General features: G+C 37.1%; 5 protein-coding genes across 7 annotated transcripts; 1 reads left to right on the plus strand and 4 right to left on the minus strand.

The window, feature by feature from the left end:
- Window positions 1-10106: 10106 nt before the first annotated feature.
- LOC105221681 (uncharacterized) lies at window positions 10107-12038 on the minus strand. Its single transcript, XM_011198830.3, has 4 exons — window positions 11580-12038; window positions 11348-11513; window positions 10754-11279; window positions 10107-10631 (listed from the first exon to the last, which is right to left on the minus strand). The coding sequence occupies exons 1-4, from the start codon at window positions 11966-11968 to the stop codon at window positions 10447-10449; spliced, it is 1266 nt and encodes a 421-aa protein (XP_011197132.1). The 5' UTR covers window positions 11969-12038; the 3' UTR covers window positions 10107-10446.
- Window positions 12039-32451: 20413 nt separating this feature from the next.
- On the minus strand, window positions 32452-36188 carry LOC128919815 (uncharacterized). Its single transcript, XM_054225183.1, has 3 exons — window positions 35005-36188; window positions 33052-34779; window positions 32452-32515 (listed from the first exon to the last, which is right to left on the minus strand). Exons 1-3 carry the CDS (start codon window positions 36186-36188, stop codon window positions 32452-32454), a joined length of 2976 nt encoding a protein of 991 aa, XP_054081158.1.
- A 6105-nt stretch (window positions 36189-42293) lies between these two features.
- Window positions 42294-44008, minus strand: LOC105221680 (uncharacterized). Its single transcript, XM_011198829.3, has 4 exons — window positions 43552-44008; window positions 43321-43486; window positions 42728-43259; window positions 42294-42627 (listed from the first exon to the last, which is right to left on the minus strand). Exons 1-4 carry the CDS (start codon window positions 43935-43937, stop codon window positions 42449-42451), a joined length of 1263 nt encoding a protein of 420 aa, XP_011197131.2. The 5' UTR covers window positions 43938-44008; the 3' UTR covers window positions 42294-42448.
- Window positions 44009-44133: 125 nt separating this feature from the next.
- On the plus strand, window positions 44134-101228 carry LOC105221678 (uncharacterized). 3 transcript variants are annotated; one of them, XM_054228428.1, is made up of 6 exons: window positions 44134-46233; window positions 68903-69306; window positions 88693-88847; window positions 92662-92872; window positions 93600-93857; window positions 99309-101228. In XM_054228428.1, exons 2-6 carry the CDS (start codon window positions 69237-69239, stop codon window positions 99779-99781), a joined length of 1167 nt encoding a protein of 388 aa, XP_054084403.1. In that variant the 5' UTR covers window positions 44134-46233; window positions 68903-69236; the 3' UTR covers window positions 99782-101228. The 3 variants fall into 3 exon arrangements, with proteins under 3 accessions (XP_054084403.1, XP_054084399.1, XP_011197128.2); XM_054228424.1 differs by lacking the exon at window positions 44134-46233 and adding an exon at window positions 49628-49815; XM_011198826.3 differs by lacking the exon at window positions 44134-46233 and adding an exon at window positions 60594-63251.
- Window positions 47787-49555, minus strand: LOC105221679 (uncharacterized). The gene is made up of 4 exons (XM_054228422.1): window positions 49061-49555; window positions 48826-48991; window positions 48217-48742; window positions 47787-48089 (listed from the first exon to the last, which is right to left on the minus strand). The coding sequence occupies exons 1-4, from the start codon at window positions 49444-49446 to the stop codon at window positions 47911-47913; spliced, it is 1257 nt and encodes a 418-aa protein (XP_054084397.1). The 5' UTR covers window positions 49447-49555; the 3' UTR covers window positions 47787-47910.
- Window positions 101229-144179: the final 42951 nt, after the last annotated feature.

Below are 144179 nucleotides of genomic sequence, written 5' to 3' on the forward strand. Positions count from 1 at the left end.
TAAATTCTTTTCAAAACTCGCAATTTTAGTGATTTACGTACGGATATTATATATCTGTACTTCTAAAGTATCGAACCAATAACCAGAATTAACATAATTGAAAATTTTTCAGTACATTAAAAAGGCTTCGCTATTCAGACCGGTAAGTCAAAAGGAAGATTTGGTAGAAGCTAGAAAATACTTCGGCTACTTGGCTATTACTTAGAGTATCGTTATCAGCGAGATAACATCTAACGTCGAGATAGCGGTACTTTCCATTTACTCATAAGTGCGTGCTACCGTTAACATACTCTTCACTCCAAGCTCCGTCCTTTACTTTGCTACGGGTTAATTTATGAAAAGCGCCAAGACTGAAAATCCGCTTATGTGCACATCGCAAGCTATTTCACTCACAATAGGAGATTTGCAGTGTTAAACATGTTTTATGTAAATTGCCTGACGCACTCTAGGTCAAACAATTCATATGAACACGCTTGAACAGTGGCAGACAAATCCCTTTTTTAGCATTTCACAAAAGCATGGCTCACATGCACACAAATGTCGCACTGCGTGCCGTCCCAAGTTCGCATTAATTTGATTTGTGACCCTCCGCATGACATATGTAAAACTTACAGTCATATTATATACCAAAAATATATAATATGTGCACAAGTACATATGTATGATATAAACTTGACATATTGTTATTGTCCCAGTCACGTTACTCTCTTGTGTTCCTTTGAAAATATTTATTTTACGCATTCACTTGTCATCCTTTCCTTACGCCGTGGACAAAGGAAAGACGGAAGGGTCGCATGTGACGGTGATTTGTGTGTGAGCGAGTAAACATTTTGTTTTCAGAAATAAAAATTTAAACAAATATGAGTCACAACAGCGAAAATGCCCAATTACTCAATGATCCTTTTGCTTGAAATATGATTTTACTTGTGCTCTGGCCAATTTGCCTCAATAATAGGGAATTTAAAAGGGCGTTCAAACATGTTGGAATAGTCCGAACCTGGAGTCTGCAGCAAATGACAGTGTTACAGGTAAGCGCAAATTTTGCACAGCGAAACTTAATCCGTAGGCAAACGGACCATCTTGGATTTTAGCGGAATAGCGTGTGGTGAACGCCGACAAAATCTATTATGACGTATGTATTATATATATAATGTATATTTCACCAATCAAATTAAAAAACAGCCACAACTTTTCTGAACTCGTCACTTCGAATTGATTAAATAGAATGGAAATGAACTGCTGCAGTATTGCCTCTCGTGCAATATCCGCTTTGTGGAGTATAATTTTGCATAATTAAAGCCGATGACTGCCGGCGGATGGCTGACGAAACTTTCGCGTCAAATTATTCACCTTCCATGAGGCTGCAACAATATTTGAATAGCAACAACAGTTGAAGAGTTGAGAGAGAAGAGGGTTTCCATAATGATACTCATAATTAAAATGCGATACAGCACGGCGTATTGCCGATATAATATAATTACAGTTATCCAAATCAAGCGAATATTCATCTTGTAATCAGTTCAGTAAATTCAGTTTTACCTATAATATTTAATTCAATTAGTTTAATTGAATATTAACCCACAAAAGTTATGTGTTTTTGAAAAACCCCGTCCCCTTGACTCATACGAGCACGTAACGTGTGACCACCAACTTGTTTTCGCTTGGCAAAAGTCAACTATCGAATTAGCTTCATGATTTGCAACAACACCTGCCAGTTGGACTGTTACTAACCGTGGTCATTTCAACCAAAAAGAAATGCCTCACAAGCGATAAATCCCTGAAAGGACTGCACTTAAGCCACATTTAGGGTCATAGTGGAAGTTTTATGTCTCCCCAGGTAAACTTTGCGAATGGCGAAGCGAAGCAGCGCAGGATAACGCACCAAGAAAAATACTTGTGTGAAGAGTATTTTCTTTTCTTGTTGGCCACAATTATTGTTGTTGTTGTGCTGGAAAATATGCACGATTCGATAAGCCACATCCCTTTGCTGGTAAAAATGCTAGAATGCAGCAACTGCTGACTGGTAAACATGTGGAAACAGACAAACGTACGTAGATACGATAAATATCAATGTGTTTATGGAATGCGCTCTCTGCATTTCGCAGCTGGCGAATTGCACTTTCGCTACATGCCAACATTTGAGAATAACTTTTAAATCTTGTTTGAATTTTATTTTTTGATAAAAGTCACACTTTTCATTTAGCTTTTAACTTTGAGTTGATCGGAATTAGTGTTTCTCACTGCAGTCTGCTATAATCGCAATCGGCGACCCAGAAATAGAGAACCTCTACTAAATATCCAAATGGTCCACATAAAACAAATTTTATAATTTTTTAAATAAAAACAAGTAAGGTAGGGCTAAGTTCGGGTATAACTGAACATTTTATACTCTCGCAATTTATTTATTTAACTTTATTTATATTATATAATACACAATTTGACCCACATATTCGTCATATATATTGTATAAATTCCATTGAAAGCTGGAAACCATAATATTCTGTTAGAAGCACCGAGGTCCTCGTGTTCGATATATTCTTCTTCTTCTTGACTGGCGTAGACACCGCTTACGCGGTTATAGCCGAGTCCAAAACAGCGCGCCACGTATCCTTCCTTCTGGCAGTTTGGCGCCAATTGGTTATACCAAGCGAAGCCAGGTCCCTCTCCACCTGGTCCTTCCATCGGAGTGGAGGTCCCCCTGATGCTGGAGAAAATAATACGAGCTGCAGAGTTAAATAGAGAAGGTGTTCGATATATGGGGCCTTAAAAACCTATGGTCCGATTTCGGCGATTTTTAAAATGGCGCTGCCACACTATAAACATAGTATTTGTGCAAAGTTCTACACCGATATCTTCACTAGTGCTTACTTTATATATTGTAAAGTAAACGATTCAGATCGACTTCAAAGTTCTGGTATATGGGAAGTAGGCGTGGTTGTGATCCGATTTGGCCTATTTTCATAACATATCATTGGGATGTAAGTAAACTATTACAAACCAAGTTTCATTGAAATCGGTCGAGTAGTTCCTGAGATATGGTTTTTGACCCATAAGTGGGCGACGCCACTCCCATTTTCCATTTTGTAAAAAATCTGAGTGCAGCTTCCATCTGCTATTTCGTATGTTAAATTAGTGGTGCTGACGTTTTTCGTTAGTGAGTTAACCCACTTTTGGTAATTTTCAACCTAACCTTTGTATAGGAGGTGGGCGTGGTTATTATCCGATTTCTTTCATTTTTGGACTGTATTAAGAAATGGCTAAAAAAACTGAATTTGGTTTACATAGCTCTATTAGATATGTACAAAAAACCTATTTGGGGACGGGGCCACGCCCACCTCACCAAAACAATTACATCCAAATATGCCCCTTCATAGTACGATCCTTCATAACATACTTTTATTTCCATAGCTTTATTTATGGCTTAGTTAGGACACTTTATGTGTTTTCGATTTTCGCCATTTTGTGGTCCGATTTTGCTCATTTTCGAAAGCAACCTTCCTATGCTGCCAAGAAATAAGTGTGCCAAGTTTCATCAAGATATCTTAATTTTTACTCAAGTTACAGCTTGCGCAGACAGACGGACGGACAGACGGACAGACAGACATTCGGATTTAAACTCCACTCATATAACCCTATATCTAACTCGTTTAGTTTTGGGTGTTACAAACAACCGTTATGTGAACAAAACTATAATACTCTCTAGCAACTTTTTTGCGAGAGTATAATTACGTACCACTTGGACAACTTGTTGGAAGCCATAGCAATTGAACAAATACGATTTATAAATAATATTGTCTCTCTTCAGGAAGTCATATGTAAACTTTGAATATTAAATGGTATTAATTAGTTAATACAACAACATTTTTCCATTAATTTTCGGATGTCTTTTGAGCCCTTAATCGGTTCACCAGAGTGACAACATAGAAAATATTTTAAATCTTTTTATCGTACATACATTTAGCAAAAGATTTTAAAACAACACAAATCGATATGAGAATTAATACGAATATGCATCATATGCTCTAACACAGACTTTGACGCTAACCTTGTCACCAGAGATTTAACGCACATATGTTATGTACTAGTCACGTATGTATGGAAAAGTATATAATGCCAATGTGCCAAGATATAACTCCACTTCATCAGGACGTGGAATGCTTGAATTAGCGAAAGCGTTAAACACAGGGAGACTCCCATTGCGGAAAGGTTTGTGTTTAAATAAAATTAAAGCTTAAAGCTAATCGTACCACGGAGTTCTATATATATACTATAAAAGCTCAATTTGTTAAGCTATAACTGCGTTTAAATGCAAGCTCTATTGTAAATGATTTTAATTACATAAAAGCTCAAGCTTCCGAAGCTTGCCATCAGGTTGTGGAATATAAGCTCAGGCTTTCCAAGCTTTCTAAATAGAAAGCTTTTTGTTGGATGCATGAATATGCAGATTGTATGTCAGGTTAACTTTTATAAGTAAGCAATTCTTTTGTTCCATGCATATTCTTCATATGGTAGAAGACATTCTTTATTACTGTTAAACTTTTGAAAAAGCATAAAGGCTACCAACCACCAGAGGCCGCTTACCGAAAATTTCTGAATATATTGAAAAAATATGTAGAATAGAGACAAAATTCGTGTGTTCTGTTGATGCTCATAAATTTTCGCTGGGGTATCACTTCGAGATATCGTCATATGTTATCATATTATATTATACAAATACGAGTATTTAGTGAGTAATAGGCCCTAATGCGTCGAGAGTGATCACATATACATAAAAGTTAAATTCTAAATAGTGCTTGAAGCATTTGAAAAACAAGCAGCTATGTTTATCTGGAGAAATAAAAGTAGTATTTTAATAGTGTCAAATCTCGTCGTTACCCTCAGCAAAGCAATTTAGGAAATCTCTCGCGCTGGAATTTCAAGCAGCAGTGTCCGCCAATTTATTGTTTTTTTTTTTTAGCAACAACAAAAAAGGAAACTCCTCATACATTAGAGACAAATGTTCGCAGCGTTTGTGGCTTCACTTTGTGGTGGTGGCAAGCACACATCTGCTGCTAATGTGTCAACAGTTGTAATGCGTTTTATTATCCTATTTCCGCAGCCATTTTATATGTGCCCCTTCCTCGTGTAGTTATTTGCACAAATTGTTTGCCACAACAAAGCTGGTTAAAAAATTAGCAAGTGGAAAGGCACCAGCAAGCGGAGGAATGCCAATTAAAAAACCCCTCAACACAAAAAAGTGTTGGATGAAAAAATTATGGTGTAAATGTTGCTAATTAAATGCGCCCGCGTTTCCTGCTTCCTGCAGCTCGCACATCCGGTGTTTGTGCTTCGCATTGTCGCTGCTGTGCTTGGACGGATGTAACCGTTGGACTGCAGCTGGAAGAGAGGGAGGCAAGGAAGGGACGCCAAAGTCATGTATTTCTTTGTTTTTTTTTTTTTTTTTTTATTTGTGTACAATTGCATATAATTATGTATACAAAAAGTCTTTATTTCGGCTGTGGTGAGCGCATTGTACGGTATTTCTATGATTTATATGATAAATATTTTCACATTTGCAAAGAGTAAACAATCTAATTGCTTATGCTTTTGAATAGGGTCTGTTCTTCTTTAAATAATATGGAAACAAATAGGTGATTGAAGAGTTCTGAATTTGAGCCTCTCATAAATACCAAAATAAATCTCATTGAAGTGAAACTTATTTATATTTCACAAAACAAAAGCTTCAGAATCACAATGTCGAAGGTGGAAAAACTGATTATACTCAAAAACACAGAGGTTTTGATATGATTTCCAATCATCTTTCACTCAAAATTCTGCCAATGCGGATTGTACTGCAAAAGAGCAACACGCCAGTGTGCCATCGCAAACATTCATTATGCAAAACTAAGCCTAATGAAAAGCAAAATAGCCGAATTATTAATGCAATAAGGCCTCCGCATTCTAAGGAGTTGCATTTTTATCCTCACTTTTATGAGAAATGTTTCTTTGTTCGCTGAAAATTTATATCCTGTAAGTACCTCGCCAATCTAAACAAACTCATCACATCGAAATGACCAGCATATATTCTCATAGTTGATTGCAAATTTATGCTAAAGTCAGATATTGTGGGTTATTTATGTTATGCGCCTTTGTTGGAATTCATTATGCCGAGGCGAACTGAAATATTGCGAATAGTTAGAGGGAAATGCCATCAAATAAACTGCAATTGCCAGGGTATAAAAATGTAAACGGTATTCAGATGCCATTTCGAAGACCACATATAAGCACTTCGCTTCACTTTAGTATGAGCTGCAGAGGCATCAAAGGAGCTAACAAAAAACCAAGCTAAAACCAATCCAGCTAAAACAACAAAAAAAAACTATTAACGGCGAAGACAGCACACGCTGATCGCTGCAGCAAAGGTAGGGCAAGCAGCTCTTGGCATTCTCCAGCTGCTTGTTTCGCTTAGCACATGCGAACGCGTAAGCTCCTTAATACATCCGTCTATATACTATATAATGGACATGTGTGTGTGTGTATGTATTGTGTCGGTTTGGCAGGTTAATTAAAAATACGTCTCGCAGCCACAGCCAATTGTCTATTTGTTTATGTGTGTTTGAGTGTGTGAGTGCGTGAGTGCTTAACTCGCAAGAAGAAGTAGAGTCCTCTAATAAGCATACACTTCCACTAAGCGGGTCATAAAAAATGCAACATAAAATTAAAAGTCGTACATACCTAACGCACACACACACACAAATACATTCATATGCATGTTTGTATATGATAATATCGCTTGTAACGGAAGCATATAAAGGTCTTGCAAACGGTGTGTGGCTCAAAATACGGCACTTATAAGGGCAAGTCTGTCGGAATGTGGGTGTGCGTGTTGGCCTGTAATTAAATGTAACCAATGCCAGCCGTAAAGCGCGTAAAAGCAGAAGAAATAAAAATGCACACAAATGCAAATGTATAAACATACATACATATAAAAAACATATGTATGTTCATACGAATGTGATATCTTTGGCCATGTGAATGTGATGTTATGATGTGGGTGTAAGTTGCTTGCGCGTCTTCTAGTTAAGAGCCCCATATGTACGACATATATGTGTATACACATGTACATATGTATAAGCACATTTCCGTTACTCTGGTATATTTCCTTTTTGCCGTTTCCCGCCTTCAACTTGGATACATTCATTATAATTTTTTCTGCGCTTATTTTACTGTCCTTCAAGCCGTTTTCTTCTCGTTTATTTGTGTATTTGTTTAACCGAATGTTGTTAGAGTTTGCGGCTGCGAATGGGTTCCTGTGAGCAACCATGCAAGTCCTGCCTTAATGTGCAATTATTTTCTTTAACACCAGGAAGCAATGTATAATGCTAGAAACAAAGGCCTCGGAATGAAGGAAAGGTAAATAGAGGTAGCAAACATATTTATTATTTAAATATTTAATTTAAAAAAATTAATTGAAAGACGTTGAGAAACTGGCCTTGAAAAAATGTGTTTCTAACATATATGTACACAAGAAATACGCTTATTATTTTTCCCAAACAAAAGTCGGACTTGATAATTTATTATATATAAAACTGGGAGAAACTGCTTATTGCCGGATGCTACTTTCAAAAATAAGTTTTATTTTTTTCAAAAGAGCGGTGCATACGCATAAATTGCGTTCTTTTCCTCTAAACCAGCAGGGAAATAAGCCCATAATGCAGAGTAAGTGCAAATTATAGGAATTGAAAATAAAAACCCCGCACGCCAATCTTTGCCTCTAAAAATAAAAAAAAACCGCAAAAGTGCGGTGAGATAACACTTCCTTTAAAGGCTAAATTAAATTTTCGCTAGATTTACTCAAGCTTAAATTGTGCACGCTTTCACTCCTCAAAGCAACAATAAATATGCTTATATTGCGGTAGCTGGTGCCGCTACTGCCTTTGTCATAAATCTTCGACAAGTGTCATTTGCCATTTGGCGGCGAACGTTTATGGCTTTTAAAATTTGCGATATGCATCTGAGCAGAAAATCCCTTTCGCACGCACACATTTCTATTGCGCGCACTTGATGCATGCTGTTGTTGTTGTAGCTGTTGCACTTGCTACGGCTCTTTGTTCGTCTATCATTGCAATAACGGTTGAGCTGCTGCTTTTGTTGTTGCCATTGTTGCTTCTGCATTGTGCATTTATCGGTTGTGCGCTCATACGAACAATGCCCAGCCTTCCGTGCGGAGACGATTGGCTTTGACAGGCACATCGCGTCGCAACACACTCCAGCAGGTTTGCCAGAACATCGGGATTATGCCCACATTCATATCTACAGAAGCTTTGCAGCGCTTCTCAAGTGTGTGCATTTGTTTAGTATTCGATTTGCGCCAACTTATGGCATGTAACCCGGCGAGGAGCTTCGAAGTAAATTGCCGAATTGGAGGAAAAGGCAATCCGTCAAACTTTCTGGTCGTGCACAGCTCTTCAGTAGGTGATCCGAATGCATTCCAAAGTTATGAGACACGGAGAATGGTGGAGCAGTATTTACTCAACCAAAAGCAAGACCTTTTCTAAATATATGATTAAAATCATATTAGTCCTTTAATTTAACTACTTCTGCCGTAGAGGGTATAAAGTTCGCTTGCTCCGCTAGCGTCATAATTAAGAGTGTGTATATGTGTGTGTCCAGATCTACGAAAAGTGTAAATGTCAAATGCACTTGCTCCTCGAGACAATGTACGAAGCGATAACGGGCGAATGCAAACACACATTCACATCAACAACAACAACAACAACAAAATAGAGCTTCAATGACTGTTGACGAGCCGACAAGTGGCGTTAATAGCCATCAATACAAACATCAAGAACATCAGCAGCACTGTGGGGCATCGCTTTCTATGCAATTTCGAGAATCGACGGAGTGTTGAGGCAGTGCGCTGGAGCTTCCTCGAGCACAGACATACATCTAATCAATTTCAATTATGTAAGATGTAAAAGCACGTTGTCAGTCGACAATGAGCACATAACTGCGATAACAACAATCATTAGCATCATAATACTCTACCTTCAATGGCAGCTGCAAATGATAAGCACACACATATATACATACTTGTCAAATGTGTTGGTTGGTGTTTATGCTTATCAATCACCATATTTCACATGCAGCAGCAGTTTCATAACAATCACAACGATTACAGAATCAGTATGTTACATGGGTAATTTAATTTCACTTGGGATCTAAATAGGCAAATTTGCATGTCAGTATCTTTTACAATAAAGACCTGTTTTAATCCCATTACTGAAAGTATTATATCACTCCGTTTACTTTAAATACCACATTAGTTGAAATAAGTAGATACCGCAAAGACTCTTAGCTATAAACTCAACAAGCGATTAGCTGCTGCCTGCTAGATGTCATTCTGTGGATATAATGCAGTATAATGAATGGTGGCGACTATTTGTCTCTATACCTACATTCAATGTATGACTTCAATAATATTAAAAAATCTCCGAATCACAAGATAAAATACGTTAAACACAGTTTTACAACAAAAGCAAATAGAAATGAAATATTATGTCCGCAGGGACATAGGCGCTGATTTTCCAAGAAATATTAGCGACCACCAAGTAATCGCAAAATTCAATTTATACTACGAGCGCTCCCGGCAGCCATTTGACAATAATAAAAAACGAAATGTCTTTCAAAAATGAAAGCAAACCAATGACAGTTATGAAGGAAACACAAAAGGAAATCAATGTTTGATGGTCACTTGAAAGCTACATTGAATTCACAGAGGAATAATATTAAATTTTATTCCTTTCAAAACTCACTCAAGACTTCTAACATCTACCGCACAAAAACAATAAGTGAATGCACGACCGATTACGCGTATGTGTCTTGTGAAGCTCTCAATTTACAGCAACATCATTTAATTTGCCCCAATTGCCGCCGATGGACATTTATCAGTCGGCGTCTCATAAATTTTGCTGGAATTTCTATGAATAAAATGGCCACAAGGAAATTTGAAATGTCTTTCATTACGAAATTTAAGTTAACTAATATGATCGCATTAATAAATTAACCGTCGAAACTAAACGATGAATTACTTAATTCAGAGAGCGGCTGAAAGGTGCAGCCAAAAATACAAAAAGGAAGATATGTGTTTATTTAAACTTTCAAGAAATGTCACATTCAGCTTACACATGAAACAATATACACTTATATTAAGCTTTCTACTAACGAAAAGAAATAGTTTATTCCTCTGTCAATAGATCAGAGTGGTTCCATGTGCCATTGAGCTTCATGTTTTATCACATGTTATTCATACTAAATTTAGAATTGGAATTATAACAAGCATTGTAGTTTTTACTTCTTACTCACTGGCCCTCTTTTCTGGCGGTTTCCTGATTTCATACATATATACATATAACTAGTTTCTCTATAGTTAAGTTATTATGAGTGCATCGAAACGGTTTCGAGATTTTAGTCGTCTTCAAAGTAACCCAAATGCAGATATTTCGGCAGCAGCTTTTCCAGCTCTTCGAGGAAGTCTGTGCGAGCGTATATTTGCTTTCGGGTATCATCGGATGACATTATTTCGTCTGGTCCCGTATCACCATCGCGGAAGGCCATCCAAGCAGGTAGAAATGTGATAAGAAGGAAGAGCTCTGTGAATATATGCAGAAATGTGATAAGTACAAATGAAATGGTAAAAGGAAAGTGGAATTGTTTGTTGAGTCAGTGACTGAATAATCTTCTAGCACACATACGTGTGTACTAATTATATTACCAAAATATTTTTGCTGCGTTCGCTGTTCATGCAAATCCACTAATTTCGGAAGCGGTCCTTCAAATCCAATTTTCTGCAGTGTTTCCTTAAAATGTGTGAAATAGAAATACATCCACTGCGGAAAGTCTTCACGGTGTTCTGAGTCCAACAGCATGTAATACGAGTAAATTAGGTCATTAATCATTGGACCGACATAGGACAGCTGATAGTCCAATAGCATCACGTCCAATAACTTCCCCGAACTGGGATCGTGCTTGAACATCATATTTTTGTTGTGAAAATCGCCGTGGCACAACACATAGTAGGCGTTAGCCTTTCGGGCTTCCTGGTATTCCTTGAACGAGTTTATGGCGCCTTTGAATAACTTGTTCCGAATAGATTTGAGATGCGGCAGATAATTTTGGAGTCGAGGCATTGTTTCTACCTGTTGAATTAAAAGATCAATTGCTTGTGACATGAACACATTTTCCTCGATTTTAGGCATCGTGAGCAGACCTTGGCGATAGCTTTCAAAATATTCCGGTTCCTTAATTTAAATTAAAATAATATGAATTTTCCCTCTGTTAACCTTAAATTTTATTTATACCAACTCACTTCAAAATTAATTTTGTAGCTAATGGCATGCCATTTCGCCAGCTTGAGGTAGGCCAGTTTGATCTCCTCGTTATTTACACAACGTCCGCGCAGCACTTCGTACCCCAGCGGTACAATATCTTCGAATATTATAATCTTTCTGGGGCTTAGCTCATAAAACAGAATACTGTGGGGATTTTTATTGGAAATTCACAAGAGTTAACAAATAGTTTGTATTCAATATGCGACTTACGGCGCCTTCAGGACAGTATCATCACCGATGTCTCGTAATATCTGCTCGAAACGTGGTATCACCTTCGTGTACATCCCGATTTCAGTCTCAAATATTGTTGACTCCTCGAACATTTCTTTCTTGTGCCCCTCCTGGGAAGGCATTATTTTCATAATCATCCTTTTTGTCTTCACTTCCCCATCGCATTTGTACTCCACGGTGGCACGAAACATAACACTCGCGTAATGATCTCCTTTGAGCGTGGCGGGGGACAACTCGGTTTTCCTTAACTGCAAGTCCTTGGCGTCGGTTTCAAAATTAAGCAAAACTTTGGTAAAGAACTCATCGTTCAGCCACGCAGGTGCCTCCAACTCATCTGCATTGTAGTTTTTGTTATTATTTGGTGCCATTTTCTCGCTTTTGCCGCCTTGTTGTAGCTTTAAGAAATACGCGACTACTGAGAAGAGTCTCGACAACAGACTTACATTTATTGAAAACAGACAGTTGAGATATTATTTCTAGTAGACACAGCTTTTTGAGCATTTTTTGCTAACTCTAATTAACTGCTGGCTTGTGTTTGTATGTAATATAATCAGAAATAAATGTGAGTCTATCACTGAGAAAACAGAGTGAACACAAAAAGTCTTAGAAAACCGTTTTCAACCGTTTCCCTTAAGGAAGTAATTAAGGAATGCCAAAAAATGTGGGTGCATTTAACATCGCTCTCTCAAAACGAAGGATTAAGTTTATTCATATTCATATTGAAGTCATTCTCAAAATGGAAATGCAGTTGGCATCTTCATCGGAATCGATCACAAAAAGGAATAATTCGAATTAGGAATTTGGTAGTTGTCATATTCCGGCTGGGTAATTAATTTTTGGTCAGTACCAAACTTGATCACTGTGCTCTGGGAGATGTGAGATGGTAATCTGTCCTAAGAAAAGCCACTGGAAATCTAAAAGTTCAGAAATACTTTCAAATACTTTCAGTGTACAACTGTTCTTAATTCTAATGCAAACACATGCAAACTGACACATAAAGTGTATAGGTATATGTATATATAGATATGTATATAGAATTATATGAGATGCGCAACAATTTATTTAAAATGAAACTGCAAAACGCTTTTTAATTTACAGCAGAGATAATAAACGTAATTTCATAGCACATACCATAAACTTACTACTTTATACACTTAGTATTTTGCTCACACGCTATCTCATCCCAAATCTATATGCATATATGCTGTATAGGCTATCTGGTCTATAGATAGGTGCAGAAAAGTCAACTCATCACAGCTAATAAAAGTGCGGCGCGGCACAGTGGGATGTTGCAGGCAAATTGGCGTCTAGCAAATCAAAATTTCATGCAGTTGACAGATAAAAATACTCTCGCGTTTAAGTAACTCCAATAAATAGCTAGATTATTTCAGTGAATTTAATTGAAATGAAGGCAACTAATATTTCAGCTCAGTTACCAATTATTTTGCGTTTAACTACGGGTTTTCGAAAATTTACCCACTGTGCAGTGTAAGTAGCAATCATGGCATGCGCACATAGGTACACATATGCAGTTGAAAAGTAAACAACAACAAAGTAAGCACGACATTTGTAGCTGCTATTTGTTGTGGCGAATAATTCAAGTTCGCGGTTCGCGCGAACGCACATGTAAGTATGTATGTTGAGTCTAAATGCATGCAATTAAAGAATGTGTAAAAAAACAAATACATTGTTTTCATTGACAAATTAACTTTGACAGATAATTAATTACAGTTAGTTTGTTTAAGGAAAATAATAAATAATAACAGTAATATGTAGAGTGATGTGTTTTATTAAATTGTATTAGTGTTAGTACCATACAATTGAGCTATAATGTACTTATAACATATTAATTGTAATGGTTATAGGTATATAGAAAACTCGAGCCAATACTCAATTAACTGCTCTCTAATTACTCTTCTACGTGTCTCTAATAGCGTTTTAAACAGATAATGCATCGTTGAATTTGACACATGTCCATATGATATGCAATTCCAGTCTGTCTTGATGTACATGCTATTGTGCAAAGAAATCGATTATGCTCCCTATGCTCTATGAGCAACATATCAAGAGAGTATGAGAATAATGGCATAATGGTTAGCAATAATAGGTATACATACATACATACATACATAAATATAGATACGATTATAAGAAGCGCTGACATAAGTGCATGACTATTTTGAAGGCGACATTAATGTAGAGTATATTTATTTAATCAGATAACATATAACAGACCAATGAACAATTATTTATTTCAAAAAACGAAAATTCCCGTTACTTTTTGAACACATGTGGCAGAACAAGTATTAATTGTTTTTGTTGGTTTAATACTCCGAATTACTCTAATTCACACGCGTTATACATTCGTGATAACTAATAGCGAGTATACGTAATGGAGGGCGATTAAAAAACGAGTGGCAAATAGTAAGTAATTCAAACAAGACAAACATATGTATGTACATACATATATGTACATGATTATATGTGACTTGCAGTTATCTTGAAACACTCGAAAAACAACACCTTTTTCCAAAGCAGACATCTCTTCACTGATAAACGTGCATATCTCTAACGTTATCAGTGAAATTGAAATGAAGGCAGATGCGGCTTTGAAATATGTAGCTACAAAGCGTTCCGTAAGTGCTTAGACAATGGGAATCCAAATCAAATAATATTATATTTGTGGTAAATATGTATTCATTTATTCCTTTTACTTATTTGCTTTGTGAACATATACTTATTTCTGTTTACTTCGCTTCTTATTATACATTTTGTATTGTATATTCTAATCTCCTGCCGTAAGTTGAGCAGACACTTAGGGTATTCACAAGGTGTCATAGTGTGTCATATCGTCACATTGTCATATTTTTTTATGACTATCATACCAACACTGTTGTTGTTTCACATGCAAAATTAAAATATGACTGATACAACACTGCGTGGTATGTTTCTTGAGTTCGCTATTCTATACCCCTACCTGCCGAATTTTTTCGGTTTTTTGCGGTATACGCCTAGTACTGCAGTAACCGGTTACTTTTTGGGGCAAAACTTCGACGAGTGGGTGGTCGGTTTTCTGTGAGGAACTTGTTTTTTTGGGTCGGTCAGTGGTCGGTTTTGCTCGTGCCCTTCTGCCCGAACACTTCTCAACCGATTTATACCGCACATTGCATATATCTGGAAAATACGGACATATATCTCAAAAATCGCTATGATTAAGTGTAGAAATATGACAAAATATGACATACAACAGTTAAGGGTGCTCACAAGTGTCGTATTTTTTAAGAATATTAAAATATGACTTAAGATATACAACAAAGCTTGTGAATTGCCTAACTGTTAATAGCAACCCATGTCTTAAGCCCAATTAAACTTATAAACAAGCACCATGATGGGAGTTACAATGATAGCAAAAGCGCGCAGAACCGGAAGTGGCAACCGGCGGCCCAGGGCCAGCAACAAACGATATAATAGCTAATAACTAGAATAAGAAAAGCACATTGCTACCACACAATATAAGAAAAGAATAACAACTTAACATGGAAATATGTATCTTCATATCTCTTTGCATTACATATTTTCGTTAATTTTATTTATTTTCTTTATGGTTTGCTTACAATGTTTCAATTTACATTTTAACAACAGCGAACTTTCTTCAACTCTATCATCTGTTTTGATTGTATATTTATTCGAACCCAAGCAATCTCCACTCGTTACCCACACTTTGCAAGAGTGGACCGGCGGAGTGGAGTTCATTTAACAGCAAGCAACGGAAGCTCAGCGACAACAATGCAGCGCTGCGTACGCCACTCAACGAGCCGGGAGGGGAGCGATATTTTAGCCAGTGCCTGATATGCACCGGCAAACGGCGACCTCTCGAGCGCACTGAGGCGTGCTCGAATGCTTATTTTCTTAGTTTTCTGCTTCCGCACTTCCTATATTTCCTTCCTGCTTATTATGGCCGTCAACTAAGTCACCACGCTTTCACTTCATTATTTCCCAGTTTTCAGGATTTATTTTGCTCCATCTTCTCCAACATACACCTACACTTACAGATGTAATACGGAGACATTGGGTGCCGTTGCCATGAAATATGTACTCTTTATTGTGTTTATTAGCTTCGTTTATAGTGGCGCTAAACTTATTACCGTTATAATAATGTCGTCAATATAATTGAAAGGCGATAGCCTCGAGCAAAAAGCAGACATTTTTATTTTTTGCAAATCACAAAGGAGTGTAAACTGTCAATGATCGCATTAGCTAAACAGCTATAAATTGAATTTTATTTGATGAACATATATATTGTTGCAGCTTGTAGAAGAAGCGAGAGCAATATAGGAATTTATGTGTGTTCTGAAGGTAATACATACATATAACGAGTATGAGATTACATAAGATTTCACGCAAATTCTACCTTAGTCATTTACATATCTACACTTTGTGCGGAAATAAGCAAACACCAGAGTATATTCATCTCTAATTATGCAAATTATGTGGATGCAGGCGATATATGTACGTAGCATTCAACTAATTATATGCCTCCTTTGCAATCAATGCTTTGTTTACAAAGTTATCTCAGGAAAACAATTTATATGCAAATTTAGCTCCACACACAGATCTATGACGCCTTCTTTCACATGCATACGAGTATAACACTAGTTAAATAAAGATAGAAGTTTGGGGTTAAGTATGTATTATTTGTATTATATAGGCACCACGTTTCACGATTTTTACAAATAAGTCCTTTTTAATCATCCGTTTTGAACATTTTTCTCCTTGTGAATATCCTGTGCAGAAAGCACATGCGCAACAAAATTAATACAGTTCAGTGGAAATCCCATCAAATCGCAAATATATGTTATGTGATATGTGCAATTATTGCAACGCGTAATTAATACAGCATGCATTTGAAAACGCTGTGATGTGAGTCGGCGGCTTCTTTGAGCAAGTGAGAAACATCAAGTTTGGACTTGTGTTCTGTGTCAACTCCTTAGTATATGTACAGTTTTATGCGCTACTTAATATTATATTAATATTACACGAGTGCTTACATATGTATGTGCGAATTTAACCTTCGTCGTGGTAACCAACTATAAGTAACCAATGCGCTTTGAGTTGACTCTTGACAAATGAAAAAATATCGAAATTTTGCAAGTTTAAAAAGGTTCTCAAGCACCTAAGTAGGTGCAGTTAACCAACAATCCGTGCAAATATGGTTCTTAATGAAGAAGTCATTAATTTGTATTTTCCTTATGGCTTTTGCTGATGGCTTTGCAAATATAAGTATAAAACAAGTAAGGAAAGGCTAAGTTCGGGTGCAACCGAACATTTTATACTCTCGCAATTTATTGAAGAAATTTTATTAAGATAGCACACAAATTTAGCCATTAATTCGGAAATAAAGTTTAATACAATTACGAAAATCGTCATATATAGATATGAGGGCTGAGGTAACTGCTGAGCCGATTTCATTAATTTTCACCAGCAAGGTACTCTATATACAAGACTATACGCTCACTTAATTTTGCTAAGATAGCTCACATATTAACCAATACATATTTGCGGAATAAAGCTCACCGTATTTTTGAAAAACCTATAATTAGGTATATGGGAGCTAGGAGAAGATACTATTGAAAAACCTACAATGAGGTATATGGAGATGTTATGACCCGATTTTAATAATTTTTGGAACAGAGACACACTATTAGAAGAAAACAATTTCCTCTGAATTACATTAAATTATCTGAGAGATTTACTCATATTTTCGGTTAAACTTTATCCTTAGGCGCTGAGTTCAACATGTTCGATAAGTGGGGTCTTGAAAAGTTATGGTCCGTTGTCGACAATTTTTTCACAAGTGAAGCCAGAGATGATATGCACTATTTGTGTAAAGTTTTATTCCATTATCTTCATTGGTTCCTTATGTTTACATCATAAAGTGAAGGAATGAGATGGAATTCGAAATTGAGTTATATGGGAAGTTGTCGTGGTTATGAACCGATTTTGTCCGTGTTATCAGGGTGTCAAGAAAATATTATATACCGAATTTCATTCGAATCGGTCTAGTAGTTCCTGAGATATGGTAATGGTAATCGCCCATAAGTGGGCGATGCCACGCCCATTTTCCATTTTGTAAAAAATCTGAGTACAGCTCCCTTCTTCTGCAAAATTAAGTGTTTCTGACGTTTTTCGTTAGTTAGTTAACCCACTTTTAGTAATTTTCAACCTAACCTTTGTATGGGAGGTGGGCGTGGTTATTATCCGATTTCAACTATTTTCATGGTGTGTGCAGAAAGTTTGCTTTATATAGCTTTATTTGTTTGCAAGTTAAATACAAATACCCGTTTTGTGGGCGGGGCCACGCTCACTTCCCCAAAAAAATTACATCCAAATACGCCTCCTAGTGCGATCACTATGGCTTAGTTATGATACTTTATGTGTTTTCGGTTTTCGCCATTTTGTGGGCGTGGCAATCGTCCGATTCCCCCCATTTTCGAACTTAACCTTCTTATGGTGCCAAGGAATATTTGTGCCAAGTTTCATTAAGATATCTTAATTTTTACTCAAGTTACAGCTTGCACAGACGGACAGACGGACGGACGGACAGACATCCGGATTTCAAATCTACTCGTCATCCTGATCACTTTAGTATATATGACTCTATATTTAACTCTTTTAGTTTTCGGTGTTACAAACTACCGTTATGTGAACAAAATTATAATACTCTCGTAGCAACTTTTGTTGCGAGAATATAAAAAGTATGGAATAAGTCCTTTGCCAACATACATTATTCGCCTCATCATACCCTTATGGAATGCGCTCAAGTTTCAAAAAACATTGGTTTTCGTAGGTTTCTACTTTTCATAAGCCAAATAACGGTGGCAAAGTTACTATGAATTATCACAAGATTCCTTCACTCTCGAAACATCGTTTGCCTGTTTCAACTGAGAGTTGATACTTTTCAGCGTTTTCGAATTTAAAACTCGACTATCTCGTTTCCTTGTACTATGAAACAACTTTTCTATTTTTTTTTATATATTACTTACTAAAATTTTAATTGCTTGTTTTACCAATCAACATTTGAAAATAAATAATCGATTTTCCACTGGTGACCCTGCTCCACAAGTTTTCCCTGCAAGGGGGTTTGTGAGCATAAATTAGTGCTAACCTTGCTGGCTCCCTTCTCTAGGAGCTATTGCAATACTTTCTGTGTAGCCTCCAGCAACCACCTCATCTCTTCTTGGTGACGGTTCGTTTGATACACTTCAGCGATCGCTGGGAAATCATTAATCAAAAGTTGTGCGTTCTGTTTGGTTGATTCCGCTTATTTTCGTTCCACAAGTTCGTTCGGTTACTCACTCGACAGCGCGTTGGTGCATAGCAATTTGTCCCGAGCACCTTAACCGATGTGATTTGTGCGAAATGCAAAGGCTTCACTAGCGTGTTAACGAATGTTCACGCTTCAACTACGCATCCACAAAATCCACTTTACATAAACCCATATGCCATATTCGTATGTGAGGACAAGGTTAAGAGCTCCGGCGATGACGCTGTGTGCGATACGGAAAGTTATGATTGGCATTCCAGCACTAATAGCGGTGATGATTAACTATTTTATCGAAGCAGCGGTTGTTTTTGTAAATAACTCTCAAAATGCTAACTTAATGAGATAAACATTCTCACCAATTAAACCAATATTTGTGTTGTACCCTGATTTTATTGCACTGCAATGAAATGCGCTTTCGGTATTCATAAGCCCACAACACTAAGAGCAATACTCGGAATACCCGGAAGCATGGTGCAGTCGAGCCATCCAAGCATGTGTGGCAGGACTTTGCTGAGGCATGATTTTCACAAATTTTCTATGAAGTATTGCTTCACCCAAATGACCAATGCAAGGCAAGCATTTCTTTGTTAACAATGTCAACTGTAAGTGAACACTTTCCCAAAGCCTGACAACGGCACACCATTCGGTTTGGCTGGCGTACTACATGGGATCTGTCTAACTGCGCAAATGCGCACACCCGCACACATCCACACACGCACAGTTCGAAGTTTGGATCTGCATCCATAATCCTTCTCGCATATCTACAAGCATTTGTACGTGTGTGTTGGCCCTCCCGATGCCGAGCCGCTACCTCTCCTGTCTGCCAACGAGATAGCCTGCATGTCCACCAGACACTTCTAGGATATTTATTAGGATTTTCTGGTTTTTGTGGCAATTCATCAACTGATCTGGTATTGTGTCCATTTCGCTGCTGAAGCCTTCGTTGTTGTTGTTAATGTAAACGTGGTAACTGTTTGTTGTTGTTGATTCGTTTTCGGTACCACCCATATTTTGATGCTCGCTCTGGCGTTGTCTATGTTGGGTGGTTTCCTGCTGATTTATGTGTGTGTGCGTTTGTCCGTTGTACGTTTAAAGTCCGTAAATGAAGCCGTCCCGATGAATGTTTTGGCAGTGGCAGACACACTTCGCACACATTTTCGACATTCGATCTGCGTTTAAAGGAAATCGAAAAGAAATTAATGGATGAATTAGTCGGAGGAGCTTAAATAAAACCTACAGTCTGTAAGAGTGTTAAATATTATTATTTTTATAATCTCATCTCCGCCCGGCAAAAAATTCCTTCTCAATAATTTTGTAAAAACCGTTAATTCGTTTTTGTCATTTTGCTCTCGTAGACCTGCCGCTACGTGCAAGTAAATTTCAATTTCTGCCTAAACTCATAAATTACTCAGCGGCACTCCGTTGGATCTTTCACTTGTACTGAAAGTTTTTCCGTTTTCATGCCACTTTGACACAAAGAATTTGTTGGCACAAAAGTGATAACAAAACGCCAAGAAGAAGCATCTACAAAAGGGACAGGTTAAAGGAGACAACAATGTTATCATGAATTGGCAACAATGCGTGACAAAGCGAAAGGGATTAGTGATGTAGACTCGAGCCAAGGCACCAATGAGTATAACAACAACACTCGATGAACAGATTTCCGGAGAACGGAAAGAGTGGTCGTTAATGGAAATGAAAAAGCGTTTCTAAGAACATTTTTGTTTTCTTTTGCCTACTTAATTCCATCTCTTAGACTTTGTATTTGTCACTCACTTTCTACAATTGAAGCGCTACAAACAAGTTCGTGTTCGCGGCACCAAGTTTCGATAAATGATTTCGTAATTTAACTAACAAATTTGCGTGGCCATTTATCACACATTAACAATTTGACAAATAATTTCGGAGACATTTTATGTAAATATTTTCGCTTGGATTTTGGGTATTGCTGCCATGCTGCGAAATTTTGCCATTTTGATGGCGCAGCACTAAATAATCCAACCCGTTCCGGGCGCTGCGGGCATGCTGCTCTTAGACTTTTAATTTATGAAACTGCCGTTAATCTTTGCCGATTGTTTGTGTTTACCCAACAGCCCACGGGCGCCCAGTCTTGCCGGCTTCCCGCCAACCGCGGCTTGCGGCTGCCATTAACGCTTAGTCAAGTTGCTGCGACTAATTACAAAATTCTTTGCTGATCATGTCATAAATTGAAATTTTAATAAGTTTGCGCACAATTTATTACTCTCGCAGTTTTCAAGAGAATTTTCGTATTAAAAACAAAAACAATTCGAGCAAAGTTTATTAATTTTATGGGATTTTTTTAAGAAAATGCGTGGCAGACAATATTAAGCGCATAAGATATAAGCTGGCTTAAGATATTCTTCGCCGAGGAAATGTGTATGCGGAAATTTGCTAATAACGTTTAAACGCCAAGAATTACTCTAAATGTAGTTGATTAATCGTTTATCTTCGAATTTTAATTAGGTTTAATAATTGTTAATAATTACCTCAGGCAGTGCGGTAAATAGGTTGCTGTTGTTTTTATTTGTTTAATGGGAAAGGATTCTGAGGTCTCAGAAGGCCTTATAGGAAGAATTTCATCAAAACATAGTTGATCTACCTGAAGTAATTGATTATATAGAGCCCAATTTTTAAAACACACGCGTCGCTTCCAACTGTGTCTGTCCTGTGTTTTGTAGCTTTTTCTATTTCGTATGCAAATTGATAGATGTACAACTGCACCAGATTTATTAATTAAAGTGCAAAAGGAATTTCTAAACATTTATTTCAACTTTTGTTCTTAAGAAGTAATAAAAAGAGTAAAAAAGAGCTCATGGTTTAAAATAAATATTTAATTTGTACAAGCATAGATATTATGTGTATGAAGCAGTCGAATATCGTTGTCGAGATTTTTTAATTTTCTCTCCCTCTTTTTCCATCAAAGCCACACAAACAAGTACATATATTCGATTTTCTCCCTTCTCGCATTCTATTTACTTATGCTGGAAGTGTAGAAGTGGCGGAAATATCCGCTCAGCATAAGTTTCGCTAACAATCCACCATCGTGAGCGATAAAACGTATTCCTTTTGTTATTACGAATTCTTTTGTGTGCCCTTACTAAGCTTAGGCGCAGAGACGTAAAGAATAGTTGCCGTTATTCACGCGCAGTTGCAAAACTAAGCAAAATAAAAAGCCGGAAGAGAACAGAAATGAAAGTAAGTTTCGCAACTAAAAGGCAATAACTAAATCTCCTTGCATTAAGTTGCATGCATGTGGCGCTACTTTTGTGCAGCGGCAGTCGACAACTCATATGTCGCGAGTTGAAAAGCCATTTTCGTGTTGTCAGCAGATGTGCTGGTAGAACAACAACAATTCCACCACAGGACATGTGGGTCAGTGTCGAAGCGGCAAATAACGATGTATACACAGGAAAAATCTAGAGATAGAATTGCATCGTCACTCAAGGTCAAATTAGTGGCGTCGCTCAGACAGAGAGGTTCCATTGAAATTGGTGTCTTTGGGCACAAGTTCGAGACTAGATGCAAAGGAAGTCACTTGACTGGAGAAGAGCTTCAGTTACAGAACCGAACCAATTGTAAATAAGTTCATTTCTCTGGAATTATTCGTTTTATTTAAGTTAATATGTCTTGCACTGCTTATAGGCCAAGGCTTTGTGTTCATATGTGAACTGGTTTTACCTCGACCCTGATGTCTTCACTCACATGCCTGCCTTTTCCAAGAAACTGCAGACGCCAGAGCAATTTTCCGCCAAGTAACTATTCACCTTTTAAGAAATTGACTGCCGCATACTGACACTCACTTATCATTGCTTTGCAGAACACGATAATGGAGTGTCACCGGGTTGACACTTTGATGTTGAAACAGGGGTGAGGTCGTGACTTCTGCGACGCGCAATTGAGAAGTGTCAGGGCATGTTAACTGCGACATACATATGCACATATATAAGTAGCAGTGTGCATGCTCGTAAAATACTCTCATTTATGGGCAAGGGCAAGGGCTTGGCAGTTTTCATTGCCTCGCCATATACTTTTAAAGTAAACGTTTCGACATTTCTCTAAGTTTTCATTACTCACTGAAGGTGTGCCACATTGAGAGGGCTTTAAAAAGGTGCTTAGAGTATACAAAGGGCCTAGTGGATTTTGGTTTAGTTCTAACACTCCTAAGGTGAGTGAATTATAAAAAAATCTCTAGTTTCAAGTTCAATTTCAAGTTTAAACTATTTGATGATAATGAATATCAGCATTTATTTTGTCGGTTGTAAAGACTTACTTCAAATATGGATTCAACTTAATTCGTCCAGGGACAATTGTACGCAGTTCTGCGAGCTGCTTTAGTTCTCGGAGAATTCACCGGATGGTTCATTTTCATTTCCGTGAAATATTTTATTGCAAATAATTTTTTTAGCTTAAAGCTTAACCCACAATAAATGCCACTAAATAATAAACGCGTTAATCCGTTAAGTTGGTCGGCTTAGCGTTGTCCATTTGCAGGCACAAAACGAGAATGTGCATGCTGGGCATCGAAATGTTGCGTATACGACATGTGGACGTAGCAAAATAACAAATTATGTCAGCTTATAATTGCCGAAATTGCTTTTTTGACATCATCTCTCTAATACTACTGTAAGCTAATTGACTGTAGGCAAGCTGTTAGAGAGAAGCGCATTTTTCTTTCACTTCCTACACTTAATATACATATGTAATATCATATTATGAATACACTAACATATGGATCGATATGTACTAATGTATATATGTGGTGTTGTGCTGCGGATTTTCCCAATTTCATTGGTTTGTTCGCCAATTGCCAACTCAGCGATAGCATATGCATAGCATATGTGCAGGAGTAAGTGTGTGTGGCAGTTTTATGACAGCCGCAGAATACAGTTTGGTGTTATATCCAGACTATGTGCAATTGACGAGAAAATAGGAATAGCTAAACATTTTGAAACAGACAGCAATTGGGTAAATGGAGTTCTCGTACATCAAGCTGTTGTTTTTTGAGTTGATCCAATTGTATTCCGATTGAGTTTATTTTAGCAAATATAAATTCTAAATAAATTCTAAATAAAGTTCCAGCGAATTTACAAATCATCAGTTGAATAAATGCAAAGCGAGTAATTAAAGCAAATTGCAAGGGTGGTTAACTTTTCTTCAATATCATGAATATTTCGTATATTTAGGAAAATTTCCGAATTTTTGTAACTTTATTTCTCACACACATAACATCGAATTTACCAGATTTTAATTAAAACTCACAATAAATGAGTTTACCGCGATAATTACATAAGTATATGGTTAATTACTTATGGGCGAACAATCAGCAGTTCAAGTTTGAAGATTGAAGCGCGGATGCGGTTAGAAAGGCATACGTTGCTGTAAATAGTCGGAGGAGCAGTGATACGCAATGCTCCCTGATGATATGCTTGATAAAAACTTCCAGCTTGAAGCAACGCAAACACATTTTGTTTGCGGAGATTACTTTTGATATAAACAACAGTCTTCCGCTTCTTGACTTTTATACAGTAACTTTCAATGATTACACCCTATATGAAGGATGAGCATATACATTAAGCACAAACCTGATTGACACATAGCGCGGTGGGTTGAGTTTGATTTCGATGAAATTCTTATTTTCATTATCCCAAACACTTTTATAGCCGCGGCAGATGTTTTCGCAAGTCAATAAGCGATGTGTAGGAAGACACATGTATGTCTGCTGTTCTTCATGAGTGCATTTAAATCCGCTGATAATTAGCTTACTAATGCGACAAATGAATTTATTTTTAACTCTTCACAGATCTTTTAAATGTTTTGAACTACAACTGTCCTATCTCATGTCACATTGACTCATGTATACTCTGACGATTTAAAAATAATAATTTCCGCATAGACGCCCGCATACTCGGGTTCCACTTTACCCCTCCAGCTGTATCCTTTCATTTCGCACAATAAAGTTGCAGAGCCGCCCTGAACTGGAAGCAAACCGTAACGTTGTGAATGGAAATGTTGACAGCCACACAGTGGCGATGTTGGTCCGAGCGTGGGCGCGCCTTTGTTTTAGTTCATTTTAATGCTTGCGGTATTTGCTCACCGGATCGAGTGGCAGCAACTTGCTAACCTTCGGCAATGTCAACTGCGCTCCTGTCAACAACACCTACAGCGTCGCCAGTTCTTTGTGTCCACAACATACGGTACAAAAATGGAAAACCTTCGGCTATTTATGTATTATAGGCACTTTCATACATATGGGTATGTGTATAAATATTTACACAAATAGTAGCTTTAACTATAATTGTTAATATTATAAATGCTAACATATATTTATATACCTGGGCTGCATATGGGTGATGACGCCTACTTGGCTTCTAATTCAGAACGGAAGTTTGAATATTGTGCGCGAGTCAGGGTACTCGCTCATTAGTACATATTTCCACATACTTCCACTATGTGAGCGGGATAAACACTTTGGTGGATAATTAATTAGAGCGAATTTTTCACATTTTCCCTTTATAAGCACAATTATAGCTGCAAAGAAGTGTATTGCTCGTGTTGGATTTTAAACTTTTAGAAGTAGCATAGTTAAGAGTTACTAAAACTATTTTGTAATGTGAAAGGCTGCTTCTCTCTGAGCGAACTGTCATACAATTTTCTACTTTTACAAGTAACGAAAGGCTAAGTTCGGGTGCAACCGAACATTTTATACTCTCGCAATTTATTGAAGAAATTTCATTAAGATAGCACACAAATTTACCCATTTATTCGGCATAAAGTTTAATAGGATTACGAAAATCGTCATATATAGATATGAGGGCTGAGGTAATTCCTGAACCGATTTCATTCAATTTCACCAGCAAGGTACTCTATATCCAAGACTATACGCTCACTTAATTTTGCTAAGATAGCTCACATATTAACCAATACATATTTGCGGAATAAAGCTCACCGTATTTTTGAAAAACCTATAATTAGGTATACGGGAGCTAGGAGACGAACAGAGTCACACTATTAGAAGAAAGCAATTTCCTCTGAATTAAATTAAATTATCTGAGAGATGTACCCAAATTTTCGGTTAAAATTTACCCTTCGGCTCTGAGTTAAACATGTTCGCTATCTGGGGCCTTGAGAAGTTATAGTCCGTTTTCGACAATTTTTTCACAAGTAATATGCACTATTTGTGTAAAGTTTTATTCCGCTATCTTCATTGGTTCCTTATATATTAATATGTCCTTATGAAGGAATGTGGTGGAATTCAAAATTGAGTTATAAGGAAAGTAGTCGTGGTTGTGAACTGATTTTACGCATTTTGTATCCGTGCTATCGGGGTGTCAAGAAAATAGTATATACCGAATTTCATTGAAATCTGTCGCGAAGTTCCTGAGATATTGTTTTTGACCCAAAAGTGGGCGATGCCACGCCCATTTTTCATTTTGTAAAAAATATGAGTGCAGTTTCCTTCTGCTATTTCTTCTGTAAAATTTAGTGTTTCTGACGTTTTTCGTTAGTGAATTAACCCACTTTTTAAACCTAACCTTTGTATGGGAGGTGGGCGTGGTTGTTATCCGATTTCAACTATTTTCATGGTATGTGGTGGGGTACTTAAGAGAACTTACTGCAGAAAGTTTGGTTTACAGGTTGGTTTGCGAAATATATACAAATAACCGATTTGAGGCCGGGCCACGCCCACTTCCCCAAAAAAACTACATCCAAATATACCCCTTCCTAGTGTGATCCTTTATTCCATATTTTAACTTTATTTATAGCTTAGTTATGAACCTTTATAGGTTTTTTGTTTTCGAAAGTAACTTCCTCATCCTGATCATTTTGATATATATAACCCTATATCTAACTCGTTTAGTTTTATGACTTACAAACAACCGTTATGTGAACACTTACTCTCTTAGCAACTTTTGTTGCGAGAGTGTAAAAAGGATATTTATGACTGAATGTTGTATCGCTTAAGTTCTGGAGAGAGAGGATTGCACGACTAAATAAATGCTTCAAAAATAAAAAAATATTTCCGCATCTTCTGACATGCTTTTGCCCTGTCTTCGTCTCCTGTGTGAGCACACATATCTACTCTTGTCTGCGGTTTTCAACTGCATTGCAGCAAGAGATATACGTCACCACAGATTTTTGTTTTAGATGCGCTGGCCGAGTAGTCTCACAGTAGCAAATGTGATGTAATGAAACGAAAAAAGTTGTTGCGCTTCTACAACTGTGAAAATATTTAAAAAGGAATTCCATTCCAAAGGCCAAATTTGTTTATGTAAAATTCTATAAGATTTATTTAATTTAGAAGATATGCATACAATTTGTATATGTCATGTCACATAAATGATCAGAATAACAAGAGTTATTGATATTTGGTTGTCTATTTTGCCCATGAAAGCGACAGCTTGACTAAACATGGAACTTTAAGTTGAATTAAGTGGGCAGCTGTGCACAATTTTTTCTCATGACGGAAACATTTCATACTCGTTTAAATCGTAGAAATTGTGAGAATATCTATCCTTACTTGTTTTTAAATATTGTATATAGTTTATTTAAGTAATCAAAAAACCGCTAGGAAATCATAAACAAATAATATTTGTACTTATAAATCTCTTACATATACTATTACATATACTATTTAAAGAAATTCATAGTCCATTTTCTATTTATATTGAAATAAATATTCCAATGCGAAAGCCTTTGGTATGCAACGAATAACAAGGAATGTGGATGTGTATACAAGAGTAGAGTTTTTAGTATTTACAAATATCTGGAATTCTATTTTCATTACCCAAAATGTTTTACCATTGGTGGCATGCTTGAGTGGTGTTTGTTTGGTTGGATTACCCATGTGTCTTACAACAATAGCAAATATTTTATCTGCATTTCCCGCCCTTCAGCGATTTAAACGTTCTTCCTCTGGAATGGTGTATTATTAGTCATCCTGCAGGAACGTTTTCCACTTTGGAATTTATTATACAATTTTAAACGTGAGATGCGTAAAATCACATACATAACTTTAGAGGAAATTAATTCTGAAAACTAAATATTAAATTATAAATGCACATCTGTTCCAATTGGGGAAAATTTTAATTCAGCTCCAATAGGGAAATCTTGGAAAAATTATGTGTAAATTATTTAAACAAAAATAAAGGGAATTAAAAAGCCATATGAGAAAACAACAACGACAGTAATAAACATATTTCTTGTCAAATAACATTAGAGGACCGCAGTTGTGAGGTAGAGCAAAAATGGATATTGTGTAGAACCTCGTGATTTGCTGAATAATAAGAAAGACTTTCCATTTTTTAGTTGATTAAAATCGACAAATACATTTCTGTTAGTACCATTCTGACTTTATTGTAGTCAAGCACAATCACTTTCACTTTCATTTTCGAATATTCAATTCGCTTTCAATTGGGTAAATCCTTTCGCTTTCGCTTTCGAATTCTATCTATTTTTAGTGTCGCTGGCAAGCTGTAGGGAAATAAAACTGTCAACGCACTGAGTGACATTGTGAAAATGGGCCAAATATTTAGTTTTCCACGTTCACAGCTACCTAGATACATTTGAATCCTTGCTATCATGCCATTGTTGGCATTAGAATGCTCGATGTGTGCAGCAAAAATAGCGAAATATCGACATATCTACATACATGTGGAACTAAATTCTGCTTGCGAACTGGAGACCGAAAGGGAAATGAAATGCAAAGCGAAAATGTGATTGTGCCAGTGCGCTCGCCCATAATTGTGCAGTTTCCCAATGAATTCTTTGATTGCGCGCACAATTTGCGCTGGCGTATGCACTTACATACATATGTGCGCCTGTATTGTGTGCAGTTTTATTGGGACTGCAGCCTTGGGCTACTAAAAATACAAAACGCTCACAATCGGAATAAAAGTAAAATAAAATTCCGAAAGAGCAAACAGCGCAGACAATTGAGCCTTTTGCTTTATCATGCACATATACCTACATACCTATGTGTATGGGAATGTCAATTGTTATCGATCACGTACGTAGTTCGTAGTGCGGCAGAGCAGGTTGCAGCTGAGAGTCACGCCAGCACAGGCTGTGTGTCCCATCGCTAAGTGGGTGATTTCGATGAAGTCAACTGGATTGCAACAAACGTCGAGGCACGAATAGCTGTGCGTGCTAGAATTTGACACTGTGGACGCGTGTGTGCGCGGAATGTCTACTTTGAGGATTCATGCAGCCAATGCGCTTCTTTTTAGCAACGAATTCCCAAGCTGAAGTGAAAGTCTTCATGAATGCGTGTTCTCACATTTTCTATTTTATCGATTTATGATTTTTATATTTAACTCAAAAGCCGGTGATTTGGCAGTCTTATTTCATTTTGACTGCCTTTGCGAGAGTAGTTGTTGTGGGATTTTGTTTTGGAGCTTCGCATGCAGCACTGCATTCGGCGGTGGAACGTGACGATTTTGCACTCGTAGCTGTTGCAACTTTTATGGCCCAGTTATCAAGAGTGTGGACGTGGCAAAATAAAGTAAAATTGTTTTCGAAGCAAAACGGCTCACAGTATGACGATGGCAGTCAGTATTAATAATCAAATCAATTTGTGAGAACTATTTTTTATTTTTATATATTTTATCTAGACAAATGCGGGGCTGAGGGAACTCGAGTGTAAATTGGTTATCTACATATATATTGAATTCATAATCACTTTGAAAAAGTCAAATTTACAAGTTCAGTCAGATAACACCGATTACGAACAAATTCAGTATCTGCCGGCCTTTATCGGAGTGATGACTTGATTCTTATCAGGTCGCTGCTCAAGTTCATCATTATTTGCACTGAAATTTATAAACTCAACTCAATAAACCACAGCACAGCCAATCGGGGAACCCTTGAAATTGTGTATGCATGTATCCATCCTCGCTCTTGAAGTTGCGACTAAATAAACTTAAATGCAGTAGTGAAACGCCAAATTAAAGTGTCTATACTATATGTTTGTCTATACAACACCCACACGCACCCACCCCTCACCGCCTGCCTCGTCAATAGCCAACACTGCAATCATTTTTCAAAGCACAACACAACACATTCACGAGTGTACAAACTGAAGTATGATAAACATAAATCTTAATATTGTATATTTGCCAAAACTGTCATAAATAACGACTCAATGCGGCGGTGACTGTACGGTAGTTGCGGCTGTTAAGATGTCGGGCTTGAATGAGGGAGGAGTGCGTGTGCGCCTGGAATTCGCTGAAGCATGTGCATTCGAGCGCCCCCTCTCTGGCGGTGAATGTAAAATGCTTGAGAGTGTGTGCATAGGCACATACGAATTCCATCGAATGTTTGCCTGTGTGTTTGGCTGCACGCGTGAATGGGCATGGCGCATTTATGACACGAAATCATGATAAACTACATTTGCCAAGTAATAATGTTCACGTACATACACATATCTACAAATGTGTTGTGTACTTGACGAATGTGCAAGTATGAATTTGTACATACTCTGCTGAGGAATCAGAAAATGAACCCCGTAGGCCAACTAGTGAGCCGACTTTAAGTTTTCCATACAAGAAACTGGTATTTTTTACATGCTGAGGTTCTACGAGCTGTTAGTAACCAGTTTTTTTATCAGAAAAATAACGGTATAAAACCGGTCAAAATGGTTCCAAACTGTCATGGAACTGGCTGGTACAATTTATAATCTCACATACAGATCTTTCGTATTTTGTGAAGGTCCTCCGAGTTTCTGTGAAATTCGGAAAATGGAAATCCAATGCTTTTTTTCTGACAAAGCTTGCAAAACAAAAACAAACCACAAAACGTCTGATCATTTTCTAACTAGTTCAATTGTAGTCATTACATTCCACGTGCATCGAGACTAGTTTCTTGATTTACCAAAGGGTGCGTATGTTCAGATGGTTTTATGGTTTCTTCGTCGAAAATTACTGTAATAATGTTGGTTGTGGTGTGGTGTTCGGTATGTTGAGAGTGATATTATAATTTATGATCTTTCAAGTGCATAAGAAGAAGAAGCAGCAAATACACATATGTACTCCCTAATGATGATGCATAAAGTATAAACATACAGCAATATTCAGACATTAAACACACCATAAGACATGGAAACACTCACTTACATAAGCTCGCTCTAAGACCTGAATTTCCACACATAAATACTAATTTCGATGTCTGAGAAGTGTCTCACACACTGTGCTAATATCTAGATATCTAATGTGTATTACCCTGAACCTAGATCCACAAATAATTGGAAGTGCGTTTTGTTTACCGATTAGGATATCTAGCCTCGGTGTACGAAATCGTTCCTAAGGCAGTAGTAATTGTAAAATACCGCTTTTGTTAATGTTTCATTTTACAGAACATGCTGCCATTTGCGGTAAGCCTCTTTATATGAGTCTGCCTGAGTTTTCGAATATTTGGCAACCGTCTGAACGCTTTCACATTTATCGAGATTGCAAATTGGACCACATTCACATAAGTGTGTCTGCGCGATTAAATCTTTTGAATTTGTTTTTATCCAATACTCGAGTTCGTTCATTCTTTTACATCAAACGGATCTACCGAGTAAGGCGACGTAAGTGTCTTTTCACCTACGCACTCTTTACAAAAGCGGCACTAAGTCATTCATGTAGATTATGCGTTTGATTTATATTTATTTAAATTCATTACACACATTATTGTAGATTACACGTTTATTTTTAGTTACATGTAGATTAAAGTTCATTTATATCCAATAATAATTACCACACTATTTGTTGATTATTATATCGTACAAGCAGTTGATGCCGCTGTCTTCACTATCGTCATAGCGGTTGATGCCGCTGTCTTCACTATCGTGCTAGCGGTTGATGCCGCTGTCTTCACTCGACTCACTCTACTCGTCAACTATACTTATTTTATTAAAAATGGTCGTATGTGTCGTTGTGTCTTCGTTAAACTTTGCAGGGTTGTAATTAAAAGTAACAGCCACTACGTGTGGACCTTTTACCCACAGGTTCCACTCCCACAATCGGCCGTCCTGCACCGTCATTCGCCCCGAATGACTTCATGTATTCTGCTACCGTAACAGTGTTTCGTGGCCCTTCGTTTTCGCCCACCTTTTGAACTTCATACCTGCCGTGAGGCTTTACCACTTTTACCTCGTACGGTCCGAAATATTTTTGTTTTAATTTTAAATTTGGTCCATATTGTGTCCGTTTTATAGCTACTAAGTCGCCTACCTTATATATGACTTCTGCTTTACGCTTTGAATTAAATGTTTGTTTGTTTTCTTCTTGTATCTTACAAATATTTTCTTGAGCTAGTTTTCGAATGTTATCGCGTTCGTCGCCTAATTCTTTCATTATGCAATCTTCAAGTAAACTTTTAATTTCTATGTCTTCACATTGCCTCATTTCCAAACCAGTAAGTATTTTGAATGGCGATAACTTAGTACTTCTTGGAGGTGTATTATTAATGATTCTTTGAACTTTTTCAACATATTTATACCAACAAGCAGGATTATCATGACATAGTTTAGCTAACATTGGAACCAATATACGGTGCATCCGTTCCACTTGACCATTTCCCCGAGGAACGCCTGTGGAAATAGTCAAATGTTGTATGTTTTGTTCTGTACAATAATTATGGAAAATGTTCGACGTGAAAGCAGATCCTCTGTCCGTTACTATTCTCTTAGGATTACCGAAAACTGCCGATTGTTTTGTTAATCTATCAACTACGGAATTCGCGTCCGTGCTTTTAGTGGGATAAAGCCACACAAATTTTGAAAAAGCATCTACTACTACTAATAAATGTTGATATTTTTTATTAGTAACCTCTAGTGGTCCTACATGATCTATATGATAAGTTTGTAATGGTCTATCTTCTTTGTCTATCGGTGAGAGGAAACCTTCTTTTTTGCCTGCCTTTGTGTTAATGATGATGCATTCAACGCAATTTTTTACAACTTTACCTACTTTTGTCGAAATTTTTGGAATATAAAACGATTTCTCTAAATACTCTTGCGTTTTTTTAGCGGATAAATGCCCTTGCCGGTGTGCAATGCTGATTATTTCATCTTCCATTGCTTCTGGTACTACCACCAACTCGTTAACGTGGTCTTTATATACTAACCCGTTTCGCATAAAGAAATCTTCGTATTCACATTTTCCTAAGACTTGAATAATCGCCCTGATCCACTCATCAGATTTTTGAGCTTCCCTTAAGCGATGCGCGACCGAATCTTCAATTATCATGCATGCCACACGACTTAAAGCATCAACATGTCGCATTCTTGAATTTTTCCTATGTTCGATGACATAGTCGAAGTCTTGTAAGTACATAGCCCAACGAGCTACTCGTAATGGTACGTCACGTTTTTTAATAGTCATCGTAAATGCATTGCAGTCGGTTACAATTCGGAATTTCTGACCTAGCACATACACACGCCATTTCTTTAATGCCTGAATAATTGCTAACACTTCGAGTTCATAGGAGTTGTATTTCTCCTCTGCTGGAGTAGTTTTCTTACTCATGAACTGTACAGGATGAAACTGCTGATCATCCGAGTTTTTCTGCAGTAACACGGCACCATATCCATACATTGAAGCATCTGTGTGTATCTCCGTTTGAGCCTTTGGATCGTAAATCTGTAATACCGGAGCTTTCATTAAAGCTAATTTTAATTGTTGAAACGCTAACAGTTGCTGCTCTCCTATATGATATTTCGCATCCTTTCTTAACATGTCGCTTAGTGGCTTCGCTATCGATGCATATCCCTCAATGAATCTTCTAAAATAAGATGTTAATCCTAAATACCGTTGCAGTCCCTTTTTATCTCGCGGCAAAGGAAACTGTTGCACGGCCTTTACCTTCCCTTCAGAGGGCCTGATACTACCGTTCTCGATTACATATCCTAAAAATTCGATTTTCTTTTTTAAGAAAAAACACTTGGTCCATTTAATACGCAGTCCGTATGTTGCTGCCCTTGTTAAAACAGTTCTTAATTTTTCAATGCTTTCCTCAATGGTCTGTCCGGGTATGATAATGTCATCCATATAAATAACTACAATACCTTGCTGTATCAAATCACGGAATATTGATGAAATGTATCGACAAAATATGGCTGGTGAATTAGAAAGTCCAAATGGGACGAAGTTAAACTCATATTGCCCTCCGTATGTTACAAAAGATGTGTATCGTTTTGATCCTTCATCCACGGGAACATGAAAAAAACCGTTTGCAAGATCCAGCGTAGTGAACACACTAGCCCCTTGCAACTTTTCCAAAACGTCGTCTATAAGTACCATTGGAAAATTGTCACGTATAATCTTCTCGTTTATTTTTCTAAAGTCACAGCAGAGTCGTTTCGTACCGTCTTTTTTTGAAACCAAAACAACTGGTGAAGCATACTCAGAATTGCTTTGTCGAATTATACCTTCGTTCAACCAATTATCTATTTGATTATCGATTATCTTCTGATCAACGCATGAAACTCGTCTTGGCGTTTGGTAAACAGGAATGTCATCTGTTATCAAAATCTTCATTTGTACTGGTGACTGTGTCTGCTTTACTGGTTTAAAACTGTGCACCATCTTTAAAACTGTATCTGCTTGCTCAATTTTCAAATGTCCTAAATCAAGGTCTATTATCGAGTTGCTATCTTTCTCTTCCATTGCTACGCAAAGTGCAGCAAATTCAGTTAAAGCCAAATTACTACCACCTGCGTTGTTTTCTTCTTCCTTTTCCTTTAACAATTCAAAATCTTTTCCGTCTTTACTTTGACAAATTTGTCTTATCCCTAAATTCTCTTTATCATTTAAACTTTCGAGACTTTTCCTGCCGAACTTAGCGCCCTTTTCGCTAAAAAAAATATTTACGTTTTTTAAAATATCATTTCCCAGAATTACTTCATATGGCAAGTCATTCAGCCCAGTAACGTGAAAAGTCACTGTGAAATTAATCCCATCCACTTCGATATTTATTTCAAAAGTACCTAGTGTACTTACTTCACTGCCTTTAATGCCTCCCAGGATCGAACGATTATCGCTAAGCTTCGAAATTCCTGTACGCTTAAACATATCATACCTCATTAAACTCACGTCAGCACCCGTATCAATTAAAGCACTGATCACTAAATTACCCATCTTCATTGGTTTGAAGATGCCACTTGTCTTCCAGACAGTCAAAGCGCTATTGCGTTTTGATTCTGTATTAACATGCACGTCGTTTCTACGATCGCATTCAATTTTACGATGGCCCATCTGTCCACACTTGAAACATTTGATCTGCCTAATCTTATCACAACCATTGGCCAAATGAGATTCACTTCCACACTTGAAACACTTCCTTTGAACCCTTGGTTCCACCGGTGTTGCCACCCCATGCCATGACTTCTCCTTGCTTGAAGGCTGTCGAGAATCATGTACCCTCTCATTCTTATCACAACCATTGGCCAAATGAGATTCACTTCCACACTTGAAACACTTCCTTTGAACCCTTGGTTCTACCGGTGTTGCCACCCCATGCCATGACTTCTCCTTGCTTGAAGGCTGTCGAGAATCATGTACCCTCTCATATACTCTTAACTGCTCTTTGAGCTCTTGTATTGTTCGTGCTTGATATAAAACTGTTTTATTTAATTTTGAATCAGGAATTCCTCCAATAAAGTACAAAATGAGACTTTCGTCATCTAAACCAACTGGCTTGGCAATTTCCATCAAATTGTACAAGTATTCACGAAGACTTTCGTTATTTTTCTTACGACGATTTTGTAACATGCGATGAATATCTAGTGATGTTGGTTTTACACCGAACTCACTTCTCAACGCCGATTTTAGCGAATTGAAACTATTGATTCCCGTCTGGCTACGTACATACAATTTAGCAGCCCCTCTAAGAAGTTGTTTTGCAAACACAAATCGTTGTAAACTGTTCCAATTTAAAGTTACCGCGTTATCCTCAAATTCTTCTAACCATTTATCAACACCTAGCTCATCCGTACCACTAAACAATGAAATACTCCCTTCCACATCCCTCAGTGTGAACTGCGGATTAAACACTACATTGTCTTGGTGAGAGGTTGGTGCCTCTACCATTGTCACTGAACGTGTTTCACTTTCACTTTCATCTTCATCCTCCAACACATGTCCGAAATATAAGAGCAACCTATCTCTTAATTCACATTTCCTGCCTTGAACACTCAGTCCAACTTCCCTCAATTTGTTCTTCAGAGCTACCACTGTCAAACTCAAAATATCTTGTACGTCCATCGTCTTTTCCTGGTGTGTTGATTATGATTACAAAAAACAAAATCTTAAAATACAACTTATCTCATAAACAATATTATATCAATAAAAATTCTTAAGTGATTTCAAATTCAGGCTTAAGTTACAATATTTCAATTTAAGTAAACATTTTAAGAGTATTTATACTGGTTCTCTGGACATACTATGTATCAGCAAATAACATTATGTATTAGAAAATAATATTAACATTCATAAGTTTTTACAGCACATATGCAAATGTAGCTAATTCTTATTTGGAATTCATTACTGGAATCTTATAACAATGTTGTAGCAAATAACATTATGTATTAGAAAATAATATTAACATTCATAAGTTTTTACAGCACATATGCATATGTAGCTAATTCTTATTTGGAATTCATTACTGGAATCTTATAACAATGTTGTAGCAAATAACATTATGTATTAGAAAATAATATTAACATTCATAAGTTTTTACAGCACATATGCATATGTAGCTAATTCTTATTGGACTTCATTACCATTATTGGAATCTTATAACAACTTATACAAACATATGTTTCGTTTCCAATTTTTGCTTCTGTCCATTTGTTCTTAATTCAGTGCTACCAAATTACATACATACATTCTCTCTCATCTTCCTATGTCTTTCCTTCATCTCATTTTCTAATTGGCGCAGTCACTTGAATCTTTGCAGCTTCACACCTTCTCACTTTTCCGTCTTTCTGCTTCTCTCGTTCTCTCGAACTTTCTGGACCTTTGAATTGACAAATTTGAATTATGACGCCAACTGTAACTGCCGTTTGTTGCAAGATTCAACTTGTATGAATAATACACATTTTCTCCAAATTTCTTTGTATATAACGATATTTTACACGTTTTAGTTTTAGTTTTTACACATTTTAGTTTTAATTTAACAAAACTGTTTTAATTTAACAAATTTTCGAATTTCCGACACCGCTCACATACGTTCACATCTCGGCTGAGCCCACATTTGTAGATTATGCGTTTGATTTATATTTATTTAAATTCATTACACACATTATTGTAGATTACACGTTTATTTTTAGTTACATGTAGATTAAAGTTCATTTATATCCAATAATAATTACCACACTATTTGTTGATTATTATATCGTACAAGCAGTTGATGCCGCTGTCTTCACTATCGTCATAGCGGTTGATGCCGCTGTCTTCACTATCGTGCTAGCGGTTGATGCCGCTGTCTTCACTCGACTCACTCTACTCGTCAACTATACTTATTTTATTAAAAATGGTCGTATGTGTCGTTGTGTCTTCGTTAAACTTTGCAGGGTTGTAATTAAAAGTAACAGCCACTACGTGTGGACCTTTTACCCACAGGTTCCACTCCCACATTCATATACGTACACACCTCCAGAGTACATGCGACTCGTCCTATAGAAATCTCATGCGTTAAAGAGCTCTAACACTTGCACCTCTTCAACTGCACTTCGTCGTTTCGTCGACTACGCATTGCACACCCTCACAGCGAAATTTTAATTATAAAAGTTTTTCAAAACGAAAACAAAGTGAAAAAGTTTAACACAAACGAGACTTTCTTTTTAGATATGTTTTCCTTTTTGAAAAATGTAAAATACTTTCGCTGGCTGACGTTCATCCTTCAGCGTTCTTTCTTTGTTTGTCTGTGGTCGCGTTTCAACACGTGAGTGGGTGTAAGCAGATCTTCGCAAGGCGGTTTTAGGGTTTTTTATTTTATTATTTCAAAACCAAAATTTGTTTTTGAACAGCTGTTAGACAACAGGCGGGAGGCACTCGTATGTGGGAGCACAAAGAGTTTCTTGACAATGATGTGCTGTTATACTCATACAAGTCAACGGATATGAGCGCTTGCGAACACTAAATGCGGCATTAATGTAGCTGGTGCAACCCGACGGAAGAAGGCAGCGGGTACATGTGTTGTTATGAACCCTCCAGCTTTCTTTTGAGCACGCTTTTATTTTGCGACTTTTGTCAGACGATATTAGGTTTTCTTCTTCAATTTCGATTTCCGAAATAATATGAGAAAAGTTGAAATGAAATAGATTTTAAGCAAATGAAAATAAAGCGTGTTACACTGCACATACCGAAGAAGGCATAACCAGACAGCGAATACCTCTTGAAAAACCGGAAATATCCGCTTGCTTATGCGTATTGCTTTTTCTTAGGAAATATTTATACTTTAATAAAAAGTGAACATGTTTGCCTTATCAAATACGCGTTGCTTTTGTTATAAAAATATTAATACCGCTTGAGTACAACATATTAAGCTGGTTTTGAGGCACTTTATTATTTTCTTTGAATAATAATTGTTCTACGAATGTTTACTTGCTTACCTTATTAACAGCGCTCTCTATAAACTGTTTACTGTTACGCGAATAGTGTTCAAGCATATCTATAGATGTATTTGTCCATCGCCTTTGTGGCGATTAAAGGTACTATTCTCTCTGAGATGTATAGAGCGTAGAGAGAAATGAGAGGCTAATGTTCAAACCCGTTTTAATTTTTGCTCGTGCGGAGCGAAAGCTTTTTTGTGAAGAAATCTATCTCCATGCTCTGTAACATTTTTAACATTCTTCGTGTAACATGCCGAGCTCTCCCGACAGAGATTATTAACGAAATAGCAACACCGGGAAATAACATTCTCTGCTAGCGCAATTGTAAACAAACTGTTATACCGAAGTACTGTTAATAAAAATGTTCTGTTAGTTACGAGCGGGGTTTTGAGGAAATCAGATAATGCTACATGTGAAAATGTAATCAGTATCTAGAGATGGAAACTTGGGCTTCAACGGTTGATGCAAGTGTATTTGTACTCACAACAGTTTTAGCTTCAATTAGATATATACATATAAACCGTAAAAATCTTATATGTTTATCCTATTCAGCACAATGTTTTCATTATAATAGCACTGTGTATTGAGATTATAAAAATGGAAATAATCTATATTATATAATTATGAATCTTGATTAACGAATTCAACCTATAGGAGATATTCAGTAGTTTTCCGAAATAACGAATATTAGTTCGAATATGGTCCATTTTGGAATAATTCAGTTGATTTGAGTGGTTTAGTTATGGTTTTTCATTTTTTTTAACAAGTAATTAATAAATTAATTTTGATTGCAAAACATACCTCTAAGTGAGTACTCGAATTAACGAAAAATTCGATGTAACGAACAGGCCTGACAATTAATGTGTTCGTTATTTCGGAAAACTACTGTATTGTAACCAACAGCGTTACAATGAACAGTTAAACCTACATTAATATGCTGCTGCCAATTTATCACTCATAAACTCTTGATTACAACAAATGTTTGTAGTTGTCATCACGTTGTAAGAATAACGTATTTGAAATGTTTTTTCGCTATTAAATCTGCTGGCAATTTTAGCTTGTTACATGATTATGTCAGCTGATTTTTTGCATAAAAGCCTTTGGCCATAAAAGATTCTACTTACAAATTGCTGTCCTGAAAGTTCTTGACACATTTCCAATCTCAGTAATAACGTTGTCAATGATTCAAAATTGAGTTGTATCTGCTGGAAGGGAAGTTCGATCATAAAACCTGCACCGAAAGGAAGAATTGAAATAGCGAATAAAAAAATTATATCCACGCGGATGGATAACGCAACGGGACGGGACGGAAGTGCGAAATTGGAGGCATGCTAACGATGACACCGACGAATGAACGCATTTCTTTAGATTCTCAAGTAAATGGCAAATTACTGAAAAAGCTTAGTGGATTTTTACGAACACTAACCCTTCGTGGGTGTGTGTGTTTGTAGTTTTCATGGGATCTCAATTTCAATTTTAACATTTTTCGCCATCTTTTGGAAATCCATAGAAAGTGCAACTCATTTTTTGCTGTCATCGTGAGAAGTGGCATTTGCGCGTGTAAAATGCGCGATTGAGCCTTTAAATGCACACAACTTGCGTCAGCTCGTTGCCACTCCACTTAACGCCCTGCAGAGTCACATTCCTGACTCGACACAATCATCAATATAAGTTTATTGCTTCTGATAGTTTTCTTCTTGCACTTACGTTTGAGCGAAATTGCAAGTGTTGCACGCCCACACCCCTCATATGTTCGCTGATGGCTTGCCACCTGTACGCGCTGAACTCATCTTGAGTCAGCTTCTGTGAGCTCTGAGAACCTTTAATGGCAGGAATTCAATTACCAAAGTTTTGACAGTGAAAAATTTTACTTGGAACTCAGGTGTGTCATTGGTCTTGGAGAAATTGAGTGTGCTTGCCGTTAAGGGCACATGCGAGTAAATGTGTAAAGGAAGATCAAAATATGCGTGAGTTTCTTTCATGTTTCAAAATACATCATCACCCTTTAAATTATAATATTAAATCGAAAAATTATAAATAAAATCAAATTGAAGAATGCAGCTAGTAGAGCGGGTTTAATATAGATATAATCGATCAATTAATATGTCAATATTCCGCCAGTAAGTGGAGTAGGTTCATAATGTAAGAAAAATACAACAATAATACCATTAGAATGTGCCTGTTTACTGGTTTCTTTTAAGTATTTATTTTCAGTTATTAATTAGTTTTTCCGCCGGAGGAAGCCGAGGAAGGGGAAGGCCTCCACTCCGTTGGAGGGACCAGGTGGAGAGCGACCTGGTTACACTTGGAATCTCCTACTGGCGCCGAACTGCGAAAGAAAGAGAAGAGTGGCGCGCTCTCATCGATTCGGTTATAACCGGCTAAACGGTTGAACGCCAATAACATACATACAATTAGTTTTTCCAATTCCTAATTTAACTGCACAAATTAAAATTTCCTCAACAATTCTTCGCACGTGTCTCTCGATCATTCTCTCTCTCTCCATATAATCTGTGATTTACTTGTCAATTCCGTTACGTACACTTTCTATTTGCTTATAAGATAATGGCATAGAAATTAATTTGATAAATCGCAATTACAACAAAGCCTCGCAACCACAAGCTTGAACAGCAAGCAGTCAACCGATTCGTACTATTTGCATTTAAACACCAAGGCGATTTAATTTAATTTTGATTTTCGGTTTATCTTTGTTAACGATTCCAATTAAATCGATTCTAATTGCATTACGCTAGCTGCAACTTACTAATCAATGGCCGCAGGAATCTACCATCTAACCGAGCAACCAAACAAAGCTCTCGTTTCGAAGAAAATGCGGTTGCATTTGATATTGCTTTCAAGAGATAGCTTCTTCTTCTGCAGTAGTGGAGTAATGAAAGGAGAATAATTTTGGCAAAGGAATATGTAAACAATCCGTAAACTGCAACGTTCAATCCACTTAGATGACTTTGCTGCATCGAGGAAAAATAGTTTGGATTCTCTGTTTAATTTGTTTAGCTGTCGTGGACATAGAAAGTATTCAGAACAAAAGTGATCTCAAAGCACGTGGAAATAAGAGAAATCAAAGTTAGGCTCTGCCCAAGTGCATAGATATATCCAGAAATCTTCAAGCTATAAATTGGTCCGAAAAACACCTTTTTCTTTGCCAAATGGTGCCGTACATTCAACAATTGTCCTCTAAGCGACACAATAATACCTCGTAGGCGTGATTTACTTATTTTATCCAGCAACAACAAGTTATAGGCATAAGTGCAGGAGAGAAATATCATGCATATACCGTTTTTCTTAATTTCCCGTTTCTATATACAAATTTCAATTATTCTTTTCTTCGTAGTGTAAGTATATGGATGCGGTTTAGAAATAAATGTGTTCTGCATTCTCCTCCACTTTTATTTATTGCATGCGTTCTCTTTAGCTACAGCTTCGTTTTTGGTGTTGGCAAGCGGATATGTTGAAAGTAACTTTGGGGCATAATCAATCTTGTTGCCAGCAACAATCGCTACATCTAACGCCATAAGCGGATACTGTAACGATACTCAGCGGCTCAGATACCCGTGCACACACATATGTATTTTCTAGACACAATTCCTTGTTCAAGTTAGCTACTTGAAATGACGCGTATACAGAACCAGGTAGTTGCAATTCTCTCGATGCTGAAGGGTATTGCTTATAGAGTGAATAGAGAATGAAACACTAATGAAATAACTAGCAAAACGTGCCGATGTTTGAGATAATATATTATTTGTGTTGGCTTTGCATTTTGTTACTTTATTTTTTAATCGACATACTATATATACATTCTTTATACATAATGGCAGATCACTAATCAGCACAGAAAATACAAAAATATTTGCAATCTGATAGAAACTTACTGTAAATACAAATTTGACACTAAACATCGAGGTAACCCAAATGCAAATAGTTCGGCAAAATGCGCAGCAACTCATCGAGGTATTCTTTGTCAAAAATCTTTAGAGCGTATTCCTTGTCGGTAATTAGCGAATCTGGTGAAAGCTCTCCTCGACAGAATTTAGGCCACATTGGAAGGAAGGTAATCATTATTAACAGTTCTTTCAAAAGAAACCAAAAAATAACAATCGTAAATACAAGGCTGGTATGTGTGACTTCGATATGTTTTAAAGAGAAAGCTTAGAATATTCGACAACTTACCTGTATATCTGTGGCGGAACAAGTTTTCTCGGAATTTTATCAAACTGGGTGCGGGACCATTGTATCCAATCTTTTCAAGAGTTTCCTTGAATATCGTAAAGTAGTGATATAAGAATTCTGCTCTTCGAGGCCGCAGCTTATCATCCAACAGCATGAATATGGAGTATATCAAATCACTCGTCATTGGGCCGACGTGGGAGAATTGAAAGTCCAAGAGCATAACGTCCTCAAACGCGCCGGTGTCTGGATTATGCTTGAACATCATATTTTTGATATGGTAATCACCATGGCAGAGCACATAGTAGGCGTCATCTTGCGGTGCATCCCGATATTCTCTATAGGAAGACGTAGTCGCATCGAGAAGATTAACCTTTTCGTTCAGTTTTTCGAAAGTCGGTAAATACTCCTTTAGTTCCGGTGTTCTTCGCATGAACTCAACAAAGTTTTTCGTGCTTTGTGCGAAAAATGGATTCTCCTTAATACCATCCTGTGAGAAGAAGCTGTGGCGGTATTCATCGAAATAGTGTGGCTCCTAAACGGTAGTTGGAAAACAATATTATTAAATGAAATGCAGGTTTAGTCTCATACCTTACCTCCTTTATTATTTTGTGGCTAATCGCGTGCCATTTGGCTAGTTTGGCGTAGGCGGCTTTTACTTCCTCCTCATTCGCAAAACGGCCACGCAATACATTGTAGCCCAGAGGAACGATATCCTCAAAAACGATGAGCTTGTGTGGCGACAGCGCATGGTAGAGTACCCTTGAGATCGAAAATAATTTTAATATTAGTAGTTATCTACTTATGGTGAGTTCACTTGCACTTACGGTGCCCTTAGCGTTGTGTTATCGCCAATATCACGCAGTTGCTTTTCGAAGCGCGGCAGTACTTTAGTGTACATGCCGATCTCAATCTCGAATATGTCAAATTTCTCCAACATATCTTTTTTGTGGCCTTCAACCTCTGGCATTGTTTTGATGATCATCGATTTGCTCTTCTCCTCTCCGCCTATGCGGTACTCCACAAATGCTCGAAACATTACGCTGGCATAGTGGTCGCCCTTGACAGTGGCGGGACTGATTTTGAAGCTTTTCACCTGCAGATCATCCGCGTCTCGCTCGCTGTTCTGCAATACTATCGCAATAAACTCACTATCCAACCACTGTGGCGGCTGCAGCTCGTCTTCGTTGTATTCTTCCGCTTTAGGTGCCATTTTTCCTTACGTTACTAGTCAATGTCTACTTGTCGATTGCGATGTGTAGTGTGAGATCTGCGGATAAACGCGCGGAGCTTTAAATACTGAAACGCTGAGCGTAAATTACCAAGCAACATTTGAGATATGATATTTGCTCAAAATATTGTGTATAATGGAACTAAATTGAGCAAAGTGGGAGATATGATAATTGCTACAAAAAACTGAACAGATAGAGATATTAAAAGTGGTCAGACTGGTGCTCTTTCGTTCTGTTTGTTTTTGTTTTCGCTCAGACTTACTACAACCTTAAGCGATGTGTGTAGATAAGGTAGAATGAGTTATCAATTTCCCAAACTTATCACTAAATTGCTTGAGATAAACATATTTTCAGTTTGAATTTATTTTTATTTTGTTGGAGTACCGGAGAGGCTATTCATTCTGATTGCTCCTAATTGATCATTCTAATTAGTTGTAAACTCAAAAGTTTGTAGGATTTTACAATAGTTACTAAATTAAATTGTTACTAAGAAAATTACAAATGGCATGTGGGAAGTGACCAAAAAAGATAATAGCGCCAAGGAACATATTCGGAAATTATTTTATATAGTAAATTTTTGGAGATTTATAGCAGCAAGCTGATCCAACTGTTCCTATATTTTAGTAGCGCATCCTCTATATGCTTTCTATCCACATGGCACATCGTGGTGTTTCGAGTTAAGTGTTAAAGAAATATATGTATATGGTTTGTAGTACATATGTGACTAACTAATTCTCTCTTCGTTCTGCAAACAAATGAGTGTGAGCAGAAGATAATAAATCAGACAAGTGTTTATATATAGACGATTGTGCATATATGCATAGTATTATTGTTATCTAATTTCCACTCATAAAATATTTTCATGTGCAATTAATCTTTATATCGTGCATGTAAGTGTATACGAAAAAAATAATAATATTGTCAGCAATCAGCACCAAAATGGCATCAATTATTGTTAATAAGGAGACGACAAGCGTGCTTCTAATTATATGCCTCGTACCTAGATCAAATATGTGGTTAGAATATAGAAATAGTATTCCCAACGAAAACAGAATGCGATAATTAATTCAACATCTGTTATGGTTGTGTAAAACAACAGAATGACGGCGGAGGAAAATAGTGCTGCGTAATTGTGAGTTAAATAATTTTAATTGTCATCAAACATGCTCTGCCGCGTGTGTACCCACAGCGTAAATATCAAAGTGCAATTTCATAGTTAATCATCAAAGTTACATATGTACATATGTATGTATGTATATAGCCGGATAGCGTCGGAGTTCGACTTTAAATGCATATAGCGTCATATGTGGAAGACAATGTAGACAACTATTATTCATTATTTAAGGACTTAAATTAAAATAATTACCCTCTATTGGATCTAGAATGTATTGGACACAGATCTTCATGAATAAAACACTGATTTTCAACTTACATATATCGAATACAATTTCGTTTTATTATTCGAAGAAAGCGTATATATGATCTCATATTCAATTCCCGTAACATTTATAAAGTAGATTTGATTCCAAATGTAATGTTTCTTGGTCTAAATGGAGTCGATTTGGAAGCAACTTCTAAAGCTTAACCAAATATCATTGTATTCAATAATCACTAGAAGTCTACAGATTTTTCATATTTATTAAAGGAATAAATTGAACGAATATCAATGAAAGATTTCAATAACATCTTCGCATCGAAAATTGTAATTTTTGAGTTTTAAGGCAAGTTTTATATATGAATCCATGTAGATACATAAATGGCTTATAGTAAGCCATTAAGCTTAAGTAATTAAAGCGAAATTCAAAATGTTTGTTTTAGGTTCGTTTCTGACGTTTCACTACGATTCCATTATCACATTATCTAAGATCTATTCGCGTTGCCTTAACACTTTAAAATGCATTCGATATCGAGACACTCAAACGCATTTATCACTAATACAAGCATGACTTGTGTTAAATATCAAATACAATAATTGGAAAGGGTTTTGTAATTCGTTTAGAGCTCAATAGATAGATAGTCGAGGCCTATTTAGCTTTATTGCAGTATTATAACAGAATTCATAGTTAATACCGAAAGGCCTGTTACATGAAGTAGTGAAAGATAAGTTCACCGAGTTCTCACTGGGTTGCTTGAAACTCGTGTTCACTTAGGCATAGGTGCCTGTTTTGGAGCCGGTGATGTGAAGTGAATGAAATAGTGTGTTTGGATTCGATGAGAAAGGGAATGGGAAAGTCGGCCAAAGAGTGGTCGGTTTTGGTGTTTATTCTGAGTATATATGTATGTGTGTAATTAAGGAAATTAATGTTTTGTCAGTTGGTAGATAACGCACCATCTATTGTGTATAATATTATTTTTTATTATCTTCTAAAACAACCTAAACACAGTTAAATAAGACTTAGTGATAGTTGATAAGTATTAGCGCAAACTTTTTATTTTTCATTAATATTTTTTTCTTTATTATTGTTTTAATTATAAAGTACTTTAGATTCACCATGACTTTGTATTTTATCTTATCATCACAATTAAGTGCTGCAGCGAATACTTTGGGTTGAGTCATCAGTTTTGGATAGATTATGATTTCAGATTTTCTGATTATTTACTTTACTCATTTTTATACTCTCGCAACAAAAGTTGCTAAGAGAGTATTATATTTTGGTTCACATAACTGTTGTTTGTAAGTCATAAAACTAAACGAGTTAGATATAGGGTTATTTACATCAAAATTAGGGTGACGAGACGAGTCAAAATCCGAATGTCTGTCTGTCCGTCCGTCCGTCCGTGCAACGGATAACTTGAGTAAAAATTGAGAAATTTTGACGAAACATTGCCACGCCCGAAAACACATAAAGTGTCATAACTAAGCTATAAATAAAGTTTGGTGGATCTTCGAAGGATCTTCCTAGTAAGGATCATATTTGGATGTAACTTTTTTGGGGAAGTGGGCGTGGCCCCGCACCCAAATCGGGTTTTTGTATATATCTCCCAAAACAATAAAGCTATATAAACCAAACTTTCTGCAGTTCCCTTACGTATCCCACCATACACCATGCAAATAGTTGAAATCGGATAATAACCACGCCCACCTCCCATACAAAGGTTAGGTTGAAAATTACTAAAAGTGGGTTAACTCAATAACGAAAAACGTCAGAAACACTAAATTTTACAGAAGAAATAGCAGAAAGAATCTGCACTCAGATTTTTTACAAAATGGAAAATGGGCATTGCATCGCCCACTTATGGGTCAAAAGCCATATCTGAGGAACTACTCGACAGATTTCAATGAAATTCGGTATATAATATTTTCTTGACACCCTGATGACAACCTCGACAACTTCCCATATAACTCAATTTTGAATTCCATCTTATTCCTTCACTTTATAAGATATACATAAGGAACCAATGAAGATAGCGAAAAAAAACTTTGCACAAATACTGTATATGATCTGTGGCATCACTTGTGAAAAAATTGTCGAAATCGGACTATAACTTTTCAATGTCCCGGATATGGAATATGAAGAATACAGTGCCCCATGATAATTTTTCACCGAAAATTTCGGTAAATCTCTCAGGTATCTTAATTTAATTTAGAGGAAATATTTTGTTTCTAATAGTGTAACTTACCCTAGGTCTCATATACCTAATTATAGGATTTTCAAATTGGGTCAAATTGAGTGTAATCTTAATAAAAATATATCTGTAACTTGCGAGAGTATAAAATGTTCGGTTGCACCCGAACTTAGCCTTTACTTGTTAGCTTTAATTCATTAGCTTCTTAGATCCAAAATGTCCTCAATCATATTCAAACTCATTCATTCATAAAACCTCATACGTACATATTTTACTAAAACTGTTATTTATTAACTCTTAAAACAGTTACAAGTAGTTTTTACATTTTTTGAGGGAACGAAACGCAATACTCAAAATTGAACATTAATTTGCACCAATAGGGTTTCATTATTCCTCCAAATAGCCCAAATGCAAGTATTCTGGTAAAACTTGTTCCACATATTTTATGTATTCCTTTGAATCGTACATGGCACGACGATACTCGTCGGATGTCATCATGTTCTCCACATCAGGCTCATCATTAATCGCGTACCACATGGGCAGAAACGTTACCAAAAGGAAAAGTTCTAATGAAAATCGAGAACGTTATTTCAATATAGTATATCAGCTAGAAAAGTGTGTCTGTTTATGTAATTATACTACGCCGTTGATTTGTGAATAGTCTGAAAAAGTACTTAAGTGTTCAATATTTACCCAGATCTTTATGGCGTCTATAGTGTTGTCTTATCTGCATAAGCGACGGTGAAGTGCCTTTAAAGCCGATACTGGCTAAAGTGCTTTTGAATACGGTGTAGTAGTGGTACAGTAGCGCTGGAAAATCTAAGCGCATATTCTCATCCAACAAACAATAAATGGAATATATCAAATCATTCACATTCGGGCCTACGTAACCAATTTGGAAGTCCAGAAGCATAACATCCTCAACATCATCAGTTCCCTTGTGATGTTTAAACATCATATTTTTGGCATGAAAATCACCGTGGCAGAGCACATAGCACGCGCCTTCTTTAGGCGCATCACGATACTCGGCATAAGATGCGCGGCACCTTTCCAGGAGTTTGGGTTGCAACTTCTCAAAGTATGGCAAATACGACTGCAAAGAAGGCGTTTTCTTCAGTAACTCCACAAAATTGATTATACCGCTTGCCATAAATGGCTCATTTGCTATGTTGGACATATTGAATATGCCTCGCTGGAATTCGTCAAAAAACTGTGGTTCCTGAAAATAATTGTAAGAATTTATTTAATTGCAGTCGAATGGCAAGTCAGACTGGATATTTTCCAGTTTTCAAGTGTCTTAACCTCTAGGTTGATTTTGTAACTGATGGCATGCCACTTAGCCAATTTAAAATATGCGGCCTTTACTTCTTCCACGCTAAGCACGCGACCACGCACCACTTCATAGCCGGCGGGCACGAGGTCTTCAAAGACAATTACTTTTTTGGGTTCCAGAGCGCTGTATAAACATCTGAAATGATTCATGACTTTAGTTGAATGTGAAATCGAGCAACTTTATTTCTTTTTGTGCTATACTAACGGTGCTTTGAGCACTGTGTTGTCGCCAGCATTCCGTAAGATCTTTTCGAAGCGTGGTAGGACCCTCGTATACATGCTTATTTCCTTTTCAAAAATATCCGTATTGCCTAGCATTTCCTTTTTGTGTCCATCACTTTCGGGCATTGTCTTCAAGATCACAGATTTGGTTTTGTGCACGCCGTCCAACTTATATTCTAGCAGAGCGCGAAACATTACGCTCGCATAGTGATCTCCTTTCATGGAAGCTGGTGAAATTTTGGTACTCACAATTTCCACTCTGCTTCCTTTCTTTTCACAGTTCTGCAAAACTTTCAAGAAGAAGTCATTGTCCATCCATTCGGGCGCCTGCAACTCATCGGCATTGAAATCGTTCGCGTGTTCCGGCATTCTCTATTTCTCGCCTCCGTCCAGTTATCAGTAGAAATTAATGTTAATTGAAAGAATTCACAACTTTAACTGAGCATACATTTCAAATTGCTTATATCTGACAAATAATACTAGCTCCAGCTATGCATTACTACTACTGAACTACTTGTCCGCTCGTGGCTCTTTATCGCTTACATATTTTTTTAGTTAGTGGAAAGCTCTTCATCTGTCACTGATATGTGTTCGCTATAAACTATTAGGCGCATAGCTGCAAATAATAAAGACTAATTTGGATGCGTGTCTAAATGCAGTTCGTTATACTCACTTAGAGAGTGAAAAGTTATTCTCACATAGAATCAAAAACACGTCAAAATTCGCTGAAAGTGCGCGGTAAGTGAAGAATGAAGAAATTTGAGATTTCGCACATAAATTGTGCACCAAATGCAATGCAACTAATTTGATATTAAGCATGCAAAAGTGATCGTATTCAACCTATATTTTTTATATAACCTAATTTTTTAAGGATTTTCTCTCAAAACTAAATAGTAAATTTCAAAAATTAATTTTATTAAATTTTTAATTAATAATTTCTTATGATTATTAGTAGCTCATTGGATAAAAAAACAACATAGCGTTCTGTCAAATTAGAGTAAAACATTCACACTCAGGTACCGTCCATCTCCACCTCCTACCTCTGCATATATGTCGATGTTATCAATTATAGTAGACAAAATTGATAAAGTAAATAATAAGTGGAAGTGAGTGCCGAGCAAACAACTCAAATTGATAATGAATCATGAAATTGAGTTAGTTGTGAGAGCGCACTTGTAGAGGAAGCTTTCAAAGTTCTCCTATGCGATTTACAATTTAATGTGAAATAATAAATATTTCAACGTTTCACCACTTGACGTTATTGCCGCCTGTGATTATATATGTGAATGCATCTCTGTTAAGCTTAAATTGCTTGCAATTAATTCATCAACGCTGCATGTGTTCATAAGCTTCCTTAAAAGCATATTTTTCCAACATTTTAGCTTTTAAAACACAATTTAATTTCGCACTGACAAGTGTTTTGTTACAATGGCGGAAATAAACGCACTCTCTTATATACTATATAAAATTAATTAATATATTCATCATTGACGCATATACCATAGACACGTATATACATATGCGATTAATTTTGATATTTCAATATTTTTTCGCTCAATGTTACTCTAGGAATGGCAGTAAATTTGCGCATAAATCATTATTGCAATATTATGCACTTGCCATGCATACAAAGCATATACACATAGAGAGCAAAGCTGCGAATACCATATGTATTGATTAAATTATATTTATGATATATTCTTTTTTGAACCAAAATTCCATAACTGTATATGCAATTATAAAAAGACAAGTCAGGAAGGGCTAAGTTCGGTTGTGACCAAACATTTTATACTCTCGCAATTTATTTATTTAATATTATATAATACACAATTTCACCCGTTTATTCGTAATATATATGGTATTAAGGTCATAGAAAGTTGAAAAACTCTAATATTAGATTGGAAGCACCGAGGTCCTCGTGTTCGATATATGGGGCCTTAAAAACCTATGGTCCGATTTCGGCGATTTTTAGAATGGGGCTGCCACACTATTAACATAGTATTTGTGCAAAGTGCTGCGCCGATATCTTCACTAGTGCTTACTTTATATATTGTAAAGTAAACGATTCAGATCGTCTGCAAAGTTCTCGTATATAGGAAGTAGGCGTGGTTGTGAAGCGATTTGGCCCACAATATATCATTGGGATGTAAGGAAACTATTACAAACCAAGTTTCATTGAAATGGGTCGAGTAGTTCCTGAGATATGGTTTTTGACCCATAAGTGGGCGACGCCACGCCCATTTTCCATTTTGTAAAAAAATCTGAGTGCAGCTTTCATCTGCCATTTCTTATGTGAAATTTAGTGTTTCTGACGTTTTTCGTTAATGAGTTAACCCACTTTTAGTAATTTTCAACCTAACTTTTGTATGGGAGGTGGGCGTGGTTATGATCCGATTTCTTTCATTTTTGGACTGCATTAGGAAGTGGCTAAAAAAATGACTGCAGAAAGTTTGGTTTATATAGCTCTATTGGTTTGCGAGATATGTATAAAAAACTTAGTAGGGGGCGGGGCTACGCCCACTTCCCCAAAAAACTTACATCCAAATATGCCCCTTTATAGTGGGGTCCTTCATACCAAATTTTATTTCTATAACTTTATTTATGGCTCTTTATGTGTTTTTGGTTATCGCCATTTTGTGGGCGTGGCAGTGGTCCGATTCCGCCCATCTTCGAACTTAACCTTCTTATGGTGCCAAAGAACACGTGTTCCAAGTTTCATTAAGATATCTCAATTTTTACTCAAGTTACAGCTTGCACGGACGGACAGACGGACAGACGGACGGACAGACAGACATCCGGATTTGAACTCCACTCTTCACCCTGATCACTTTGGTATACATATATATCGTTTAGTTTTGGGTTTTACAAACAACCGTTATGTGAACAAAACTATAGTACTCTCTTATTCTACCCTTGTTGCTTGTAACTTTGTTGCGAGAGTATAAAATTAAAAATTAAAGAATGGATATGAAACACAAGAATATCAAAAACCTTTGCCTGATTTCTACGATATTCGGGAAACCCAGAGCTATGTGTACTTCATTTAGCTGTTGCACAATTTCGTATATTCGCTACGGTCTGACTAATATCATCTCTTGTGTACATTTACAATTACTGACTTTATTATAATATGTATAGCTTTCGAAAAGCTTTCAGCGTTTATTATTTTCAGGGAATAACTCCCATGAATCTCAACTTTACGTTTTTCACCTTGAAACAAGATGCAGTAAATTTGTTAATGGCAACTCACTTTGTAAGCCGATTAAGTAATTACACCATTTATAATTGCAAATTGCGGGAGAATCCCTGACTTTTTATTGCATGATTAAGTCGATACTTGTGTATGTACTTTATAATTTATGAGTAACACACTTAAATGGAATGCTTTCGTAATCGAATAGGCTCGTCAAAATATCTGAAATGTTTCATTGGAAAAATGAGACAAATATGCTCAATAAAAACGCATAAAATACTTGCAGCATAAAAGAAATTGCTAATTTATAATAAAACAGTTATTGCATATTGTGGATGGACATCATAATTCATAGCCATTAGAGCTTCTACTGACACGCCTACCTAAGTGACCACAAAAACATGGATGTGGTCAGTGAAAATATGATAAAAAGGGCAGAGGAAACAAAAACAATATAGAATATTCCAGAATATTTGCCCACCTTGCAGGAAATTCTAATACCAATGCAAGCACATCTCTTTGGTTTTTTGGCCCAATTTTTACCGTAATTTCATTTTATGAAAAATTTAATGTTTGCCGCATTGACGAGATATACATATGTATACTGTTAACCTGAGAATATCTAATCTAATCTCAAGCCAATACCTTCGGTTGACTGCATTGAGAACCGAATTTCTTACAGCGTTAAGTGAAAGCCCCTACTTCACGCAGATGACATAATTCATTGGCGTTCTTTACATAATTCCATAATAACCTACATTCATTCCACACTACATACTCACACTTTTCTTTTACCCGCTCTACCTTGCCCCTCTCGAGCAACCACTTTGAATTATATTCACGACTTGACGGCAATAAATATTAATATTTGTAATTTGTACGCTTTATGGCTGCAGCTCTCTGCTTCACGCTGATTTCTCATACACACTCGCTCGGCGCTTGTTGTTCTCTTGTTGTGTAGTTGTTGTTGCAGTTATTATTGTTAAGCCTTTTGACTTACAACAATGCGGCGACGATAATTTATGAGTTACATGTGTGAACGAACACTGTACATAGGCAGGTAAAAATGCCGCATAACATACAAACATACATACATACGCGTACATACAGCTAGCCAATAGCCGCGCAGCTGCACAACAATACAAACAGCCGAGGAAATAAAAGTGGCATAGTTAATGTCATCGACAGCAAAAACGCTAACAAATAATCAAAATTGCTGTGCTTGAATAATGCTTTTTACTTATTGATTCACAGTTAAACTATCGCATTTACGGTAAATAGTATATAAAAGGCAATGTATGTGTGTGATCTGCTGTACTACATGACGACATGCATGTGAAAAATGCCATGCATGCAAAACAATAAAATACCGCAACATAAGTTATGACAATCAGAACTGGATATGACATGATGCCATATTAAAGGGAAACATCAGGCCATTATGTATGTACACAAGTAGCTAACTGTTTTAATTAATTAAACTATTTATTACTTTTTTCCCAAAGTGGACACTATCAAGTAACCACATAGAGCAAATCTTTGTGAGAATGTAGGAAGCTTCTGGCTAACTTGCTCGACAAATCAGATAACAGTTCCAGAGTTTATTCTGCAGCTGCCTGTACTATTATCCAAACCTTAGATATAATTTTGGATTCATACATATATAAATTTCTCTGATGCCACACACGGGAACATATTTTGTCATTCTCTTGCCAAGTTTGGCTCCCGGCAATTCCAGGACGCTTCTCAATTGATAATTGATTGTGGATGCGCAAGTATATGTGCAAGTATGCTGCTTTCTTAGTCTTGTTAGTATTGCTGCTGTTGGCACTTTGGCAATTGCCATAACACAATAGTCCTTCTTGACTCGCAGTTCAATCATATGCTAATTTCAACAAGAACGCTTCCACCTAACACTTGGTCAAAATTCCAATAGGCAATAGGAGTACAATGGTCTGTTGCTGATAGCCAATTTCTGTATGATAATTTTACATTGACCGCCAGGAAATTTTGCTAGAATAGATCCGAAATTGAACAACAACATTCATCGTTGCTTTCAAGAGAATAAATAATTCTCTACGCCGTATGTTCAAACTTAAGGAACTTACATATCTATAAATAAATGGAAATCGTTTCTTTTGAAGAGAGTCTATCGGTACTAGGCCAATAAAGTGTTATTTAGATTCTAGTAGTACGGACTCATTTTTTTTCAACAAAATCCATGTTTTTGGTTAGGCAACTTTATCAAGGCATTCTGTATGTGAAGTGTGGGCGGCATATACCATTTTGAAGTTTACATTTTTGAAATCGTTGAATAGAGTATAAGGTGCAAAAGTGGAAATAGAGCAAATTCACACATGCCACGATCACATCGCTGTTTATGGGATTTCCAAACCAATAATTGAACAATATGCCTCTTTTGCTTTTCTGGAACAAACTCGTCTCATCCAAATGCGAATGAAACTTGTTTGAAACTCATGTGGCCTGTCGAATAACAACCGTGTAGATACTCTAACAAGCGAGCAGATATGTAGCTTCGAGTAAGAGGAAATGATGGCTTACATGGGGTGCCGTTGGTAAGCACTGCGCATTTGAATTACTTCCCCGAAAAGGTGTGTGTGATGTGTGATGGTAATGCATTGTGTTTTCTGTGGCAACCAGTGCGTATGAGTGCTGCGACAGCTGTCGGTTATGCCACTTTTTGTTGCGCTAATGCACCATTCCATTGTCTGCACGTTTCCTTTTCATTTCCCGGTTTCGCTGCCAGCACGCTACAATGCTCTCTAGTTTCGCTTTGACAGTGTGATGTGTCACACATTTTCCAAGCTCTCAATTTCGCCAGATTACACCGATGTAATGCCATTGAAAATTTAAGCAGACGCCAAAAATATTTTTAGCTGCTTTCTGTGTTAATGAGATAAACTTTTTGTTGAGCTTCTGAGCAATATGTGGCAAAAAGCAACGTTGGTTTTAACTTCTCGGTTTCATGGTATAAAACAGTGTTATTAGTTAAATAGTACTTGAATGTAGGATGAAGCAATGTGTTTGTGAAAGGAATGTGATTATTGAAATATTAGCAAAAGTATTTGCCTCTCCTAAAAAATATGTGGCATTAGCTAATCCTTATCATTTGCCACGAATGCAGGTAATCCTTATTTGCAATGAAACGTGTGGAACACTTGGTAAAAGTTGGCGATTTTCTTAATCCGTTTCATATTAGTTCGGTTAAAGAATATTAAGCGAAGAATACAAGAAAAGTCAATGGAGAAACCAAACAACATACTTACATACTACAAAAGTAAAGTAAAAGTAAACACAAATATGTTTACAAAATATGAAAGAGAAATAATAAATATTTTATCCTATTGGGGGGTTTAGCAAACTTTCGATTTCAATATTAACATTATGTTATCAAAGTTTATTTTTGTAAATTTTTTGTTTGTGTTAGCATTAATGCAAATGCCAAGCTAACTGCCATTCAAAATGACACCTTTGAGCTTTTCTACCAAGCGATGCAAATATAAAATACATACAATTCAAAGCTTGCTTCTTTCAATACTGAAATAAATTTAGAGTACAAGTCAGGTAAAACGCAAATGTGCAGTGTATTTTATCAAGAGTGTTCTATAATCGTTTTTTTGGATATCTTGCCTCTGGGTTGCAATGTGCCTAATGGACGTTTCGTGGCTGAAAGGTTTCAATTCTAATGGATTTGTTATACTCAATATTAATGTTTTTGGATGAAGAACCACTTCATGATGCTCAAGGAAACTCTCGAGAAAGTTGAAAACGACGGCCGAACCCCGATTTTGATAGATTTGATCACGCCTATTTTTGATTCGTAATTTCGTAAGATTTTTAGAGTATGGCTCAATTTCAGTCAAAGCGGAATCTCACCACATGAAATGAAGGCTTATTAGGTTGAATTGAAGTCTACGATAAGCATATAAGCAAAAGCAATATATTTTATTTTATTAGAAATTCTGATGCCCTAGTCATTGAACAGGGTCAGATATATAGCTAAAGTTACGGGCATTGCATGTTGCAATCTGCAGTTAACAGAAATAAATACGATAACGGAACTAAATTGAATTAGCCAAGTTGCGGAGCAGTAAATTCTCAAGCACATTTGCTGACGTGCTTGCAAAAGGGAGTTTTAACGCGTGGAATAGTGGAAAAGATGCAAACATGCGAGGAAAGATAAGCATATATGAGGGCTACAGCAAAGAACCCTCATGTGGTGCATACACTTTTCAGCAGTCAGCAGTCAGAAGACTGTCTGTGCATGTAGGAGTAAAGTTGAGGCCATTTGAGGAATAACTTACTCAGTATACGCCCCAAGTCATCAGTTAGTCAGCCAGGTAGTCTGTCAGTAGTAGCATTCAACGCGCTCATCGCTCGGTAATGCGATAAAGATCTGGGGTGGAGCACCGGAAATGCGCTTGCTCCACTTTCAGCGCGTTGAGGAAAGAAATAAACTAAAGAAAAGGCATACGAACAAGATAAATGTCGAAGGGTGGGAAGGTGCAAAAATCTATTTGCATTCAATTTAAATTTATTAAGCACAAACACAACAGCACACACACAAATGCACCTAAACATGTGACCATGTGGCCCGGTCAGCGGTCAGTTCTAAATTCTCATGCAGAGCTTGCGACTAGAACCGCCAAAAGTAATGTAGTCTCATGAATATATTTCGCCAGAGTCGGACAATTCGGGAAACGCGATTCCAACGAAATAATTGCTTACCATAAATCGTTGCCTACCGCAAGGCGCTGGACGGCTGGACGAGTGAATATGTGCGATTTCGCTAGTTTTCAATGTGTAACCATTGATTCAGTTAGATGCCATTGGCAGAGTAAACGGTGCTCATGTCTTTCTGATTGTAATTGTAGATAATGCTTGTTTCAGCGCCGCAAACTAAAAGCAATAAAGAGGAATTTATTTCACACACGCCCATTAATACTGGGACTCATTATCTTCAGAGGCACGTGTAAGTGTAATCACAAGGCAAATCCAGGTGAGCGCAAGCAATTAAATCTTTCGATACTTAAAAACACGTTGTGTACTGATGCCTCTTACCTACCGTTACCTACTGGCAATTGTGAAGGATTTTTCGACAGTGTTATTGTCATAGTGCACACATGCCAACATGCAGAGTATACTTCTTTGTTAGACGAGACTTTCTTGGACCAATGAAATTGGTATTTGCTGTTTTTACTCAGAGCGTATTGTGAAACAAAATTTCAAAACAATTTATATAATGATACAAGTTTTGTTCCACATATAAAGGATTACTTGCAACAATGTGTCGCAACCCTGATGATATATGTATATAATATATAGAACTTCTGTTGAAAAAAATCCTAAAAAATTTCTCCAAAGTGACAGGTGACGTTTTCTATGAATTCTTACAATGAGAACAGATGGACGAAAAATTGAGGGTAATAACTGTGGGCAAGGCGTCTGTATGCTTATTTTAAGATCCCACTAGGAGAATACATTTGGCATGACTCTTGTTTGGCGTATTGGATTTCGTTAATATTTTGACGAAACTTGCTAAGATATAAACCGAAAGAGAAGGAGTAAGTTACTCATTCTACATGTGTTACAAGATTTATCTAATAGATTCAGTTAAGGTCTGGAGTTGTCTTCGCGAAGCTTCGGGAACGCATGGAACTCAATAAATATATAACAAACTTAGAAGATGACTTATGCGTTGACGTTTTACGGAATAAATCGTAACTTAACTTTTATTAGCAACCTCGTAGCGCTCGGTACGTGTGTGTAAAGTCAGAAGCAACTCTCTGCATGGCACACAACACATGTATACGGACCCTTCGTGGTTGTAAAATTTATGTGAAATCGCGTGTGCACCGATTCCCTGCTCATTTAGCAAATGTTGCGAACAAAAGTTTCTCCTTCGTGTGTATGTCGCTCGCAAAGTCGTGTGGCCACGTCCTCTTCGGCAAGTTTTAATGCCTAAGCATTTCATGTATAAATCCTCTAAGCCTATTCTCCCATATTCTCCCACCTGCAGCCATCTGCGAGTATGTTTATGCGTGTGTTTGCGCATTCGGAATTGTTATTTTTATTGTACGCGCTAATGCGAATGAATGTTTTCTGTGTGTTGTCGATGTTGGCTTACGAGTTTCTACGTACAAGTGAAGGCACAGCAGATTTATCAGGTGTGATTTAATGTTGCAAATGCCAAAGCGACTTTATTTACTAATGAAGAGGATACAACGCATAATTCACAGAAGTTCCCAAATTGGGTTGAGCTCAATTTAATGATCACATTTTGTATTTGATTCTTTTATTGGAAGGATCAATGGATTCAAAAGATAATTAGGCGTGAAAGTGCTGGATAACAGAAATTAAATATTCAGTTGAAGAAAGGGCTCCATGGAGTGTAAACGATATTTGTCGGACCAGATCTTGAAGAAGACTTATTTAATATTGAATAATTTAATACTGCAGGAAAGAGCGAGAGAGAGAAAGAGAAATGGTTTAATTTGAGAATTGTGGGATTCTCCGATACTTATTACTACTGCTCACCCCTGCTCGCGTGTGTCTCCGCGTAAGATGAGAAGTAGACGGGGTATTTATGCAAGCCTAATTCGAAATTCGAAAGGGTTGCCGTTAAGTCCTCGCTTCTGAGTCAAAACACTTTTGATACTTGTCCCTGGCTTGAGTTCAAAATCTTTCGGAGCATTTAATCATTTTGAAATTGAATTGAAATTATTATAATACGCTCATTTAAATCGCGCACAAAACTGGCGAAAATTTACGTCGATGTCAATTGGATTCACGTGTGATTTGTGTTCAATTGAAAGGCTGCAAATTGCGTTCGCTGCAACTCTGAATTGCAAGTGCATCAAATTATTTGAACGAGTGTTTGTGCGCGCGTGGAGCGCCCTTTCAAGTCTCCAAGTCTTTGCAAAGAACGCAAAGGTAAACGTGGTTGTAAGAAATGGTGAAGGCAAAATCGCAAAAACAAAGCGGCAGACGCGCTGCAGCTCAATTGTGTGCTATAAAAAAGTGTGGGAGGGCGCTAACCGTGCGAAGTCAAAAAACTTTTTGCCATAAATCATGAGCGAGTTTTTGCTTACGACGCTAGCGAACAGTTCCTTGCACACACCCGCTTCAAAGGAATGCAGAAAGTTTTTCTTTTCGCCACTCATTTATACCTGCTGAGGTGCGTCATTACTAAAGGGGGAGAGTCGTAGGAGCCGTGTGAAGTGGCGTCGGTTCATTTCTGGTGGCCAAAGGGAGGTCCCTGGTTTGGTGGCTGCCTGGGCTGCTGGTCTTATGCGATTTTGAGAAACGACAGCAGCACTTTGTTGAACTGATAAGTGTAATTGCGCAAAACTTTTCGGTATTTATTGTCAAATTTCTCCACAGAAAAGTGTTGAGAGTAAGAGGAACTTTATCCGCACAAAAATTCCAGAAATTTAAATTGTTAAACTCTGCAGTTTTACATTATTATTTTTGGTGCTGGAGAGATGCTTGAGAAGAATAATAATAACTTAAATTTATGAATTATAGATAGTGTCATTTCAAGCTCGATGACGCACTTAGAAATGTCTTAGTTTCTGAACTTCTGACGCCCTCACAGGCTAGCACTAAAGTTTTCCCACCTTTTCTCGCATTATTATTAAGGCTCTTATATGAGCTATAGCGGATTGGAGTTTAAACAGTGAATATAAAAAAGATGAAAGTAAGTCTCAAAGTGGACACTTTTGAGGGAAGTGGAAAGAAGCACATTCTTGTAATATTGCCTAGAAAATTGGTGCTGAATTTGACGAGATAAGGTGACCTCATGTATGCTCAGGCATATAAGCTACACCAACCCAACTTCCATCAGTTAATGTTTGCGACAAAAAAATCAGCTTGCTAGAGCTAATTAAAGATCAGCATTGTGGGCTGGCAAAATGTTATTAACAGCTTGTGTGAACTGCAACGTAGGAAGGCATCATGCGGGTTAAGGCAGTAAATATATTAATACGTGTGCTTATAATAATTATGCCCTTAGTTTATCTAACTATAAATATTCGCTGTTGGTTAATCCGAGATAATAGTCTAAAGTCCTAAAGTAAACTTGAGAGGGTGGAAAAGTGAAGAACATTGATGTACAGGTTTTATATATATTACGCATAACTTAAAATGGGGGGCTTCAAATGCAGAAACTACTTTCTTTCGAGAATTTACATAAATTATTTTCATAAGAAACACTTCTTTTTAACTCCGTCTTATCACGTTTGTAGATTAAGAGTAAACGTTTACATCCCTTCACGTCTACTTTAAGGATTTCGTAAAACTCAGTTGCGAGAAGGTGTCAATGAGCAGACCAAAACAAAAAAAAAAAACAAAAGCTGAAATGTTTACGAAGAAGCCAAGACAGGTTCGGTTAACTGAAAACTCTGACTGACTTGGAATGTAATTCAAAGAATACAACAACAAATTTCAATTTGTTCCAGCACACGCTGTTTACTCGTCAAAGCTGACAAGGCATGAACAACATGTGGAATTGTCAGTGACAAAGACAATACCAGCATTACCATTGACAACGATAGAGCACAATTTACAACAACAAACGAGTGACTAAAAACATTTATCTAAGCAACAAAGTAATGCGAAAGCGAGCGGTGAGAAATCTTCAAGCCGAATGCGAAACAATTGTGCCGACATGTACGCGATTAAATTATTATAATTATTATAATTAAAAGAGCAAATCATTCCAAAATTCTCAGTGGGCATAGTGGATTTGAAGTACAACGCAGCTGTTAGAAACAAGTTACATTGGGCTTGGAGTAGGGGGAGGAATAATGTAGGCTATTTGCCTCTTAATATGAAAGATACTCGTGTTTAAACAATAACAAATACAACTGTGCCTTCGATATAAGTATTTACACATATTTTGGAAAACAGAAGTGCAGATCTCGTCTTAATAAATATTTTTTTTGCAATCGAGTAAAGAAAAATAATTGAGGCCGAACTAAATTATATAAAGTATCCGGCCATGTGGGTCTTACATAAACATATTCAGCTTAAGTTGAAACCTCTTTTGCACATGAGCAAGAGTCGTGAACGCTGAAGCAGGAGTCAATATATTGGGTAGTCTAATACTTGGACTTGTACAACACTTTAGACTGTTATTTTGATTACATCTCTGATATGTTTGCTTTGCTGTATGCCTTATCGCCGTGCAGCTGGTTCAGTTCGTAAGAGAAAAGAGAGTTCCGAAAACAATGACCAATATGAAATGATTTTTTGATGCTATTAGAAATGGGACTACTATTACAGTGAAACTGTTCATGTGTATATCGAGTGATTACTTATTTGTAAAATGTCTTGATTGCCCATAGCACATTTATTTGGCACAACAGCAATGTTAAGCTACCGAAAAATGTCAATTAATTAGCAACATTTTTTGGCAATAACATACAAAAACCATGGACCGAACTGAGATTGAAAGAAGAAATCCTGTTACCAAAAATATCAGCTGCAGCCTTACAGTGGTCAAAGAGGTAAAACTTCACGGATAAGCGCACGAAACTGTGCTTCAAATTGGCTAAAGTATAACATAAAGAGAATCAATAATCGCTTAAGAGAATAAGAGAGCACAATAAGAAGAGTATAACAGATGCGGGGAGTGTATTATTATGCGTAATAGTTAAGTAAATTGAATAGAATTGTTTGATAAAAGTGCTTTATTTATATGTAAATATAAGTTTGTTGTGTTTTTACACCTGAGAGCCGTACTCAATCTAACGCATCACTTCGGGTCACCTGATGCTCGATTTAGGGACACGCTCAAAGCTTCAGCGTTCACTTGCAAAACACGTGGTTATGTGTATGTATGTGTGCACGTCGTTAGTCTACTATGCTCTTCGTCTGGCGGTCGTAGGCAGCGAACTCTACGACGCCGAAGGGATGAAAGTACGCCGCGCTTTTCGACCACGCGGTGACGAAGGCAAGCCAACAGCCTGGCAAGCGACACTCATCGAAACAGTTTAAGCTCGAAAATCCTTCCGAGAGGATGTTGAAATATTACCGACGCGCTTGAAACTCAAACGGTTCATATAACAAACATTGTGTAAATAATTCATTATGGAAACAAATGAAGAAGATAAATATCTGAATGAATTTATTAAGTTATTCTAACAGAATTTACATTTAAACAAATATTCAATACGATTGATATAAATGTTAACATACGCATGTTCAAATATCAAGTGTTGAACGTTTTGTCTGTGTATTAGTGATGTTTCAAAAAGTTAGAAAGCCGAACACGCATTCAAAGTGGTGCAAATGGATTAAGATGTGATTACTTTGTTTGAATAATAAAAAGTCTTGGCACATGAATGTGAAAACCAGTTAAAGGGAGGGAAAATAAAAATTCGACAAATAAATTTGAGAAAGCCAAGTAATAGTGTCAGATCGATAAAGTGGTGACAATCGAGCACGTGTCCATATTGTCAACTGTATGTCACCCATTTGTGGATTATATATATTGACGGCCAATATAATACATCTGGAGTTATAATTGGTATGAAGTGGTGAAACATATTCAATGTGATCGTGTAAATATACGATAAGGTGAAAAGTGAATTGCAAAAACAAGAGTGATAAACAAAAAGGAAAAGGTTTTGAGAAAGTGGTCCGAAATCATTTGCGAGAAGTGAAAGTTATAAACGATATTTACAATTATAGTAATCTTGAAATTAACCAATTTAAAAAATGTTTACAGATAAATGGGTGAAGTGGTAGTAAACATTGTTGTAAAACGTATGAAGAGTGCAAATATATATAATATAAAAGCAACAATCGAATATACTATAAGCCAATAGCCGCTGCCACTTTCCGGACCCCTTTGTGTCAATCGATAACTCTGGCTGTGTGTTGAAGATTTCACCTACTGAATCAACAATTTAAGCAAATACGCATAATTTGTTATCAAAAGGCGTAGCTAGCATAGGTAAATACAAGAATCCGAATTGTACTTTTACCTTTCCATATTTGTGTGTGCTTTATTTGTATATACATATAATAAAGGTGAGTTATTTGTTATCAAACACATAATTGTGTATTGGATAAAATTCTGAAGTCATAGATTTTCTTTAAGTATTTTTTATTACCGTTATGTTAGGTTACAGCCCCAAAAACTGCGCTTGTTTTATTCATTCATTCATTTATTAATAGCCGTATTACATGAAACCACATTTAGTTTACCTCCATACGAGTATGCTGTCGCCCTAACCTCAATTACAGCACAGGCTATTCAACGTTTACTCAACAACCATAGTACAAGGCTGTCTAAGTTTATATGAGCTTGTTAGTGGTCAGATTCACAGAGCCGAACCGTCAAATGTTCGTGATGTTGGCCATATTTATATTGTTTTCAAAACAATTATTTGGTGTTACTTTTCTAACTGCTATTTATTTACTTTAATGCGTTTAAACTCATTAATCAAGAGTATGGCCCTGTCTTTTTCGAAGTGATGTCTTTACTTAAATGAGAAAAGAAATTCCAACATTGTCAGTTTTGGTCGTGCTATGTACTGAAACTATATTCAGCTGGAAGAGCAAAGAAATGAGAGAAAAACATATTTGTCCTCATAAGCTAAAGCAGTTAAGTATCTGACATTAGAGTTCATCCGATTATTTCGCATCGGTAAATATCGGCCGAAAATGTCAACATCGGCTCGGAATCGACATCGGCTCGGAATCGACATCGGCCATATTCGGCACTTCTTTCTCATGTCATTCTATGATTTATTTTCTTGATTCTTTTAGAGCTTAAAATATGAATGCTTCTGTTCATCAGGTTGATACAACTTTCACTGAACAAATCATTCCTAGCAATAACAATAAAATATTAGGTCTAGTAAAAAAATATTTATTACTTTTGCATTAATTTGAGAGTTCTATTTAACATGCGATCCGATGTTTCGATTTCAGTCAAATATGCGGTTCAAAAACATTAATATTTTTGAGATAATTTCATATTGGCTCTCTCAGTGGGAGAGTAGATATTTGAAGTCTTTTTCTTAGGCGAATCATTCACCACATACTGGAGTTGGTAGTAATTACTTGTCGCCAGGTCGGTTCATGTAATTAATATGTTATTGTAAAATTACTACAAAAACATTACCGTTCCCCCTTTTTTTCAAATTGAATGTAAAACCAACGTTACTGGTATTTGTACGGGAGAGTCTCAGTAGAGTTTTGGCGCGTTCTGTTTACCGAGATCTATTAATACGGTTGGGATGTAAAACATAGTTGGAGGTATTTGTTTTACATATTATATTCAATTAGTGCTCTACCACCTTCCTTTCCACGCAAAATTTAAATACGCGAGGACTCGAATCTCTCTTCTCATTTGATTATGTTATTTGATTATAATCTTCGAAACGGTTGAAGAAACATTGGTCTACAAAAAGCTGTAAAATCGTCGCGAACTGACCTATCATTATCCCATCTCAAAAAATAATCTCTGGCAGCGGAAGAAAGTAAAAAGTGTCAGTAGAATTCAGCAACAATGGATAAAACTTAAACTCTGAGAGTTGTGCTTCACGTTGAATAGAGTGTAGTATTTGTGTAGTTTCTTTGGAGCTCTGTGCTTGTTAAGTAATAATTATTGAAAGGATCTGTGGCTGTGAGCTGCTTTTCGCTCAATTCACTATTTCTATTATTTTTTTACTGCAATTATATAATATTTCCGTCTGTACAAGTCAAAGCCGCAAGAGCACATTCAAAATTCAACTATAGAAAATTAAGTGCAATTAAAAACTGAAGTGCAGATAATTCCAAGTCGATCTAGAGGACTGGTCGTTTAAAAGGGGCGACGACTGCAGTACTTGTACAATAACTGCCTCTCTGCTGGTCATCAGTTGAAGAGGTCAAGAGCCACGATGAGGTTTGGTTTGTGATGGTTAAAAGGGATGAAAAAAAAAATAAGCGAAGGATTTAAGGCAATGGTTGTGTGTATTGCCTTGACTATCGCATTATTGACTGTTGCTTCGCTCGACTCTATTTCGTATTTCTTTTCTTATTGTATTTACGTATTGCATTGAAATCCTGGTGCAGTCGTACCCTACTTTTAAGTAGATGCTACAGCTAACTTTCACTTGTTATCGACAACTTTGGCATATATACTTATTGATAACTTGGTAAACAACACCTCGCATTATCGATTCGTCTCACTGTGTTGCAGATTCACTGCGTATTTACCGCATAATCAAGCAAAATTTGTATTTCATTGGTGAGTGGGAGAGCACTTCCCAAGTGGTTGAAGGCAGCTGACACATTTTTAATGACTCTGACACTTTGGATATTCGCCGCAGCCTGTCGTGATTATCTTGCAACAAACTCACACAGTCATGAAAAATACATTAGCACTGTGTTGCAACAACGAACTAGCGGATAGTAACATTACATTGTGTTAAATAAAGTTAGGCTGCCTTGTAATATTATATTTAGTATAGTAGTAGTAGTAACTCTTGCCTTACATAACGGTTGCTTTGAAAACTACCAAAAGTCCAATTCTCTTCAAGGAATAACGTGAGAAAGATCCAATTTATAGAGCGCCACATTGGACCTTGGCAGCTTATCTTTCAACGACTGCGCCAGAATTTAGACCCACCTTACTAGTTTTCTTTAGTTTTAGTATTACCTTTCTCACTATTTTCTCTCTTCATGATTATCATGCTCAGGTTGCACAGCAGATGTTACCTGTGGCGCCTAATGGATTAGTGTTACAATAAACCATAAAAAGCGAATGAAACTGCACTACAAAAACAACAATGTTTCAAAATGTGAAAGTAAAATAGACTGCAGTCTGTGCGGTGTCAGGAGCTACCGACCTCACTCCCACAGACACTGGCGATAGTAACAAAACAACTTGCAACATTTGTGGCTGCTTGGCAGGTTGTAATCGATGCCATTGCCGCCGCTTCTTGTGAGTGCTCTGTGTGTGTCAAGTTTGGCGCGATGGGCGCCAAATTATTCTTTTATTACCGTAGCATCTGGGTTTGACTTTTAAAATTCAAGCTGTCTAGGTGTTGCAGTCGGTTAGCGAAGCTTTGTCGGAATAAATAGTATGATTTTCTTGTTTCGGAAAATAAAAGTAAAGTCTTTGTATTTTACTATTCGTTAACGTGACAAAACTCTAATAATTTCCAACAATTTTCCGATCAAGCTCTGCGAATGAATCTTTCGAAATATATTGGTCCAAATTTTCCAAAATATTTCGATTTCGACGTAAGACCCAATCTCTCAAAAAAATCTTTTGGTCCAATTCCCAGATTTTTCGTATATTATAATGAATGTCCCCAAACATATTACTTATACGCCACGAAGGTGCTAAGTAGTTCACAAAACTCGCTTTATTTCTTTTTTAACTTGTGTTCAGATCGTAAGATTCTATGGAATTCTACAAATGGCATTGAATAGTAATTAACGATTGGCCCGTTATAAGCTGCTTAAACGTCTTTATTGCAGTCTAAACAACTTAGAGCTATGTAAATGTGTTTTGAGTGCGTGTTAGTTTGTGTTTAACTGTAGGCAGTTTCAGTGGAAAATAAAAAGTCAAGATCTGCTCTCAGCGCTAAAAACGCTTGCTTTGTAAATATTGCCTCATTATGGAGACACCGTTTCGTGTGTGCTTTGCAAGTTTTATGCTCAAGCTTGTGCAAATAAAACAGTATGCACAAGTAGCGGTGCTGGATTATTCTAGAATGATTTTCGAATTAGCCCTGCCGTATGTTTGTCACGGCAGTTGAATGCTCATGAATAAGCTCACAGCCTACTTCTGTATGGTTATGTAAGAGCGAATGCTCTCGAGTGCCTGAGCGCTCTGAAATGCACATAATAGTTGCTGCACACACATATGTCATGGGCGCATGTTTATGTAAGCGAAGTTGCCGCCGGTGGCATTGACACGGTCCTCAAGAGATTTGTGTAGCGAGCAAATGTATGTATTTATATCTGGTTTTTATTTTTATAAGAGCAAGTGGCCGTCACACGATTTTCTGTGCGTTGCACTTTTTTCCGCTCATACGACGGCTTGTGCATATATTTTTACTGCTTTTTAAGCAGAAATCTAAATAGTCGCAACATAATGCAAGATAAATCTTTATGGCAAATAAGCAACGAAGCAAAGCCAGCAGACAGCAGCTCGACTTTCTCCTCTAATCCCACCCACACTCAGATTCATTCAAGTGGATGTAGGCGGTTTGCACAAGCGATCCACCAGTGAGTAGCTCGAAAAGGCCTTGCCAGCTCAACTTTCGTTTTATATTTATGCATTTATTGTGTATAGTATGTTTGTATGCACACAGAGCTCTGTTGCTCTGAGCTGAATTAAAAATACTCAAGAATCCTTGAAAATGTTGCAATTACCGCAATGTGCAACACAGCACTTGCATCAGAAGGGGAAAATAAAACTTGGAAAACAAAACTACAGTAATCCTGCTGCAGTGGAAATCACTGTGTTGTGTAGATATATATATTTTCACATTTGTCTGTGCGTACATAAGTATATAAGCGAGCAATTCATATTGTGCGCAAGCAGCCATGTGCATATTACCCGCTATCAAGCGAGCTGCCGTCGGCTGCTAGATATGGATATTGCAGGATGCTGCCTCGGTTAAATGCTGCCAGCGTAAATATATACATATTTCTGTGACAGTCTCACCCTACTGCTGCTGTTTAGCAGGTTCTGTTGCTTTCTTTCCATGCCATCGACATCAGAGCCGTTGTAGCAGTTGCCCCCTCGTCACATGTAACCTAACCCATCCAAATCTCCTCCTATTGACTTCTGCGTCCCCCTAACTGTGCGTCGAGGCCAAGTTGTGTGATTATAGCTGCCGCAGTGCCACATTTACACTTTAACCTGCAACGCATCGGAGGTTAAATACACGCCAGCAGACTGGCTCATCACTGCACAGGTTAACCCCTTGGCGCCACGTCCCTTCAGTTCACTGCAGACCCGCGCAGGAAAGCTGAGCTTGGCGTTGAGGCATTCGTTTCCGGTTTTGTGCCAATGCTTTTGTCTGCCGTACTCGACGCGCCTCTGCTGCAGTCCTTTTATTGTTCTGGCTTGTTTTGTGTGCCATTTGCGGCGGCAGGAAACCTATTGTTTGCATGCGAACGATTTTCACATTAAACATTACTCTCGCCACTGCTTCCCTTATGTTGGGACTCACGTGGCCTCCTCACCAGACGAGCACAATCATCGTCGCTTCCTTCGTTTTGCACTCATCTCTTTTACACTTGTTTTTGTTCTTGTAATTATTTCTTAATTAAAGTGTGCTTTTCATTAAAGGACCAAATGGAATATGCAATGAGGAAAAAACTCACAGCTTCCTAAAATTAATGCGCCAAATTGCACTCTCTGTAGAATCGTCTTGGCTGAGCGATCCTGAAAAGAGAATCTTGAAGTACTTGCAAGTACAATTTCGTTTTGTAGGATGTAAAAGTTTCCTTCTATAGTCAGATATTTCTTTGAAAATGTGAAAAAGAAAAACCTTGAAATACAAATACAAATTGATGGTACATTATTATGATTCAGTCTAAATACCAGTTGTTGTTGCTGTTTTACAAATAATTTCCTTTCTATTGTTGCAGATATTCTTGGAATTAATGAGATTGCCGTGTACTCCATGAACGAACCTCTGCTCGGTTAAAATAAAACGCCAAAAATAAATTTCCATCCTCTCGTGATTTCAATGCCACATTCTGTTGTCACGAGAAGAAGAACGTAAATATGTATAAAATAATCGACTCCTGCGTCGTAAACATCAGCGCAATTACAAGCGTGTTTGGCAAAGAGAGTAGAAAAGCTAAAACTGCTCGCGACTAAGGCTTGGTATTTCGAGCATAAACATAAACATTGACACAGCGGTCGCGACGTGCGGGGTGTGAAGGTACACAAATTGCTGTCGCAAATTAAAAGGCAATCATGTTGATGGATTTCTTGCGTCGCTTCGGTTTGCTCTTCAGCACCCATTTGCTGCTGCTCATGCTGCTAGGTGAGTGTGCGACATTACATACATATCTACATATATTTAATATACATGCCGAAGCCCCAATTACGTAAAAACATTCATGGGTTATAATATAACGATATGGAAAGGGCATATTGTTTTATTTGATTTTAACATTAATGGATTTTCCATGCATTTAATAAAAACTGCGAATTTAAAATAGTCGGGCTACTAGATTTGGTTCAATATTGATGAATATTATTGAATTGCTAAATTTGATTAATTTCCTTAAATTTGTGCATATTTGTACCTTTGATTTTTAATTACAATTATTTGTTGCATGAGTTTGGTTCGGAAGAGTTTTTGGAGCTGAATATCTAGCATTTTATGTGGAAATAAGTGCACAATTTCCCTTAATAGTCTTTATTGAATTTATATTACACAAACTCAGGCAAAATATTTATATTGCATTCCTTTGGTTTGCAAGCAATGAGAATTTTCAATTAATTTGTGAGTGAAAAGTAAACCACACAAGTTGAAGCAAGGTTTGAATAAATCTAATTGGAATATGCCATAGAAGTTCTAATAGGTTTTTCAAATAATATATGCCAGCTATGTTTGATTTCTTTTCCTTCAGTATTATATTCGCCCTCCTCTCCGAGCGATTACTAGACTCATCACGATCCCCAAGCCACGGCGGATTGCCATTCACACTCTCCGTACTTTATGAGCGAATAATTATGGTAATTTCGCCGCGGTTGCACTTCGGATGCGGAGGCAGCGGCACTACCAGCGGGCACCAGCCAGTCTACCGGGTGTCGAAGGCCGTCATGGCGTGCAATGGCCTTTGAGGTGAGGCGACACGCCACTGCAGCGCCTCCTGCCGCTTCGCGTTCTCGTGTTTTTCCTTTGATAATTCGTGTTGCTGCCAATTCGGTGCTTGGGCTTATCGTATATTCGGAGCACTGTAATTTGCTAAATTGCTTCCAACGCTCTCATTGCGCGCGTTATTTTTATTGTGCGTGTTGTTGATTTGGCAAAATTATCACCGCTTCCAGTCTGCAATTAAATTTTCGACATTGCACGGCAAATTTCATTTAAGCGCTCAAATGGGAAATGAGTATTCCGAAAAAAAAACCGAAAAAACAGTAAAGCCTCTTAGCTGCGTGAGTTGAGGTGCTGAGGCAAAAGCGTAAGCAAACAATTTATTATGACAATTATTTCGTCATCTGCTCGAGAGCCGCTGCACGCGCTAGACTTCAGCTGCTTTTAAATGCTGCCTTCCAAGTCAGCAGCTGCTTTGGAGTCACTTGCGGGAATTTAATTTTGTCATTATTACTCTCTTTGTTGTTGCAGTTAAATCTATGGACATATTAAAATCGCCTCTTTACGACTTAATGTTTCAAGTCATAATTTCGAAAATTATGGCGCAGCCATTTGGCTGCAATTTTGATTTAATACAGTAATTTGATTACATTGGAGTAACTGAGGGATACTAAAAACCAAGAAGAATCGGACAATATTAGGCTGGCATGAATAATTAATAAAAAACACAGCTAGAAAAAATATTTTACTCAAAAGAGTTCCGCAATTCTACAGCTACAACATAATGTTCCAATAAATATATTGCTGCAACACATTTGGAAATATATTCGGAGAACAATACTCAAATCAAACACCAGCAAATTCATAAAAAAGTAAATTATCCGCTTGTAAATTATTTATCACAAAATTAGTGACTATTGTTGGGGATATTTCCAAAATAAATGCCACAGTTTCATTGCGCTGTAGCTGATCAGAGCGCTTCCCTTTCTAATGCACCAACTAAGTGCCGCTATTTTCCACACAAATCGCTTTTAATTAACAGAAATTAAGTTAATTTATTGTAGCGTACTTCGGCTATTTCTCACACAAGAGAGCACCTAGAGGACAATTAAGGAAAAGTTGAAAGAGCAAGCAGATACGCGTTAGCAAATGTGGTGTTTCATTCATTCGAATAAATCTATATTAATGTGAGGCTAATTAGATAGTCATTTATGCAGGAAATCGTATTTCCAGCGCACCAGTCCTAGGGCAGTGGGAAACTCAACTCCCACTCATGTGAACATGTCGAACTTTAGTCAGAGATAACACGGAAAATGTGTGTACACATTAACCTGGCACAATCGTCGCGTTCATGAGGCCAATTAAACATAAACTCCGCTGAATAAACGCCTAAACGCCATATTTGAAATGTCGAATGTATGTCCTTGTATTTATATGTACTAGTCCAAGCGCACAAGTTCACACTTTTATTTCGGATTAATGGCCAGCGAATCATGGACGTCGGGGAAAAGAGCGAACAGGGGATAGAAATTCGAGAATTCCAGGAACGTGAAAATAGCCAAATAATTGCGAATCAATAGAGAATTTGCATGTTAGCGTGGTTCACCGACATAACAAATATTCCTCGTAAAATAAACTAAATTTTACAACATAAACTAGTTCCCATTAGCGGCAACCAGTATGATGCTAGAATGCTGTGTGTGCCTAATAGCATAAAACCAGCGCACGAATTGGCAGTAAGGTATTTGTTGCATTTGGGATGGTCAGAAATCAAAATTATGTATCGGATAATACTTAGAAATCGGATATTTTGACTAACATAAATATAAATATAGCAATGCAAATAAGTAAAAATAGCAGAAGTCAACAAATATTCTCTACATCTCTTTTAAAAGACAAGGTCAGATTATCTCTGAAATTTCAAAGCTACCCTCTTACCGACCTTGTTGGACTTGGATACTCCTTCATCGCGATCATTGGCAAATATTGTGTATAACTGCGTTCCTTACCAAAAGTTCGATTTTCCAGAATACCGTTGTATTTATTTGGGAACAGTTGAGTCGAAAAATCAATCGCTTTAGACCCTTGTTAGTGGTATGACGGGTATAAAAGTATTCACCAATAAAAACTTCCACCAGGAAACAGTAGAGCAGCAGAGCAAATAAATATTAATATAAAAGTTTGCTGCGGAAATGCCAGACCACGTTAATGGCTGTATACACGTTGATATATGTGTGTATGTGTGTATTTATGTATTTATGTATATTTTTCCATTTTATGTGGCATAATAGCGCACCGAAATAATAAAAACACCAGTCGAGTTAAATAATCAAATGCGAAAGTTAACTCACATCACACTCCCGCTTTTGCCACTCCTGCCTCTATAGTCACGCACATATAAACATATCATTAAAAGCGGGGAATTGGGTGGGTCGCACGGGGCGTATACGTAATGTGAAAAGTTGTTCGTTCACTTCTCATTAAACACGAATACTTAACCGTATGCATTAGTTGTGTTGTTGATGCGATAACACTATAAATTTGGAAATGTTCTCGCTGTATTATTTCTGTGTTTTCTGTGTTGCTGTGTGTCGAGTATAGCTTTTGATTAGTTTGCAAATTGGCTTATTTTTCATATTTTAATATAAATGCGACAAGTACAGCAGGGATCTCTATACTAATGCATGATATGGTAAGTTCGAATGAATATCTAATGAACCGTGCAATTGTGAACAGGTAGCAGGCAGTTTTCGATACCAATTATATACTAATTGCTGTGGTTACTAGACAACAAATTATTATTATTTTCATTTTACATGAGAACTAATTATAAATAATTAATCTACTAAATAAGAGGCGATGGCTATTACTACCTTATGGTAGCGAATGAATATTTTTACTTAAATATCTTAGGTTCTAACTTAGTCAATGTAATGGACGTTTTTTTTGGAAAAGAACAGTAGGAAGTAGTAAGAAGGACACATTATGCATTAATATTTCTCCACATATGCGTCTTCAATTGCCTTTTATCCTCAAATCGATTTACCTGCACCCAGAGTAACTCATGGGACATCATGCAAATGGTTAGTACGCTTGCCAACTCAAACCGGTGAAAAATTAACAAAGCTGGTAAACTTGGCGGCACTGCACCTTTCAGGGTTTGACATGTGTCACAAAAATTTACCCTTTTGTTGTGTTTCTCTTTTCAAAGCGTGTGTGCTACGCGTACATAACCACATATGTAGGTATTTAACAAGCATGACATAGCGTTTGCCAGCAAAGAAGTAGCAGCTGTGGTAAGTTCGCATGAAAAAAAATTGCGATGACAGAGCAACGTAAACAGTGAACTTTGAACACAGATGTGGAGATCCTTTCCAAGTGGTGGAGCAACTACTAGCTAAGCGGTAATAAACATTGATGGAAGCTAAAACCTAAATATTCAAATTTTTATATAACTCGATGCTCACTACTATATACCACGTAGGTAATCCAATTTACTCGAACAAAATTATTTATTTTTAACTCAATATCACTGGGGCATCATACTCAATGCATCATCAAGTTATTGACAAGCACTTACATAGGTCCATCTGTGCAAAAAGTTTATACTTCGCCCGTGAATATAAAGTAAAACCGCCAACAACAAAGCCGCCTTCATGCCGCACATTACAACTACAAATGTTGCTTCACATGGTGCCCGTTATATGTATAACTGTCTACTGTTAATATGTGCATGTATGTTTTCATATATGTAAGGGCACACAGACTGAGCGGCCTCATTCATAAATCAAATTCGCCCCGAAAGTGTGGCATTTGTCACCGAGCGAGCTATGCATTCACACATGCATAGTTAGGTTGCGGATACCGCAGTAATCATCCACTTGTTCAACCCGACAAGATCTGTGTTGCAAATGGAAAGCCATTACACGTTCAGTTTAGTCCCAACGAGGCCGCAGTTAGAAACAGGGGCCATGGACAGCATCAACATCCGTCAAAGCAACATTACTCATTATCAGAGTAGCAGAGGAGAGGATTGCCACCAGGGCAGAGAAGTCTTGTTGATGTTGTTGCTTTGTGTTTTCCCCAAAAGACATAAATATGTCACGCATCCATCCATCCGCAAATTGAATTGAAATGCGTACATGTCTAACATGAGACAAATGCTCCCATAAATGCATGACCTAAGTAACGGTAAATGCTATATCTAAATGTATCTACAGTTGCTCGTGGTCCAGTAAGGCGAACGTGACAGGGTTGCATGTTCAGAGCATAAATTTAGCATATTTACCAAATGTGCTGCACGACGCGCAATTACCGTATTTATAAACTCTTGCAACATGTAGCAAAGCGTTTAATGGTTTTCTTTACGTAACGGCTGTTTGTATTAAAACTTATCGAGGCTTAAATGAGTTTACATTTGAAAACGATTAGTATCACGAAGTTAACTAATGAGACGCCTACCAAGTATTCTTTCTTACTCGGAGACTTTAAATTAATTTGGTTGCTGGATTGCTGCATTAACGTAATTTCGGTTAAAATATACAAATAAAATACTTAAAATTGTATCGTTCAAAATAAATAATAAGTGAGAGCATCATTATGGAAGTTTCCTTTCCGCTCATGTATCTAAATCCATGCAGTTAAATTTTGTCGTCTCTTCTACTGATCTCATTCTCACAACATTTTGTGGTATTTTACTACTATGAAAATTGTCCGCGTTATCACCCCGAGTTCTCAGCAGTGTTATTCAAGGCCACTGCATCATCGCGATTGCCAAAGTTTTCGGTTTTTCTTTGATGTTAATCGAAACCTTCGATTTCACTTCCTTGTTCTCTTTAATTAGGCGCCTGATTTTTAGTTAAGTTTTCATAAAACTTTATTGTTCGATTACACATCAATTTACGAAAGGGTACTTCTCGAACCCGCGCACATTTCTTCCTCTGCGGCATCCGTTCTGCGAGTGTCGATGGCAAATGCATTTTATTGAACTGCGAAGCAATTCACTCCCAACATTCTCCAAACTATTTTTTTTGGTTGTTTTGCCTTTGATTTGCTCATTTTTTGATTCTCCAACCTATGTGATAGCATTTTGCGTTTGAATGTAATTCAGCGCCCTGAAACTTATAATCAACTTTTCAAACTTTTACTGACGATTTCTGCTGCATTTCGCGCCATCTCTCCTTCGAATGCATGTCTCCATGCAAGCAAATGTTACGTGTCTAGCGGAGAAAACTTTCACTGGCTGGTAGCGGGGACCAGTGGAGTCGGAGGCAGTGTATTTATTACGGAATAGTAAAATGAAGGTTTGTGTCAAGGTTATTGCAATATTAACTTAAAATACAAACTTTGCCTTGATTTTCCATTTATTTTATATTTCCTTGATTGTATGAAAGTATGTGGTTTTCTTCTAGTTGGTTTTTCTAACGTTTATTTATAGCAAGATTACTATTTGATATTCGATGCTTATGTGTCCGTTATACTTAACGTGATATGTTTTTAATATCCGAAATCATTCCTTTCAAATTTAGTCGACTGGTCGGCCATCTTCATTGGTACAAAATACAATATCAATATTTTCGCAAAATGTTGAAACTTTCCATGTATCAGAAGGCAAAATTTAAAGATTATTTTCTCGGAGAAAATATTGAGAGAATTTGAATTTGCAAATATCGCCTTTGCTGCCAAAGCAAGAACGCTTCCAAGAAAACTAATTTCGGAAAAACTGAAATGGATGAAATTCGTGAATTAATATTGCAGTCAGCACATATGTGTATGTAGTAAAGGAGAGCTGGTTATGTGTAGTGCAAATGCGAAACATTCAAAAAGAGACTTCGGTATTTCGATTCAACTTTTGTTGAAATTTTACTTAGCAGCAGCATTATATAAAAAATTTATTATAAATAATCACAATAAATTCTCTGGAATTTTACCTCGATAAGCATGCACAGTTTCGGCGCAGTACTACTGCAAATATAAACTTACGGAACAAATCAGCTAAATCACATTTGCTAAACATGCAATTGAGTGAATCTGCATATATAAGTGAAACCAATATTTACAATCCTTCACAATAAAGCAAAATTTGTTTGTGGACAGCTGCAAAACAGATGCCAATAAAAGACTGAATTTCTACGAGAGTCTGTCGTACGTTTGTAAGAAATACACACTATACACATATTCGCTTTTAAGCTGCTTGCAAATGTCCCATGCTTTTTTGTATATATTTCACTTCTGTGTCTTTTCCATTCTCCTTTGTCCATTCAATTTCAATTTATTATTTTCACCACTTCATCCATCCTTCATTTGGCCTTGCTTATATGGAAATATGTATCCATATTCATCCTCTTCAGGGCACATCCAAGCCAAGTAAGCAAATAGAGCAATATAATAATACACAGAGGTGGACACTTACTCGGTACTTGTCATTGCACACATGGGTGAGCGTTATTTCGATTTTGTTGCCTTTTACTCACAAATATGTATTTTTACACCTTCCAAACTAATTTCACTCCACTCATCGTAGTATTACATTTCACTTCTATATACACTCTTATACGTTTATTAGGATGGAGATATATTTTTCGAAGATACAAAGATATTTGTTACAGTATATCATTCTCACAAAACAGAAGCTCATTCATTGTCTAGTCTCCCTCTTTGGCTTTTCAACTGCAATTTATAGCATGTCCGCCGCGCAGACAGACTAATTAATATTGTACATGGCGAAATGAGAAGCGACGAAACAAAAATATATAAATCGATAAGGCAGTCTTGCAAACCAAATCAAAAAGCAAAAAGAGAACAGCAAAACAAAAATCTCGAATGGAAGGTATTATACTTTCTAAATTGAATGTATTTTCTTTTCTTTCGCAATCGCATTAGCTACACACATATGTGGGAGGCAGGCGTTAAGAGCTGTTGCCTTGTTTACGAGTTGTCATAGCTTCGCTATGAAAATTAACTGATATCTGTTTCAAATGAGATGCACCAAGAATGCTTGTATAATAATCAATGAAATTTTTCACACTCACCATTTGAAGTATACTGGCATCAACTGCAAGTATTTTGCCTGTATTTGCATATCACTTGCTATTTTGAGAAATGTGCTTACTGGAATTCAATGAGCTTTGCGTAAACAGTAAAGCATTTTCTTTTTATATATATGGCTTTATATATCTATAAAGTTATGTATATATACAGTAATTCATTCAAGCAGATGAGCAGGCGGTGTGCGGGTGTAAACGCGCTATTTATAGGCTCTGTGCACTTCAAAGCACCACATACTTATACACTCCCACTATCACGGGTTTAAATTAGTTCAAGTGTGCCAAAGGAGGCACACATAACAGCGAGTTCATTATAACCTGAAGCATACTCGACGAGTGTGATGGGGATTAAAGGGAAAAGTCTGCAAATTGATTTATTAAAGTATAGTAAATATCCTAAATACTCCTGGTTATTTTAATTTCGACTAATCCGATTATCTCACTAAGCAATATTAAACATTTATATTTTATAGAAAGAAATAATAAAGCACAATTATTTGATACTATAACAATCTCAGAAATATTTATGCTACAAATTACGAGATACAGCGAACGGGGAGATATTTATAAGATCGAATAGGTCTCCATTCAATGTCGTGATATATGTGTGACATAGGCGTGGCTATTGTCCGATCTTGGCCATTTTCCTGCACTATCACCAATCAGTGATTTTCACTTAAATAAGAGTATTATTTACTTTTCATCCGAACAAAGTGATGTTAGTGCAAATTGACAATTTGCGCACAAAATAAATATTAAACGTTTGTTTATGTTTAATCATAATTTTGAGCAAAATTTTCACAATTCAGTAAAAATAACATTAAAGCCGTAAATAATTCGTATGAAAATATGTTGATGCGTTGGCGCCTATTTGTTCGTACCTTAATATATATGCATTTTGGAAAATTTCCAATTAAATAAGGTTTACTTCATTTAATGACATTCCCACTTTGTGCTTTAATGCTGAAAGCATCAATAACTATTTTTATACTCTCGCAACAAAAGTTGCTAAAGAGAGTATTATAGTTTTGTTCACATAACGGTTGTTTGTAACACCCAAAACTAAACGAGTTAGATATAGGGTTATATATACCAAAGTGATCAGGGTGAAGAGTGGAGTTTAAATCCGAATATCTGTCTGTCCGTCTGTCCGTCCGTCTGTCTGTGCAAGCTGTAACTTGAGTAAAAATTAAGATATCTTGATGAAACTTGGCACACTTATTTCTTGGCAGCATAGGAAGGTTGCTTTCGAAAATGAGCAAAATCGGACCACTGCCACGCCCACAAAATGGCGAAAACCGAAAACACATAAAAAGCCATAACTAAGCCATAAATAAAGCTATGGAAATAAAATTTGGTATGAAGGATCGGACTATGAAGGGGCATATTTAGATGTAATTTTTTTGGGGTAGTGGGCGTGGCCCCGCCCCCCAAATAGGTCTTTTGTACATATCTCGCAAACCAATAGAGCTATATAAACCAAAAAAAGTGGATTAACTCACTAACCAAAAACGTCAGAAACACTTAATTTCACATAAGAAATGGCAGATGGAAGCTACACTCAGATTTTTTTACAAAATGGAAATTTTTTTACAAAAAACAAATACTATGTTAATAGTGTGGCAGCCCCATTCTAAAAATCGCCGAAATCGTACCATGGGTTTATAAGGCCCCATATATCGAACACGAAGACCTCGGTGCTTCTAACCTAATATTATAGTTTCCAACTTTCAATGGACTTTATGCACTATATATGACGAATATGTGGGTTAAATTGTGTATTATTAATATAAATAAAGTTAAATAAATAAATTACGAGAGTTTAAAATATTCGGTTACACCCGAACTTAGCCCTTCCTTACTTGTTATATATTAATTTATAAAGCTGAATGTTGCTTATACTTCCTGGCATCCGTCATACACACATGTATGCGGAATAGATTACTGCTAAGAGTGTTTTTGTGCTATTGCCTGCCACATAAATACCACTATATCGGTTAAAAATTAAATTTTATGAAACTTCATGTGATATTTTGATTGCAGCAATAAAAATGTGCTTTGGGCGTTGCTCGGCAATTTAATTAATGCAAAAACGATATGTTATTGAATGCAAGTATATAAGTACACATAGATAGGTGTATAACTAGATTATATGTGGTGGCCAGTTTACATTATTAATGCATATACATATATTCATCCGGATACTTTTGCATTCGCCTACATATTTGGTAATACCAGGCTCGCATTGAAACCATTTCGGCATTAAAAGGCCACAATAAATGCATCGAATAGAGATTTAATTTGATGGTTTTTCGACTTTTCGGTTATTAATTCGTTTGATAAATTGAGTTCAATGCAACAACAACAACAACAACACGGTTCTCGTATAGTAATAAATGCTGATTCATATACACCTTTAATCAAATTTATTACTTTAATCTTTTATAGCAGTTCTGCCAAAAGACAGTTCCAAAATATCAGTTTATACTCGAATGGAGTACCGTCATTGAATGGCGTGCCAAGAAGTGCACTCAGCGTGCGTGGCAGCGGAAGTGAGAATAGAAGATATAACAAAGATAAACTACGGCAACGTAAGTGCATCTCCTTGTATTTATAACGGCTTATTTGCCTTTTGCCAAAATGACTTAGTTTTCCCGAAATAAGCTGTACATTTTATACCCCGCGTGTGCGCGAGTGTTTCTTTCTTAGCATAGAATAATGCATTGTTGCATGCCGCACCAAGCAGATGGTAAACTTATGTAAAGCACTTTCGTTGCAGCCACTCACTGGCAGCCTCAAAGCTAACATTACGCGTCCCATCAGTACCGGCTTCTTCATTTCTGAGTTTCTGAACTCACGCCTACACATAGCTATATTAGATAAATGTATGTGAGTGTATGCTTGAATATGCATTTTCCATATTTATGGATGTAGTCATCGTTATGCCAGTGTGAGTTTGTTTGCTAGTGGCCTGGTAAACAATCGGGTGGGCAAACACACTTGAAGAGGAACAACAATAGTCGGTAAGTGCTGCCTAAGTCCCTTAAAATTCGTAGATATCAGTTGGTAGTGCCATGCATTAATTTAAGCTCGTGGAATACCGATTTTGTGGCGTGGCAAGGGCGTATTTAAAAGCTGGATCACCGCTTTGGCAAGCTCGCCCTTTACGCTATTTTTTGAGATGAGCCCAGTTGTAGAAAAAAATTTGCATATAAAAGTGGCAATTCGCCAACAATGGGTTGCATAATTGCATATAATTAATAAAAACAACAATGAATCTGTAATTCATGGAGGCGTGCTCAGCAAGACGTTTTTCCTCCTAATGACCGAATCATATGAACAAGAAATAGAAATGAATATAATATTTGATGTAGCAAAAATTATTAAACGCAGCCTCACATTCAAAGAAAACGTTGAATAAACTGGTTTGTGAATTAATTATTTCGGAGAAGAAACTCATCAAATAGTACTATTTTACTATTAAGTAGCCAAGCAACATAAAAACGAAAAGTCAATTTTAAGTCATGAATTCGAAATCTATTTGCCATAAAATATTTACTTGCCACGCACATCTGAGTAAACAATCTTTGATGTATTTCCAAGCATTTCCAAAATGATGCCCGGAATGTTACATTTATTTTTACATAACTAGCACAATGTAATATATCATCTCAAAATGCTTTGGTTTTTATTGTTGCTTCATTTTGTTATAAAAATGTGCACAATTGCATTTTTATTGCAACAATTTTGAACGCATCGTTTTGTCATAAATCAATCTCAAAGCTTTGCTTTCCGGCGCTCAGCAGCAAGATTGATTTCAGCAATGAGAGCAGTACCAAAGGTCTGATATATTCACTCATGTATATGTATTTGTATTTCAGATGTTGGTGTCTTCAAAGCTGATGGAGGGCCACGATGGCAGGGGCAAGCACAAATGCATGCTTCAATATTATCTAGTATATTCAATGCATATTAATCGCATTCATATTTCTAAAATCTTTGATATTTTCAAATATTTTTTTTTTGAAGAATTTGCCTAACGGTGCTGATACAAATTGTATGAGTATATGTAGATCAAGCAGATACAGTCATCAACCTGATTGCATCCATACTGAAAGTACTCATCAATCTTCGAATACATGTTTTTTTATCTATTCTGAATGCCTGATCATACTCGTATATTCGAATAATTTATTTCTTTTCGTTTCTCTTAAAATACAATTAATTAACTTAAAAAATGGTTTCTGTTTCTATATGAATAGTATTTACTATTCCAACTGCCAACGAATATCTCAGCGATTAAAACGAGTCCTCTATGCAACTAAACTTTTTTCATTCATGAGTATTTCTCTTTCATTATCACTTCATAAGTATACTTTATTAAGACGAAACCGTTGCAAATTAGAGAATGCTTAGGATATCCTCTTGCAACTCCTCTACAAATCTACTGCGGCAAGTAGAACAAAACAAAAATTGTTTTTAAATCTTTAAAGGAAGAGTTGCAGAAATACATATTCATGTGAAGTGCTTCGCAATTAAATTATCTTTCTACTAAATGAAAGGCATTTGAAAGCCCCCCTTGTCTCTCAGGCTCTTATTTCCGAAAAGTAAATACATTTTCAACTCGTCTCGCTCGGATTTTCTGTTTGCTCTGCATATTTATACACGTGTGTGTGCACACAAACAAATACTTGAACACTTATTTATTCGTGTGATGAGATTCTCTGCTTTATTTCGACATATCTAACGGGTGATTTTTTTGAGGTTAGGATTTTCATGCATTAGTATTTGACAGATCACGTGGGATTTCAGACATGGTGTCAAAGAGAAAGATGCTCAGTATGCTTTGACATTTCATCATGAATAGACTTACTAACGAGCAACGCTTGCAAATCATTGAATTTTATTACCAAAATCAGTGTTCGGTTCGAAATGTGTTTATCGACAAATTTTGTTCAGCGATGAGGCTCATTTCTGGTTGAATGGCTACGTAAATAAGCAAAATTGCCGCATTTGGGGTGAAGAGCAACCAGAAGCCGTTCAAGAACTGCCCATGCATCCCGAAAAATGCACTGTTTGGTGTGGTTTGTACGCTGGTGGAATCATTGGACCGTATTTTTTCAAAGATGCTGTTGGACACAACGTTACGGTGAATGGCGATCGCTATCGTTCGATGCTAACAAACTTTTTGTTGCCAAAAATGGAAGAACTGAACTTGGTTGACATGTGGTTTCAACAAGATGGCGCTACATGCCACACAGCTCGCGATTCTATGGCCATTTTGAGGGAAAACTTCGGAGAACAATTCATCTCAAGAAATGGACCCGTAAGTTGGCCACCAAGATCATGCGATTTAACGCCTTTAGACTATTTTTTGTGGGGCTACGTCAAGTCTAAAGTCTACAGAAATAAGCCAGCAACTATTCCAGCTTTGGAAGACAACATTTCCGAAGAAATTCGGGCTATTCCGGCCGAAATGCTCGAAAAAGTTGCCCAAAATTGGACTTTCCGAATGGACCACCTAAGACGCAGCCGCGGTCAACATTTAAATGAAATTATCTTCAAAAAGTAAATGTCATGAACCAATCTAACGTTTCAAATAAAGAACCGATGAGATTTTGCGTTTTTTTTTTTAAAAAAAGTTATCAAGCTCTTAAAAAATCACCCTTTACATAGTACACCATAGTTTTATGCCATTCACATTCGTTAAAACCAGCATTTAAATGCGTTCATTCCCCGTGCTGCCATGACTTCGGCTCATACCGAGTTGGAATTGACGAAATCACACATTCGGCAGATCTATTTGTTGTATGTGTGTAAGCAAAGCCGGCTGTTCTAAATAAATAAATGTGAATAATTCGCTCGCAACCGTTGACTGGAATGTGCTAAACGATAGTGGATACATATGTACTCGTATGTATATATATAATGGCACAAGAATTGTTATTCAAACGCACTAAATTCATGTGTATTCGTACGATTTGTGAAGAGTGCGAGGTCTGAAGTGTTAAAATTTTAGAGTAAATAATAAAACAACAACAAAAGCAACAAAACGAACTATAGAAGGAATTATTCCGGATCAGCGTTTTCATGTTGTCTATTTCATTTTAAAGCTTATAGAGACACAGCGACATTTTATATGGATAATTCGCCAAATTCTCAAAGACAAGTGTGTATGTTTCTCTGTTATATTCTAGAAACAAAAAAACAAAAGTTATTTAAGACCCCTTCATTCGAAGCACTAATAATACTCAGTTTGCTATGTGAGTACCATTACATCATCAAACGCAGCCCAAAAACTAAGAGGCCTCGCAAACAAAGAAGGCGACATTAAAAGGAAGACATTGCAACATCAACAGAGTTGACGCGGGACTTCAGAAATGCTCAGCAGCCAAATGACATAAAAAAGTATGAGCGTATGCGTCTGTATGAACTGCGTCAAAACTGAAAAAACGAACTCGAGATGAAAGGCACATTGCAGAAAGTTAGCAGGAAAGCCGTTTGCCTCGCACTAATGCCTTTGGAATGCCTTGCAGCGCCATCGTGCGCAGCAGTATGCTACAGAGTAACGTGAGACATATTTAAGGAATAATGTTGAATGCAAGCAGTGCACTGTTGACGACGCCATTAGTGAAAAGTTATCCCATTATAGGTGCACCTAATGGCTAAATTGAAAATTTATGAAGATAACGCAGCATCGAGAAGCACTGAGTGCATTAATATCAAGCAAGATTTAAAGCGGATACATACGAGCCCATTCAAGGAGCTGTGGCTTTAAGTTACATATTTTTAGATAATAATCAGCCTGGAATATTTTATCGTACTTTGGTAAAGATATAAGTACATATATGGGTTTTCTGAATTTTATAGTGTTGAATTTATGTGGCTCAAATGATACTGTCCAATTGAATTTCTTTATACAATTCATTTCCAGCTAAAGCTTTTTTATGAAACCAATTTGCTTTTAGTGATAATAAATAAGTGAGTAAATTTGTATGCGCTTTCCGAGGAAAAATATATCCATAATTTAAACTCATAATTTTTTATTTGCTGAAATTATTTATGCAAATGAATTCTCTATAAAGTTGTCGCAAACATTTTCCCTACTCATTTAAATATGCACAAAATATGCGATGCTTTAAGCGCCGGAACGCACGAGCTTCATGAAGAATTTACATATTTGTAAAAAAACAACAAAACAGACATGTTCGTATTGAAATTCCATTTAAAAATGAGTGTGAGTATTTACTCAATCCTCGGTGGCGATGAATTCCTATGTATGTGGGAAAATGAATTTGAATTTTTTGGACGAATTGTGCTCCGCTTGTTTATCATTGGAAAATGAACGTATGTAAACCTGAAACTGTGAAGTGCTGCCATTCTTTTTGCTAGTGATTTCAATTTTTCGATCTGTGAAAACGGTTTCATAGTCCACAGGTGAGATTTGATTTTGTGTGACCACTCACACTTGGGTTTAGTAATTTTTATTGTTTTGCAACCACATGAGATAGCATTGATGACAATTAACCAAACAATTACACCAGTTTTATATGGTTTGTGGTAAGCTCACTTGAAAACTTAACCGGAATAGAACAGCGTTTGGCATTTGCTGTTGATGACATTCATTGTCACTTTGTTCTCAAGTGAGAGACCTGACACGGGCAACTAGGCCCGGTGATGCAATGCCCTCAAACCGACACTCAACCAAAGTGAATTCGCACGGAAAAGGCATAAAGGATACAATGAAGCGAGGCGACACATTCAAGTGGAAGCGTTTAGATACAAGCGTTTACTGTGTTAGACTGTGTCACATGGCAGCTGGTTCGTTGCAAAAACAACTAACTAACGGTAATAGTATCGTGCAACAACTGAGGGCTGAGGGTGCTGTTTAGTGCACTGCTCCGAGCATTGTTGGGCCAGTCGAGGAAAGAAAGTTTTACCACTCAACACAAACACACACTAACGTGCTCAATGTAGAGAATGAAAGTATCTGAAATGAACAGACAGACCGGCCGCCAGCTCCTCTCGTCCACAGTTGGCAACAAATGTAAATGTCTGCCGGTGGAAATGTAGGTCGAAAATGCTCAAGTAGCGAGTATGTGTGTCATCACTTCACTTTAACTGTTATTTTTATAGTTTTCCGTGTTGATGTTTTTAATTTGAACTTTTTTCTGCTTTATTTGCTTGCCTTCGCTGCCACGCCAGATACAATGGAAGCGACGGCGCAAACTGCAGACATGATACCCACTCGAGCTGGGCCACGGCTTTCAGTGGATATGTTTGGGCAAATGTGTTGATAAATGAAAATGTTTACTTGCATTTAGTTGTGCACATTAAACCCAGAGCAGCACTGCTGATCTGAGTGTGTGTATGAGCGTTTGCAGGCGAACATATTCTTCCACTCACGTGAACTCTGCCCGGAATTCGCTCAAAGTGTGTCACCAAATGCTTGTTGGGTATCGCCGAATGAAAGTTCTGATGTAAATATGTACGTTTGTATTGCTTTACATGGGCTTGCTGGGGTTCTGGTCGGGTATTGGAGAGAGTTTGCGGGTTCGCTTATGAATATAAATTCGACTGAATTAAATGTGACATTGTTGTTGTGCCAGTTTAGCTGTGTTTTGTGTACATTCGCTCTCCTGTTGAACATAAATGTGGTTAAGTGTTTTTATGGTACAGCCTCGGAGTTCCACCCTTGCGCTAGAACATAAGCGTTTTTAGAAATGCAAATTGCTAAAGCAAACATGAGAAACACAAGTGGAAAAGCATGCCGAGTAGGTCAAGAGTTCCGGGGATGCGCTCATAAAAATAATAGCGAATAGTAATACAAACATGAAGTTTTACTTGTGTTTGGGTATGATTTTATTAAACTGGTTTATTTGCGCAACATGCAGGTATAATAAAAGAATGTAATAAAAACACCATAAAATGCATCTCGAAGTCATTTAAATATGAAAAAATAAGATTATATTAGATAGTTTTCATTTTTCGATTAGCAAATATTTTCTAGTTACGTACTAATCAAATTCACAACAAAAGCTTATTTTTGATCGCAGAACAGTAGATAGTTGCCAACGAAGTGTTTCTTTTCAATTTTCTTGAATTTGGAGTGTAAAATAAAATAAAGTTATTGCAGAAGGCATTTCAGTAATCTGCATTCAGTTAGTAGGAGAGCGAGAGAAATTGTATACGTAAGTCCTCGAGATAGCATTAGAAAACGTGGGACCCGGTAACAATTGCTTTAGTATGTTTTTCAGAACAAAATAAATTTATTGCGGTATGTATGCGTTTCGTTTTCGTTTTCTCCTTACGAACAAGTGAGTTGAAAATGATAAATAGAAAATATACAAAAACGCCAAATAAACAGAAAATGTGAAGGAAGTAAAAATATGCCAAAAAAAGCTTTTAGGATTGAGGTAGGCTTAAGTAAACAACGATGGAGAGAGAATAGAGAAAAAGTACAGTAAAAAGTGAAAGCAGTTGCTATTCATGACCTTGGCTGTGTGGATGAGAGGCTAGAAGAACAAACAAAGAAAATGGTGAAGTGAAATCGAGCAAAGTAGAATATAAAGAAGCTGGCTGGGTTCACAATGCACCACATAATGTCTCGAGTAAACTTTTCGAGCATTAAAATATGGAAATGTAGACATTTATCTGAATAAAAACGATTATTAAGTTAAGTAGAGACATTTGCTAGAAAAAAGGCTACATCGGCAGGAATTTGAAAATTTGTAGCAGTGATATGACTGCCCATTACAAGACTCTCCGAAAACAACTCGGGCAACGTTGATTTGATATTTAATGAGTTATTGATTTCATTTCTAATTGTTCAGCAAATAAAAGAAATATAATAATGGTAGGCGGTAGACAGCGCAATTACAATGACAACGACAGTTAATAAAGTAAACTGAGATCAAATATTCACACATTAATACAAAGTAAAATTTGTGTAAATAGTTTTGCTTGAAAACTTCGCCAAACAGTTAATTAACCGTAGCAGGTGCTAACTTCACAAACACTTATGGTTCTTTAATTATTCTAATGTTGAAACACCCTTTTTATTTCGACGATCGAGTGTTTTAATATATGCAGTTCACACCCCTTCCCAGGGTCCTGAATAAGACTCATACATAATATTTTTGATTAGTAAACACCATAATGTTTCCATCCATTCTACTGACATAAATTTCTAACTCTGTGAAAATGCGCATCCGGACACACGCTGCGTATAAGTAACTTTTGTAAAACAAACGAATTGCTTAGCAACGTGCCATGCGGTGAACGAATTCAATTTACACTGCATAAAATTATCCCCGAGACACCATTTTAAGCTTTTTATCGGCAAGAATAATAAAAACAACCTGTCCAAATAGCTTTAATGTCAATAAAGAGAACACAAGTTGAATTCTGATAGGCGAATTCATTGACAAACCCCGTAAAACACTTTCAATTAATGCCCAAACGCGGCGTCGAAATTTTGTCGTGACTCCAAGTAGGCAAATAGGAAAAACTTGACGTGTGCGTTCGGGTGCAAGTGATTTTTATAAATTTTAGGGCAGTTGGGCAAAATTTGTTTGACGTTTATGAGATCTGATGTGATATAAAGCTGTGCCGCTAGATACTGTACAATTATATCATTGAAGTACTGGGAAGACAGTTAGCTGTAATTATTAATAATTATTAATTAACGGCAAATCAGAATGAAGAGTGAAGCATTTTGATCGGGATAGAGGAAAATCAGACACATGGAATTCAAATCAGAATATAGCTTATACAGTATTTTGCACCGTTATACCTCAGCTGCACAGACTCTAAGTATCCTATTAAGTAGATAGCAACAATTTGCTAAGTAAACGTTAATAAAAGCATTCACATGTATTCATCGAAGCACTTAGTCCATCAGCCTGATATAAATTCGAAATTCCAGTGCGTGTTTCTGCTAGCAATAAGGATTTAGGATACATACAAAAACATATATGTAAGCGTAAGTGTAGCTTTGTTGTGTGCTTTCGATAAAGAAGCAGCTTTTTCCTTATTAACGATAACTGCCACAATGACTACAACACTTGTTCCATTATATCTTTCCTTCTGTACTGCTTGAATAACACGTGCGTCACGTGGTACGCTGACCCACCAATCCAGCACGAATTTATCGCTCCAACGAGTCTCTTACATCCGATGTAAAGCTGCACACAACTTTTTTCGCGTTTAACCGGAACTTTATTCCTCTTTTGTGGCTGCGTATCGCATTTTAGGGCGCAGGTACTTTTGCGGAGATATTTCGCAGTCCCACTTTCGTTTTTGTCGCTTGTAAGCGGCTTTCGACGGTGTGGAGCCTTGTAGATAGAGCGATGGAATCCGTTTTGTACATCTGAAAATATTTCTATTGATTTTATTTGTATTATATGTATATTGTCACAATCCCTTGAGAATGATAAGAAAATGGGTAATATGAAGTGGAACTGCATCTACACATAATTTCACACTCCATTCTATCTCTGTACTTCAGCAAGAATCAACTTAATTTACACTTATCAAAAACGCTTTTTTGAATTTACAGAGACCAAAACAATATGTGGCGATGTGCCGCCTCACTACTGGGAAACTCCTTACTCTCAGCCCTACTTTGACAACTCATCGAGACGTGAAGTGACGGCGACGGTGGGCCAGGCAGCCTTGTTGCACTGCCGTGTTCGCAATTTAGGCGATAGAGCGGTAAGTAACCGAAATGTTAGAGCTCAGCCTACAATATACTATTTTATCTCACATTATACTCGTATAGCACTTGTTCATGAATTTTTTGTTCATCAAGTTGTAAAAATTTGCGCAACTGGCTGATTGCTCCTTTTTAATTTCAAGGTAGATTTTCTCCACATTTGTGCCTAAGTGGAGCACTCGAGCGATGTTTTCGAAAATCAAACAATGAGCTTGGCAACAAAAGAAATATTTAAGCTGAGATAGCACAGCCGAAAGAACAAAGCGCGTGAAAGTACTGAGAAAAGGAACTGGCAAAGAGGAAGTACGAAACATAACACAATAAAGCAATATATACGTGAATACGTAGGAAATTTCGTTGTTAATTGGAAATGTGTAAAAATTCACGTGGCTGTGTTTGTAAATGTATAGTTACAACCAACAGAATTCCCATTAAATACACAAGTAGTTAAATGAGCAAAACCACTTTTCGCCCCTAGTCTGTGTGTAAAACAGAAAAACAGTGGCAGTATTGCTACAGAATACAGCAAACCGCGACCAACAAAGAGATAACCATATTTTATTGTTATCCTTTAATTTTGTGGACACAACACAATAGACAGCAGTGAAAACGAAACGCAAGTATGCGCGAGTACAAAACAAAAGTATCCCCAACGGCATTTGCCTCAGGCACTCGCTTAAACACGGACATGTATAAATACACACTTGTGCGAAGGCATTTGCACAGCCGTACGCGAGTACTCCCAGTGGCAGGCATCGGCTTACATGAGAGCCCAAAACAATTATTGCACGGCGGTCCTTGGAGCTACGTACTCAGCCATATTAAGCACTGTATGTATGTATGTGCGGCGGACTCTTTGCTTGCGAAAGTGGTCGTGAATAAACTTATTACTTTCATCTGTCTGCTGCTATCGCATTCACCTTGGCGCATAATAACAATGCAACAACAATATCAACTAATAATTTAGCACAACTGCAGCCTTGTGCTCTATTTTCACGAAGTGTAGACAAAGAAATTTCTATAGAATGTTTACACTTCCTGCTGTGCATCCTCTGCGTATTTACATATAAGTATACCGTTATGCATTCAGGTTGTTATGTGTTAAAATTCACTTATTATAATTGTAGTGTTGACAGTGGTCGTACATACTATACTACATATTTTCAGTATAAGTTCATACTTAGTTCGATAAAATAAGTTAAATTTAAAATGTATGCAAATAAATTTGTTCCGAGTTTTTCGCAAGAGTTTCAGGTTTCGGAGCATCTCATAACAGAGCGAAATTTCAACCATAAAGGGCTATACCAGTGTGACATTTTCAAAAACCGATTTTTTTTTTGCTTATTCGATATGTTACACTTTCAAAAATATCCTGTGAATCGTATCTTGAATAGTTTTTTATAGGTAATGGAAACTTTAAACGCATATTGCATCGATACATTGACCGATCGACTTTAAATTTAAACTGAGTATTCTTGAATATATTTACTATACAATGACCTATTATCTTTTTGATTCGTTGAAAATTGTCAATTTGGATTTAAATAAAGACAATTTTTTTACCTAAAAAAACTAAATTTTTTTTCAAAACTTCGTCAATTTTTGATAGATTTTAAAAACCGTATGTCATTGTATATTATAAAAAATTTCGAAAGGTACCTTATTAAAAACGTATGCAAAAAACTTCGAAACAATCGATCGAGGATTTTCTTTGAAAAAACTTCATCAAAATCGCCTAATTTTTCATGGGTTATACTGGTAGCCCCTTAAGTGCGTAGCGTGTAAAAACTCAGGCGGTTCTTCTTCTATTTTTAAGTAAATCGTGAGATTATTTTAATAGGAGTATGGCAACAGAGAGAGAAAGAGAGTAACACTATAATTCTTTCTACAAGGATAGACCATACATTTATTAACTCCTCATTATCGCTTTATCTACTGAGAACTCGGTAAGCTGAGCGGTGTCTTAAATAATATAATCTTACGTACTGCTAAATCGTACTCAAACACTTTCCATGCTACATAAGTGAAGTTGAAATTCTTTAGTGCTGGCAGTTTACTTTTATCTCTTTTGGATTGTAAACTCATAAAAGTTCCTTATTAATGGCATATCAATTTATGCAAAGCAAGCAGAATTTCTTATAGCCAAACAGTTCGAGTATGAAATACCTTTTGAAAGGAAAGTTTGCACAACTCACTTATCGATGGGTACCTCACACTATCGCCATTCGGGGCTGAAATTACACACAAACACACACACACTTATTATACTGCAGATATAAACACATGGGTTCAGATGCTCAATTTGCTGCTTGCGCCGAACAATTTCCCGGACACAATGCGCTCCAACAATGGAGGTTACCACGCTAGAACACGGGTTAAGTTATTACTGCGCTGCAAAGCCATAAAAAATCTTCACAACGCAAAAAGAAGTAATAAGTTTTGAGCTAAAATTCATAGCGAAAAATAAGACGCTGCTTGAATATAATTTGTCCGTCCCCCACGCACACATTCAACTATGTAGGGATACGCTTGTGTTAGCGCACGTGTGCTGCTGGAAAGGTTACACCTTTTTTATCCTTTAGGTAATATTTTATGACAACCAATTCGCCATTAAAACCAATAGATGCTGCTTGAAAATAGAGAAAAACATGGGCTCAGACTGACACAGCAATTTCCAGGAGCAAGCGAGGTGAAAATAAATATTAAAGCAAAACACAAGAAAAAAAACAACAACGGTAGCATTATTGAAGTGTTACACTATCGGCCCATAAAATTTGCATAAGCGCATTGAAGGCTTAAAATATTCATGGCATGTGAAGGGTCAGCCACTAAACAAGCGCACACACATACATTCGCACAGTTGCGCCCGGATACTTCCTCGTGTATGCGGTGAACTCAAATCTCTTACCCAGTAGAGAATTGATCAATGAGTGATCAATCACCGAAGGCTTTCATAACGACCCAAATCAGTACCCAGTACATCTCACTCGAGTGCGGTAATGCCTTATTTAATCGATTCTAACCAGTACAACAACATTTCGGTTCGTTTTTACACCAAAGGCAATGAATAAGATTTGCGTGTCTGTTACTACTGGGTTTTCTATGAAGTAGGGTATATAAATAGGCGCATGTGAAGGGTTAGCTCGAGTAGCATAGGCAACTAGCCTGTCTGTTATAGTCATTAATAGATAATGGCATTTTGAACGTGAGCCACAAAGCAATTACGGGATAGAGCCTGGCAGCATGTGCTCAGATATTTAAGCTATTTACATGAGCACACAGTGAACACATAATAAGATTTCATTTTTAAGTAAAATCCTCACTATACATATGAACAAGAAGTCTGTTAAGCCATTGTGGACATACATTGTGAAGAGAGATGTCATTACTAGTTAAGCCAACAACAGAAGGTTGAGAAGAGCGAGAACTTTTTAATATTTTATTAAATTTTAATTTGACTAATTTATTATTATTATTATTAATTTTATGGCAACATTTTTACATTATTGATTTTCTTGCAAACCTAATTACAAAAATTTGTTTTTCATTGTACTAAAGTCTACTCAAAACATAAGGTAAAGAACGCCTAATAATTGTCATCCAAACAGAACGTTGCTATTAAATTGCACAATATTCCATTATACGCATTAGTTGGTATTTGTCTGAGTGCCTGAAAATAGTTTCAATCTCGTCCATTAATCGCTCTGATTTAAGTGCTTAGTACGTACTTGTCTACAAGTAATCGCTTGAGTATGTGCTTCACTTATGAGCTCCTTGAACTGTACTAAGCGATGTGTTTTTGCTTCTTTGCAGGTGTCCTGGATACGTAAACGTGACTTGCATATACTCACCGTCGGTATACTCACCTACACAAATGACCAACGATTTCAATCGCTGCACACCGAAGGCTCGGATGAGTGGACACTACGAATATCGTCACCGCAGCCAAGGGACTCGGGCACATATGAGTGTCAAGTGTCCACAGAGCCAAAGATAAGTCAAGGATTTCGACTGAACGTAGTAGGTGAGTAATGAATTGCGTTAAGATTGTACGGATAATGTTATTCCACACGATGACACTTACATGACTGGCATAGTGTATAGGATATAGTATAACATATAATTAGCACTTACTTCCTAAGTGTTTACGCTTTCGACAACTAATGTATCTGTATGTATATGAAGATGAATTAAATGACTTTGGTGTCTTCAGTACCTTCTAATTTGCCTACCATAGATTGAGCTGAGCAATAGGCAGCAAATGACTCTGCTCTGAAATGTATGCTACGAAAAGGCAGGACACTGTAATCATAACAAGTTTATACTCAACATGAATTTTTAGCCTTCAGCAATAGCAAGCCATCACTGCCCTGCACTGTTTAAATGTAAAACAACTACGAAGATATCGAATGCCAAAGTCCATATTTTTAATCTTCCGAAGTTACGAAGTTTTTCTTGCATTTTACTCAAAAGAAACTTTATTTCAAACTTCAAGTAGAAAAAGACAAACCGAATATAAAAATAAAAAAGAACTTTGTTACTTGAGAAAATGTGCAACTGACGCTTAATTTAGCGAGGAAACGTCTGCCATCAGCAGTGAGGAAAATTCATTATTTTGGCATCTTCCTTGGCTGCCAATGGGTTTAAACATTTTCTCCCTTTCTCTCTCCTTGCCAACCGTATGATATCATAACAAAGTGTGTTTACTTTTAATTTCCTGACGTCACATATCTTCTCCCTTTTTCTTGCAGTATCTCGCGCGAAAATTCTTGGCAATGCGGAGCTTTTCATCAAGAGCGGCAGTGACATAAATCTCACCTGTCTCGCCATGCAATCGCCCATACCGCCATCCTTTATATACTGGTATAAGGGCAAACGAGTGATGAATTATTCACAACGTGGCGGCATCAATGTCATAACGGAACGTTCCACTCGCACCAGTAAATTATTGATAGCCAAGGCAACGCCAGCCGATTCGGGGAATTACACATGCTCGCCCAGCAGTTCAGGTAAGGCCACACCTACACCCACACCCATACCCAAACACACTCAAAACGACATGTAACAGGCAACAATACAACCAATCAAGCGAATATTTCAACCGTTTACTCTTTGTATGCGTCGAACAACGGCCCCGGAGTTGGGACTGATCTTCTGTGGCGCGGTGTGCCCTCAAAATACCACATTACTTAAATAGATACACGCAGTGCGGGCACACCTGTTTGCACGATGTGTCGTGTGTATCGTATGCGGTAGCCCTGCGCCAGCATTGTATAAACTCATAGTTTAAGCTTGTGACATGAACGTGCTGGACCTCCACTCACGCTTATTATGAATTTTATGGCGCTAAAAATATTAAAACGCTATTGAAATTACAAATAAAAAACCCACGAATACTCGTGTGAGAATGTGGACAAAAGAATTAGCGAGAATAGCACAGCTTTTAGTTGCAAATCAAGGGAGAGGTTGAAGCTGAAACTAATATCTAGACGCAAACAAGTGGTGCAAATAGGATACATGAAACTTTAGCACAATAAATGTTATACAAAGATTTACGAAATGGATCCGGAACTAAGTGAACACAGTCTTCCTATATACCCTTGCTAGTTATGAATATTTACTTCGCATTTAATAAAATAGAATATATCCCAAATATGATGCCATATGCCAGATATAATTATCCATAGATTTTTCTTTACTGAATCGATTTGGAACAGACCTTGACTGAATCGATACAAAAACTGAACTTGCCACGTATTTAAGAGTGTTGCACAAAGCTTCTGCTCATTTGTGCGTATTATACTTGGGCTCTATTATAAGTGGCAGCAGAAGAGTAGGGACAGACAAACGACTTATAAGATGCCCTCTAGTGTGCTACTATTTGACCATATTCAACCGCTAAACGGAAGAAAATACATTACAACAAATACAATTGTTTTCATGAAACTTCAAACGGCTGTGTAAACAAATTATTTCCCAAATAAGCACTTTCTCTTATTCTTCTTAAGTGGCAAGAACAACAAACAAACAGCAAAATGCGTCAGACTACTGCAAAAACATTCGCTGGGCAATAGAAGTTGAAGAGTTGGTCAAGTGCCTGAGGCCCCGTTATTAGCCACAACAAGTACAAGTAAATGCAAATATTTTCGATTAATTTCTTTTGTTGACTGCTTTGAGTACACCGCTTGCCTTCCTGCGGCAAATAAACTTTGTTGCTGGTTCTCTTTGACCGGAAGCGTGAGAGCGTATTTACATTTTAGTATCTTGTAATGGCCATAGTTAAGGAACTGAAATGAGTAGAAAAACAAGTAATTCAACAACATTTACAAGCTGCAATAAGGGAATCGAGTAGGCGTTTGGGAAGACGCACTGCTACCAATTATTCATTGTGAGCATGTTACCATGCTTATACACTTAAGTTTACATCGCTCTTATCGAAACGTAAATTGGTATTAATACATTATTGGAAACACGCTGTAGTCTCACTGCCCCATCTGCTTTATGCGATTTTTGTTGATTTTTGTTTACTCTCGTCCTCTGTTTACATTGCAACACTGCTGTTGTATACTCCGGTCTAATCGCCTCCGAGTTGACACTCCATTAGTTTGCCTCACGACGTCACAGCTGGTCTTCGGAAAATTGTTATTCGATTTCCTTCCTTTATTGCCACCAGTTCCCCCTCCTCGCCGTTCTGTTTATGTCCTAAGTAAACTAAAGATTCCACAGATAACGGGTAATGGCCTGTGTCATTTTAAACATTACATTTATAACGGGTGATTTTTTTGAGGTTAGGATTTTCATGCATTAGTATTTGACAGATCACGTGGGATTTCAGACATGGTGTCAAAGAGAAAGATGCTCAGTATGCTTTGACATTTCATCATGAATAGACTTACTAACGAGCAACGCTTGCAAATCATTGAATTTTATTACCAAAATCAGTGTTCGGTTCGAAATGTGAAATCCGCTTTTTTATCGACAAATTTTGTTCAGCGATGAGGCTCATTTCTGGTTGAATGGCTACGTAAATAAGCAAAATTGCCGCATTTGGGGTGAAGAGCAACCAGAAGCCGTTCAAGAACTGCCCATGCATCCCGAAAAATGCACTGTTTGGTGTGGTTTGTACGCTGGTGGAATCATTGGACCGTATTTTTTCAAAGATGCTGTTGGACGCAACGTTACGGTGAATGGCGATCGCTATCGTTCGATGCTAACAAACTTTTTGTTGCCAAAAATGGAAGAACTGAACTTGGTTGACATGTGGTTTCAACAAGATGGCGCTACATGCCACACAGCTCGCGATTCTATGGCCATTTTGAGGGAAAACTTCGGAGAACAATTCATCTCAAGAAATGGACCCGTAAGTTGGCCACCAAGATCATGCGATTTAACGCCTTTAGACTATTTTTTGTGGGGCTACGTCAAGTCTAAAGTCTACAGAAATAAGCCAGCAACTATTCCAGCTTTGGAAGACAACATTTCCGAAGAAATTCGGGCTATTCCGGCCGAAATGCTCGAAAAAGTTGCCCAAAATTGGACTTTCCGAATGGACCACCTAAGACGCAGCCGCGGTCAACATTTAAATGAAATTATCTTCAAAAAGTAAATGTCATGAACCAATCTAACGTTTCAAATAAAGAACCGATGAGATTTTGCAAATTTTATGCGTTTTTTTTTTAAAAAAAGTTATCAAGCTCTTAAAAAATCACCCTTTATATGTTTACACATACAGAAGTCCCAATATTTGTATGTAAATACAACACATTTCATGCCTAACAAACTGCCACATACTGACTTATATAAACCGACCATATTTTGAAGATAGTCATTTTTATTCGTTCTAGCATACTCGCATGCTTTTAGATATTAGGTATATGTTTGAAGGTCAGGACTTGACGCATAATCAAAACTATTTATATATTACATACAGACATTCGGAAATCAATTCATCTCATACTTGTGCACCTGATTAAGTATTCTGAGGCTGAGTATGAAAAATATGTATTTCTTATTTTCGGGAAACCAAAAAACTTTTTTTAAAACGCCATTGCTCTAAGCGAATCTTTCTCAGAGCTTGTGCAGCTTAACTCGAAAAAGGAATAATATGTCAGGAGTCCAAAATACGAGAGGGTAAGCAAAAAATATTGCTAAGCTGAAATTGGCAACCGTGATACATTTATTTTTGCTCACACAACGGACAGCATAATTAATTTGGTCTGACTGCGAAGAACTGTGACAAAGGGTAGACACCGACATACAAGTAGAACACGCGCTAAGTGGCATATGCAGCACACACATATTCTACATATTCATGCATATGGATATTGTACAGAATAAAGACAAGTGTTTTACCACGAAAATCCATTAACTGCTGTTAAGTCAAAAGTTTTATTGTCGTAAGAACATTTGGCTTAAAAGGATTTGCTATGCGGATCACACAACACTCAAAGCAGATTAGAGAATACAATGTAGAATTAAAGTGAAAACTGTGTGGAATATCCACTGATGTAAGTAAAGTATCGATTCCGATGTTACAAGTTGGGACTAAAAAAAAGCTGATAACCAATCTAGCTTTAAAATTTCGGTTGGGGGTTTGATTTGGCAACTGTTAAAGATGCATGTGCGAAACATCTGGAAAAAATCCGGTTAAACTATCATATTTTTTACTTAAAAAAACATAATTTGGCAAATGCATTTCAGATTCCTCGAAATAAAAACTTCTACAATTGAACAGGCACGATTTTATAAAAGTTTTTGATAATTAAAGCCAGTGGGATTCCTCACAGGAATACACTTATACTCACTAGTTGTCCTGGTGTCTAAAGTGAGTGAAATATCTTCACCACTCTATGCCCATCAACCACAAATACACGGTCCGTAAACAAGTCATCAAATGCGTGGGGCATCTCAGTGGGGTCCGCAGCAGACAAGCAAAGTTCATTAGTTCCCTAAAATGGTAAATTCAATTACTCATCCAACATTGCAGGTGAACCGTAGGCCATTGAGTTGTCAAAAAGATGTCGGGGCGAATGAATTATTTCGTCTCCTTTAATTTGCAACGCACATCGATTTATCAAAATTTTGACTTTCTTTATACACTTGTAAAGGAGACAAACAAACATACTTGTTTTGTGACAGGAAATGTTAATGGTCGGTGCAGACACTTTCGTCCGGTCAAGGTCAAGTTTGAGAAATCATAATTTTCTGGCTTGACACTAACAGTATTTGTAATTTTTCATCGCCCTCATTTCCACAAGTATACACACACACTAAAGCACCTGAGCGGTAAGCGTGTTTTTGTAAAATGAGATTTCTCCGTTGGTTCATTCAAAACTTCATACGAGTCTTAATGCAGCGCCTACACATCTGTAAGAGCCTCAAGTGACAGCGTTATTTATGTCAACTTTCTTTATATTTACGTTCGGGCATTCTGTTCATTTTAAGTTTTATTATTTTCGCCAAGTTTGCTTTTCGTTATTTTGACCTTCGGCCGTCACTTTTTGGATATTCTTGCACTGCATTTATTTTCTTTTTTTCGTTGGCGCAGTCTTGTGCGAAAATGTTTAATATTTCAATTTTTTTGTTTGTAACATTCTTCAGTTATTTTTCGAGCTTATTGATGTCGAGGTGCCGCAAATGGCTTAACAAATTGAATTATGCTTACCAAGCGCGAGGAGATGCCACGAGTTGAGTTTGTATGCGGCAGACGGTTAAGTTGTTGTTGCTGTGATGAGTTGCGGTTATTTGCAGTCGGCTCTTATTCCCAGGGCGTCTTCCTCTCAGCCCGCTTCGTATTTCACACTGTTTTACTTTTTATGGTCTCTCCTTTTATGCTCTTTTTAAAATTTATTTATTCTTGTTTTCCCTCGGTTTATTTTCGTATTCCCCGGACTACTGCGAGTCGCCTTATTGGAGCTCATTTTTGGCATAATTTAATTTAAAAACTTTTTTATTCTGTATTTTGACACTTTTTATCGCTGTGGCCATTTCGACGCTGCGGTCAAGAGGCAAAATCTCCATTTCGTGTAATTTGTTTCATTTCGGACGCTGTCAATTTAAAAGTTCTCGTACAATAATGCCGTTATATCCGCATAAAATATACGTATGTGCAGTGGAAGAGTATGTGTGTATAAAAAATATTGGATGAAGCAGAATGCAGAATGTGACATTTTGAGGGCTTTATTGCGAGTCTCGGTGGAGCTAAAAGTTTGCTCAAAGTCTTGGATTTTGAATTTTTGTTACCGTCCAACGCTTTAAATAAAGCGTTTACACGGTCCATTTAATGTTGAGGTTATGTTTAAAATTGTTTAAATTGATTGCTAATAAGTCACACAATTTTTTTCTTTTATTCTCCACTTCTCCTAATTACATAAGCCAACCAATCGATTTATGTTTCTAGTTGTGAATCTATCGTCACTAATCCAATAATACATTTCAACAATTCTCTTCCCCTCCTGCAGATTCAGCATCGGTGGTTGTACACGTCATCAATGGCGAGCATCCGGCCGCCATGCAACACGGCAACAGCAGCGCTAATCGCCTCTCCAGTGCACTACATGGAGGTCTCCATCAAATGGTCCGACGCGCGCTCACCGCACTCGCCGCAAGCTTTACCACAGTGACAACGACAACAACACCATTTCAAAGTGAAAATCTTCTAGTCACCGGGGTGCTGAAGCGACAGACAGTATGGTCCGTAACACTTCTGCGGCGCTTGCTACAACGGCTGCTGCTCGCCGCGGCCACAACGAATTGGTGCATCGTGACCGTGGGCTGGCTGCTATCCAAGTGGGCTCTGCAGTGCGGTCAACGGCAAATACAACTACAGCGACGACAGGACCATGAACAGAGTAGGCAAGTGCGACGGCCACTGGAGACCTGGTGCTGGTGGCATCGGCGGCGACGGAGTGCTGACGCTCCGGTGCTCAGGTGATTGCAAAATTGAGCAAAAGAGCGCAAATAATTTTGAGTGGGCAAATACAATGACATGGATAGGAGCGGAGTGACTGCGATTTTACAGATTTAGTAATTGTAGTTGTAATTGTATATATCTAGATATGTGTATAAATATCATTTATTGCTTTTTACCGTTCTGTTGCACCAATCACACTACTCGACTAAGCAGAATTCCTTATACATACATATGTTCGATCCATTTCAATATTGAATTAGTGTGATTGGGTTGCGCTGGAGCGCAGTGAAATGATTTTCTGCGACACCTTAGTCTTTATTTTCACTCTGATTGGGTTACAATGCGATTTTAATTTTCCCGATAGCATTGCAGTATGAACTGACATCATTGTAATCGAATCACAACTTGTATGCAACAACAACAAAATTTCAAATTGATGATGTTAAATAAATGAATGAATGAGTGCATGTGCGGGTGTATAATTATTGGATGAATTGGTTCGTAAGAGATGTTAGAACAATAATTCGTGAAAACAACGCATTTCTAATTGTAGGGTAAAGGGGATTGTAATTGTAATTGAATTAGAAAATGTCCCGTTATAAATGTGTATGATAAATACTAAACTTTTATGTGGTTAAGAATTAAAAAGAAATTAAATGCTACCAATTAGTAAAGACTATAGAAGTAATTAAACATTGAAATCTCAAACAGTATTGCAATCAACGAAGATGTGAAAATAGTGTTGGTGAAAATTGTTTTAAGTGTTTTCATGACTTTTTAATGTTTAAGAAAATAATAGCATTTTGATAAGGCACATAAATGTTCGGCGCAAATTAGCTATACTTTCTTAAATTTCCGAAATCATTTCACTACTTCGTTACATTGGCCATAGATTTACAAGGTGGAAGCTAAATGCCCGAACACAAATATAGAATTACTGAGTTCTGATAAATCAATAACTGTTTAACGGATATGTATTTGACATCTTTTGTTCGCTTAATACGGCATTTGCATCTATGCAAATACTACACATATCTTGGTCTTAGTTGGTGTGGAATTTCAACCAATTTTGCATTTATTAAGACCACTTATTTTGCGCACTTAAACCACAAGTTAAGCAATCCGATATGCATGAGAGCTTCCCCGGTATTGAAAAACATTTCAGAAAGGTGGGTCATACCAGTTCCCTTGCAAAAACGGTACTCGCATCTCTGAGTATGAGTGAAAAAGTGCGTATGTACATTTGTATGTGGAAGTTAGCGAAAGAGGCGTCAGCAATGAGCGCACGCTCGTATACATTCTCCCACTTATTTCATGTGACAATAATTTAGTAAAATTTTTATGCGCCCATATGTAAATAATTGCTCATAAAAAGTACATTTTGACATAATTGCACGCTGCGTCCTTGGTGGTTTGTTGGGCGTGCCAAAAAACAAAAAATACCTAAAAGGCTTGTACGAGTATACAAGTATACTCGTATTCTATGTGCTATGTGTAGTATTCACGAGTGTGTCCACAGTTTACTTGTTCAGCAAGTTTTAGCGCTAAAAATGAATTTAAGACGGAAATTTACAAGAAGGAGTAAGAGCAAGGAGCGTTTATGAAGTAAAATATACTCGTACATATGTATGTATATAAATGTTCTTCGTAAATTTAGATATGAATATTTAAAAAAATATTTCCTTCTTTGTGATATAAATGTAAATGACGGATGATTTTGGCGCTTTGAAATTCGTATTTGAACTTTCATACAGGTAACTTACAAGGTTAATATGGACCTAATTCTCCATAATCCGAGGATCTTCTTTTCTATTTCCTTTTGCCATTTTTTATAATTTTGTTTTGTATTTCATAAAAGATTAAAGCTTTTCGTAACTTGTCTTAACAGGAAACATTCATCCAGACCACCCTAATGAAATATCTAAGCTGACATTCGTATTTGACTTGCATATAAACACGATTAACGCAGCTGCTGCTGTGTCTCATATATACATTGATACACACACACAAACACACCAGTGTATAAAAAGTGTATTGTTTGCATATATTTATGCACATGGCTCCGGGGAAATATAATTTTTTGATATCATCAAATTTATGCCACAATAATAAAAGTAGGCCATAATGTTTCCAATGACAATATTTAATATTTAATTTACTTTAAAGCACTTCTCTTCCAATATTTGTTTTTGGCTTCCATAATTATGCCTTTGCACACAGACATAGCATATTTCATGAGAATTTTAACTTTTCGCATGGGAATTAATTTTACCAGGATTGCTTCTGACTGCGTATGACTGTAGTAAATAATTTAAACAGTTGCCCTCAAGGATATTATGCCATACAATAGGCTAATATTTCCATTTTAATTTCATCAATTTTTTTCATCAATAATTTTCAGATTTTGTTTTCATTTCTACACCATTTTCGGGGTTAAAAGGTATTGAATGCAGTCAACACTGATGTACAATTAGTTATTAATTGTAATTATGCTAATTATTGTCAATATTTCAGTTTTGTGTATTATCTTTCGAAGCTTATCATTAGATATTTGATAATAGTCTACGGAATTCTGGGTAAAATATGATTTTTCACTAAATATATTATGCATGTATGGATATACATACATATATATGTGTGCATTATTGCTATTTTGTGAATTTCGAAGAATTTCCAAGCTCAGCAAAATGCATTTACAAATTATTGATGTCTTATGGTGTATTAAGATGAAATACATATATCATCAGAGAAAAAACATGATTTGCGACAGTTGAATTGATTCGAAATCAAACCAAGACCATTTACCATCACAATGTCCAGGAGTATTGTTAGTAACGAATGCGAAAACCTCCTGTATGTGAAGGCAACTGTTTAAGTGTAGTTCTAAGATTGTAAATATATATCTATGTATATATAAATGTATATAGCCAATTTGTAGGGTAAATTAAGCAGTTCGTTTTTGTGATTAAGACTACTATAAACTCACATATGCATGTACATGTAAAAGAATATTAAACAGGTGTTGAATGTAAAACTACATCCACTTAAACCAAAACAATAAAGCAAAGAATTTTTGAAATGTGAAACCTTGTAACCCGTAAATCACCTTACTCTACCAATTACAATATAATAATATAAGAAATAAATTGAAAAGCAAAACAAAAGATCCATTAAAAATTATATAAGAAACAAAGACATGGCAGCAAGAAACAGAGCTATACAATTGCCTGAAGCCGACACAACCGACAAGTGCTCAGATCCAAATAAAGCACAAAAAATAAATAAAACGCTACACGAGTGATTAGAACAGTAAGTTATTGAAAACACTCATTACAACACAGTTGTGAGTCTAAACCGTAAAATTAAGTAAATAAAACACAAGCGAAGCGAGAGAGAGAGAGCCAAACTTGATTCAACTAATAATTGAGAGATTGAATTGTAGTGAAATAGTGAATTACTAGCTGTAAATTGCGTAATATTAAGCGGCCCATTACCCGTTAAGCAAACGGAGGGCTGGAAGGAATGCTAGCTGTGCAGAGGTTACTCCAAAACTGATTACTAATTGTGAGAATTCATTTACTGTAAGTCACATATAAACACATATGCAACATCGCATTACTGGTAATCATAGATGAATTTAGAATTACAAAAAATTGAAGGCATAACTAAGCTAGTGAAGGTGAATACCAAAGTATAAATATTTTCATTTGTATTGAAGTTTTACGTGTTTTCGTCGTTCTTTTTGTTTAAACTATAGAAATGTAAGATTTAAAGAACCAGAGATGATACGAAGATGATGAAAAATAAAACAAATATATATGTTAAAAATAAAAAACAACGCCTTATTTTAATTGGTTGGAATATTTTGACGAGGAATATTAGAGGGTAGTCGAACACAAGTTATTTAACCTCGTAGTTCTCCGATTTTAATCAATTTGATTTATGTTCTCATACAATTGAATGTCACAATATATGTATGTAGAAAATGCATATTATCATTGTGGTGCTCTTAAGCGCATTGGAGGGAGCATAAGCGCTTAAAAGGATGCAATAATTAATTCGTAAAAATAATGTGCAATAAATTATAGTTTTTCTATTAGGTCGCATACATTATGCTTGCGTAACCAGAGAGAATTATGTAGCGACCGCAATTCAATGCACAAACAGGCACTTACTGCACAGCCATCCGAATAATTAACGAGCTCATTAATTTACACATATGGCTGTGCACACACACACACACACACACGGAATTGAGTAAAAGAAATTGATTGCTTTTTGTCATTTTAGCCTTTTTAAAGCATGCATTTATGCCACAAAAGAGAGAGAGAAGAGCAGCAAAAAAAAAACAGCCACTCATTATGTGTGATCAAACGCGTTTTTTTATTAAACTAATTAATTTTTTTTGTTGTTGAGCCGTCAAATAATGAGTTAAATGCTTATATGTAGTTCAGCCACAATTACACGTTTGTTGCCACTTTAAACATCGCTGCGCTCGTCCTTTAAGCAGATGTAGTGGCGGGATTTCTTTCACTTAGGCTTCAGCCTCCTGCTGAGCCCCCCACGGCTCTTTGCAACGCGCGGCGTAGTACACGAAAATCAGCGCCTCCACATACATGACAATGTGAGCAACTTCCGGCATCTTGCGGCAGCGGCGCTAGCAGCAGCTACGGTAAATACTCAATATCCTCGAATGTTTCGTTTGACCAGATCAAAAGTGGTTTCTTCCCTCCAATATATCCGTCAAATCTTGATATTTTTCAGAATTCCATTGAAAGCTAATGCGTTTGTTGACTTTTGAACGAAATTTTAATTTTTATTCTGAATTTGATGAATTTTTTAGGTGAGTGAACATGATCCGTCGGATGAGTAGACAAGTTTGAAAACGTTACAGTGGGTTCGCATTCTAGCCTCGTCGAAGAGCTAAGAAAATCTCTGGATCTGTTTTTGATTTTTGATATTGCTGCAAAGGTTTCACAAAAGCATATTTACGAGTTAACCATTAGAGATGGTCGGACTCTATGAATAGTTCTAGAACGCATAATATCGCATTGCATGGGAGATTGCTAACTGCATGTTTGATTCATTTGATTCTAGTGTATCCCATGTTTTATATGACCGTTGGGTTGAATATAGGTAAGTGAATTTCAGCATATTTTACAGTAAATTAAACAAAATAGTAAAAATAAGGAAATGTTATGTAGCCATTAAATCAATAATATTGACACTCCATAATTTATGCCACAATATTCCACATTTTTTTAGATAAATGAGTTTGTTTGTGCTCACATTCTTCCTCATTTAGTCAGCATTTATGAACTATTGTGTTTCTGATTGTTTTGATACACGTTTTTTTTGAATACCCGAGCGCTGCTTTCTGTGGTTGCAGCATTTTATGCAGTTAACCAACACTTGTACTACATGGGGATGCAATAATGCCAGCGCACTGAACGAGTGAACGAGCATTGATGTCGGCAGAAGCCATTAAGGCTTCTGACAATGGTGGCGCACGTGTGTTGGTAAGAGAATTCATATTAAATGCATTTGTATGTGTCGTGACACATACATATGTATGCGTGTGTTTGCTTATTTGAATTGTGTGTCGCTGCTTCACGCTTTTTGCTCCGGTGACCCACTATTACAATGCGTACGATGATCAAATTTATTGATACTGCAACAGCTGCGCAAATACATGTGTAACACACACCCATCGAACATGCAAATGCGTGCACGCGTCCATACTCGCCTGCCTATGCATCTGCAATCGACCAGAGTTGGTTACGCCAGCATATTAAATTCATAACGCTCGCCATGTTCAGAGAATCGACTTTTCCACTCGAACGGCGAATGGAGTGAATGCATGAAAATGTGCGATTTCTTTTACACTGCTCCACCTGAAGTTAAATTATTATCATATTACATGCATGTGAGTGCACATCCAAGTGCATATGTATGAGGTTGTAACGAATAACGAATATGTACATACCGCATATATTACAGCACTACATTTCATGAAGCTTTTATGCAAATGCCAACAGGTATAATACCAAGAAACCCAATTCCAGCAAACTTTGATTTGTATCGACTAAAATATTTTCTATTTCAAATGAAATAGTTTGACCGTTCATAGCTTTGTTCGGGTCCGCGCAGTGGTATATCAAAGTGGTCCGTGAAATATACCATTCAATAATCGAAATCCCTCAAGTCATTAACTCGTTAAAACACCGGTTGCTTGTGTGGAAAAACACAGCGGATGACTTGTTGGGCTGGCGGTTCATTCTAGCTGCAAAGTTAGTTATGGTAATTGATTTGGCTACGGGCTGTGTACTTTATCACTTGCCGACAAAGTGCATAACAAAGGCTTCAATTTTCCTGTATCCTCTTCGAGATTCTTATTATTATCTTAATCGCAAATATTACGGATTTCCTCATCATGGGACGAAAGGAGCCGGACGCTATTGGTACTTTTATATTTAAATGTTAACGACTTTATTCCTCGCTCGAAGTAGGCTTTAAACTGTACCTATATGCCTCGTTGATGTACCACACTTCTATGTGCGGAAGTGCGTATAGGAAGTGTGTGCTTATGTTTCTAATTGCGGCACTTATGACTATCGCCTGGAGCCGTGGAACTCATTTCGCATACAAAATCTTGATAAAATTAATTGACAACAAAATGGGGAAACATACATATTTTAGATTAAAAATTAAAAATCCATATACACGCAATGACAACAAAATCATAAAAACAACTTCCCAACAAGAGGCGAGCACAGGCACACAAAGAAGGGGCTTTTAATAAATATTCATGAGACTAAAGCAATGTGTCAAGTCGGCCATGCGTGCTGTAATAACGCGAGTAAAATGTCCCGTTCAGTGGTGAGTCGGCAAGTCAACCCCGCTCTCCACGATAAATAAATATATATATATACATGTATTTATGCCATGTACATGTGAGTGTGTATCTCCGCCGCAATGTAGCAACAAAGCGCCATTAGGGGCTGCAAGAATATTGTTGTCCCGGGGCACTTTCATAAATTTGTGCATTTGTATCCGGCAGTTGTGTCTTGTAAACTAAAAATGCCACTTTGGCGCTGACAGCGACTTTTAATTGGCTGGAAATTAATGGTTAATTACACCTACAACAACAGGAGCTGCAGCAGAAACACTAACAACAACTTACCACTTACCACTTATGACTGTACGATATATCCCCGACAATTACAAAATAATAACACGGCCGAATAAGGCGACAACGAAGCGAAACGAACACAGTCGAAGTCCTCGAAGTGTTGTAAACTAAAACCGCTATGTGTTTTTGTTGAGGTACGCTAGTACACCGTTGCAGGCAATTTCATAAGGCGCTTAGTATAGACTACTCCTAATATAGAAACAGATGCCCACACACACACAGCTATGCATAGTTATATTGTTGTTATTAATAAGCGCGTCAGTGGAGTGAGCGTTTTCACCTAGAAATGCCACTTAGGTCCCAAGTGTATTAACCTCGCAGACATAAATTAGTGTTTGTATCCCTGTGGCTTTTCGCTGATAAGTGTTGAAGTATATGAATATTCGAGTGGCTTGCCGCATGCGTGAAAACTTTAAATTTGTTCTGCCACATGTAACACATAGCGCATCGCACGCCAGTTTTGCTCTTTTCGGGAAATCAGCCGCGAAATTTCGTGAACTTTAATTGCTGTAGGAATTTACTGGATGCAGCGGCATGCAGCAGAGGAAGATACAGACGTGTCAGAACACCGCACTCCGGATAGCTAAAGGATGCCTCTTGATGTCACCAGAAGCACACTTGCACAATGAGACCACTACCATGCCTATTAAGGAGCATAATGAACTGCTTATCAAGCAGTTTCTACTAGGGTGCTTTCGAAGGAGCCACCCATGTAGTCACTTGCTGAAAGCAGAACCGCACCCCAGGTGCATCAAGAGGTCACTCCTACAATACGTCGACGATCTTGAACAATACACCGGACTGCGGATGCAGACAATTTCAGAGACGATCTCAACGCCAGAGCAACGCGGAGCTATTAACACCTTCCTTGTCTCCCTTCCAGTGAATGGCGACCTTGGAACCAAATCACCACCTTTAGCAGACGAAGAGCTCGAGTTGCCGCGTGAAACCAGAGTGACCCTTGTGCAACTTCCATCTGGATATTGTAGCAGGTTATACTCCTACTTATCCAGACTGAACCCCGACATACAAAAAAACATGTCCTGCATGCAACGAGTTGCCCGATGACACTAACCACCTTTTTGCATGCCCAACGAACCTTACTCATCAACACCCCTTTCCCTTTGGTCCGACCCTGTCGAAACAGCATGTTTCCTGGGCCTCCCGTTGATGACTTCGACGACAACTAGATTTATGCTTTCCGTTCCGGGAGGTTCTATATATTCACTATTTGAAATTTTTAATTACAAATTTTACTAATTCTACCGGGAACAAATGCAATTCACATATTATTTTAAGAATACTATAATCCACGCACAATAATGTAGTACTCCTACAGTTGTACGGCAAAAGCACGTACTCAGCGACGTCTGTTTTGCTCGAGTTTTTGCCGAGCATTTCAACTTTGTTCACTGTTGTTGTTCGAGTGCATTCTGTTTGCCACTTTCGACGTGGGTTAAATAAACATTTCCTCAATTTGCCTTGGAATTATGGCAAATCTGTGGCGCTGTGAAAGATTCACGCCTCCGCACCTGCTTTGTTTTACTTGCGAGCACATATATGTAAACTCACTTTTGCATGAGCGACTGCGTTTGATTCAAACTGCCGTAACTTAACACAACAACATACATACGTGCGTGGGTTTATGACAGAGTGCAGACATGTTATGTGTGCTATTGTCAGAGAAATGTAATTAAGTTAAGTGGTTACCAACTAACTTAAGCTGAGAGCCAACACACTCACACCAGCACATGTGTATGTGTACGCTGATGCAAGCAATTTTAAATTTGTTTCGTAAATACGTTTTTAATGCACTTCACTCGATGGTGACTAAACCTGAAAATTTCCAGAAGAGTAGACAAATTCTTCCGGAGGCTTAGGTAGTTTTAAGTGTTTGAAAAGAGAAATACTTGCACTTGCCAACTGAGTTGTGGTAATAGTTTGCTACGCTCATCAAGTGCACCTGCACGTTTATGAGTGTGGCTATGTTATTGTTTGTTTTCTGTTTATCTTATTTGGGAGTTTGTGCATGCACTTAAATTTATGTATATGTTACTCATACGCCATGGAGCACTATATGGTATTATATTTGCGCGTCGAAAGCTTGTAGAGAAGCAGTTTACGCTTAGAATGTGATTTACGTTTTAAGGTACTGCTGCGACCTTTGAACTTTGTGCTTGATTTGTAACCATGCAAATTGAGACTAGACTATAACAAGTGTATGTAAAGACCTTTGCCGTGCATCAATATATGCTGGAAAGCTCCTTCTATCACATTTGAATTCTGTGAATGTTATAAAAAAATGCTGCGTGAGATATTTGGATGTTTGACTATGTTCGATTCGATCGTTACTCTGAGATAGAGAATCCATAATTCCATTGTCACCCACCAGCTGAATATGGAGCACTATATGTACTCTATATTTAGATCAATACTGATCTCTTCAAATATTGCCTGCTATTTATTCCTTATCGATACGGAGTCGTTTAGCTTATTTTTACTTTAGAAAAGAGGATGCAACACTTTAAATGTAAATAGATTTAAAGCTATGACTCATTTTTGTGAAAACAACTTAATGTCTCTCATGACGAAGTGCTTCATTTGTGCATCTGTTCTTCTAACCAGCTTAACGCCCTAAATAGTGTATTTTACTTACGCACTTACATTTGCATTGTAGATGTCATTACTTATGTAGATACACATGCGTCCTCATTCATAATATAGAAGCAATGTAGTAACGTATAAGATTTCATTGCTTAATTCACTTTTGGCAAAATTGCTGCCTACTTTATTCCCCCTAAATACTTACCATGTATCTCATATATATATATTTCATGTAAAGGACCCCATGCGTGTGGGTGTAGTAGGCGCCAACTTTTCTGAAATATTTTGCGATTGTTAAATGCTGCTAATGCTTAAACCTTTCAACTCGTTTCTCGGTCTGAGCATAGACGACGCCACATGAATATTTTTTTTATTAACGGTCGGTCGGTGGAGAAAATTACAGCTATTGAAGTTCAGTACTTATAGGAACCAATTGCTTTAGCAAATAATATTCTTATACATTTAAGCAATCACGACCGTCTTGTTCTGCTTTCTCGTACGGAGACGTGGTGAATATTACTTCCGTCGCATTGCTGGTATTAAGCCAAATGAATCTGCCATTTTCCATCCATAATGGCATATAGTAGAAGTACATCACCCCAATGGAATTGTTTATTTGATATTCTTTGTAAGGCTAGCGCTCAAATGAACTGCGAAAATTACTACCGATGCTTTTCTTTTCATTAGCAATAAAAACATTTTATTTAACCTCTGTTCACCAGCTTATGACCCATTGAGAGGCAATCTATTCAACGGTGAAGACTGTCTTTTCGCTCAAAACAAATCCTCAGTATCTACCTCCCTAAGTTTTTTTGAAATAATGCTGAAATCTAAGCTTCTTATTTCAGTTTCTAAAGTCAAATATTTAATCACTTTAGAAACAATCTGGCAAATTTTCTATTATCCCTGATATTTAGGTTAAATTATAGAAAGCATTCGAGTAATGAGTTCATCGTCGTAATATTACATATGCGAAGAAATGGTCATTTCGTACTCACATAAATAAATCAAAAACACAAAATCGCAAATCAATTGTGATTTGTCTTTTGTTGGTGTGTGCAGCCACATATAACTGATTGGCGCTAATTAACTGCTCTTAAGTGTAATTATCGCTGACATTTGCATAGAAATTCATGGACATTTGTGCAAACCACCGAAAACATTCCATGAAACTGCAGCAAAAGCATTTACAGCATGATGATCATTCGTGTACACATGAGTAATATATCGCACTTCAGCTTAAATTCATGAATAAAGGCAATTGTGTTCACGGATATATAAGCATCTGCATTCCAAATTGCAGCTTTATTCAAAATATATCCTATTCTTGCACAAACAAACTTATTTCTGTAGATGTACACTTGCTCGTCCTTGGCAAACACTCACGCACTCACTCAGAGAACCACATCTGACCTCATTCTCTGCGCAGTAAATGGAAGAAACATATTATCTAAGTGCTTTGCACTCAAAGCGCATACTCTCACAATTACACGCGATGTGTGCGTGTGCGTGTTTGTTCATAACTTAATTTTCTCCATTGTAATGTAATTTGGTATTTGTAATTACATAAATTATATGAATTTATTTCTATATAATTTGATTTAGTTTATTGATTGTAGATATTTTCTGTGTATGTGCAACAAAAACAACAAAACTAAATCTGCATGTTCTGGTGCGTACATACAACATACACCACATAAAATAGTTGAATTCGTCCAGCATGAGCATAACATTCAGGGTTTCACTACCCCCAAGGATTTGTATCTTCGATTTTATGTTCCTCGTAAGCAATTGGATTTACTTGCCAAGCTTAAGTGCTTCTGTTTTATGTACATACTCGTATATTGGAATAGATATAATGAATATATGTTACCATTAATCGGCACTTTTGCAAGTGAGCCATATTCAAAGAAATTCTCTTATGATTAAATCGTAAAGTCAGTTTATTTCTTTGATGAAGACGGGTACAATCAACTCATAGGTTCCCTTACACGTAGTCTAATCTGCAATAGCTTCGGAACGCACGCTCCCGTCTCCGTGATAGCCTTCAAATTAACTCTCCATCCATTTGGCTAATTGCTATTAAATGTATAATTTGAGCTTAGTGATTGTTATTTCGAAAATTATTTATTATTTGTTAGAGTTTACGCTAAATGGAATTGTGTTTATTTTTCCAAGCGCGCAGTCGGATAAAAACTGTTTGCTATACACAAACAAACAATCACAGATTTCCATATTCAAATACATTTTAATTTATTAATTTATAATTTTAATTTGCATAGCTGGTACTAAAAAGTAATTTAATTAGCAATTTACGGTTGGAAAATAGACTATTTTAATAGTTTATGGTTAAAAGGCAAAGTATTGAGTGGTCAGGCGGTTTGTTTGCTAATTAGGCACGCACATATGTGATTATTATGCATTTGTCTGTGTATGCATTAAATATTGCAATTTTCGGGTTTAATATTTCGTTATTAGAATTAAAATTAATATAAGTTCTATACCGTAGAGTAATTTATGGTTTGAATTCAAAAGCTAAAATCTGATTTAAATTTAATTCCGCATTACGAACACTTGCGCCCTGAATTTATCCATAGGTACATATCTTCCTTTCGCAGATGTTCGGAGTTGAGGAATCGCTTTCATGAGCTACGATAGCCTTTGTGGTCACTGAAAAATTTCATTTGTTTGTGGACAGAATGTGTCTGTTCCGACAGCGCTTTGACCGTGGCGGCATGTGGTTGTGGCACGTGGCACGAACATGAAATTGCAATTCTTTGCGCCATTAACCCTCGTCGAATTAATAACTAACTTGGCGCAATTATCTGCTTTTTATTGAGTTTTTATTGCGTCGTAATCGACATAAATTTTCAGAGCGGTCGCAAAACCCTTTTCTCGCGCCGTGTATACTACTTTTCCAATTTCCAATTTTACCTTGCTCTTTGCATTTTTTTCTTTTTCACTTTATGGCTACAAATATTTTCTGCGAATAATGCCATTCGGGCCCAACTCACGTGCGCTCATGGCTTGTGAACCACAAAGGTATGCGTCCAGCTTAGGGTCAAAGGAAATTAGCAAAAACATGCCATAAAGCAACAATGCGGCTGCATACTTTTCGGCGAAGAAAAGGGAAATATTGGAAAAGCCATCGGCTTGGGAGATAAGAGAAAAAGCTGGCTACAGCAGGTGTGCAAGCTGGGAGAATATGTAGGTGTGAGGTATGGTTTCATGTTCCAAATTAGCGGGTAAATAACAAATCCCTACGGAAGAACATAGCATAAAGGGATTAGCACGCTCGCACATCGATAGTCTTGGACAAAATATGTTTACAACTTTTCTTCCACGCCGGAATTCTTTTAGATCTGAGAGAGGAGGAGAGTGAGATTATGAGAGATGAAAGCAGTAGAAATTAAAAAAATAATAACATTAAATCTCAATTTTAACGATGTAATGAAAAACAGATGTGGGTTAAAATTGAAATTAATACAAAACAGTTGAAGCGCAAAGCCGTGCCCAAACCCCTATAAAACGTGACTCAATAACCTTCAAGTAAAGAAAGTTGATGAAAAATGTCCAAAACAGGTTGCGTTGTGTTTGATGTATACCGGATGTATTTTGGAATGATTTTCCTCTTGCAACCAGTGGTGTTGGGCTCCGGTATGAATTGTCACAGAAGAAATTTACTGGAAAACTTGTATTATTTATTGTATATTTGGCTCCTAGGTGATGACTCAGAAATGAAGAATGTTGCGAATTTTACGGATTTAAGAACTGTTTTCATTCCATATCTAAACTAAGGTGTCGGCAGTATATATATTTTCTATATATTTTCGCATATTAGGTATTTCATTTACATTCTTAGCAGGCTTATATATATTCTTTTTCTCTGTATGTATACATAATGCATGCGCCCTATTACTCATAATTGATGGTGTAGGTCCAACAGCTGTCGCACTCGATTGAATGCCCCTAGTAAACTGTCACTTACATATGTACATATAGGCATGTAAAGTCTGAAAGGTATGTTAGCCATCATCGCTGTATTATCATCCTGATCAAACGTTGCGATTCAGGGCATTTTGTTAACACATATACATATGGGCAACGGCACATCTGACCATCTCTGACCGTACCCGTGGCAGTCGGTCTGTTTTGTCGCGGCTTTCTAGCAGGAGTTGCGACAGCATTAGTGCGTTTGTGACTACCGAAATATAACGAAATAGTAGCAATTTGCTATCAGCGCACCGGAAGATAGAAGAAGGAAGTTGTACCTGCTTTATGTTTCCATACATGGCTCAGGTGCGTATTGCCCTGCTATTTCAACAGTGGCCTCATACTTAAAAACTCCCTTGGAAAACTTCATTGCATGTGCTCCGTCAGCAAGTTAAGTAGGGCACCATTTATTATATTGTTGCGAGAAGAACCTCAAAAAATAAAAATTTTGAGAATTTACTTCGAACCTATGGAAGCGGAAACATGTTGTTTCTGGCCGCCCTTCTCTGGTGCACCGTGAGCGGACGCTCGTTAGGCTCGACAACCGAACTTTGTGCCCCAGGAGTATGGCAGCAAATTAAACCTGCATTGGATATACGAGTCCAACACTACCAGTCTTCACCACTCACATTACACTCGCATATATATTTGTATAATACCCGTATTTGCTTGTACGCGTTGCTGCAGGCGAGCGAGGCACAGCGCGAAAGTAAAAAAAAAATAAAAAAAAGTTCACTGAAAAAGCAAACAATGCAAAGTGTTGTACGTTTAACGGTTTCTGTGGTTCTGCGCATTTTTTACTTTTCCCAATCGCACGCAGCTCTGCCACTGTTGTTGATGTTGATGTTGGTTTTCCTCTGCCGCTCGACAGGCAATTTACACTTGCAATCACGCAGTGAGCGCAAACAAAACAAAATAAATCTATAAATTGGCTTAAAAAATGCATGGACAATAGCCATTGCCCCAAACTGCCGTCGCGTATAGTGTGAATTACCGCGCGTGGCAGTTGGCTCTTAGCGCTGAGACTCGAAAGAAAAATAAGCGAAATGTAGATTTTTTAAATTACAATATAAAGGTTCCCACCTTTATTGAACAACTCGGTATTTATAGTCCTTCGTTTAGGAGGCGAATAAGAGAAATGAAATTGCAAAGCCAAAGGAAGAAAATACTGTTCTTCGCATAAAAAGCTATAACTAAGCCATAAATTAAGCTATGCACTTAAAATTTGGTACAATCGATTGTTCTTGGAAGGGGCATATTTGGGCGTGGGCGTGGCCCCGCCCCCTACAAAGTTTTTTGTACATATCTCGCAAACTACTAAACCTATAGCAACGAAACTTTCAGGAGTCGGAGAAAATCGGATTATAACCACGCCCAACTCCCATAAACTAATAGAAGCCTTAAATTTCATTATATAGAAGAAACAGAAGAGCTGCATTCAGAATTGTATACACTTTTTTAAATGGGCGTGGTTCCGCCCACTTATGGTTCAAAAACCATATCTGCGAAACTACTAGACCAATTTCAATGAAATTCGGTTTGTAATATTGCCCTTGCATTCCCATTACATGTTGTGAAAATAAGCTAAATCGGTTCACAACCACGCCTACTTAACATATACCAGGACTTTGAAGTCGATCTGAACCGTTTACTTTACAATATATAAAGTAAACACTAGTGAAGATATCGACAGAGCTTTCCACAAATACAACATTTATAGTGTGCCATCGCCCTTCTAAAAATCGTCGAAATCGGACCATAAATTTTCAAGGCCTCATGTATCGAACATGAGGACCTCAGGGCTTCTAATTCTTTTTTTACCGAAAATACAGGTAAGTCTCTCAGATATTTTGAAGAAATTCGGAGGGAATATCTTTTCATCTAACTCCCATATACCTAATATTAGGGCTTCCAACATTCAATGGACTTTATACCATATATGTATATGCCGATATGTATATGTGAGTCAAATTGTTTGTTATATTAATAAAATTAAATAAATAAATTGCGAGAGTACAAAATGTTCGGTTAAACCCGAACTAAGCTCTTCCTTACTTGTTTTGTTTAAAATGTTTCTTTGGCAAAACATGCCTCGCCACTTTTCATTTAAATTAAATAATTCTCTAATTCCTGCTCACTGCTCCTGCTCCTTGTAGACTCGACTACTTCAACTAATACCTATGTATTTATATAACTGTACGCGTTTGTATCAGTGGATTCGCACGACAGTGAAGCTTTTAAATCCTTTGTTTACCTGAGTATTTTGCCTTCCAGCGCCTTTGTTATTTTAATTACTTTGCACAAATTGACATTAATTTGTAAATTTCCTGCGCTTTCGGCGTGAAGGTGAAAATGGCTTACCGAACTGGAGTCGCTCCGCAACAGAGCTGTGTTGACGTTATTCGTTCTGGAGCGCCTGGAACCTGCAACTTGTACTCGCAACACCTCAGTTTTCGTGTTTTCGCCTTTATCTGTTGCCTTGTTTGATGCTCTTAATTACTAAGCATTAATCGAAACTAATTTTGTTTTTACAGCATTTTAATGGAGCGCTAAGTAGACAGAGGGAATGTGAGAGAAGAATAAACACGCGCACAACTCAAGAACACCACGCCACTTAAGTGTGGTAGAAAATAGCGAAAACTCGAAAACTACTTCTCCGCGACCAGCGAGAACTTTAAATAATGCATCGCAATTTGCAAGCAAGTTCGTGCTCAATTAAGCCCAGTCTAGCGGTTAGTGTGGACTATTAATAACATAGTAAGCGATTAGCTGTCACCGTTCCGCAAAATACAATGCAAATAGTGCGAGTTTAGGGCTACATTGGAGCGGTGTATTTGTTGTGTTGAATTCAAACGCAACCAAGCGACACCTCAACACATGTGCCCACATGAGCGTGTGGAATATGATCGATATTGGAGCTTGCCCACATTAGTTTCAGCAACATCGGCGCGCGTGTCCGCAAATTACAAATTCAATTAGTGTGAGTGGTCAGCGGCGCGTCGAAAGGCATTTTGTTCACGCCCTAATCGCGCACCGGCTGCTACAACATTTATGCATTAACGCCGCCATTCATAAACGGTATGACTGCTAGGTGTGCGCATGTGGCGTACCCGTTATAACTGTACATGTGTGCATTGTGCGTATACAGACAGCCCGAGGATTGGCCTTTACTTTTATTTATTTGCGGTCTATTGACTTTTGACCTTTCGCTTTAAGCAATGAAAGTCTTAGTTCTATTTATTGTTTTGTACAGGCAATGTCTGCTGTTCTCATAATTTTCTCTAACGGTGTGTGGAGTATACAAATGGTGCAATGTGGAATAGAATTTTAAGACCACATATCACTAGTAGCTAGGATATATAATTTGAGGCATTTCTATCCAACTTCACCGAAGACACTCAATGGACCCTTAAATTTATAGAAAACTGGGAATTAAAAACCGAGTATGCTAAATGGGCGTAGAGTCAAGTTGCTGGTGAAAATGATTTCGCATCGTTTATAATATGTTTGTTGTTAAATTTTTGACACAGAGTTAGCTCTACAGTATTTTTTACAGCTTTAGATTCCCGTTTATCTACCACGTTTGTATAATTTGTACTAAAGTGTACATTTACACTGAAATTTGGAGAATTTAAATGCACGACGCTCCAGTCTACAAATGAAATGAAAAATTAACATAACAAAATTCCCAACACGTACTGGCAAATAATAGAAACAAATGAAGAAATCAGACAAGAAAACCAGAATTGTTTTTAAATCTACGTACGCCCACGTAACGGCACTTTAACGTACATAAAAACAATTACCCTTAATATATATGTAAAAATATATGTGAGTTCTTTTTTCTTTGCAAGAACATATGTGTGCGCTCGTGAATAATGAAAAAGGCTGACATAACCAGAACAAGATGTCGTTGTGTCAAGGCCACTGACTGCCTTCCCATTATTGTGAAAAAATCATGCTTTTTCAGTAAGGTTGTCTGTCTCCTTTTTAGCACAGCAAAAGTGGTGCTCAAAAGAAACAATCAAAACCGCGAAAATGGATCCAGCTATCTGCGTTAGAAGCAAAAATGTTCGTGGTTGAGGCATAAAAAGAGAATTTTTTTCAGTCTTCAAGTGCGCGGCGAAAAACGAATTTTAATTCGATAAAGCAGAAGAAGAAATAAAACAACAAATGTGCGATTTTAGATTGTTGCTTGTTGTGCCAATGACAGGGGGTGCCGACAAGCCACTGCCCTCCGCATAGATCTATGTTGTGTGCTGCGGTCGCTCTATGCACCTAATTGCCATTTTCATTCTTCACTTGGCTTCCTTTGTTTGTTGTTATCATTGCATTCCTTTATTTTCCATGCGTGCGTGACAAAAATCAATTTGTCGCTGGTTGAAGAAGTTGGCCGCTGCCGCAACAATGATCCAACATCCTTTTGCATAAAATACGTTGAGTTTCGAGTAGGAAATATTTTGGATGTAGAACACGAAGGACACAATTCCGAGGCAGTAACAATGCCCACCAAGACACAAAAACTACGGCAGACATCTATTCAAGCAGTCAGCGCATAGTTATAGCGTGACAGACGGCCGCTGTGCCTTTGTATTCGTCCGACCCACCGAAGTGCCATATCGATTGCGGATTGTCGCAGTCCCGCAGTGCTAAGAAACGAGCACATTCTTGCGCCTGGCAAATAGAGCTGTGGAGAGGAAGTGAAGGGTTCTCTTCTTCTTTGTGTAGTTATGTATATATATATACTAGGATATAATTCAAGATATATCAGGCAATGCAACTGTTGTTAGAAAATGGTATTACGCAGGAAATGGCTTTATTGTTGTGACTCTTTGACAAATGTTGACATTTTCCCCTGCATACGCAAACGCAACGGCAACAACTACAGTTATTGCTTCCTTAACCGGGAATATCCTCCAACAATATATTTGGGTTGAAACGCCAATTATATATTTTTTGAACATATAAATTGGATAATTCAGTGTGGAAACAATAAGGAGCTTATGCGAATGCTTCTTAAGGAGTCCCGAAATATATGAATACAGCATTAGTTTGAACTTGAACAGCTTAGTATAAAAAATCGGAAAATTTAATTGGAAAAATGTTCAGGTGCACTTACGAGCGTGGGCCATATGTCTCAGCTATCGCTGTCAGCTAAATGTCACTAAGCCCGTTAGAGATGGAGAAAGGTAGTAGTCAAAGAGTTCATGGCTTTGCTGCCTTTCTTCAAATGCACTTAAATTCAGCGTTAAGAACGCCAGCAAATGCAATAACACGAACAGTGGCATGAATGTGGACACATACGAAGTACTCTCACCTGTTCACATTAACAAAGAACTAACGCAATTCCGCAAGTCTGTACAGTTTAGAAAAAACTCTTTCTTAACTGCTTATATATGATGATAACAAATCTAAGGAAAATTTAAACAAATGCATAAATACTTAATCTCTTCAGTTATAGCAAACTGCACTATGCAGAAATATCTTACCATCGCAACAAAATAATCAAAAATGAAATTTACGTTATGCCATTTTTACAGTGCAACCGTAAATGGCGAACAAAAGTTTTTCCCCTGAAAATGGCACTTGAGCCACATATCGCTTTGATTTGGCTTCCTCGAAAGTATTTCGCGCAGCTTATGGTGTGTGCGTGTTTTCGATCGCATCTGCTGCACTCCAAAGGGAGGTTAGCTTTATTGATGATATGATAGTGCTGATAAAGAAGTGTATAAAATACAACCGCACCGCTACTTAAGTAATGCCATAGATGGCTCTACTGGTCGAGGATTAATCAATGGTGAGGTTGCTTTGTAACACTTTGGCTTTTGACAATATGAAAACAAACAAAAAGAAGCTTGTTGTGGTTTCACTTCATTCAACAAAGAAGACAAACAAATCCACTTCCTAGAAGAGAGAGGAATATAATAAGATCAGATACATTCCATATGTGCACTTTGAAAAGTATATTTTCTAAGGCTCACTGAAAACTATTTTTCGAGACTCGACTCCAAGTGAATCGTGAAACAATTTTATAATTCTCTTATAAAGTAAAAACTATTTTTGAAATTCAATGGAAGGTAAATATGTCAGACACAAAACGAGATTATATAATTATTACCAATTACAAGCACTCAAATTAGATCGACTAGAGTTCTGAGGCAATTTCACCTCAGTTATCTGCGTCATAAATTTCTTTAACTAAGCGCAAGCTCGAAAATGCAATTTAACAGTTGGATTTGCGCAATGAAATAAAATGTTCATCATACGACCCGCACAACCAATAGATTGTGAGAGAGAAAATAAAAATGTACGAATATTTTATAAAAATTACGTTTTCACTGCTTACGGGCTGCATCGGTGCGTAAAGAAATACATTTTATATTCATTTGATAGTTTTGTGCTCTCCTTTGCGCGCGATTTGTGCGTCATTTCGGCTTTCGCGCACACCGCTCTGCATTTCCACTTTGAGGTGATTTTATTTTCATTTTGCGCTTCGCCAGAGTAAGTGGTGCCGCAAGGTGCAAACGGATGGCGCAGCGCTTGGGGAGCGTGTTGTGAGGCTGCTTTCTTCCGTACCCGCGCTGTGGGATTACTAAAATATTCCAGAATAAAACACAAAACATCCATTTGATCCTTTATCACTTACAGTCATATTTTTTGCAGTATCTCTATGTATGCCCATAAGTGGCCAGCAATCTCCAACACAAATGACAACAATAATACGGGGAAATGCAACAACAATGCTTTCTGGGTTGTTGGCACCGCGAAGGGTTGGAGAGAAGGAGCACCCATTAAGTCGTGCGGTTAGCTCGTGTTTTGTAAATTTTAATGGAAATGAAATATTTTTGATTTGCATTTTATGCACCCGACACAGCACAAGAGGTAGAGTGTGGAGCACCGCGGTTAGGATATGTAAAACGAGAGAATTTCTGCTTTAACTTCAGCAAGGGAAGCAACTACAACACAAACAATCAAAAGCCAAAAAGGAAAGTGCAACGAAATGAAATGGCAATGCAATCGCAACTGTTGAATGCTGAATCTTGAAAGTTGAAGCTAAAGACATTTCTGAATGCCTCACTGGCTTACTGTAATTGTGTTTATAACTGGTTTTGTACACAAGTGTGTGTGTGAGTGTGCAGCAGCACTTCAGTGGCTTTCCAGCTTTCGCTGTTGATTCTCTTGTCGTTGTTTTTGTAACATGATGCCTTTTATGAAAACGTAACTTTTGTTATATATTTAATTTTTTTGTTGTTGTTGTCTTTGTGAAAATTGGCTAAGTGGACGTTCTCTGATGAAAATGATTTAGCCAAATTTGGTGACAGCTTTCGCTCTGGTATGCACCGTAGAATTTGTATGCATGCCTCCTTACCACTAGATGGGCTTATTGGGCTTAAATATGGGCTTAAATAGATTAAATCAAATGACATCTTAAAAAATGAGGTGTTTTATAAAATGCATCATTTATCATTTCCATAAAAATAATATTCATAATCTGAAAGGTCTGCACTTGCTCTCAACTGGTATCCAGTGGGACTATTTTCCGATTTTACACATCGTAAATTTTCTATTATCATTTCATGTATACAGCCAAAGTCCGTCGCATCCACCTTTCACATTAACAAATATGTTTTGTCTATCCTAGCTCTATCTGATCCTCGTATATATATATATATATATATATGCTGTCATATCCTCAATGCATTAGCCGTAATTGTTTCGCCAATCCGTTCTGCGTAGTTTACTGCTTTCGCAGAATAACTGTCCGCTACTTAACTTTCGCTTCATAAATTAATATGTCTATGCGTAAATATGTATGAACTAATAACTTATATCATTTACGCGTTGTTTGTGTAGAGTTATATTCATCCATACATAAGTAAATGCTGAGTTGAATGTATCAAGCATGTTTTGTGTGTTTTATACGCACTTTTAGTGGCTTTGTTTTAGGAACGCTCAAGCTGGACATCCATTAACATTTGATGACATGACAGGGCAGAATTACTCCCGAGAGAGGCCAAATTAGGCGAAATTTCAAACAGAAAGTAATAATATTCAGATGGACGTTTAGATATCCCATTTATGAGTAAGTGGCCAGCGAGTGATTTCCATGGATTGAAACAGGCACTGGTTTCTGTTTAGAATTTGTGGCATAACAAAATCCTTCGGTTCTATTATCAGGTCTACAACTTTGCTTCCGCCGTTTTCCAATAGATGTCTTTAGGGTCAAGCACTGGTCGATTGAATCTTTTTATATCGATCTTGGACATTTTTGCCAACATTAACCCAACAAAATATTTGTAAAGATCGGTTTGCATCCCAAAACTGAAAAAAATTCACATTTTGAGCCGAATTCTCGACATTTGCACGGAATACGCATGCTACCAGATAGATGGTCAAAAGTACTAGCTAGCGACGGCCAGTATTTTAAATAACATTTTTGTAACCGTTTGTAAGCCTTAAATTTACAAAAAAAAACGGCGGAAGCAAAGTTGTAGACCAATATTTCGGTTGTTTAATTGGCTCGATGCTTGTATACCAATTTCTAGGAGGCCACATGTTTTTTATGGCATATTAAAGAAATATTGCACTTAGAAAATGCCATGGGTGAATTTTTGAGAAGTATTTGTGTTACATAAAATGTCCAAAAAAAAATATATATATATTCGCAATTATTAACTTTTCAGCTTAACAGCTCAGTTTCTCGCACATTTTCACCCATTTTTCAACAAATCGATCGCAGCACCTGAGGTGTCTTAATTAGATTGGGCTAAAACATTTCTCATTTGCTTCGCAAGTTTCGAAAACGGATTGGAATATCAGGAATATGAACAAAATATCGAGGGTTAGATGAGCAAACGGTACAATCGCTTATTTCAACCTATCCGCTCCTTGGATTTATTATAACCCCACACATTGAGGAGAACAATGCGCAATCGCTTATACATGGAAGATGTTTATCGCATATTAATGGGCATGCACTGAAGCGTGTACGTGCCACCTAGACAGCTTTTATTCTTTAAAAGACAATTATCAGTACGCTGGGCGATTGTCTGTGTAAACAGCGTAATTACCGCATGCGTGTGGGTGCAAATGGACATTCTTATGGTCTTTTTGATGAACATTTCTATGACAGGCTTCAACAATGAACTCGTTTTTGTCCGCGAACTATGAAGTCTGCCGTATTCCTTATTAACCAGAACAGATCTTGATCGCTGCCTATTTAATAAAAGTCTAGACAGTTTGTCTTGTGAAGGTACAATGCAGGCAACTTTACAAGTTTGAAGCTATTTTAAGCTATTTTTACTCGACAACAAATGAATCGTATCAATCAAAACTCTTCTGGTTACTGAACACAACGTTTTCCTGTAGGGTACCTTTGAGTCTTAAAGTAAATATAATCAATTGCCATTTAGTTGGTTATATCTGCGATATATGTAGATTAAATTATTCGCCTATATTACCTCTTTGTACACAAGATCCCCAAATGTTTATTGGAGTTCAATTAGGGTGCATACATAGGAGCAGTCAACCAGCAGCTGTCTCCGGGATGTTCAGTCATTTTAAATGCAGCTGGTGTTGATATCAAACGGCTTGTTTTTCAAATGGACAATGGTTAATACCTGGAGGGGCTTTGTTAGCGCCTTGTCTTTTCTACACACCCGCAATGTAATCTATGCGTGCGAGCATATTCGACCTCTCACCCATTACTCCAAAGGGAGGTGTAAACAGTAAAAGCGAAGCATCATGCGTGTCTTACAGAACAAGTAATCCACTTGCTTTGACTATTCTATAAATGTGCCGTCCAATAGTGCGGGAGTGTAGGCAGCTAGCTGAAGTAAAAGACCGGTGCTAAGAGTCAATGAACTGTTGTGTGCCGTGACTAAAATGAAACGACTACTTTCAGCAAAAATTAGTTTTTATATTAGCAACAATGAAGCATAAGCAATTTAATTGGAGTTGGGTCGTAGTATAGCCGCTACTAAAGTTTGCTTAGCATAATACATATGAAGATTCTCACTTGTAAACTAAGTTCATTCATGTTCGTTCTGATATAAATGTTTAAAGAAAAACAAATAAGCTAAAAAAATATTCTATTTTTATTTCGCCATCTATTTTTATTTTTTAACGAAACATGTACTCAAGTCGAAATAAAGTCAAATGTCCGGATGAGAAATAAAGCCATAATAAATATTTGATACATAAATATCAATTACGATGGTCCAATTTGCATTCCAGTTACTATTAAATTGAATGAGCAAAAGCTGTAACATAAAATTATACTGACTAAATGGCTAAGAAAGCAAAAAAACAGCGCCACTCGTTAGACGAATATAGTTCATTGTGAAAATTTAGTCGTGCATATGCCACTCAGCGAAACCGAAACTGAAATACGACAGTTACCTTCGTCTAGGCGCTAAGCATAAACGAGGCTGGTAATGGCGAAAAAAGACCCCAAAGTAAGACATGGATAATTCTCGAAAGCAAGACACGAACCGCAGCTGCCAGTGAGGCACAAATCAGCGACCAATGAGCGCCGCCAAGCGAACTCAGCAACAGTTCGGCGGATTTGCGCGGAATTTAGATTCTATTGAGCGTACGCCACTGGCAAATAGAATAGAATCAAATATAGTAGTTATGGAAGTGGTCGACGACAGCAGGGGCGGGTGCACGCTATGCTTAGCGGCATCGTTGAATGGAACATGCCCAGTAGCGGTGATAAAAATCAAAAATTCTATTGAGGTATGAACGAAGATGAACTGGAGCTTAGCGTGCAAATTATTTCATTCTGGTTTTCGACAAAATTTACGCCACTTAATTAAGTACTTCAAAGCCCAGTCAATGAGCAAAAGTGGTGGGAGCGTGAAATATATGTAAGCGATGCGTCAAGCATACGTTAAGGAGAAGCCAATTACGAATTTAAAAGAATTAGCATGACAATACTTAAGAACACCTAATTAAGACAGGAATGATGGTTTGGATGCATTTATTTTTTAATAAACTAACTTATTGGCAACAATGGAGAAGAGCTCACAAATATTAGGAAGGGTTTCTATATAAATATGAGAGGCACAAAGTTTTGAAAGTGTTAAAATAATTTCGGAAAAAACGGAAACCAGCCACTATAGTAATCGATAAATATTCGGCATTATTCGTTTATGTAAAACATATACTTTTTGTTCTGAAGACACTATAGATATGCAGCATTACGTAAAATTCCAATTTGAAGTGAATTTTGTCAAAATTTTACCCCTACCCCATATACCGAATATAGCCACCTCTTATCAATATTAACTGAACAAATTATCTTGGATATAACGTAGCTTAGCTGAAAAAGAGCCTTATATAAATACATTGCGAGAGAATAAAATGTTTCCTTACACACGAACTTAGTCCTTCCTTTCTTCCTTCTATTCTTTTTTACCAAAAACTACTAGCAAATAAATATCCAAACAAGTCCAAAATCTAATCAACCAAGTTTACATGTTTACCTATTACATTTTTTTATTCAGCGAGAAGTTTGTTTTTTAGGCCAGGAGGCCAAGCAGTTATTGTAGTTATAAAGTTTTTCATCATAAACGTTTCTGCGTATTTTTATTCAAATGACTTTGGGTCATCCATCCTTTCGGCATTTTCATTTATCAAAACTCAACATCGCTGCGCGTAATAATAGCACAATCGAATGAATATTTCACAGCGCAACGAGAACAAGCAACAACAATAAACAACAAAAAACCAAAAAAGCGGCTATTGCTGTCGCAAAGCTTATCCACATCTAGGCTTACAGTTTCGTACAATTTTTCAAAGCCTGCCGAGTGGACGTCAGTCCCCAGGGCAAAGTGGGCGGCTGCCTGGTCTTAATGCATATTTATTTATTTGTTTGACTATGTGTGAAGACCAGCGCTGCCAGCTGGAATGTAACATAAATGCGTAAAACATGAAAAAGGTTTGTCGCAGCGTGAACGTTTGTGGGTGTAGCTTTCATTATTTCTGTCCTTCCATACAACATTTACTATTTCTGTTCTGTTTCTAACCCGAAATTTTATCTAAATGTGTACCAACGCATTTAGATAATAAATATAGTATGTCAATATAGGGGCGGAGATGCGGAGGTAAGCGATTTGAGGAGCCGATATAAAAGTAGCGCCTGAACTGATTTGACGACTGAGTAGTGGTGCCGTCTGACGGCTGACTTACTGGCAATTATGGTTTGGCATACATTTGCCCACTCTCATACCCGACTACAGGGAGCGCATATAATGAACGTCAATACATACATATGTATATTCTAATGTATTCTGTGTATGTGTATATGCTCCACGATATATACATGCAAATTTGCATGTGATTGTCAACCGCAACGACTTATTTTATCTGCGACGCTTGACTACAATATTCGCTTAAAGGATTCTGTAATCCCCTTACAGCAAGATGAGTAAAAATGGAAAGCGGAATTGGGCAAACATGCGGTTCATTTATTGCATGGCATTTCTACTTCCATAGAAATCGTTTGTCTTCAAGTATTTGCGAATTTACGACTCTTTTATATCTCATTCAAATAATATTTAGTTATACATAATAACTTTTTTTACTAAAATGACAATTTTAGAAGGAATATAATTTTGTTGGTAGCTTGTTAGAAGAGGAAGGTCTCAGCTAAAGCGGTGGATATTCAAATAGGTAATGCTCTAGCATTTTCTTAGCCTTCGTACATGCTCGGCATTCTCGACATTCCCACATTACCCAGTATAAGGTGAGATTTCATCAGCAAGTTGACCCCTACAATGATACTTAGTTTCCGCAAAAGTAAAAAATTCCAAAAAATTAACACCATCCTTTGCAATGAGCTTTAAATCGAGTTTATCAACTGACTTTAGACGAAATTGAATGAAGCATATTTATTTGGCTCAACACTCACTCGAATCATTAGCTTCAAATTGAAAGGAAACAAAATTGAACAACAACAAAGGCAATTCAATTGAAATGTTGTATACATCGAACCTAATAGCAGACTAAAGTAAACAATTTGTCCAACGAAAGAGCGAGTGGAAACCATGCGAAAGCAGGATTAATTCTGCCGTCAGACACAAAACGTTATATACACACCAAATGTGTATAGTATACTACCAGAGAAATTTGTCAGCTATTTTTTTAACCAACGGACAATAGACATTTCGCAAGCAAAAATATCAGTTGATGTGGAGGCGAATAGGCAGTTGGCTGACTAGTTCGACTTCGAAGCCGTAGAGGTTGTATGCTGTTTTAGACTAGCACATTTTACTGAGGGGAGAGTGTGACGTCATTGAAGGTCACTTGTGAATTTTTAGTCATCTATTTACTCTTGATAATTTCGGCGTTGAATTGCCATGTCATTCATATGTGAATCATGAGTGCTGTACAAAATAATTGCGTGTCTTAAGTTTCATCGACAAAATCCCTCACGCAATTGTTTCACATTTCTCGTTTCATTCAGTTCTTGTCGTTTACTTCCAGCCATTCGGAGCTGTTTTTCTGCCTAATTTGATGAATGACTTTAAAATTGTAATGCCTTTTAGATGTCTGTGAAGCGATTTTGGCTCGTCTCGCATAACAACGAAGACAATTTTACCTGGAAATGTATTCAACAGGGATTTGGAGGCACTTAAGTACTTCGGAATTATTGAATTGAAGAAGCGAATGAAATGTGTACGTTTGAGATGCCGCATAGCCGCCATATATAGCCTACAATTTATATTTAGCAACAAGTATATTTTGTTTAATTTTATTAGAAATTTGTAAAATACTCAGTATCTCCATGATATAATTTAATCAGATATAAATCTCAGAACTAAACACTCAAATACTCTTATAAAATCTGCAATACAGCTGCGAGAATTATTTATAAAGTGCGGACATGCGCACCATAATCTAAAGTGCAGTGTTTGAAATATTTAAGCGTGCAAAGTATTAAGAAAACTCCTAAATGGAGGGGTAAACGCAATGGAACCACTCGCGCTCATAATGGTTTACTCGTACACACACAGAAGCACTCACACTGTGCAACATTTGACAGCACATTTCGAGTTTATGTTATATTGCGTATACGCCCAGCCCCGTGCCGCATGTGCTTTCATTCACTTACTCTAAAGTGAGAGTTTATTATGCCAGCGCTCGTTAGCTGCGGTTATTAAATTCATATGGGAGTGAGCGTGTGAACCGCAACTTGCAATTATTCTTATTAATAATCTCCTTAACTTAAAAAGAGAGCGTGCAACCATTGAAAAAAGTATAAAAAACCACGTCATATTACTTAAATAATAATCGAGGACTATATAGCTCAGAAATATTACTGCAGTGCACTATGTAATGGCTGAGCATTTGTTTCTTTTTCTTCTTATCTGTATTCGGAGCTTTCCCGCTTAGCCGTTGAAATTAGTGCTGATTTTAGCTGTTGGTGTTATCGCTTATTGATGTGCTCACATGGTTTTGTCTATGTAGAGTTCGAGCTCGTTACGCACAAGGGATTATATTTGCTACTTCTTTCAAATGTATGCACTAGTATAAATAAGTGCGTTTTGGTGAAAAGGTCACCACCAGAGAACTGCAAAAATCACTATTTTCTTGATTTACTCATACGAGAACTTTTTCATTCAACTCAACTCACTGAAAAAAACAGAGTGATGAGTAAAAATCAACTCAATTTGCCGTACACATCATTCTTTGGATTTTGAGTCCTCGGTTCAGAATTTCTCACTCAATTCAACTCACTGAACAAAAGTCAGTGTTCAATAAAATGAGCCTGTGTTGACGAAAGCATCATTCGGTTCAATTTGAGTTGAGTAAACAATTAGCGACAAGACGACACGATGTGAGCGTTACGACTACATGTACCGTAACAATTTCTATGCAGTTTGTTGTTGTAGCTTGTCTTGTTCTTCTTCTCACATTTCATCTGTGCAGAAAAAGTGCCGCTTGCTGCGCGCATGAGTAAAATCATACGAGTTGATTTTTGCGAGTTGAGTGTTATTCTTGTTCAAAACAATGATTGTTGAACCGAATGAGCAAGCGCCCGAAATCATTATATTGAACACGAGCCGAACAAACTCGGAGTGAAACAAAAAATCGCACACACACGAGTGAATTTAAAATCAACAACGAAAATGTGAGCTCAGACAAGTTTGATCGGCTGATCCGAACAGTGTGATTATTCGGCTGTTGAGCGCGTACGAATGTTTTTCATTCAGCAAATGCCGTTCTCTGGTCACCACATTAGTATTTTTACTAATATATTTCCGTGTGATAAATCTCGATTGATAGTTTCACATGTGGTATTTGTGGATTACACATTCTAACAAATAAATAAAAAAAAATTTGTTTTCAAAAGAGAAATTATTAAACAGTTTTCGGTTTTCAATCTTAGTTCTACAGTTTTATTTGGGACAAACTCTCTATAAGACTCATTAACAGGCCTCATAATAGTTGAAAAAGGGTTTGCTAAGATATATGCACGTGGTTCTATTGCTGTTCCTATTATTACTGCATAAATTCATACATGATTGATTGAAGAAGGATCCTGTGTAAACTTGGCTGTGGCGGGAGCAGTTCAAAATTTAGTTAAGAGACTAAAGGAAAGAATCTGACACGATTACATGCGATTCGTTGGTATTTTTGAAGATTTTTTTATGAATGAATATCAACATAATCAAGAAAATTTATTAAAGCAAAAAAAATACTCACTCAGTCACGTATTTTGTGCAAATAATGTGAACGCGTAAACAAATTTTCGTGTATGCCGGGCAGCGACATGTGTTTGTGCGTACAAATGATATTGTTTGCTGAAGTTTGCAAACAACAAACACATATTTTTGTGTTAATTTAATGTAAATAGCAGCATAAGTGCTGTTGTAATTGTCCGAGCACGTACCAAAAGTACGCCCCAGGCTCATATGAAAACAACTTTTTCAACCATATGGAAGCTGGGGGCAAGTAGCGTGCAAAAAAAGCTTCACATTGCGTATACGCCATGTAGGCAATGGCGCTTTTTTGGCCTTCAGTGCTAGACGTACTTGCCCGTTTATGCAGAATAATATTGTTAAATGAGTTTTATTAATTTTTTGTTTAACTTATACGAACTTTACTAGTCAATTTAAATGAACTTTTGCCTATTATAAGAGCAAATAGCATTAATTTTTGTATATTATATCGTATTTAAGGCACTATTATAAAGCTCTAATAGGCTTTAACTCGCAAATAATTTTCCACACAGTGAAAAAAACATAATTCCATTATTCACGTGAAGCAGTGAAATTATTCCTTATTAAATTTGAAATGGCGCTGCAAGTGGCAGACGTGCAGCTTGCCACGCGTAGCGGAGTTTTTCATCCCCATTTGACAGTTCGATTTTTTGTTTAGAAAATAAATTTTGGCACGTGTACTTCGCTGTCGGCTAAACGCTTCAGTTAACACGAACACAAAGAGAGAAGTGTCTGCGTGTGAGTGTGTAGCCAGAGTCTAAAAAGTTGATTACCTTCTTTGTTGTTCATGTACACTTAATGATTCCATTAGCAATACCTTTCACATCCATGAACTTAAAGACACGCTGGAATATGTGCACCCATACAAATGTACCTGCTTGAGTGCAAAATTGTTGAGTGTCCCTGTGTGCGTGCTTAATTTATTTCAGCACTCACAGCAAAACGTTATTTATAGACTATCTGAATGTAAATTTAGTAGACCGCAAGTAGACCGCATAAGGCCGGTAATCCGCTCAACTATTAAAAAACAGTTTCAAATTAGAATTTGAGTTGGGAAAACCAGAAATCGATAATATTCCAACTGGCTGCTCGAGTATATGCCCGAAAGCTCTTAACACTGAACATCATTTCTATACATTCAGCACTTTTAAATATTAAAGAGTTTCACTACCTATAATATAGTATTTATGTTTGTTACTTCATATTATCCAATCTCACGCCCTTCAGTCAAATCACCACATTCGCAAATATTACTCAATCGTTTTAAGTATGTGCTCCCAATCAGTAAACTTAGTGCGTGAATATCAGACATGCATACATACTCAACTTTATTGCTGCCGTCGGTACACCAACAACACTCGTTTATGAAAATTGTAGATAGAAAGAATACAGCTTGGCATTGGCCGAGCAAAAAGCAGAAAGGAGCTTTCAATTGATTGAATGGCTATTTTATATGTCATATTTAAGAATACATTCATGTTTGATTTTGCGACAAATTCGATGGTGCGAGTTATGCCACCGAACTGCATTTCGTGTGAAAAAACTGACGAAATGGTTATTAAGCAAACAAAAAGCACACATTGTTTGTACAAGTGTGCAGTGTTTTCATGTTCCCACAGTATTGATTATGCACAGAGTAAATACATTTTTAAGCATAACATGGATGTCTGGAAAAATATTGTGCATATACAATTTGTTTTGTTATGGAATATTGATATCCTCAGAAAAAGTTAACTATTTTCAAACTTAACAAAAACTTAATGTTTTAAATATCCTCCAAATTATACCAATTAATACCAGGTGTACACAGATCGGCATTGGCGACAAAATTTCAAGCGATTTATAAACTGATTGCCAGAAATTAAAACTAAAAAAATTATCAAAAAATTATGATATTTGTTAAGTCTGTTGCTTTGCTTCGCCGCTGAAAACACAGCAGTTAGATGCACATTTTTAAGCCTACCAATTCGGTATGGCGCATGCATGCGGCGAGGTGGTGCCAGAAGAAATGGCGAATCTGTCACTAAGCCGATTCCCACAACTAAAACGATGAACTTCGAAATGCACTTCATAAACACGCGCGTCCATAACGCCGATGATGCGACGCGCAAATTTCGACTGTTCAGTAGTGGTGTTGCAGGATCATGGGCAGCACAGCTGGAAAATTCAGTGAAATGAAACAAGCAACCATTGTGAGCGCAAACGGCTCACTCGTTGCAGTCAAATGACCATGCTGTGAGAGGCATGCCACATACCGCGTACGGTTGCTCGTATCGACAGACTTTTGTGGCAACCGGAATTCCGCATTTCCCCTCCCTGCCCTGGCGCAATTGTATGCTTGTTCATTTGAAATTCACTTGCGTAATTCTATGCCGCGGTCGATTCTCGTAAATGGTTTTATTATTACATATCGGTTTGCGAAAGCAGTACTGACAGTTACATGGAAAACGAAAGATTCATTGTGATATTAGAAGCTCGGAAACGCTGATTTAATACAGTTTCGTAAACACAATCGTATTTAATATGTATTTAAATGTATGGGCAGTGAGAAAGGGAAAACTGTGTATACGTCAGATGTTGGTTAAATGGCAGTCGATCATTGATGAATGGAAAAAGAAGACTCAATTGAGGGAAATAAACTGAGAGATTTAGAAACCAAACTTTTGTACTTTTGCCTTTTTAATTCTTTTGCCTCATGTTTCATTTTCTCAATATTTTTACTTGCAATCGTAATTCTTATTACTCTTTCGGTTGTCATGACACGTTTTCAGGCTTTGCTTAAGCTCTGCGGCTTTTCGTATTCAAAAATTTAAAATTATCAAAAATAAACAGTGAGTTGCTATTCGAAACTCTATGTCATTTCAATAAAAAGTAGATACGCAGAACTCAGGCTTAATCTTCTTTGTATGAGATGTGCAGAATCACTCTTGCCAACAGGTGCTACTTTGGACTGAGTAGGCAATTGAACAGTAAAGTCCTCTCTCGACGAAGCAAAATCAAACTCTACAAGTCGCTTATCATTCCCGTCCTGCTTTATGGTGCTGAAGCTTGGACGATGTCAACATCAGATGAGACGACACTAGGAGTTTTCGAGAGGAAAATTTTGCGCAAGATTTACGGACCTCAGAACATTGGCAACGGCGAATACCGCAGACGATGGAACGATGAGCTGTACGAGTTATACGACGACATTGACATAGTTCAGCGAATAAAAAGACAGTGGCTACGCTGGCTAGGTCATGTCGTCCGAATGGACGAAAACACTCCAGCTCTGAAAGTGTTCGAGGAAGGGGAAGGCCTCCACTCCGTTGGAGAGCGACCTGGTTACACTTGGAATCTCCAACTGGCGCCGACCTGCGAAGGAAATAGAGGAGTGGCGCGCTCTCATCGATTCGGCTATAACCGGCTAAACGGTTGAACGCCAATCACATACATACATGAGATGTGCAGGTATAGATGTTATATGTCTGTTGCATATCAGTGACCAGCAATAATTTTTATATTTCTTTAACATATTCCTGAGTGTTTTTGGATTCTCAGGGCAATAAAGGTCGATGACTGAGCAGAGTCGATTGTCCCAACGGTAAATAAATAAGCAAATTGAAAATATGCTATATCATCAAGGTCAGAAGCCTTGTCAAACTCATTTTAGTCAGTTTAGCAGAAGAATTTCTTGCAAGGTGGTTGAATCGGACGCATATGAATATTCATAAGGCTTATGCGGTAACACATACACATATGGATATTTATATGAGCCACAAAATACAACAAAATTTTATAAAAATTTTCTTTCAGCTGAGCAAACCCTTTATTCTATAAGAACTTTATGCAGGCCGACAATTATCGTCCCATATTGCTGTCAGTCTTGATGCTAAACTTAAAGTAAGTACGGACAAATACAAGCACCCATGTCTCTGGGGAAATAGGCTCAGCTGTGGCAAAAACAGATATACAAAATATTTCAATTCCGAAGCAAAAATCAACAAAACTATGTCATTCTACTTATTTCTGACCAATAGGAAATTAAGCGGGTAAGAGCGAAGTTAGTACATGTCTATTCCTGAAATAGTGTACAATGCTTTTAAATTGATTAATTATTCAATATTCAAAATAACTATTAAGGGGTTATATACAGTTAGAATTAAAAAAAAAATCGATTTTTTTTTTAATTTCATTTTCTTAATGTACATATGTTTAAGAATGCACACAGAAAATTTCATATCGTTCCGGTGAATATTTTCAAAGTTACAAGCAAACTTGAAAACGCGTTTCTGAGTGCTTGGAAGTACAAAATGGTGTTTTCAAAGTCGATTAGTCTCAAATTTTAACACGACCTTCTTAAATATATTTTTTAGTAATTAATCGAAGATTTTTTCTCTCCGATAAATATTTTTTTTTTATAAACAATTTAAGGCCGAAATTTCGGTGAAGCATCGATTTTTTTTTTGAGAAACCGCCATTTTGTCAAAAAAATTTATTTTGCTTATTTCTTCGATTAAATACTAGATTTAACATTATTTTAACGAAATCTGTTTGGTTTTTTAATTTCATATGATCCAGTTCCGAGATATAGTGGTCACCGGAAAACGTCTTTTTTGAGAGGAGCTCCTGGAGATCAGCTGTAGCTCTTTTTCAAATAAATATTTTTACTAGTACTAAGTCTTAAAATACAGTTAAAAGATACCATAATATGTGTATAAATTTTTGGATCAATAAATTTAAAAGTTTTCTCAGAAAAAATTCTGGAAAATTCACTTTTTTTCGGCCGTCTAACTGTATATAACCCCTTAAATGGTCAGGCTTCAAAAATTCAATAAAGGACTCGAAGTCTTAAAGCATGCCCCTTCTCACTTGGTTCTAAAACACATACAAATACACGGATAAAATGGAAGAATACACATTCGCATGGTCTGTGTGTTAAAATACATATATTTCTCCATACATAAAGCCTAAATTACTCAGCGAGTATCTGTTTATTTGGTTGTACAATGTGTGAATGTATGCATTTGACAGCCTCCTATGTGCGTATATGTATGCAGCCGCTCATTGTGCTCAGCAATTTATTAGTGAGCATTATCTTCCACTCCACTGCAAATGTTGCCTTCGGGCAAACACATCAGAGTTTAACAAATTTTTGACAGAAAAATGCTTGTTCTAGAACTTTTTGCTTTTTGGTTGAGGGACCATTGCATAATATATTCTGAAAAAACTAAACAGTTCAAGAAATTGAAGAGCAATTAACTCAGTATTTTTTGTCAAATTTCATCTCAGCTACGGACTTTCCTATTCTATTCCAAGAAATCCTCTCTGGCGTGGCATGAGCTTTGGGTAAAAGATCAAACTTCTCGCATTTCCTTTCATAGGTTAAATCATCAATAAACTGACTTGAAATCAATTTTTTGTAGTAAAATTGTTAAAGCCTTAGACAAACTATTTCATTTCATTATAAAAGATATTATTAACAAGAACTGACTGTGGTTTGCATTTACACATTGTCTCTGCCACATATTGCAAATCAATGTTGCTGAAAAGGAATTCTCAAATTCCCTTTGCACCACCCTAGAAATGTCAACCATAACAAAATGCTGGCTGTGTAGCCGATTATTTCATAAAGAATGTGCATACACAAAGCCACAATCGTTTGTATGTATTCATTTAAGTCATGTCGAGTTAACATTTAAAATTTTATCATCGCTTAGGATATGTGGTTATGTCACAGGCAAAGACAAACATCAACACTTAGTAGCCAGATACAAATCGTTGCTCAAATGTCTCTTGCATATCGCACTTGCATACATACGCACATACATATGTGTAGACATACTTGTACACGTACATGCAGGCATAGGCCCAGATGTCCTCAGCCCCCATTTCACAAGAGCTTTTCGAAAATCACTTGCATTACATTTAAGCTTTTATCCTAACACTGCACTTGGGCATGTGTGTGAGACTGGAGTGTGTGGAAGCATTTGCTTAGATTTTTAGCTTTACTTGCCACTTCAACATGCCCTGGAGTATAAAAATTGGTTCACACTTCATTTCGTTTAACACAAAAATGGTTTCAGCCAGCTAATGAAAATCGACAAGGCGACTAGGAAAAATCATTCACTTTAACTTATTTTAGTGAATTCATGGCATTTAACTATCCATACAGACCATAAATAGGAACAAATGTGTGTAAACAGTGGATGCTATTTTCACTTTGATTCATCTGAATGGCAGTTTTCGAAAGACACATCTTCCTGTCAACATTAACTATAAAAATGAAAGCCCGCACTGAATCAAACACTGTAATACCACTAATGCTTGTTAAGCCTGAATATCAAAAAAAAAATTTTTTCGTTCACATATTTCTAGCTTTTTTTCGGTTCATTGTGGTGAGACACAGACCAGTACCTGCAAATATTGACCTTTCAAATTTGTACTCTCTCAGTTTTCCATAAGAGCAAAGCTGAAAAAGAAAGGGGTTAAAGAAAGAAATACAGAAAAATGAAACACCGATGAATACAAAAACAAACAAAGCGCGGTGAGCTTACCAATTTAAACACAACAGCAATAAATTTGAAAGAACAAGGGCGATGGCGATGGTCAAATGTATTGTATATGGTCAAAACAAGCTCATGGCTATGCAGCAATACTTGCAACAACAAATCTGCAACAATATGGACAGTTTTGTAGACTGTGTGGTAAAATTGACCACAGAATTGCATCACTCTCCACTGATCACTGGGATTTAACCATATATGTCTATCTGTGCATACGTGTACTTACATAAATATGTTCGAATATGAACGAGTTATGCACAGAGCCTGCAGGAAACATTTGGAGCGAAATCGCAACTTGCACATAAATAGTAGAGCCTTGCCAAGTGAAGCACAAATTAATTAGCCTTTCGAGACTCCCTGCTCGTACTCTCGTTCTACGCATTATACTTGGGAGTGGAACGAAATTTTGCTAAATCGGCTTTTAGAGCAGAATTCACCCATCGGCTTATTTCACCGAATGCTTGAATAAAGTTGCATAACAGGCAACTAAGAGAATCATCAATCCACACATGCACTAGGGCGAAAGCAACATCAAATATTGAGGTCTACTTACATATATACATATACATAGTATATGTAATCGAATACTATTTGTATTCAACAGCGTGGAATTGGCTGATTTCGAAATTGCTTCGAAATTGTTGAATTAGTTGTGAGCTGGAAAGATATATATATCGTTGATACTTAGTATCGGTATATATTTACATGTAGGCGATGGTTTATGTTGTATTTTGTGTCGGTCATATGAACTCATTTGTTGCATGCTTGGCTGCTTCGCTGCGATTGTTGCAGGACAATCTATTTATTACCAGGTATCAGTTAAATTTAGATATTGCCTACACTGTCGTGGAAATTTTGGGAAAGTAAGCTACTTGCAAATATTTAAGACTGATTACATTGTCGGTGTATTTCTGGTGAAAGCACGAATATGCTGATTCAACAATGTAAAACTATTTATTTATTGAATTATTTAAGTGCTTAAAGTGATTTTCGAAGAGCTTAGGCGACGAGAATATCGTGATCCATCTCCAATGGCTTGGAAATAAAAGTTTCATTCTACAAAGAACTCGGAAATGCTTTCACCTTTTTGCCAAAGACAAATTGAATTTTTCAATCTTGAAGCATTCAATCTTCCTGTGACATCTGCACACGGGCTCATGCGGTTGGCCATCAAAGCGCTACACAAACGCAGTGATTTTGTTCTTCTTTTTCCTATGCATCTTAGTCAGCATTGTCAGAATATGACCAAGAATGTTTAGGATAAAAATTACGCTCCATTTGTTTTGCTAAGGTAGCTTGCTGTTGCACGTAGCCACTGATGGAAACCGTGCCATGCCGCACATTACACACGAAGATGTGAGTATAAACCCAGCAAGCCTTCTCTCTATATAACTGTTACAGAATTCTGTTGCTAATGCGCTATGGATCATGTCTCCATTCCGAAGAACTGGGTTTTAAAAGTAAATCCGACTTCTGCCAGAAATACACCAGTAGAAAACTAAGGGCTAAAGCTTTTCAGATCGCACAGATTCAGCCAATTCGAAGACGTTGTCTGCAGCTGCGCTTCTTGCAATGTTCGATGGGAGAAGGTAAGTGTAACTTTCCAGGAGTAATTGCAAATGTGGACACGACGTTGAATCTGGCGTGTGACTGTGATGCTAAAAGTTTGTTGCAATAAAATTACCACTGCAGTGGGCCGAAGAGTGGAATGTGGTTGTCTTTGAGTATATTGACAACAATTTGACATATCAACAGTGGTTGACTGCACCACTGCATCGTCACAGCTAAATTGGAATTATTGAGTTACGAGATGCTGCTTCTTGCTGCAGCCGCCTCGGACACGACGACGAGCCAGCAGTACAAGTTGCTGGTGGCTTTATTTGTTGCCTTTCCGTTGAACATGGTCAGCACATTTTTGTGTCGGCATTCAACTAACTTGGCGAGTATGCCAATATGTATGTGACCATTGGACACCAAATGCGCTTGGTCGACAACCATGGCATACGCTGTGGCTTTAGAAGCCAAGTGGTGATAGGTTATTGTGACTGCACACCTTATATTAAGTGAGGGTGTTTGTTTATATTTCCTGACTTCTATCTGATGTAATCCCATACACGTATGTGCCAATTGTGTAGTGTGTTCATTAGTTCTTTAAATGAAACTTTGTAATAGAAGTATAATGATGGATGTCAAGGCTGAAAGCTCACTGGTTTTTTTAGCGGGGGCGGTGGTGGCTGAGAGAAATGTTATTGAATGTTAATGTGTAGCATACTAATATTCTCTCTCAATGACATATTCAATATATACTAAAGCTTTGCGATTCAATTAACGTCTCTTCAATTCCAGTATATCCCATTCAAACCAAAAAACCCGTTTCGTCTATTATATAAGGCGATTCATTGCCGCATGCTAATTGGGAACAGTAATTAAAATTATTTTTTGTAGCAAAGGAAATTTACGATTTATTTTCCTTTCATAGCGCGCAAGATCTTCTCAACTACATAGTGTGTTCGTCCGTGATGTCTCGTGCGAAGATCTAATAATTTAATAAGCCCAGTTTTTAATTTCGGACATTATGCCATTGGGCCAAAATCAAATTTCCTCTATTGCCCAGCGACCAAGCGTACTGTGACACCGCAGGCGTTCCAGCCATTCATTAAACAGAAAACTGTAATTAGCCCATTTGTTCGCCTGTTCATGGTAACTTTTTATTTCTGCTATTCAAACGAAAGCGAGGTGTCTGCGGAGTGAAAACGACGATTTGCACAAAAACGCCCACAGCTTTCGCATTTTCGCAATAATAATGTCATTACACTACTCTCATCGCTTTCGCTCGCCGTCAGACCACAGTCGTGCCTCTCATTATTTACGGTACGAAGTTTTGTAAAGAATCGCATTTTCGCTTCCCAACTTTGGAATACCTGCCTGCCTTTTGCTTTCTTTCTCCCGCTACGAGTTTTATGAGAGGTAAAATCTAGTGAATGGAAATAAACGTAAAAGAACAGAAATGAAGGGACCCAATGTAGTCATTTCAAAGCGACGTAGAATTTATAAGGAACGTGTAATTCCGAAATGCAGCAGGAAATTGAGATAATAAAGCAATCAATGCAACGCAACCGATCTCGCCTCCCTTAAGGCGAAACTCACAGATTGCAGCAGAAACAGAACAGAAACGTAAATTTATGAAATGAAGTTGGAGCTAGACGTGAAAAGTCCGTTCCAAGTATTACAGAAATTGTCTATTACAATTACTGAAGAATTCGGAAGAACTAGTTGGGCCATGCATCCATTTGAGTGAATAGGTGAATTTATTTTGCATGCGAAGTGGTCATATCTCCGTTTTACCACAATTTTTATAGAAATTTATAATACAATGTTCGAACCTTCTCTTGGCCAAACTGATTCTACGTGGGATATGACGGATAATGCCTAGTAATTTTGAATATGAATATGTTATCTTCCTCATTTTCCATTTCATTTCCGAGCATTTTTGATATATTTCATAATACTCCACCTGAACCAGCCGTTCCACTCTTGTTCGTCAGTATGTCCACGATTCATATATTTATCTTTTGTGATTTAAATAATTTTGCACATCTTTGTTTAATAAACTACGGAGTATATAACCGGATATTTTAATTAAAGTCATGTTTTAATTCACAAATGTATTTTGTTAAAGCAAATATTTGTTTTCGTTTATGATAGGAAACTTTACTAATTGGCTGAAGAGAAAAGAGTTGGCTAACAAAAGTCATAGCGTTTGCCGCCCTCGGCCAAATTGTTTATTTAATATGTGACTTACGACACAATTATCAGCAGCAAATTTATTAACGAACATCTTCTTTATTTGCAGTTCGAGTGTTGCATTATTTGCACGGAGCAATTGCGCTTACGCAATACTGAGTTGCAGGACAAAACGAATAAATTGTTTGCATTCATGTGGGCATGCTTGAGCGTATTCTATCTGCTATCATTGTATTTGCCGATACTCACACATGCCAAGACCGCACACTTTGGGTTAAATATAATCAGAACAAACTGCAAGAACGCAAGTTGCAAGTGATTATTTGCATATTGATTTAGTTGGGTTGCACTTTATTTTCACTATTTGTGTTGCCTGGTTATTTGTTTTGATGCTTTTGATTTATTTTCTATTTTGTGAACAAATGTTTGCCAAGTACAGAGTAGCCTATTGTGAAAATGTCAGGAAAAGGTCATGTTATGGCCCAAAGAGGCGTTCGTGTATGTGTGTGCGATGACTTGTCTTTTGGATTATGCAAAGATGCGCTTCCTGAGATTACTCTACGTACACTCACCTCACACACATAAACTATACACTTGTGAACAAATAACATTACAGGACAGCCGCAGGCAACCAATTTTCTATTGCAGTTATACAACTCTATTTTATTTGAGATATTGCCGGCGATCCTTTGTATATGGAATGTAAAATACTCATATTGTCGGTTATAATTCCTTTTCACATATATGTAAATGCACGGACTTAACCGGTTAGCTACGTATGCATGTCCTTCCAATTCTTCGAATTTAATATTTTTGCAATTAAATTGTGCGCACGCAGGCGATATTTATACCCACTAGTTGGTGTGCATGTATATACGAGTATATTTGTATGTGTGTATGTTCACAAACATATATTTAGCTGCATACTCATTTCTCCTATGGCATCGTGGCACTGTGAGAGAAAACACTATTCATGTTGTATGTTCCGCTAGTCAATTAACAATAACATGAAAGCACTGATAGCGATTTACATATATGCACAAATGCAATTTTCTTCTGCACATTTCAAACGTATGCAAATTTGGATATCAACTTTATTTCCGGAATACACTTTTTTATTGTGATCGGTTTAAAGATAATGACTGGGTATAAAAGAATAATAAACACATATTTCTCTTTTATAGTCAATTTGAGTGTTGATTAATTCGGCAGCTCGAATAAACCAAATCTCATTCACAAGTTCTTCTAGAATTTTCAAAATATTTTGTTTTCGTATTCGTTAATTCTGGAAAATGCAATAATTAGCTCGAAATGGAGGGATAATATTGTATTAGTTTTGGCTGATAGGAAGTGTTGAAATGTAGAAACATGAATTGAAGGCATTGGGGCCTCTCTTCAAAGTGGCGCAGTGGTTAATCGAAGCTCTGGTAGAAGGTTGAAAGGCCCCAAGTGGAATGGAGATCCATTTAATTACTTACTATTCTCAGAAATCATCTACCTCAATAATAGGACAATAAGAGACGGACAAAAATTTTGTCGAGCACACATAAATCATTATATCTAGAATCAAAAATGTTTTCACTGAGAAGAAGGTTAACCAAACTGCCCTAATAATGTACATACACGTAAAATGTAATACTTATAAAATGTATATGTAGTAGGTTTTCAATAAAACACCAAACTATACACCCTTTTTAAAACGCATGTATTGCAAATAAGTAACTCCTTAGAAAATATATGCAAATCTAAGCGCATATCCGTAACATGATAGCTAAAGACTGAAACAGTATACACAACGCCCGTAATTATGCTTTAGAATTAATTTCCACTCTATACAGCAGCGTGGCGAGTGTGGCGTATGCGGGAGGGGCAAAATGCAAACTCGTGAATTATTAAAAGAGTGCTGTGAACTAATACAGCAATTAAAGGAGGCGAAGGCAGGAGCCATAAACAAGTGCAATCAAAATACAGCAAACTGCAGCAGGGCTTCGCTTTTTCCAGGTACACCTCCGACTGCATACGTTGTTGCGCTTTCGTGCTTTGTGCGCGTCTTCCTGTGGCTGCACTTGAAATTTCCAAAGCAAAGAAACGCGTGTGGCCCACCAGCACATGCATAGGTTTCTTGTTTAATTTATGTGCTCGTTGAATTTTCACTTCCTGTCTAGTCGCAGGAAGACGCCCTCAAAGGTGAAATTAGTTACAAGGCTCCTCAGCATTTCAAAGCGCTTTTTCCAACAGTGCAACAATACTTAGAATCAAATAAATTATGTAGAGTTTATGGATCCTAGCAAAATGCACACCTCCGTGAACAAACAAATTAAAATTTTTAATATGTCTTTGCGCTTATTTTATGTTTATGCGGTGCAGCAGCGTGCCACAGTTGCCACATATGCCACTTTGGCCAACGACAACTTGCAACAGCAATATTGATTAAAGCAATTTTGTAATACATATTTTAAACTTTCGCAATTACCACAACAAATTCAATTAAAATGAAAGTTCATAAGAATCGAGTTTGCCGCAAACCTTGAGGATCTCTTCTTCCCACTATGTACTTAAAGTAAGTAAGTAGTTCGCAATATCTGAAATAGTTTACAAGTATGTTCTCGAACCTAATTCGTTTCTCGCGCAACTGGAAGAATTGCTGCCAATACAACTTAGGAAGAGTTTGGCATAAATATTGAAACTTTTTTTTGTAATTTTGCCCACGTTCATACGCACCCAGTCGGAAAATTTAGGTAATATTTAGTAATGCATACAATAATCTGCGACTTCCACAGTATGCTTGACTCGCTGTAGGAAGAAGATTAATTGTCCAACGGCAATGCATGGTGTTTAAAGAGGTATCAGATTTCATCAGTCACACAACTAAAGGCACAGTCTAAGTAAGGAAAAGCTGTAATGGGCATTTCCTAGTGGGTTTATGCTAATATATTAACTTTTGGCCTACGGAAACTTGTTAAACTTTTTAGTTGGTTTCGTCACTAAGAATTCTTTCTACTTATACACATTTTCAATTCATAATTGCGAATTACATGAATTTCCTTTCAACCGATGCGATGGTTCATTCAGGTTTAGGTACGAAAGTATACTTATTGAGTACTTAACAAATTCGAAAACATATTTCACCGTTTAATGGGACTGGATTGCAATTAGAACGTTTATATTTGCTCTAGCACCTTTGAATACACTCTCCATCTTATTGAAACTGCAGTATTAAGCATCCGTTTCTCACGTGGCTACAAGTAATTTTGAGCACGTTTGTCGGTTCGGATGTAATAAGCATGCTGGGTTGTAGAACTTCCGCGAATTCAGTTCACAATTCGCTGACCGCTGACCGCAGTTTCAAATAGAAGCCGCCACTAACCCATCTCGAGAAGCAATTGTCTGGCGCAGTGTCAGTGCGTCTTTGAATTTTAATCGTCTTAGACGAAACAATACAAATATAACAAATACATGCTACAACATGGAGGCATGGTTGCTGCCACATCAAGCTACTGTGACCGCAAAACTCATTTGGCTTAATGTAAATGTGCCGACACGCTCTGCTTCATTCACTTTGCGCTGCCGTTGAGGTGGCGAGTGGACGATATTCATTGGAGGCTACCGAGCCCAGGAAGCCATTGCTGGCCGCTACAAATGCTGTTTCTGCCGTCTCTTTATCCAACCTCAGATTGCTTTATACTTTTTTCGACTAACTTTACGGCGGCTCTGTTCAAATCGGTGTATATGAATGAATCTTAACCTGTGTATTTCACACACTCGGTGTATTTTCAGTTGCAGATTGCGCTAAATTTGCTTCTCATTTGTATATAGTTTAGGTTTGGTTGTTGTACCTTTTGCCTGTGGCCTTACCTCCTTTTGTGACTTTTGATGTTCCTTTACCGTTTTGATGTGTGCTTGTTATTGTTTCGGACAATGAATTGAGTCGTTCCAGTTCTGTCATTATGCGGCACAATAACGACCAGAAGTGGTTGCTTGATGGATGAACATGGCGAAAGCTCTGCAGAGTTAAGGAATTCAGCTCAAAGCTTCGGGCATGCATTTGTGAGTAGTTGGTTTTAAAGGATCCGGGCGTCTTATGTGAATATTAATGCATCTCTGTACAACCATTTACATAAGCACGAATGTATTGGTTCACTGATGGGTTGGTTAGCGTCATGTGTAAAAGTACATAAATAAAACGTTAAAATATTACGTCTTCGGTGAATGTGGCGAGTTATACATATATACAAAAGAATGCAATTTTACTAAATTTAATTGTTTTCAGTTTATTTGGGTGCTTTCGCTAAATTAATTATCATTGCAAACAGGATGTAAGGGGCTTTTCATTTGAACTGTCGTAATTGCTTTTTTCTCGGCATTAATAGAGCCAATACAACCTTCTTCAATATCTTAAATATGTTTTTACCGAAATCACATTTACGTTCGAAGAATACAAATCGAACTTTTATGGAATGCCCCGTGCTCTCATCTGGTACGAATACTATGTGTGAACACAATTTCGAGGGACTGCAACTGCCGAGACGTATATTATCTGCTTGCGGATTTGCTACATTTGCTGCAACAATAAAAATACAAGTGGCAACCACATGGCATTTATTACTATT

This window comes from Zeugodacus cucurbitae, chromosome 2 (genome assembly GCF_028554725.1).
Source record: "Zeugodacus cucurbitae isolate PBARC_wt_2022May chromosome 2, idZeuCucr1.2, whole genome shotgun sequence".
Classification (NCBI taxonomy): Eukaryota; Metazoa; Arthropoda; class Insecta; order Diptera; family Tephritidae; genus Zeugodacus; species Zeugodacus cucurbitae.

Bases quoted from the DNA above. Each gene is read 5' to 3' on its own strand.
- LOC105221679 (XM_054228422.1), bottom strand. From the start codon at position 49,446: ATGCCGGAACACGCGAACGATTTCAATGCCGATGAGTTGCAGGCGCCC. The intron at 48,992-49,060 runs GTTAGTATAGCA...GAATCATTTCAG, and splicing joins AACACAGTGCTCAAAGCACC to ATGTTTATACAGCGCTCTGG. The intron at 48,090-48,216 runs GTAAATATTGAA...GATTTTCATTAG, and splicing joins TAGACGCCATAAAGATCTGG to AACTTTTCCTTTTGGTAACG.
- LOC128919815 (XM_054225183.1), bottom strand. From the start codon at position 36,188: ATGGACGTACAAGATATTTTGAGTTTGACAGTGGTAGCTCTGAAGAAC. The intron at 34,780-35,004 runs GTATGATATGTT...TATTTTTTTTAG, and splicing joins GCTGACGTGAGTTTAATGAG to CGAAAAGGGCGCTAAGTTCG. The intron at 32,516-33,051 runs GTTAGTATATAA...CTATTTCCACAG, and splicing joins GATTTCTTTATGCGAAACGG to GCGTTCCTCGGGGAAATGGT.
- LOC105221681 (XM_011198830.3), bottom strand. From the start codon at position 11,968: ATGGCACCAAATAATAACAAAAACTACAATGCAGATGAGTTGGAGGCA. The intron at 11,280-11,347 runs GTGAGTTGGTAT...ATTTAAATTAAG, and splicing joins GCTACAAAATTAATTTTGAA to GAACCGGAATATTTTGAAAG. The intron at 10,632-10,753 runs GTAATATAATTA...ATATATTCACAG, and splicing joins AACGCAGCAAAAATATTTTG to AGCTCTTCCTTCTTATCACA.
- LOC105221678 (XM_054228428.1), top strand. From the start codon at position 69,237: ATGTTGATGGATTTCTTGCGTCGCTTCGGTTTGCTCTTCAGCACCCAT. The intron at 69,307-88,692 runs GTGAGTGTGCGA...TTGAATTTACAG, and splicing joins GCTGCTGCTCATGCTGCTAG to AGACCAAAACAATATGTGGC. The intron at 92,873-93,599 runs GTGAGTAATGAA...TTTTTCTTGCAG, and splicing joins ATTTCGACTGAACGTAGTAG to TATCTCGCGCGAAAATTCTT.
- LOC105221680 (XM_011198829.3), bottom strand. From the start codon at position 43,937: ATGGCACCTAAAGCGGAAGAATACAACGAAGACGAGCTGCAGCCGCCA. The intron at 43,487-43,551 runs GTAAGTGCAAGT...TTCGATCTCAAG, and splicing joins AACACAACGCTAAGGGCACC to GGTACTCTACCATGCGCTGT. The intron at 43,260-43,320 runs GTAAGGTATGAG...ACTACCGTTTAG, and splicing joins GCCACAAAATAATAAAGGAG to GAGCCACACTATTTCGATGA.